The 133805-nt window shown below is 41.1% G+C and overlaps 5 protein-coding genes and 1 non-coding gene across 6 annotated transcripts; 2 read left to right on the forward strand and 4 right to left on the reverse strand.

Annotated features, from left to right (window-relative positions):
* Nucleotides 1–233: 233 nt before the first annotated feature.
* Nucleotides 234–305, reverse strand: Trnah-gug (transfer RNA histidin (anticodon GUG)). Its single transcript has one exon. It is a non-coding gene; the product is annotated as a tRNA-His (tRNA).
* A 24671-nt stretch (nt 306–24976) lies between these two features.
* LOC139442372 (E3 ubiquitin-protein ligase TRIM56-like) lies at nt 24977–28044 on the reverse strand. Its single transcript, XM_071223173.1, has 3 exons — nt 28025–28044; nt 26033–26298; nt 24977–25860 (listed from the first exon to the last, which is right to left on the reverse strand). Exons 1-3 carry the CDS (start codon nt 28042–28044, stop codon nt 24977–24979), a joined length of 1170 nt encoding a protein of 389 aa, XP_071079274.1.
* A 27460-nt stretch (nt 28045–55504) lies between these two features.
* LOC139442119 (sphingolipid delta(4)-desaturase DES1-like) lies at nt 55505–70512 on the reverse strand. The gene is made up of 3 exons (XM_071222920.1): nt 70294–70512; nt 61144–61886; nt 55505–60288 (listed from the first exon to the last, which is right to left on the reverse strand). Exons 1-3 carry the CDS (start codon nt 70373–70375, stop codon nt 59998–60000), a joined length of 1116 nt encoding a protein of 371 aa, XP_071079021.1. The 5' UTR covers nt 70376–70512; the 3' UTR covers nt 55505–59997.
* Nucleotides 70513–81910: 11398 nt separating this feature from the next.
* On the forward strand, nt 81911–89272 carry LOC139441944 (transcriptional repressor protein YY1-like). The gene is made up of 8 exons (XM_071222693.1): nt 81911–82386; nt 83784–83934; nt 84995–85081; nt 85665–85722; nt 86421–86579; nt 86814–86983; nt 87659–87691; nt 88529–89272. The coding sequence occupies exons 1-8, from the start codon at nt 81933–81935 to the stop codon at nt 88575–88577; spliced, it is 1161 nt and encodes a 386-aa protein (XP_071078794.1). The 5' UTR covers nt 81911–81932; the 3' UTR covers nt 88578–89272.
* Nucleotides 89273–92053: 2781 nt separating this feature from the next.
* LOC139441943 (RNA polymerase II-associated factor 1 homolog) lies at nt 92054–110196 on the reverse strand. Its single transcript, XM_071222692.1, has 13 exons — nt 110034–110196; nt 108461–108553; nt 107496–107617; nt 107317–107383; nt 106726–106827; nt 106108–106213; nt 104129–104197; nt 103633–103736; nt 103266–103382; nt 97279–97404; nt 96325–96427; nt 95046–95136; nt 92054–94276 (listed from the first exon to the last, which is right to left on the reverse strand). The coding sequence occupies exons 1-13, from the start codon at nt 110099–110101 to the stop codon at nt 93903–93905; spliced, it is 1542 nt and encodes a 513-aa protein (XP_071078793.1). The 5' UTR covers nt 110102–110196; the 3' UTR covers nt 92054–93902.
* Nucleotides 110197–110421: 225 nt separating this feature from the next.
* Nucleotides 110422–118661, forward strand: LOC139442882 (mediator of RNA polymerase II transcription subunit 29-like). Its single transcript, XM_071223788.1, has 4 exons — nt 110422–110580; nt 113071–113129; nt 115271–115355; nt 116514–118661. The coding sequence occupies exons 1-4, from the start codon at nt 110422–110424 to the stop codon at nt 116718–116720; spliced, it is 510 nt and encodes a 169-aa protein (XP_071079889.1). The 3' UTR covers nt 116721–118661.
* The last annotated feature ends 15144 nt before the right edge of the window (nt 118662–133805 follow it).

Below are 133805 nucleotides of genomic sequence, written 5' to 3' on the forward strand. Positions count from 1 at the left end.
ACGGTGTCAGGGTCAAGGTTTGTTGTGTGTATTGAGATATCGATATATTGGTGATTAATTACAGTGGACGAAGTGTATTTATTTCAGTAACATGCACGCGTAGAAATACTGCATAGAAAATATTGTACATTGGTAGTAATTAAAATCATACTGATCGACACAAGCTGTTGCATGAAATTACTCTTACACTTACAAAAGACGCGTATAGTGAAAACAAAATATTGCGCGAGAGCTGCCGTGACCCGGATTCGAACCGGGGTTCTTGCGGCCACAACGCAAAGTCCTAACCACTAGACGATCACGGCTACAGCCCTCGCTGGGAGCGCAGGGCAAAATTATCAACTACTTGACTATCCTTAGCGTGATTCTCTTGTCGGTTTTGTTATAGTCGCTTTGAAAGCCTGAATTCCCATTGCGATATTGTCGGTCGTGTACTGTGGGTATCAACCGTATCGTTACCCCCAGAATACTGTACGAGCAGCTGACCTCTGTACGCTTCATAAGGTATAGTGAGTCCAGTGTCGGCCGATATCATGCGGCAGTAGTGTTGTTTCGCATATATCTGCTAAGCACCATGGACTATATTTAGTTGACTCGCACAAGTCTTGGAGGAAATAATCGATAGTTTAAATCATAATTTTATTGATTATATAAATAATGACATGTTGTCCCTATAAAAGACTGTCGTCCTTTGAACAGTCCACTTATCTAGACTTGCCTATTGTTATGATGCTATAACCACATGGACTTATATCCAGTACAGTTTTCAAGGCGCCGTTTTGCCATTTCTGCCCTTTTTTATATCAATAATTCACTTACTGATATAAGAAATTCTATTTAATTGTGCTGTCTGTCACGCCTATTACGTTTATAACTTAATTAAAGGCCTATGCAGATTTTTATTTTGTCCTTAAGGGTATGTGAATTCTTAAGAACAGATTTCACGACATTTTGTCATTTTATAATCTAAACATGACATTCTGCTAATATGACACTCCTAACCTGAACTGCCTAGTGATAAGATAATATGAAACGATGAATTATTGCATCACAAATTTGATTACTGATTTGCTTAAAATTCACCATTATTTTAGGTTATCACAAATTAATATTAATTGATTTATAACAACTTCGATTATAAGATATCATACTATGCTGATATCAATAAATGGACTTTGTGATATCAAAATATACTTTTGATTTTTTGAAATGGCAAATTCGATTTTTAATTGTATATAATGCAATTTTCTGTATCATAAATACTCTTAACACTGTTTATTTTTTGTGTGACAGACAATCAAAATTTCCTGATATGAATCATTATTTTATTAGATCTAGATCTATATAAAAACGAATTTGTGATATCAGTAAATGAAATATTGATTTCTTAAAATAGGAAAAATTGTAAAACTTCATAAACCTGTTCACTCGATGATAGTAGGTCTCAGCAGTAATCTCATCATCACATAGTTTTATATTACAGATGTCCATTTTCTTTGTTAATGTGAAATATTTATATAATTCTTAGGCTCCTTGAGATCTCGTTATCTCCATCCAAATATCAGGCCCGAGGGGAGTGCCATTTCGTCCTGATTATGTTTCAAGGTTTTTCAACACCATACCCGTGATCTGGGTTTCACCAGCGACCATTTATTTTACGATCTCTGGTTTCACCAAAGTGAGACCTGCATCACTTCGGGATTTCCTCCCACATTAAGCTGACACGCCGTGAGATACTCCATGGCATACTGTTAAATGCGGCCGTGAGTCTTCCAAATCCTGGATTCAAGCAAACTGTAAACTGGAGGAGAACTTCACCAACTAGAGTTCTGTAGTTTATTCATAAAATATTAACTGTACTGGACTAGATCTAGATATGGTTTCTGGCTGTCTTAAAGGGAACACATTACCTTCAATATATACGCCGGGCGCGTCTGACCATTCCAAATACAAAGCCAAATCTCTGTTTTCCGACAACATCAGGCTGACACGCCGTGCTATAACTGGAATACTGTTTAAAACTGCGTTAAACCCAACTCACTCACACTCTCACTCACTCACTCACTCAAGCACGGTTAGATAGACATGCATCCTAAAATATAAACTAGCAGACAGAAAAAAGTGGTGTTTATGGGACTTGGATGATTAAAGCACCCCTTTAAAAGACCGAAATGTATCGCAGCTGTATATTCGACCTGCAGTTGAGCTGCTAAGTGCTCTTAGTGCTAATATTGGTCTTAGTGCTTTTCGTGCTCTTAGTGCTTTTAGTGCTCTTCGTGCTTTTAGTGCTCTTCGTGCACAACTGTCATTAGTGCACGTGTGCAGCAATTCGGTCGCAGCAATTCGGGCTCACTGGCACACATCTCCCGTACTTTGACACAGCCATGCATATGAGACCCGTGAAGATCTGGGTTAGAAGAGGTCTTCAGCCACCCATTCTTGCCGTAAAAGGCGACTATGTTTGTCGTAAGAGGGTGGTTGATGCATGTCATCGTATCCTAAATGCTTGGATCGATGCTCGTGATGTCAATCACTGGATGGTCTGGTCCAGACTCGATTATTTACAGACTGCTCTCATATAGCTGGAATACTGCTGAGTGCGGCATTAAACAACAAACAAACACAGCCATATGAAGTTCACGGGCTAAGACAGTGTGTCCACGGCACGACCGGCCGGTGGGTGTTCATGCCCCGTAGATCGCCCCCCGTGACAGCTATGCGTGTCTGCCCGCCCGTTATACATGTACACTGCGTTATTAGCCGTGTCCCCATCATGATTAACACGAAGGCTGAGGTCAGTTTCTGATTAATTTCCATCATGCGGGTCAATATCGCATTGCTTTGGTTGTGGTCAGTTTATATTGGTTGAGATAATTACAAACCTGCTAATACGGGCACTGATGACGAGCTGGACACGCGCTACAATCCGGACAAGCCGAGAAGCTGTATCTTCCGAGCGGTTCTGAACGACGTTACGGAGACTGCGACGTTTGCAACCCGGGTGACCTCCTGGCCTCAACTGTTAATCACAATTTTTCACAAAATCTACAGGTGTTTTTTTGTTTGTTTGTTTTTATTTTAGGAGAGAGAGAAAAATGGAAGTGTGACGAGTTGTTGGATGTTTGGGTGTGATGGGACAGCTGTGTGTTGCTGAATCAATGGTTTAATAACTTTATCAAAACAAATAGAGCCTGGTGCTTTGCAATCTATTGCGTGAAAATATTCATATTGTGTCTAGAAATATTCAAGGTTTACATTCTTACGATATCTTATGTCTACGTACGATAGTTTCGACAATGGCCTTCGTTAAACAGGGCTGAGGTATCCCCCCACAACCTCCCTTCCACACCCCTCGCTCTCTCCAATGAACCGGGTACGATTCCCGACATGGCTACAATGTGTGAAGCCCATTTCTGGTACCCCCCCACCCCCCCCCCCCACCCCCCCCCCCCCCCACCCCCACCCCCCGCCGTGTTATTGCCTACCAGACTCATTGTAAAACCAGACTCACTCACTCACTCTTACTGTAGTTCCTCTAATAAAGAACCCCACATGGCGGACAGAGGGTATGACAATTGTTGGACGTGGATCGAACTGAATAGTCATCTTTGTTCCAAAACAAATTTGGCGTTGTATTTATTTAGACCGACTGTCAGTGAGATACACCCCGTGTTCTGCCACACCATCCCCAGAACTACCTGGTGCCTCATCCCCGGCCTCATCCCCGGCACGCCACATGTACACGGTATATCTACTCTTACTGGACGCTGTGGTGTTTAAGCTATGTTCAGACCCCGTAGGCGATGTTGCTGGTGTTAAGTGATAGCTTCCACCACGGCCGCCGTCGACCCATCTGTCATGGATTATATACACGAGTTGTGTAACGCCACGGTTCCAACCCAAACATTTCTCAAATATTACCATCTATCACGCCATGAAAGTTCTTCGTGTGATGGGGTAATTATTTATTTTCTCTACAAGCAACTTCCATCTGATCCCCGAGAACGCGATTCCCGCCATTGTTCCTCTCCTACAAAACATACCTACCCGATTCCTCTTTCTTTGAAACTCGCCAGATTTCTTCGTCCCGTCATAACCATTCTACAGACATTTAACAGATGATCCGCCTTTACCGCGCCTGCAGAATAAACACTTTTTGTAGATGTACAATGTTGATACTTCGGTTTTGTTTCAAGCGGCAAGAAGTTCTATCAATCACGCATGAGGAAAATATGTCAGTTGAATGCTTACATTACATTTCCTCACCAAAGCGGAATGAAAACACATAACACGACGAGCATCAACTCTTTAGGCTTGTTTTATTTGGTGCTAGCTTTGATCTGATGTTGGCTTTCACGACAGGCTGTGAGAGCAGGCAGACAACCGACAACATATCATACACGTAGCCCACAGCTTCAAAATAATATGCAAGACAGAGACGTGCTCCTTAGCCTTGCTCCATGCTGTACTGGATAAAAGGTCCATAGATGTGTAGTATTAAAGGCTATCTTCCTAATAGGCAAGTCTAGATATGTGGACATTACAGGACTCCAGTCTCTTATCGGGACAACTTGTTCTTAATATTTACATAATCTACAAATTATGATTTAAACTTGTAATTATTGCCTTAGAGCCTTGTGCAAGTCTACGTGCTCCTGTGTGAATTAACATGCACTGATTCAGTGAGACAAAAGTCTTCGTTTGTTCATTCAGGTAAACTATTGCCAGCAATAACACAGGAAGGAGCACGCCCAACCGTCGCCATTTCCGTCATCTTGAATTTGTTTTGTTGAAAAATAAAAGCTGGCAGTATCTAGATAATGTACATAAACCTTTGTTAAACATGATCCAGCAGTTCTTGGTCTGTCATTGAAGCCGAGACAGAGAATATTTTTTATAGATCGGAAGTGATATACGAGGGGTTGTTTTGTTTGTTTGTTGTTTAATGCCGTACTCAGCACTATTCCAGTTAAATGACGACGGTCTGTAAATAATCGAGGCTGGTTTAGTCAATCCAGTGATTGACATCATGAGTATCAAACTATTGGATACGATGACATGCATCAACCAAGTCAGCGAACCTGACCACCCTCTGGCAACAAAAATGGGTTCTGAAGACCAACTGTAAACCGGATCCCGTTATCAGGGAAGTAACGGCTCATTGTAGCGTTATAGTTGATGTCCGTACAGAAGGTCAAAGGCCCATGGTACATTCTATCTTTCGGAATGGTTGTATTGTATAATATCGGTAATGAGTCCCGTATCAAATACATCACCATCGAATAACCATTTCTTGTTTGTTTCGTTTATACCCACCTCACCTGGGGGTATACTTTCTTTTGCCTGGCAGTGTTTTGAGCGTCTGTCCTGTTCAGTCTTTAAGAAATGGGAACTACATCTAAACTGGGCCAATGCAACTTTAATCGTTTTCAGATTTATGTCAAAGATATATCTGTCCATATAGATATGGTATTTGAAAATCAAATATGAAGATCATTTGCTTGATCCAAGGTCAATTGAATACAATATTCGAGAAAACTTGTATATACATAACTAAGACTAACATTTAAAATCTGTATCTACAAAATAAGAGACATAAAATCTATATTGAGCCCGGCACAATCCTGAGGCAATATAGACTTGAGTTGGACTCCTTTTTTAATTTATTCTCTAGGGTCTGGGAGACAGACTTATGCATAATTAAGTCTTTGGCATATAGCCAATATAAAAATGTCAGAATTATTTCGTACTTGCTGATCTCGCCAAACAGCCAAATCCACATGCGTTTAGAAGAAATTCTACACGATAAGCACAATTTTTTCACACAAAAAACAGCATATTTTACCATTTGTAAGGTAATCGCTCAACGTCTGAGACCTGCATCACTGTGGGCTTCCCTCCCATTAATCAGATATAACTTGAATACTGGAGTACACACTCACTACTGCAGAGTGAAACTAGACTAGACTAGACTAGATTAACAGTCTCTGAAATGAACATATCGTACAGAAAAAAATAGTTGTTCAGTTATCTAAATATAATAAAAGGGAACGCAGTGACTCTCTCCATTTTCAGATTTCCTGATACTGCAGTAATCTAGACTTGCCAAACATTATAGACTTGCATGGGCTGTATTTGATATATATTTGTATCAGGGTCTGTAAGACAGACTAGGTGCTGACAAACCAAGAAAATAATCGGGGCGAACCGGGATTCGAACTTACAATCATAGGCTTCTGATTTGCTGCGCCGTAGACGAATGGGCCTCCTTCAATGAAAGACATGAAATTATTTATATTTTGAATGGGTATTTAACTATATTACATTATAAATTTATTCATTTTATTTCACTATCTTTGATATTAAAAACGAAAGACTGCACCCAAGAGGTGCAATCCTCTTTCTGCACAAAAAATAACCATATGAATTCTGATTTGTTTTCTACTTTCATACACACATCAACACATCATTTTCAATTATCCTGTACTGCTTAACAATGGTCCATATGCCTGGCGAATATAAAACATAAAGTAAGTTCAAATATGTAGAAGTAATGAAGTGATTCAGGGTAGTCATGGGGCATAATTTTACGTCTTCGAACAATATATGATATGATGCCCATTTTGTATTAAATGTGTTTGTTTAATATTTTTCGTAAATAAAGTTGTTTTTCAATTAAACTACCGGGCAAAAGAAAGTTTTCACTTTAAAAATAGTTGTATATAAAGCAAAACAGCTGGTACAGGTTTGAACCCCCGCAGAAAACATTCGCCTAAATGCAACATGACCACGACCACAACGCAGATTTTCGAACGCAGCTTTCCAAATCATGCATTGTTGAAAACGTGCAAAACGTGATTTTGAGACATTGGTCCAAATGCACGTGCGTGATAGTGGCATAAACATCGACGTTGGACAGAGCAGGCATTCAGTAAGCAAAAAACCACCAAGAATATGCCCAGACTTACACAAGCGCAACGAGACAGAGCGATCGGTATGTCCAATAATTACTCAACGTCAGATAGCCAGAACCTTCAACTGCTCCCAGACCACCATCAGCAAGTTGAAAATCCGCTACCAACAGACAGGACAGACTCAAGACCTGCCAAGATCGGGAAGACCGAGAGTGACAACAACGGCCGAAGACTGCTACATCCGGCAGATTCACCTTCAACGGCGGCGACAGCACTAGGGCATGTCATCAGCAGACGAACAGTCCTTCGACGACTTCGTACGGCTGGTATACGAGCCTACCGACCCTTCCGTGGAATGGCCTTGACCCGTCTACACCGTCAACGCAGAATGCAATGGGCACGAACCGTACGTCGGTTGCAGCGACTGGGCGAGAGTGCTCTTTACAGATGAAAGTCGGTTCTGTCCGTTCAGGAATGATGGCAGAGTTCTAGTTTTTCGACGAAGGGGAGAGCGACTGGCACAAAACTGCATTAGAGAAGTTCACCCGTTTGGAGGTGGAGGCGTCATGGTATGGGGTGGCATTTGTGGCCAGATTACAACACGGCTGGTTATCATCCGAGGAAACCTGATTGCTCAGCGATACAGGGATGAAGTGTTGAGACCTGTTGTGGTGCCCTTTATTCAACATCTGCCAAGAGGATTAATTTTGCAACAAGACAACGCAAGGCCTCGCACCGCCCGAATTGTTCAAGACTACCTGAACAACGTTAACGTCAACGTATTACCCTGGCCATCTTGTTCTCCAGACATGAACCCCATTGAACATCTCTGGGGTCATCTTGATCGACTCTTTTGAACTTATGGAACAGGATTCCTGTTGACGTTATCCGGCGACTGACGACGTCAATGAGGAGGCGTGTGTTGGCGTGCATGGATGCCCAGGGTGGTCACACTCGCTATTGATGTCGTGTTCCCTGACTACTGTGTCATTAATGGACTCTTCATGCACTTTTTCAATGAACTCTGATTTGTGTAATTTTTAATTTGGACCCCTTGACTCTTTGTGTATTGTGGAGAATGCAATATCGGGATTACAATGCATTTTCATTCTAATTCATGGGAACTTATTTCTGTTTATAAATTAATCATCATATATCTCACATATGCCTTTGTTTTTGGTGTTTGGTCAAGTGAAGTCGGTGAATACTTTCTTTTGCCCGGTAGTTTATATCTTTGTTATAGCTCTTACTTAAAATGTTTCAATGTTGTTGTTTTTCAGACAACCACACTCACAAATGAAAAATCAAGAAACAAAATGAAATCAAATACGTTACCAGTAATGATATTTTCCCTTATTCCAAATAATACAGGCTGAACATCCAATTGCATGTTAAACACACGTGAGTAGTTGCCTGCTACCCAAGACAGTGGATCATCCCAGAATGTCGGAACAGCATCACATTCCCAGAGGATATATAAAATATTTCAATCTTAAACAAAAACACATTTGTTGGTATTTATCGGTGCAGTATTATAATTGGAACCAACTTCCACTGTCTCGAGTAACTTTAAATACATTGACACAAATTTGGACCCAGTCAAGATTAATATTATTTGTAAAGGTACAATTGTTTCAATCTGAGTTGAAGTGATTTCACAAGTACGTTTGAGTAGAATGGTATGTGTGTAACTATGTTTAATGGAAGTACATTTCCTAACAGCCAAGCTGTCATCAAGAAGAACACGAGAAATTCGTGAAGATTGTTGATAGAAATCGATGAAACCCTAGAAGGGAATCTCACCGACTCAGACAGATGGAAGTAAGTGTTCGCACCCCCCGCCACCACACGCCCCACTCTCCCAGCACTCCCCGCCACCACACGCCCCACTCTCCCAGCACTCCCCGCCACCACACGCCCCACTCTCCCAGCACTCCCCGCCACCACACGCCCCACTCTCCCAGCACTCCCCGCCACCACACGCCCCACTCTCCCAGCACTCCCCGCCACCACACGCCCCACTCTCCCAGCACTCCCCGCCACCACACGCCCCACTCTCCCAGCACTCCCCGCCACCACACGCCCCACTCTCCCAGCACTCCCCGCCACCACACGCCCCACTCTCCCAGCACTCCCCGCCACCACACGCCCCACTCTCCCAGCACTCCCCGCCACCACACGCCCCACTCTCCCAGCACTCCAAGCAAACTGACTAAAGGAGCATTTAACTTGAGACACTAACCTCTGTTACCATACAGTTCAGAGAAATTCATAAAAATAACTACCCCCTCTTCACCCTCCATAAAAGTCATAAAAATATGTAGATCCTGTGCAGATCAACTACAACATACAGGACTTGGCTACTAAACTGTCAACTGTGTAAAGGTGTTCCGGTTTTCTTGGAACGACGTCAGCAGGTTCCGCTCAGACTTTGATATTATCCGCGGGAGAAAGGTTCTTTAAAGGGAAACATCGTCAGCGACATTCTTGAGAACTAAAACTGAAATAAATGTTCGTAAAAATAGACGCAGTATTGTCTTGATTCCGTTACTTGGAGACCATTGTATCTCTGCATGGATGTTTAGTTAATCATCTGGTGGGATTCTCAACAATGTTTACGCTAATACATTTCTATAAACAGGCACCCAGTCATCGGTAGACAGGTCATGGAGCATCACAAATGGATTGCACTGCAATTACAGTAAAAAAGGCCGTGAAAACCTTGCGCCTTGTGACAGCTGGGTTGGCCACCTGGTAGACTGAGGATTTGCTTTGGTGTATGGGAGGCCTCTATTGGTCATCTCACTACTCCGGCGTCATTCGCTGGGTGTCCACAGTCACCAGTATTGGAGCAGACACCTGCACCACGTAGTGACAGTCACCGTGAAGATTCCGGGGTAGAATAGGTCTTCAGCAACCCATGCTTGTCGTAAGAGGCGACTAACGGGATCGGGTGGTCAGGCTCACTGACCTGGTTGATGCATGTCATCTTATCCCACCAGTTGAGTAGATCGACGCCCATGATGTCAATCACTGGTATATATGGTCCAGACTCGGTTATTTACAGACCGCCGTCATATAGCTGGAACATAGCTGAGTGCGGCGTTAAACAGCAAACAACAAACAAATTGGTAAGCATGGTAACAACTGGAATAATGTGAAGACTGCGGTTGTAAATACATCTACAAAATATGTTTGAAATCAAGGTGACGATAATTAAAGAAATGAATCTGATAACAAGGGTATAAGATTTATAAGCACATTTACACAACATGGTTAGAGAGGGATATACTTTGTTTTTGTCTTCCTAAATCCTTGACTAAAAGATTGTTTATGTTAGTTTCACCGTGCTATTGTTCCTCCCTGTCTGTGAAGCTAACGTGTGGTATAGGTTGCCTTTCCCTTGCGGCTGATCAAGGTGCGCGTTACTTCATACATGCATGCACGTAAAACACAGGGTCGGAAGTACCAGTTTATGAGGCACTGAACGTGTCAATGTTTGTTGTTGCGACGGATACTTGAGACAACCTCTTGCACTTAATCAACCATGATAAACACTTAATGAACAATCTGCAGGTGACCCAGTGCAAGCCACACACGTGAGCAATTAGACGACTCCTCACAGTGTTAACATTATGCCTGTCATGTCTAAAATTCCACTGCTGCAGGACAAATAAATACACGTGAGCTTCATAACAATGTGGCGGAGCCAACGCAACGCTGGATCGCAGACCACAGCCACCGCCATCACATCAACATACTGCGCATGTCAGGAAGTGCTTCTATTACCGCTCTGAACTATGAGAACTCAGAAGTAAAAATGTTGCAAGGTAGATAGCACCTTCTAACAACAACAGGTCGACAAAGATGTATCGTGATGCGGCTCCCAGTGACAAACATATTGTGTTAGGTATATAAGAGTTTATTAGTTCAGAAACAACCGTAAATGGGATGTTTAGAGTCACAACTGACATATTACGAGTCAATCGACGGCGTAAAGATACCTCAAGAAACCAACTTGGCAGAGGAACAAAGGCTCGTTGTACGTGTAGACGTAATGAGGGAGCAGTCTGTCTTAGCGCCGTTCACACCCTTGGAACTGAAAACTAATTAACAGATCGTGAAAAAACCTTCACACACACTCAGCACATCATCTGACGCAGATGTGGCCCATTTCAACTGGACGGATATATTTCACGCCAACAAATACATCGCGCCTCAGTATCACCCCATAATTATATATCTGTTATTGGGGCTACAAATACCGTCGTGTTGACCCCGGTTGGGAAAGGTCTCCATCACTGTATTACTTGTAAGAGTGACTAAATTGAATTACTTATTACGATGTAAATCTGAATGGCTCCAAATAATATTTATTATTCCCCCATGTCCCGTGATTTAACAACATAGATTCGTAACATGGATATCAATTTTCATTACTGAATTCGTCCCATGTCAAAGCTAGGTTTGGACGAGGGTGGCCCAATTCAGAGTTGCGTCCCTTGGTTTCGCTAGGCAACTATGCTTAGAGGGGATACATCACTGGGGGATACATCACTGAGGGATACATCACTGAGGGATATATCACTGGGGGATACATCACTGGGGGATACATCACTGGGGGATACATCAATGGGGATACATCAATGGGGGATACATCACTAAGGGATACATCACTGGGGGATACATCACTGGGGGATACATCACTGAGGGATACATCACTGAGGGATACATCACTGAGGGATACATCACTGGGGGATACATCACTGAAGGATACATCACTGAGGGATACATCACTGAGGGATACATCACTGAAGGATACATCACTGAGGGATACATCACTGGGGGATACATCACTGAAGGATACATCACTGAAGGATACATCACTGAAGGATACATCACTGAGGGATACATCACTGGGGGATACATCACTGAGGGATACATCACTGGGGGATACATCACTGAAGGATACATCACTGAAGGATACATCACTGAAGGATACATCACTGAGGGATACATCACTGGGGGATACATCACTGGGGGATACATCACTGAAGGATACATCACTGAGGGATACATCACTGAGGGATACATCACTGGGGGATACATCACTGAGGGATACATCACTGAAGGATACATCACTGAAGGATACATCACTGAGGGATACATCACTGAGGGATACATCACTGGGGGATACATCACTGAGGGATACATCACTGGGGGATACATCACTGAGGGATATATGACTGAGGGATACAACTACACAACTGGTTTTACTACATTAGTAGGCGGTTTTACTACAACAGTGGGCGGTATTGAAACATTTATTTCTCGAACTCTTTCCACACCGCCGTAACAGGGCGTGTGCACGGAGGGCAACGCGCACACAATGCAGAGAGACTCGCGTGTCGTAACATTGTCTTACATTTAATAACAACAAATACATATTTCGAAAATAAAAACCGTTTCATAATAATGTATTTGAAGCAGAACTTAGCATTCAGAACGTATGGAACGAGGGCTGATACTGCCCTGGCGAATACCTCCTATCCGAGGGTTCTATAGATGGCACTTAAGGTGTGTGATTGACTCGTCCGGGTGATGCTACTTTGTCATATTCTACATATTTGTCGGAAGTGTTTGGCAACGGCTGGTTGAATATCGCTGAGGAGAGGTATAAATCTCCACGTGCTGATGTACGGGGGGCAGGGGGCCAGGTACGAGGGCATTCGGGGGAGGGAAGTCGGTCAGGTGCGTGCAAAACCTGGGACACAAACACTGGCGGAAATGACAGTGGGAGTGGTGTCCCAGGGGTCTTGCAGGACTTTGTGACACGACTGTGTCTTGTAATTAAGGAACCGGTTATCCGGGTACGATATCAATGCTACTACCATTCGTTCAGAATTATTGAAATATACGGTTTTACGCTGCTTTTAGCAATAGTCAAACATTATCACGGCAGGGGACACCGGAAATAGGCTTCACACATTGTACCCATGTGGGAAATCGAACCAGGTCTTCGGCGTGATGGGCGAACGCTTTAACCAATAGGCTACCCCACCGCCCTCGGAAATATTGAGTGTCCGGGTTTAATAATCATCTTCAATTTGTCATTGCTAAAATTCTTTGCTGTATATGCAGCCGACAATGCAAACGTATACAAATGTCCCCACGCTAGAGGGACAGAGCGTCGCCACCATAACTGTTACAGTAGCTCGTTGGAGCATTAGTCTGGGAGGAGTCATGTAAAGGGGAGATAGCACTGTGCCATGTTATGAAGACACAAGCAAGGTCCTATCGCAGATTAACGGTCACTGCTTGGCCAGCGCTGAAATGACCGTGGATAAATCTGCTTCTCAGAAAAATAAACATTGTAATCAATTACACAAACAAGCTCGTGCTGACTCTCCATTACCCGGTCTGTAGGTAAACACGCGCGCTCTGCACTGTGTTATTCCAGGCATGTCCGCCTCCGTGTTCATCGTGGAGCACTGCCCGGGGGTAGGGGGAGATGGGGTGACATGTAGAGCGTCTAGTAATTAATTAAAGAAGTATTCTTTTTCTATACCCGCCATATTTAATCAGAAGTGAATTGCTATGAGTAATAAGCAACACCGTAACTAGCTGGAATATTGGAGTGTGGCGTTAAACATCTCACACGACAGAAAGTGTTTTGAGATATACCATCATCCTAAAAGTACTTCCTTTGAGATATCCGTTTGTTGCAATATCGGACCAATGAATACAAAATAGTTATAAATCCAAAAGCAACAATTCGTCTTAAATGGCATAAAAGTTGTTTATTTCTCCCTACCAGCTCGTCACCATAGTTTCAGATATTGTCATGAAGTAGAGAAAAGGTTTTTGGCAAACTCTCATGTAACTGTTGGTGCATTAATGCTTCTTGTTACAAGGGGATCTGCACTGAACAGCCGTACAATCGCGCGTGGAATTCGCGCATGTTGGGCTAACCCACTTCTTTTTTTTCTGTTATAAAATAATCTCAAATGAAAAGTCTAAATCAGAAGCCTACCTTTCTGAAATAGTTATAAAACGGACTATACAATGAGAATCTGTAAAATATTATCAAAACAATGTTAATTATGTTCTTGGTATTGCTATTCAACTAATTTCAAATGCCAATAATAAAACAAACAGAACGAGCACAATATATCATTACAAAACGGTACATGAATGGAAGTCACAGGTGATTCGGAAACCTTGGTATTTCACCTTCATGATTATTGCAAGTCGGAGGGGGGGGGGGGGGGGGGCGGTGCACTGACAATGTGAAGACGGGAATTAAAGCTTCATATTATAAAAAAGAGATTAGTTGATCTTCTCGTCACGTCAGTCTTGAGTCCGGCTGTGACATCGGACAATAGCATCTCGGACAGTGACTCCTGTGCAACAATGGAGTATTTGAAGTAAAACCACATTGGATAAATGAATGAATTACTCTCTCTTCCTCGTGGTGTGTAAGAGCAACAAAATACAAATAACCTGCAGAAGCATTTGTCTTGAAAACGTAATACTGAGAGTTTTACACGGCAACGTATATAGATTGATTCTTGTGAGGTGGGGGAGAGATCTGATGACGTATGTATCCTGGTGGGAAACGATGAGAAATATGTTTATTACAAGAGTGAGTGAGTGAGTTGGGTTTAACGCCGCTTTTAACCAGTTATATCACGGCGTATCAGTGGGAGGAAAGCCCGAGGTGATGCGGGTCTCAGACGTTTACCGCTTTTGAGACTACCCCTGTGTTCCGCGATGCCCCTCAGCTGTTATGTTTATTGCGCAGACCCCTTGTTGCACCAGGCATTGAAACACCAACAATTACATGATAGTTTGTTAAACAATATTTTCTCTGCATGACAATGTCTGAAATTATGGTGACGAGTTGGTATGGACAAATAAATAGCTTTCATGCCATTTTAGACGAATTGTTGTTTTCGGATTTACATCTTTATTTTGCATTGCATCGGTAGGATTGTGCAGCAAACGGACTATAGTATCAGTTTACCTCATGGAGATAGAGCGTCATTTTGAATTATTACCATTGAGATACATCGTTATTCTCAGTTATTACCTTCCATAAAAAACCATTATTCTCCTATATTACCGTTGGGAGGTGTTGATGTCCCCATTAGAAACCGCTTTTATTGCACCGGGTATATTTGAGTTGTTACACAGGCGGTATCTAATGAGGACGAGTGTTGAATTTTATTTATTTGTCACTAATACTTTGCACATTTTTCAGAAGTTGATAAAGGACATTGTAGCGTATGAATACAACATTCACAGTTGGCGAATCGGCCCTTGACTGTTGTATTTCTCTCAAGATGCTGTCTGGCAATAAACTGTGCAGCGTTCTCCGGGAGGGAGTGTAAGAAACAATAAGATGACGTATCTCAAACCTGTTACAAACTGTGTATTGTTCATGGACCGGGTGCCGATACTTGTAACGTTGTGTTGTGGACGTTAGTCGCGATATGGGGAGCAGTAATTTGGAGGGTTTAGAAAACTATGAATACCATTCTAACACAAACTAAACAGAAAGTAAAAACATGTTTGTCAGGAATCGGAAGCTCTGTGTGTTCCTACACAAATATCTTAGACGAACGCTTACTCCATGAAAATATATAATTTTGATAGAAGCAAACAACTCGATTATAATTGAAGTAAAGCCCAGTGAGATGGGAGACTAGATTCGCTTCGTTTGGGGCTGTTTCAAAAGGGAAAGGGGTGGGCGGAAGGGAAAATAACATGATTCACAGCCATATACTGATCTTGTGTTGATAAAAGTGTACGTCACAACCATAAACTATCTAATGTTGATATGAATTATACATCACAAGTATATATTGATCTGGACTATTGATCGGGGGAATGGGTGGCCCAGTCGTCTAAGGCGCCGCGATTCGCGTCCCTTTGGCATGCCAGAAACCTATGGTTGTGGGTTCGAATCTCGGTTCGCCCCGATTATGTTTCTAGGTTTGTCAGCACCTTCCCGTACTCGTGGGTTTCACCGTATTGGTAAACGTCTGACACTTGCATCACCTCGGGCTTTCCTCCCACATTAAGCTGACACGCGGGACGATCGGGTAGCCTAGTGGTTAAAGCGTTCGCTCGTCACGCCGAAGACCCGGGTTCGATTCCCGACATGGGTACAATGTGTGAAGCCCATTTCTGGTGTCCTCCCGCCGTGATATTGCTGGAATATTGCTAAAAGCGGCGTTAAATCAAACTCACTCACACTAAGCTGACACGCCGTGATATAACTGGTTAAAAGCGGCGTTAAACCCAACTCACTCACTCACTCATTCTTGTAATATACATATTTCTCATCGTTTCCCACCAGGATACATACGTCATCAGAACTCTCCCCTCACAAGAATCAATCTCTATACGCTGTCGTGTAAAACTCTCAGTATTACGTTTTCAAGACAAATGCTTCTGCAGGTTATTTGTATTTTGTTGCTGTTACACACCACTAGGAGGAGGGAGTAATTCATTCATTTATCCAATGTGGTATTACTTCAAACACGCCTGTCATGGAGCGTTGTCCATTGTTGCACAGGAGTCACTGTCCGAGATGCTATTGTCCGATGTTTCAGCCAGACTCAAGACGGACGTGACTAGACGATCAACTAGATGACCACCCACTTCACGCCCCCTCGAATAACTCATTATCGGTTGAATATTGCTACTTTTGCCTCAAAGGCACGGCCTCACGCACAATAACAGCATATGAAGCTTCTTCAGGTTTCATTTGGAAACAAACGGACATTAGGCCATTCTGAAATTCCATCGTGAAATTATCCGGCTCTACACAGAGTGTTAATCGTAACAGGAGTAGATGATTGGACGTCCTATAACGTGACCTCCAGTTGACCCCGGAAACAGTATCATCTTCTAATGTCACGTGATCAGCACCCCTTCCCACATGTACTGAAATTTAATCATAATTCCTGTCAAATTGATCACATTTCATAAGATATTTCAATTAACAATACTAGAGTTCGGGTCGGTCGATTAAACGAATTTGATGATGTCCTTTTCTTATTCCAGATCGAATGCACGAATCATTAATTGCCATGTGTGGAAAGTCCGCAACGGTGGGAGGACACACTCCACGCGAGTAACACTCTCGCTGGTTGCATTACAAGACAACACGGACATTTTAACATCTGCTGAATGCATTCATAGAAGAAGAAGAAGAAGGAGAAGAAGAAGAAGAAGAAGGAGAAGAAGAAGAAGAAGAATATTTGTTGTACATAAACATCCACAGGGGGCAGGGTACACAACATGAACATGACTAATTAAACATTGACATACACAATAGAATACAAATATTTCTATGACTATATTGCTAGGGAGGAGATGCAGATTTCTTTGCCTGAACATTTTGTGAGATAATTTTTGCACAAGGCTCGGGTGGATTTAAAAGTATTTTTAGTGATATTGTGTGCATAGCCAAAGTGGGTGATGAATATAGTTCCTGTCTCAGGTTTTTGTACAGAGGGCATTGTAACAGGAAGTGTTCCTCATCCTCTATTTCATCAGTATCACAGAGGGTACATAATCTTTCTCCTGTTGGAGTGTTAAAATAGCTTCCTCTCTCAATTTGAAGGTCGTGAGAGCACTGAGTCTTAGCCTTGTAACTTCTTTGCGGTGTTCTAATGCGGTGGTTACTTTCAGATATGGTTTAATTCCGAATTTGTCTCCTATTTTCCCGAGGTGTCTGAGCTTATGTGGTTTAGTGGATGGGACTTGGTCAGTTTCACTGAGGTATATGGACATCAACTTTTCATGTACAGTTTCCTTAAATTTTCAAGAAGAGATGTAACTGTGAGCCAGATCAGGGAAAAGGTAGTTGAGTAGAGTATTTATTGAAGAGGTCCATGAGTTCAATGCTTTTTTTTTCATTGAAGGCGGCAGTGAGTGATCTCTCATTCTTCACATCTAATAGCCGAAGGTAATAGTTGTACATTGATATGAATATTGAAATATTAAGGTGATAGAGTCCAAGTTCTGGCAGACAGCCGATGTTACTTGTTACATTTGAAGTCAAGACAGTGGTTAGAAGGACAAGTATGTGCTTTGGGGTTTTTTCTTTGAGAAAGTTAAATTGGCATGAGTAATGTTTGGAAAGATGTAAACAAACTTTTAAAAGAAACCTTATCTTTATTTCGCACATGTGGAATGGCATGTGTACATGTGAAATAAATAAATAATTGTGAAAATATTTTTTGAAACATTCGTAACTGTAAAGTAATGCAACACGTTTGTGTTACACAGGCACAATGCTCGAGCAAACTGGACAATATGAGTAATTGTTAGAAGGATGTAAACAGATTTATAAAAAGAAAAATATCTTTGTTGTTTTTTGTTATTTAACGCCACACTCAGCAATATCCCAGCTGTATGACGGTGGTCTGTAAATGATCGAGTCTGGACCAGACAATCCAGTGATTGACATCATGAGCATCGCTCCATGCAATTGGGATCGATGACATGCAACAACCAAGTCAGTGAGCCTGACCACCCGATCCCGTTAGTTGCCTCTTACGACAAGCGGGGGCACGGGTGGCCCAGTCGTCTAAGGTGCCGCGATTCGCTGCGCAGAGTTGCGTCCCTTGGACACGCCAGAAACCTATGATTGTGGGTTCGAATCCCGGTTCGCCCCCGATTATGTTTCGAGGTTTGTCAGCACCATACCCGTGTTCGTGGGTTTCACCGAAGTGGTAAACGTCTGAGACCTGCATCACTTCGGGCTTTCCTCCCACAATAAACTGACACGCCGCGATATAACTGGAATACTGTTAAAAGCGGCGTTAAACCCAACTCACTCACTCACTTACGACAAGCATAGTTTCTTTTTACGGCAAGCATGGGTTGCTGAAGACCTACTCTACCCCGGATCGTCACGGGTCAAATATCTTTGACTCACATATAGATAATTATATGTGTACATATGAAATGAAATAATTATTTTGAATCAAAATATATTTTTAAACATTCCAAAGCGTAAATTATTGCAGTAAACACGTTTGTATTCGTCGAGCTCAATAATCGAAGGGAGGCAAATTCTGTCACGGGGGCAGGCTGACCCAGTTTCTCTGTAACTCTCATGGAGAAGGATGAATCACGACTGTATAAAAACAGCGCACTCGCAACGTTCTTGGTTTCAGTTTTAACAATATCTGCATGTCTCCACTGATCTAGTTCATTACACCTTTATATTGCAACAACGTAACTGTTACTTTGAATGATATACTATATAAAAAGAATTATAACTATACCATTCCGTCCAGTCACTGCCAGACTTGTTCGGTCAATTCTGGACAATGCAACGTATGTTGCTAACATAACGTGCCAACAAAAGTACTTTAAGTTGCTGTTGTTGTTGTTGTTGTTGTTGTTGTTGTTGTTGTTGAATTAAGTGTTCAAGAGGTCGTCTTCTGCCTAACCAATTTCGGCCGACCTGTCCCTCTTTGGGACTCCTGTGTGTGTGAGTAGGGTACACATATCTATTGTGAGTTTGGTATTCACATAATTTCTGTTTTTGTATTGATATGATTTCTATTTCCTTATATTGATATGATTTCATTTTAATTCTTGGCTGCTCTGTTTATATACGTTCGAGTAGCTGTCCATCTCTCAGAAATAGAGTTAGTTTGGCCTTCGCTATTGCATCTCTTGGCTTTAGGAGATCTATGACAGATAGCGGATCTAACTGCAATTCTTGTTTTAACCTAGCCCGGGCTGGGGCATGGTCTTGACATTCTAGTAACACGTGAGCAATGGTCTCAGCCCGATTGCAAGATGAACAAACCTTGTCATAGTGCTTATTGTGACCGAGTCTGAGGCGTGAGGCGCAGTTTCAATTTCCCCTTCATTTGAGCATGAGTTTGGCTTTTGTTGGACCTTGGGTTGAATTTTGTATAGCCATCTGCCGATCTTACTTGCGTCCAACTGGGCTTGCCTCTGCTATGGAGGCTTTGATTTTGCTTTTATCTCTAGTTTACTAAAGGGAATAGGCTGTAGATTTAAGCCATTCCATTCAGTTTAAATATTAAACATTTATCATGTGTACCACTAAGATTGTAACAACTTAATATCTCTTGTTTCTTGAAAGCAATCACAAATGTTTCAAAACACATTGTTGTGAAAACATATCACATATGTATTTAAACTCAAGTGTGTCAAGTTCTCATTCCTGATTCTGAAGGTACCACATACAAATTACAATTTGTTTTACCTTCTGGGTTACATATGTGGCTTTATGATAGTATATGTGCTTGCATCAATAGGTTGCACATGGTTTGCTACAAAATTACTTCGCACCTTGTTGATCTGGATCAAAGATATATTGTGCGTTAATCATTGCGATTACAATCATAGAACAGGCGGTGTTACATGTCTGACAATGGTAGCGTCGGTCATGTACATCTACCCGTGAATATCCGCGGTAGAATAGGTCTTCAGCAACCCATGCAACCCAGGCTCGCTGTCTTGGTTGATGCATGTCATCGATCCCAATTGCGTGAATTGATGTGAAGATGTCATTCACTGGATTGTCTGGTCCAGACTCGATTATTTACAGACCGCCGTCATATAGCTGGAGTGCGGCGTTAAACAACAACCAATATCGTTTTTTGAAGCAATCTGTGTTAAGCTGATACCTATGAAAGACATAACAACTATGGCAGTGAGAGCGACGTTTGTATAATGTATCATATGAAAACATATTATCTGATGTAGCTACCAACAAAGAAATCAACATCTTGCTGAATCCTGAATGACCGTCTCCGCTAAGGAGCGGGATTCAGCGAGCACATGGTTTGTGGAGTAAGGGAAGTAACTCTAACTAACGTAGTAATCTGCGCTACGTTGTGCTGGGAACACGAGTCAGCGGAGCAGGTTCCAAGTTCGTATCACACGAACACGTGGTCTGATGTGTTTTATTTGGAGATTGTACGTGTGCTTTCCGACATTACCCGTTTTTCGCTCGCGGAACACGTCGTCTTACTTACTTACTATAGGAGAATTAACGTGCGCTTTCCGACATTATGCGTATTTCGCACATGGGCCCGCCAGGCCATTTAGTGAGATTGCCAAGGAGGGTGTGTCCGAAAGGTGAGACAAGCTCTCACAGCCTATACTCACCCCCTTCTCAGCTCTAGCAGTCTATACTCATCCCCTTTTAAGCTCTCACAGTCTATACTCATCCCCTTCTCAGCTCTAGCAGTCTATACGCATCCCCTTCTCAGCTCTAGCAGTCTATACTCACCCCCTTCTAAGCTCTCACAGTCTATACTCATCCCCTTCTCAGCTCTAGCAGTCTATACTCATCCCCTTCTCAGCTCTAGCAGTCTATACGCATCCCCTTCTCAGCTCTAGCAGTCTATACTCATCCCCTTCTCAGCTCTAGCAGTCTATACTCATCTCCTTCTCAGCTCTAGCAGTCTATACTCATCACCTTCTAAGCTCTCACAGTCTATACTCATCCCCTTCTAAGCTCTCACAGTCTATACTCATCCCCTTCTCAGCTCTCACAGTCTATACTCATCCCCTTCTAAGCTCTCACAGTCTATACTCATCCCCTTCTAAGCTCTCACAGTCTATACTCATCCCCTTCTAATCTCTCACAGTCTATACTCATCCCCTTCTCAGCTCTAGCAGTCTATACTCGTCCCCTTCTAAGCTCTCACAGTCTATACTCATCCCCTTCTAAGCTCTTACAGTCTATACTCATCCCCTTCTAAGCTCTCACAGCCTATACTCATCCCCTTCTCAGCTCTAGCAGACTATACTCATCCCCTTCTAAGCTCTCACAGCCTATACTCACCCCCTTCTCAGCTCTAGCAGTCTATACTCATCCCCTTTTAAGCTCTCACAGTCTATACTCATCCCCCTCTCAGCTCTAGCAGTCTATACTCATCCCCTTCTCAGCTCTAGCAGTCTATACTCATCCCCTTCTCAGCTCTAGCAGTCTATACGCATCCCCTTCTCAGCTCTAGCAGTCTATACTCATCCCCTTCTCAGCTCTAGCAGTCTATACTCATCTCCTTCTCAGCTCTAGCAGTCTATACTCATCCCCTTCTAAGCTCTCACAGTCTATACTCATCCCCTTCTAAGCTCTCACAGTCTATACTCATCCCCTTCTCAGCTCTCACAGTCTATACTCATCCCCTTCTAAGCTCTCACAGTCTATACTCATCCCCTTCTCAGCTCTCACAGTCTATACTCATCCCCTTCTAAGCTCTCACAGTCTATACTCATCCCCTTCTCAGCTCTAGCAGTCTATACGCATCCCCTTCTCAACTCTAGCAGTCTATTCTCATCCCCTTCTAAGCTCTTACAGTCTATACTCAACCCCTTCTCAGCTCTAGCAGTCTATACTCATCCCCTTCTCAGCTCTAGCAGTCTATTCTCATCCCCTTCTAAGCTCTTACAGTCTATACTCATCCCCTTCTAAGCTCTCACAGCCTATACTTATCCCCTTCTAAGCTCCCACAGCCTATACTCAGCTCTAGCAGTCTATCCTCACCCCTTCTCAGTTCTAGCAGTTTATACTCATCCCCTTCTAAGCTCTCACAGCCTATACTCATCTCCTTCTCAGCTTTAGCATTTTTTTATTAGTTTAACGGACATTTCCTGGGCAAAAGGCGACCACATAAAGCAACAAAAACCTCATACGTGACAATTTACTGCCAGAGACTCGACTACAATTTATGTGGAAGCCTCGTTGGCTGAGTGGGTTAGATCGCTGACTTTGTGTACTGGCGATTAGGTGCCTCACTCTGGCAATGTGGGTTCGAATCCCGGATGGGACTCAACCCAAAAAAGTATGTGAATCTGTACTTTACTCAGAAAGAGTGATCCCACATATAACATTTGTTAGATGTGACCCCTCTCTGAATGGCACGCTTTATTCATGACGTAAAGTGTCCAACTGTACTGTACTGTACTGTACTGCATCCCAAGGAGATGACCTGATGCGTGTTGCCCTCTCCTGCTGTAACGTCCATACCCCCAGTCAAGTGAGGCGCCATGTCTTACCATGTTACAGTCACATGGCGTCACATTCTCATGCAAAATGGCCGTTTCCACAGCAACTGACAAATAAGACCTGCGGACATTTAATTTAATATATTCACCCTTCTATCATCTTCCCGAGGCAAGAGAGATGACTGACTTTAAAAGTTTTCATCCTTGCCGAACTAGGATGGGCTCTATCGTAGCGCCACCAATGGCAATTATGAGTTATGTCCCTTCTATGCCTCTCCTATGGACCAATCAGATTCTACCACTCGAATCACTTGCTTTTCCTTCAAACAAAATGGCGGCTTACAGTCAAGATGATCTGATTGATAATCAAGGTCTATATTGTGATAAAACAGATCTTACATCGCGAAGTTAATCAAATCACGTGAGCAACTTGATTAAAAACATGAAAAGATTGGGAAAATATCTGTTGACAACGAGTTGGCGCTGCACATGCTTTGCAAACCCTGCAATCGACCGAAATCTGCATTTCAGTTAACGAAACGGATTTCGATTTCATTGCGCGATTTTGATTGGACTATGCATAGACTCGTTAGTCCAGCCAAAATCTGAATCCATAATACCAGCCTAGTTCGGCAAGGGTGGAAACTGGTCTTTTATAGTCAGTTAACTCTCTTGCCTCGGGAAGATGCCGTTCTATTTGACAGCGATGCCTATTAATTCCAGCAATATGAGCACTCGCTGTCTGTAGAATGTTTGCAGTTGTTTGTATATTTTGTATACCAACCTGACACCTAGCGTGTGTCAACACTGGTTCTCTTGTCACTATGGCCCTGTTCAGCTATGGCTCCAGAAGCGAGACGGGTGCCCAGTCTCAGTAACCGGGTAGCTCAAGTACTTGGCTACCTTTTAACTGACACTCATTTAAAAAAAGTGTTATTTCCATTCCCTTTATCACTGGCGTGGACTCGGTTGGAAGAACAACACTGTTTTCTATGTCCTAATTTTATTCACAAAAGAAATCCCGCAGATCCGTACACCAAGCAACAGGGGGCCTTGTCAGGCGTGAACCATTGAATGGCATTGTACTTCGTTTTTGTCTATTGATGGTTTACATACCAGGATAAAGCACTGCAGAAAAATGAAAGTGTGACTATTTACTTATTTCCCGATGACACGTCCGTGCTGAGCTAGCTATGTATTCGTACATACATCAGGGCGGAGGGGTAGCCTAGTAGTTACAGTGTTCGCATGTCAAGGGTTAGGCCTCGGTTAGCAATAGTTTACTGGGGACCTATTCTTATTGTTTGTAAATCAAGGGGCGGTAGCATAGCTTTCAATCTCACTTAAATCAGATCTTAGTTTTAAAGATCTGAGAACATCACGTCAGGACAACCTTTCTTCCGACCAATCAGAGCGTTGCTTACCAGATCAGGAAAGTGACAGTCGGAATTTGATTTCTAATAATGCAACCTCGAAAGGTTGGGACACGGGATATTCCGTCAAACTTATGGTCTACCTCTCGCTTCAATGGGATAAACATTTGAACGGAAGAGACGTGAGAAGCACGGCCATACAATCCCGGCCACATATGAGATATTCCAGGGTGTTCTTTTGTACAGTTTTCATTTTTTTAATCGAGAACTTTGTCAACATATTTTTCAAGCGTCTAAAAAGGAAGTCACCAGTTTGAAACTTGTGCCACAACTATAGAGAAAGCTGCTTTCTGATTGGCTAATGTCAAGTTCTTGTTTGTCCTTTCATTGGTCGGTCAAAGTTCGCGAAAGGTCGTCCTGGCGTGATCCGTAATGGGATGTCCTCAGGTCTTTGTTTTGCGGTAGTGAGACGTAAGAACTGTTTTTAATGTGATTAAAGCGTTCGCTTGTCACAGCAAAGACTCGATTACCCACATGTACATTGTGTGAAGCCCATTTCTGGTTTCGCGCGCCATGATATTGCTTGGATATTGAAAAACACGATGTAAAACCATACTCACTCACTCACTCATGTACATGTCATGTCTGTGTTGACATCTGTGTACTCATTCACCTCAAGTTAATTATTCTAATATTCCCATTTTCCATTGTCACATACATGCGCCCTGCGTCCGTGACGGTAACACACCGGGGACGTTCAACTCCGTCGGCGCTTGAAGCCGCCTCCCGCAGAAACCGGCCATGTTCGTCAATGGTCAAGACACAATGTCGGTCGGTATCAGCCAGGTAAATGTTGCCCTCAATGTCGCAAGCAACACCTGCCGGGATTTTCAACATTCCCTCCCCACGAGGCTTGTAGCGCCATCTGGTGTGGCCGCTTTGATCTAAACACAAGAGTGACTGTTCTTGACAGTCTGATACAAGAATGTCACCAGAGGGCGTGACAGCCATGTACCACGGATCGGAGAACAAACTGTCACCGTAGTCGGTGGTGTCGATGGTCTTGATGACTCTTCCGCTGTGATCTATGATGTCGACGGAACATGGCGTTTGCCAGGTCGTGCTCACGGCAAGACAATCCTCATCAATCCCCGCAATCCCATAATAAGCTTTGTCAGTTTCAATGCTTTTGCTTACGCGAAGGTCAGGGGTGACTTCCGTTATGCATATTTTGTCTGACCAGGGCAAGGTCAAGGCCACCGTGCGGTCAGATACCAAGGCCACACAGAACGGGTTGGACTCAAGTGAAAGAGACGAGAACTCATCTCGTCCTCGTTGTCTGTACAGCGACTTGAGCGACTTGTTGTTGAAGTCGGCTACCACGACCACAGCTACATCATCAACATCAACAACAACGATGTCAACAATCAGAGGCTCTAAGGACTCGCCTCTCACTTTGGACTTGATGACGTCATTGTCACGTGCACGTGACGGATGTATGGCAGTATTGGGTTCGGCTAGGCGGGAACTTCTCCTCTGTACCGGTGTTGGTTCTGGGAGGAATAATAATTAATACCTGTTACGATTCATTTCGATTTCATTTACTTTTAAAGCATTTTACTTCACACAACAGTTTTTCAAATCTTTACAACTGATCTAGATGATTCTATCTTTTCATGCGAAAGAAAGTTTCGACTTAAACATCAAACGAACAAACTTACGCACCTACTTGTTCAGATTCTTGAAGCTGCGAAACCCATGTCTGACGTGGCGTGTCAGGATTGGCTATGATGGTCAGCTTCCGGCAGATGGGACAGGGGAACCCCCTCAGCTTGTCTGTATTATCGAGGCTGTTGATATAGCGTTGAAGACACCGTGAACAGAGGGCATGCTGGCACTGTAGTGTTTTGGGCTGTTTAATCGAGTTTAAACATATCGGACAGTTGGTACTTTCGTCTCGTAAGCTTAACTGGTCCTCAGCTGAAAGCGTTCTAAAACAAAAACATCGTTTCAGTAAAGATAATTCCTGAAATAAAAAAACACATTCTTGTGATATGAAGATGGTAAAAGGTGTCACAGTCATCTGCTGTGTCATGAAGAGTTCTGTCTTGCATAAGACGGGGTAGTTATGGTCTGTTCCATTAATCTGGAATGAGAAATTGGACATTCCGGAGATGCAAGTGATTCACACGCTCATTTCCCAAAAGCCACAATACAACTACTGGAATATTTACTACTCAAAACAATTTAAAGAACACCAACAATAACGAAAGCGGTGTTGCAATACCCACCAGCCATGAGAGATTAACTATAGTCATATAAAAGAATCGGGTGTTTTTTCACATCTTTTGAGCTGTGTGTATATATGTTAAATAACTCGGACCAAGCAAACTATTGATGAAGGAACAAAGGTGCTTGGCTCCGAATACCTCCAAAGTGAGGTGTTGTAACCCGCTGACCCCTCTGCGTGCACTATCACCTTGTCGATATCTGGCATTCGATTAACTCGACAGTTTATTAATGTCTTTACGACGTGACTTGTTAAATATGGGGTATATTTTGACAATAACCTACACATTTCATAACAATGCCTAAAACCAGCGAGCCATGTATTTGAGGTCAGTGCAATATTGGGTAAACGTTGTAATCGAGTCATCTAAGACATCAAAGTAACGCAGCAATGCCGCTGCTGTAACAACAATGTGTCGACCGCATTGGGGCGCCAATATCCCATGTAAGTATACAATTTCTTATCGACGTTATTCCGGTCGGGAGTCCATAAATACACCAAGCGAAGGCACACACTGTGATACACAGCTAACAAGGCAACGTATTGCAATGAACAGTGAGTTCTCCGCGCCATGTCTTTTGCAATAATTAATATACTATAATGGCCGACTTGTATGATTGAGGTCATTGACCCCACATGAAGAGTTTTCACCTGTATCGCCGGTGTGTACCGTAACTCACAGCATGTATTCAACGGAATCAACCAACAGATGAGAGCCTAAACAAACTCCGCCTTTATTGGTATTTATGGGGAGTTCAGATATTATAAAGATGTATCAGTGATATAAACTGCCGGGCAAAAGAAATTATACACCCATGTGTGATGGTGGCTAAAAATGAAACAAACAAGAAATGGTTTCCATGGTGATTAGCTTAAGTGGGTATCATAGTTCTGTATTGGACCTCAAGTTTTGCTCTACAACTGATTTAAGCCTTGTAAGGTTACACAACGTTTATAAATTTGTGTTCAAATCTATTTTCAAGCGTATACGTTCTTTTAACCGGATTTTTTTAAGTAGGGTTACATGCGGTTACTCGCAACGTTAGGCTGCAAACAGTTTACACTGACCTAGATATTTGCCATTAGAATACTTTCAATATATTAAAGATTCCACAACGAGTATGTAAATGATTAGTCTGTTAAGATAAGGGTCTAGGGGGTACCATATGTCAAGGTACCCCGACAGCGTGGAGAAACCAATAGTTAGAATGTCGTAGCATTAACTATTTACAGTCCGTCGCGATGAAGATTGAATATTGCAGACTGTGCGTAAAATAACACTCACTCACTCCCTCACATTATTTAGAATAACTTTCAAATCAACAGAAATATTTTATTGTAAGTCTTCATTCACACCCCTAGACGTAGTTCGTGAACCTGTCCAATGACGACATCTACAGCCCAGGCAACCTGTAATGGAGTCTTACCTTGACGATGTGCATCCCATTGTCTCACTTGTCAATCATTGTTCCTAGCCAACACACTGAAGTCCACCACCTCACAGTCTCCACCAGGTGACAGTCCTCTCAGAGCATTGGCGTGGACCTGATACGCGGGGTACCCAACCACTGCTCCAACGCAAGGTGATTTAAAAGATTCTCCGTTCAATAGAACCGCCCATATATTGTATGTTGACAAGACAGGATTATCCTCAAATCCAAGTTTTACCAGCGTGGTCTCAATTTACAGTTCAGTTCAGTCCAAAAAGCTATTATCGACACCAGACTAGTGATATACCGCAGTGTTTCATAACTTGAACTGCTCTCCTCCAAACACAATATATAACCCAGCAATAAATCCACGAGACGTTCTCTCTAAATCACAGCAGAATCGTTGCGTGCCATGCATGGACTGCCGTCCTGAAGTCGTATCGGGGTATCAGACACCCGTATGGTAGGTAGTCAGGTAGGTTACCTGGCCATTATACCTGAATAACGCTACAGGTGTACTACAACTGGGTTTAACTACGGCTTTGGCTTGATCAGATAGTGTATCCAGGTACCTCACGAAGACCCGCTGTACATATGGGGGTATCGAGCACAGACGGAATGGACATTTGAGAGCACGGTTTTAGGTAAAATTCCAACAAAGGGTTACATCTGTATGAGCAGAGAGGGGCGGGTTGCTCAATGATCTAATTATGTGTCCCCTTCAGGATCTGTTTATCGTGGGTTCGAATCCCGGTTTTGCCTGATTATATTTCTAGGTTTGTCAGCTCGTGAGTTTCGCCCTGTAAATATCTACACCCTGCATCACTGCGGGCCTTCCTACCACATCAAGCTGACACGCAATGATATAACTGAAATACTGCATAATTGCAGGCCTTCCTACCACATCAAACTGACACGCCATGATGTGACTGAAATACTGCATCACTGCGGGCCTTCCTACCACATCAAGCTGACACGCCATGATATAACTGTTATACTGCATCATTACGGGCCTTCCTACACCATCAAACTGACACGCCATGATATAACTGTAATACTGCATCATTGCGGGCCTTCCTACCACATCAAGCTGACACGCCGTGATATAACTGTAATACTGCATCATTGCGGGCCTTCCTACCACATCAAGCTGACACGCCGTGATATAACTGTAATACTGCATCACTTCGTGCCTTCCTACAACATCAAGCTGACACGCCGTGATATAACTGTAATACTGCATCACTTCGTGCCTTCCTACAACATCAAGCTGACACGCCGTGATATAACTGTAATACTGCATCATTGCGGGCCTTCCTACCACGTCAAGCTGACACGCCGTGATATAACTGTAATACTGCATCATTGCGGGCCTTCCTACCACATCAAGCTGACACGCCGTGATATAACTGTAATACTGCATCACTTCGTGCCTTCCTACAACATCAAGCTGACACGCCGTGATATAACTGTTATATTGCATCATTGCGGGCCTTCCTACAACATCAAGCTGACACGCCGTGATATAACTGTAATACTGCATCATTGCGGGCCTTCCTACAACATCAAGCTGACACGCCGTGATATAACTGTAATACTGCATCACTTCGTGCCTTCCTACCACATCAAGCTGACACGCCGTGATATAACTGTAATACTGCATCATTGCGGGCCTTCCTACCACATCAAGCTGACACGCCGTGATATAACTGTTATACTGCATCATTGAGGGCCTTCCTACCACATCAAGCTGACACGCCGTGATATAACTGAAATACTGCATCATTGCGGGCCTTCCTACCACATCAAGCTGACACGCCGTGATATAACTGTAATACTGCATCATTGCGGGCCTTCCTACCACATCAAGCTGACACGCCGTGATATAACTGTAATACTGCATCATTGCAGGCCTTCCTACCACATCAAGCTGACACGCCGTGATATAACTGTTATACTGCATCATTGCGGGCCTTCCTACCACATCAAGCTGACACGCCGTGATATAACTGTTATACTGCATCATTGCGGGCCTTCCTACTACATCAAGCTGACACGTCGTGATATAACTGTTATACTGCATCATTGCGGGCCTTCCTACCACATCAAGCTGACACGCCGTGATATAACTGTAATAGGACCCGACTCACTCACTCATTTGACGTCATCACGTATACATACACTACCGGGCAAACGAAAGTATACACCCATGTTTGATGGTAGCTAAACATGAAACAAACAAGAAATGGTTATTCGATTCGATGTATTTGGTACGGGTATCATAGTTCGTTTTAGGACCCTAAGTTTTCTCACCTATGAACGATTTGATAACGTTTGTAATGTTTTGTCATAAATGACCTATAGTGTCAGTATTGCGTGTTAAAATGCACGTTTAAAATAGGCAGTAAATTCCTGGCTCAGAGTCAACTGTAACAGCGCAATCGTAATGGTTTAACAGATAAGCATGACTAGACGTTGGTATTTCGTATTTCAGTGGCGTAAAACCACCTGAAAAAAACACCTTGTACCACATCGGTGCCGTATACACAAACTGAACACAAATTATTCCTAGGTTGTTTGTCCTTTTCCCTACTGTATTTCCGTTGATAGTATGAAGAGGACGGCTTTGCAACGCACTCAGTAGCGATGTCGGATGGCGCGTCCTTCATGCATACGCATCTTTGATCTGAAGGAAAGTAAATTAATATTAACTTTATTCTTTATTAATCTTTAAACATGTCCCTCCTCCAGGCAGCCTATACTAAATGTTAGTTGTTTGTACAACAATCTTGTTTACTCCGGTATGCACCTGTTCTTTAGCGGTTCGTAGGCTTTATGTATGAGACGACTGAATGGTTGATTGGGGACATGCAAGGCCGCCAGTGAAAATCAGTTTCAGCTGCTGTCTGGATAATTGTACACTTTCCCAAATATTCCTTCAGTATTTTCTTTTTATTCCTTAAAAATGACACAAATATCCTCATTATTCTGTCCATACCACTACTAGGGCTGGGACGGGTAACTCGGATACTTGGGTCGGTTGGGTCCTGAGTAGGATCCGGGTACCCACAGGACTACCCGAAACCGTGGTTAGTCATGTGATATATTGTTTTATGGCAAAAACTCACCATAGCTCAGTTACATTACAAGTCCCTAATGTTCGCATTTCTTTCTGACAACGCACACACATTCAATTTCCTTTTGACTTGCATATGTTTGAGTAAAGATAAAACTTCAGTCAACGCTTGATCTGATCGTTTGATACATGTATCTAAATTGTTTTGGCCAGGGCTGCGGTAAAACAATTCCCAATCAGACATTTTGATCCCAACTCTTGAGACCTGCAGTGGGTACCCGGGTAGGGTCGGATAATAGGGGGTCGGATACCCGGGTAGTACATTTGTCCCAGCCCTACCCCCGACCAAGGATGTTGGGTATATTTTACAGGTCGTGCGACCCTTTCAGGGGAGGCTACTCTAGCGACCTTCTTCCGTCTCGTGAATATTAGACTAACGTTTAGTCCGTGAAATCTTATATTACACAATACACTTCTTGACTCTAAAAATAAAAATAATTCCCTATGCTGATTTCATAGACTGTGGAATAGAGCTAGCTAGAGCTGGCTAGACTTGATTTTGTATGCCTTTCTAGATTTTTTTTTTTTTTTTAAATAAATATATTCCACAGTCATGGTACAGGACTACGTGAATATGCACCGCTTTTAAAATCGTTTTAACATTTCTTTTCTGTTTTATTTTCTGCTTTTTTATTGAAAGGGTATCATATATTTTTTCTAAACGAAATTGTGTATGCTTGATGGTTTAATCCATGTCATTAATCAGAGGCATCTGTCATTTCATCAGCATAATTGTGTACCATGTCATGATACATTTTATACAAGGTCAATTCCTTTGATGCAGTAAATCTACATGTGTTTATGGAGACGAAATAAAAGAAGAAAATATCACATCTGTCCATGCCAACGCCATAAAACATAAGATAAGATATTACATCCGGCCCGATTACCGATGATACATACGTCAGACCATACAAATACATAGATAGAAGCGGGGTATTAATACCGTTATTATACAATCAGAATAAAATAGTGTATCAGCACATATACAATAATACTAACACTACATGAAGGATGTTTACCTCTGTTAAACCTTTTAGTAACTAATACGGCTAAGGGCTTTACAAGTTTAGCATTACACAATAACAGTGCGGGGGGCACGGGTGGCCCAGTCGTCTAAGGCGCCGCAATTCGCTGTGCCTATGATTGTTGGTTCGAATCCCGGTTCGCACCGATTATGTTTCTAGGTTTATCAGCACCATACCCGTGCTTGTGGGTTTCACCGAAGTGGTAAACGTCTGAGACCTTCATCACGTCGGGCGTTCCTCCCACATTAAGCTGACACGCCGTGTCTGGAATACCGTTAAAAGCGGCTTAAACCCAACTCACTCACTCAATACCAGTGCGGCCTGATCAATAGGCAATAACAGAGAAATACATCTTCCACAATTTATATAAAAAGTTAGAATAAACAACTGATAAAAAACTGAACTTCCTCCTCAGTAGGGTAACTGTCATAACAAAATCTATTCTCTTTGTATTGTTTGTTTTTGTTTTTTGTTTGTTTGGTTGGTTGGTTGTGTTTGTTTGTTTTGAGTTTTTGTTTTGTTTTGTTTATTTGTTGTTGTTTGTTGTTGGTTTTGTTTTGTTTTATTTTGTTGTTTTTTTGTGTTGGTTGTTGTTTGTTTTTGTTTCGGTTGTTTTGTTGTTGTTTTTGTGTGTTTTTTGTTTTCTTGTTGTTTGGTGTGTTTTCGCTTTATTTTGTTGTTTTTTTGGGTGGGTAAATATACTCGTTTCTATTGCCAAAGGCAGGGGCGGTGGGATAGTCTTGTGGTTAAAGCGTTGGCTCGTCACGCCGAAGACCCGGTTCGATTCTCCACATGGGTACAATGTGTGAAGCCCATTTTACGGTGTCACCCTGCCGTGATATTTCTGGAATATTAATAAAAGCGGCGTAAAACCAAACTCACAATTTCCATATGCAACGTACCACACTGTAACTTACTAGGTGTACTACGGTATGATCTCGGCAATATTTCAGTAACAGATTTCTTAAACTGTCTATAGGTTTGTGATCGTTAACATCATTTGATGTGATGCGCAGATAGTCCTTCTTTCTGGTCCAATTCGCCCTCAGCTATACCACCACCATCGCCACCATCGCCACCACCATCACCATCGCCACTAGCACCACCTTCAGCCTCGTGATAACTAGCGGTAGAGTAGCTGTGTGTTTCACTGAAGCGAACCCGCGACAATGCACGTACGAGATCGAACGTAATTTTCAAGAATGGCGACGTATTGTGGACATAACTTGCATCCTTTCCTTTTTTAGGAAAACGGCCCCAACCGTAATATACCGAAATATTCTTGATGTACCGACAGCTTTGGAAAGGGAAGTTTTAAACTGGATAAATATCTGACATGAATTTGATTCATTTAAAGGATTAAGCCGAATAGCAAATGACCACTTCATTGTGGGCGTCACCGTATGAAACACCCACCTACACGTCTTCTGCTTACCCTTTGCAAGACTTCACGTTGTAATGGGAGGACTACTGATCAGTGGTGGCACGTGGTCCTGTGCACAGCGTGCAGGTCATAAATCAGGTGAAGGTAAGTGACGTCAGTCCCGGGATGGGTGACCGCGTTTCGGGAGTTTGGCTCCCGAGGGTTTCCAGGGCTTCGTTTCTGCCCCACACAGAAGCACATGTAAACACATGTGGTGTCCCCTTGGGCAAGTGACTTTGTTCGTAATGTGCCTCTGTTCACCCAGCAGTGAATGGGTATCCGGTAGGATGAGATGACCGTGTGGTTGTAAACCTTCAAGCGCCTAACGGGCAGCTTGAGTTGTATAATCCCCAGGGAGCTGAGAATGATTGTTGAGTGACCGGGGTAATAATAGCACTTTGAGCATGCACCTGTGTGGTGTGGAAATATGCCCAATATAAATGTCCTGTTATTATTATTTACAGATAAAAATACAAAATGCAGCAAAGAGGATGTGGGTTATTATTATTATCATCATCATCATCATCATCATTATTATTATTATTATTATTATTATTATTATTATTATTATTATTATTTACAACTGCTCAAATGCGCTCAGGCGATGAAAGATTATCAACATAAGTTACAAGATCCACCCGGTCAATGGATCAGTGTTCACTTGATTTTCATTCTCAGCTCCCTGGGGAGTATACTTTCACAGCGGCCTGTGAGTCGCTAGAAGGTTAACAGTCACATTACCATATCATCCTACCGGGTACCCATTCACTATAGGGTGAGACCCATGCTTGCCGTGAAAGGTGACTATGCCTGTCGTAAAGAGGCGACTAACGGGATCGGGTGGTCAGGCTCACTGACTTGGTTGATGCGTGTCATCGTATCCCCATTGCATGGATTGATGCTCATGATGTCAATCACTGGTTCAGACTTGATTATTTACAGACTGCCGTCATATAGCTGGAATATTGCTGAGCTTACAAACAACTAAACACTTCAGGGTGAGCAGAGAGATATGTTTCGAACAGCGTCACTTGCCTAAGGGCACGTGCGCTACATGTGTTTTAGGCTAGGGTATGACCGAAACCCTCTCAGGAGTCAAGCTGCAGAACGCGGTCAATCACCCATCCAGCGTTGCTTAACTTCACCTGATTTGTGATATGCGCGCTGTATACAGGCCCACGTATACATACACCTATACCCAAGATATACCTGTCACGAGTCACGTGCCTCACCGTATCTACATGATGTACATACCTGGACGTCACTGGACATCTGCATGCACCGTGGCCCTCAGTGGCTGTTTTCATCTTGGGAATCTAATGAATAAACACGTGCAACGAAGTTAATCATTAAATATACTTTTTATCATCAATTCATATTTTCGTTTTAAGGAAACAGCTCGTAAACATTGTAAGCAAAATGGTCTAAAGGAATATATCAGATCAATAAACATATCCCCATCTAATAGCAAAAAACCCAACCATTTATATTATTACATAAGGAGAATTTATGGATGTCAACTTCTTTATTATGAGAAAACACAACGTTTCGGAGTATATGCTTACTCCTTCATCAGGTGAATGGATACTATGAGGCAGAGAGTATATATATACATATATAGGTACCTGAAAAAAACCCATAAATTACTTTTGTTGTCCTTATATATATATATATATATATATATATATATATATACAAAAATGAGGTAAATGTTCACTCGGTGTACATGTAATATATAATAAAATAATAAAGTCCACGTTAGTCCACCATCTTCTTTATATCAGTTTCATATACATAGTACTTTCGCTGTCTCATGACAGCTCTTCAGTGTAACTGACATTGACAGTCAATGTCAGTTACACTGAAGAGCTGTCATGAGACAGCGAAAGTACTATGTATATGAAACTGATATAAAGAAGATGATGGACTAACGTGGACTTTATTATTTTACTATATATATATATATATATATATATATATATATATATATATATATATATATATATATATATATATATATATATATATATATATATATATATATATAGTTTCCGGGGTAGAATATAGGTCTTCAGCAACCCATGCTTGCCTTAAATAGCGACTATGCTTGTCGTAAGAGACGACTAACGGGATCGGGTGGTCAGACTCGCCGACTTGGTTGATGCATGTCATCGTATCCCAGTTGTGTGGATTGATGCTCATGATATCAATCACTGGATTTGTGTGGTCCAGACTCGATTATTTACAGACCGACGTCATATAGCTGGAATATTGCTGAGTGCGGCGTAAAACAACTAACAAAACAAACAAAGACATATTATTTCAGCTCTCTGCAAATAGCTCCAGGTTGATAAAACTTCAACGGTGTGGACTGCCTCAAGATGAAGTAAAATGTGAGAACAACATCAAGATGGGATTGTTTACGCGACATGTGACTGGGAAACCGCCACGCAGCTTATGGCGTGTTTGTTGTGTGTTAGGTATTATTATCGCTGACTGATAAAACACCACGCAGGCCAACATGCTAGTGGCTGGACCCTACACCTAGATAGAGTTGAGGGAAATCCTTCCATGTACTGTTGGTGTCGAATATTTCTTAAAGAATATGAAATTATTGAAATAGTTCAAAGCCATTTTATCCCCAATCACACATGTATTTATTATCGTTTCACTAGCTATATGACGGCGGTGTAAATAATCGAATCTGGACCAGACATACCAGTGATTTATTATCGTTTCACTAGCTATAAGACGGCGGTGTAAATAATCGAATCTGGACCAGACAAACCAGTGATTTATTATCGGTTCACTAGCTATATGACGTTGTGTAAATAATCGAATCTGGACCAGACAAACCAGTGATTTATTATCGTTTCACTAGCTATATGGCGTGGTGTAAATAATCGAATCTGGACCAGACAAACCAGTGATTGATATTGTGAGCACCGTCCTAGGCAGTCATGGTCCCAGGTACTGCCTCGTAATCAAAGACGCCAACGCACCGAAAGAAGACGTGTAATTGATCTACCTGATGTCTGGTGACCCAACTCATTTCATTAAATGGGTGATTGATTATTGTTTAACGCAGCATTAGCAATATTGCAGCTATTCACGGCGACATGCCTTTAAGAGCCCAGACATAAATGTATTTTAACAGGCATGTATTGATTTTCTTGGGTCGTGACGAGAACAATGAATGCATATTTTAGCCTCAACCGTTATACTTGTCGCGAGGACGTGACGTCATGATGGGGTTATTTTTCGCGGGTAAAGCTTTAGATTTTATATCTTTCAGCACCGACAGTCAGGACCCGTTGCGACAGGTTGTTATTGTCACGAGTGTAGTTAATCCTAATAGTCTATGCGACAGCGCGATATTTTCTAAGGTCCAAAACATATCACGATTTCACGCTTTACTTAATTGTGTCATTTGGTTTGGTAAGGGCGACAATGCGACAACGCACAATATCTTTCTAGGATTTCATAGTGAGCTAATGTTGGGTTAATCACGATACAAGTTACAGTTGAACCCTTTCTCAGGATTGTCCAACAATATGTATTTCTTTCTGTGTAATGACGCGTGGTAGATGTATGATTCACCCTAAGCCGCCACGCTGGGTTGTCCGGGCGGTATGGGATATGATGGATTTGATTCTGTCCATAGTAACAACAATTGTCCTGGTGTACACAATGAAGGTGTTAATCGATGGCTGGCAGCGCTTGACGGTGGCTCTATTTATCAACGCCCTGTTTGGTTACTATTTCTGATCGAGTTGATGACGCCGGGTTATGAGCATCTGATTGTTTGTTGGCGCTATGTTGCGGATGCTGCGATGAAGATGTTTACAGATGACGGATGTGATGAGCGCCACCCCGGAGTGAAAGCGGCCAGTCAGTAGGCCTAATTCAATGTACACATCACAATGGACGCTGCAGCCAAGCAATGTCACAGACACCTGCACGGCGCCGTTCAGTGTCATTCAGTGTCCCACAGTGTCAAATGTAGTGTACTAAAGTAATCTAGTACGTGTCATATAGAGTCATAGAATGTCAAAAGAGTCACAATGTGTCATGTACTGTCGTGTAGTCATATAGTGTCATGTTGTCATATTGTGTCAATTAGTTATATGGGGTCACATAGTCATTTTGTGTCACGTAGAGTCATACTGAGCCATATTGTGTCACGTAGAGTCACACTGTGTCATTTTGTGTCATCTAGTCATACTGTCATTGTGTGTCGTGCAGACTCATTATAGAGTCATACTGAGTCATTGTGGGTTCTGTAGAGTCATACTGAGTCATAGTTTGTCACGTAGAGTCATACTGAGTCATAGTGTGTCGTGTAGAGTCATACTGAGTCATAATGTGTCGTGTAGAGTCATGCTGAGTCATAGTGTGTCGTGTAGAGTCATGCTGAGTCATAGTGTCTTGTAGAGTCATACTGAGTCATAGCGTGTCGTGTAGAGTCATGCTGTGTCACAGTGTGTCGTGTAGAGTCATACTGTTCCATAGTGTGTCACGTAGAGTCATACTGTGTCATAGTGTGTCTTGTAGAGTCATACTGTGTCATGTTGTGTCATGTAGAGTCATACTGTGCCATAGTGTGTCATTAAGAGTCATGCTGTGTCATAGTGTGTCGTGTAGAGTCATGCTGTGTCATAGTGCGTCTTGTAGAGTCATACTGTGTCATAGTGGGTCTTGTAGAGTCATACTGAGTCATAGTGTGTCTTGTAGAGTCATACTGTGTCATAGGGTGTCTTGTAGAGTCGTACTGTGTCATAGTGTGTCGTGTAGAGTCATACTGAGTCATAGTGTGTCGTGTAGAGTCATACTGTGTCATAATGTGTCGTGTAGAGTCATACTGAGTCATAGTGTGTCGTGTAGAGTCATACTGTGTCATAATGTGTCGTGTAGAGTCATACTGAGTCATTTTGTGTCTTGTAGAGTCATACTGTGTCATAGTGTGTCGTGTCGAGTAATACTGAGTCATAGTGTGTCTTGTAGAGACACACTGTGTCACAATGTGTTGTGTAGAGTCATACTGAGTCATAGCGTGTCTTGTAGAGACACACTGTGTCACAATGTATCGTGTAGAGTCATACTGAGTCATAGTGTGTCTTGTAGAGTCACACTCACTATGTGTCGTGTAGAGTCATACTGAGTCATAGCGTGTCTTGTAGAGTCACACTGTATCACAATGTGTCGTGTAGAGTCATACTGAGTCATAGCGTGTCTTGTAGAGTCACACTGTATCACAATGTGTCGTGTAGAGTCATACTGAGTCATAGTGTGTCTTGTAGAGTCAAACTGTGTCAAGCATGGGTTGCTGAAAATATCATATTCATGTTGGCGACAGGTTGGGAATTGAAACCAGATCCCCTGTCTTACACCTTGGTGCCATGTTTTGTCGTCTCCGTCGCGATGAACCTTAGAGGTAGGTCACCTTAACCTTAGGGTAGGTGAGTAATCCCAGGCAAAATAATTGTCCGCGTGCGTCTGCATGCACCAGTATTACCTAGCGGTGTGAAGTCGTCGACGATTTACAACAGAGATAATCGCACACACGAGCACCAACAGTCGTCATTACAGCAGTTGCGCCAATCAAACTCACCCAGGAGACTTGTGTCATTTAAAATTAAATTTAACATGAGAATACAATATATGTGCCCTGGTTGATACTTGGAATGTTCTACTTGATGACTGCATTGCGGGACTGTTGTGGCCAATACCTGCGGTGTTACAAGAACCGGCTTGCCCGACAAAGCACGGTGTGAATGTACCGTGCACATTCAGGCCCCACCTGCCCGATACGATCGTAGCGCTACGACTACCGTAAGTCTGTGTTAGAGTATGGACTGGGGGTTATTGGGTCAAAATGTACCCATGTGTATTATCCATTGTCAAACATGGACAGAATAGGTTGCCAGTACCCCATTCCTATCTCCCTGTGGGGATCCCTGGACAGAATAGGTCCCAGTACCCCATTCCTATCTCCCTGTGGGGATCCCTGGACAGAATAGGTCCCCAGTACCCCATTCTTATCTCCCTGTCGGTATCCCTGGACAGAATAGGTCCCCAGTACCCCATTCCTATCCCCCTGTGGGGATCCGTGGACAGAATAGGTCCCCAGTACCCCATTCCTATCTCCCTGTGGGTATCCCTGGACAGAATAGGTCCCAGTACCCCATTCCTATCTCCCTGTGGGGATCCGTGGACAGAATAGGTCCCCAGTACCCCATTCTTATCTCCCTGTCGGTATCCCTGGACAGAATAGGTCCCCAGTACCCCATTCCTATCCCCCTGTGGGGATCCGTGGACAGAATAGGTCCCCAGTACCCCATTCCTATCTCCCTGTGGGTATCCCTGGACAGAATAGGTCCCCAGTACCCCATTCTTATCTCCCTGTGGGGATCCGTGGACAGAATAGGTCCCCGGTACCCCATTCTTATCTCCCTGTGGGGATCCGTGGACAGAATAGGTCCCCAGTACCCCATTCCTATCCCCCTGTGGGGATCCGTGGACAGAATAGGTCCCCAGTACCCCATTCTTATCTCCCTGTGGGGATCCCTGAACAGAATAGGTCCCCAGTACCGCATGATTGTCTCCCTGTGGGATCCCAGAGCCCAGACCAATGAGTGCACATAGTGCAAATACATACAGTCATGACTTATGCTTGACAAGATTCAGTCTCCAGTCAATACAGTCGATGCATGGCTGCCGAAGTGGAAGCCAAACAAAGCTTTCCTGCTGCCAACCTACCCGCCGATTGCCGTGCCTAGAGATCATAAATTCACGCAATATACATAGATTCTGGGTGATGTATTGACTAAATCAAGGGCATATAGTCAGGGTGATTATCGACGAGCAGACGCCGTATACGAGCATTTAAAACATTCCTGTACAATATACAGCTGCTATTATCTCTCGATATGTTGCCATGGTAGCACGTTACGAATCACGCGATACCGTAGGCATGTGCGTGTCATTAGCGGTGCGGGACTCGACCTATATGCACCATAATACAATACGGACATCATTGTATAGCATTTTGAAGTGACACACATACGGAATTTTTTTATGGATGTCAGCTTTATTGTGAGGAGCACAACGTTTCGGAGTGTAAACATGTACTTACTCCTGAAAAAGATAAGACTCTTTGAACGTCTGTCCCTTACCCCTATACGCAGTCTAGGCGATACCTGCACTTCCTTGTTCTGAATAAGACCGGCGGTTACTATTGGTGACAGAAGTCACATGACATTATTAACGCACCCGAGCCCACAAAGGGAAGGTCATACGACACGTGATCGGACAACCACACCATACGGCCTTGAGACGTTGCCCGTGACATCTAGGTGTTATCTCAACATAGTGCCGGGTTCATTTCCCCCTCAGCTTAGGTAGACAACTGTGTCAAAACGTAGCAGGTTTACAGGCTATGATAATTAGTTTATATTGACGAAAATATATTGTGATTGATCCATGTAGTATCAGCAAGTTTGACCTCCTAGAAAACAAATCAAGCCAAACGCAATCTCTCCAGCTATGCTCATCGTCTATATAACACCACACACCTGAAGCTGACACTCCAGGATAACAATTCTGTTCAAAGCGTTTTTAAACTAATCTAACTGAACAAAACTAACTTACTTAACTAAGCGATCTAACTGATCTAGACTAACTAAAACTAAAACTAAAACTAAAACTAAAACTAAAACCTGACTTGACTTGACTTGACTTGACTTACCAATCAACTCATCCAGTCACTCACTCACATAAAAAACTGTTCTGTAAAGATATAAGATTTTGTTTGAATACAGGTGAGATGAGGTGAATGTGGCTTAAGTGTATGAGTGAGTGAGTTTGGTGTAACGCCGTCCTGAACAGTATTCCAGACGATCTACCATTAGAACCAGGTCAATAACAAAAGTACAGCATCGATTGATCCGACCCAAAAATCGAGCTCAAACGGCGAATCATCAAGCAGCTGAAGTATAACTTTCAGGTCAGACGATTAGAAATGGTCTCCATGCAGCTCATAACCAGGCTCGACGACCACGCGTTGTGCCGCCCCTTGCACAGCCTCATATTGCCAACAGACGTCAATGGTGTAGTCGGAGTCGAAACTGGGATAACCGATGCTGGTCACGTGTTGTGCCGCCCCTTACATAGCCCCACATTGCCAACAGACGTCAATGGTGTAGTCGGAGTTGAAACTGGGATAACCGTTGTGGTCACGCGTTGTGCCGCCCCTTACATAGCCTCATATTGCCAACAGACGTCAATGGTGTAGTCGGAGTTGAAACTGGGATAACCGTTGCTGGTCACGTATTGTGCCGCCCCTTACATAGCCTCATATTGCCAACAGATGTCAATGGTGTAGTCGGAGTTGAAACTGGGATAACCCTTGCTGGTCACGTGTCATGTTTTCAGATGAGTCCCAGTTCACTTTGCACTTCCTTCGTAGGCGTTGTCATGTCGAAACGGACCGGATCGCGGTGGATCGGATATGGTTTTGGGTGGCATCACTATGACTGAGTGAACCTCACTCCATATTGTGCAAGGGAGGCCTAGCAATGACCAGGCCTTTCCCCCATTGAACACGCCTAGGACATGATAAGGAGACGTGTGCGTCAACGTCATTGGCCGCCGACGACGTTGGCTGAACTTGGCCGGGCGCTGCAAGAGCAGTGGGACAAAGTCCCTAAAATCGCTATTGGGAGACTCATGCGCAGTATGCTTCGTCGAGTGAAGGAATGTCTGACAAAGCGTGGAGGTATTACGCGCTACTGATACAAGATTTCCCATCTTACCCCTATCGTCCTTCAAGATCGTTGGCGGTCATAACATCTACTGCCATTCTTCACTACCGGTTGTACAATGTTCCCAATTCGTTCATTATTATCATACAACTATTACTAGAAACCATCATTCAACTAGGATACTTGTTTTGTCGGTCCTTATGACGTCATCACAACATGCATCATGTATGATCTCTGAGTGAGTGAGTGAGTATGGTTTTACGCCGCTTTTAGCAATATTCCAGCAATAACATGGCGGGGGACGACAGAAATGGGCTTCGAACATTGTACCCTTGTCGGGAATCGAACCCGGGTCCTCGGCGTGACAAGCGAACGCCCTAACCACTACGCTACCTGACCGCCCCTTGTTATCTCTAATAGCCTTGAAAACGAACTGACGGGAACCGATTGAAAAAGAACAAGATGCGAAGTCGTACATGTAATAAAAATAAAAATAAAAGTGGCTCAATGTGCACACAATTCTTATTTGTTTTTTTAATCGTTACTACTTTTAAACTACATCTGTTTTGCTGTTGCTGCCATTGCTAGTTCTTTAACCAATTTCCGATTTGGTGATTCCGTTCATTATTAATCAACGATATCGCTGGATAGCGTGGGAAGTGGCAGTCCACCAGCAGACATCATGGCTAACACCATTAACAACACACGGCGTCGTGATAGGCGGTCCCAACAGCGTCAGCTCGACGTCAGGGCACGAGATCACAGGTAACCATGACGATGTACAACAGATTATAACGTAAAACGGGATTATCGACATGGCCTTTTTATCTCGTTCATTGAGTCTTTACGTCAGGTGTGGTCATTAACCTCGATATGGGCTGGAAACCGATTTAGCTCGTCGTTGTAGCGTCTTAATAACTACATATACAGAGGTTTCAATCGGTTTCGATTGGATAAAACTTCTATAATTACCTTGCACGCACCTAACGAAAATGATAATAGAACTGGGTCACGGGGTTATGAGGAAACATTTCATATTGTATCACCTTGTGTGAGAGAACCTGTGGGTATTGTGTGAAAAGCGTTTATGCTATATGTAAATCTGTTAGACACTAGACGTGGAGTTGGGAAGTGTAGACTCTCCATTATTGACTGGAGGTTACATACAAAAGAAGGAAATCCCTCGTTGCTACTTTCAAACGGCAATGAGAATGGCTGAGTCAGCACGGGCCATTGGGCAGGTGGCCTCTCCTTGTCACCATTGGTGTCAGAGGCAGCCCACGGTTTCAAAGGGGATGTCCAAGTGACGAAGTAACGACACATATCATAGGGGTAGGGAGTCAATCACGAATCGTTTACAGGTTTTTTTCCACCTCATCAGACACCCATATGTCGATAAACACAGTTTGTTGAAACAATTTATAGAAATGGATGTGTTGAAAATATGTGCTTCAAGCGAATATTCTCTGCTGCAACCACCATATATACTACACAAAGAGTGAGTGAGTTGGGTTTAACGCCGCTTTTAACAGTATTCCAGTTATATCACGGCGTGTCAGCTTAATGTGGGGGGAAAGCCGAAGTGATGCAGGTCTCAGACGTTTACCACTTCGGTGAATCCCACGAGCACGGGTATGGTGCTGACAAACCTAGAAACATAATTAGAGCGAACCCATAATCATAGGTTTCTGGCGTGTCCAAGGGACGCAACTCTGCACAGCGAATCGCGGCGCTTTAGACGACTGGGCCACCCGTGCCCCCTACTACAATAAGAGTTGGAGAACACCCGACTCTTTCATATTACTATAGTTATTCTGTTAAACAACACATAGTTCTTAATTATTACTATAATTAATTCGACACTATAGAAATTTGGAAGAATCGGGTGTTCTTTCACGTTTTTTGAGTATTATATATTTCTATATTTTTGTGTAATGTGACATTAAACGAGATATTGATTTGACAGATCAAGATAAACAGTGCCATAATAACCGCTTGATTGCCTCACAAACAACTTGGTGAACCATTACGTACCCTCTCTACGCCATAGTTATACACACCTGTCAATATTGATGATAAATTAAACCCGGATTGTTCAGGAAAATAAAAAAGACCGCTTTAATCGGTATATGTATTCAAGAGTTTGTCGTATTGATTGAGTGATCGATCGCAACATCAAGTTAAACAAAGGGCGATAGTGAAAATTAACTTCTTTCAGTGTCAGACTCCATCCCAAGCCGCTAAGGTCACTTCACTCCTGTACCAAATTTGATCGGCTTGATGGACACGTGCAATACACAACTTCATATATCACATATGCCCGTGACCTATACAACTTCTAATATTCCATGAGGCCTTGTGCTATATATACAATTCATGCAGCACAAAAGCCTGAGACCTATGCATGTTAACCTATCACCGTGGCGTGACAATCATGTTAACATATCCCCGTGGCGTGTGAAGAATTATGAATTTTTTAAGGAAGATGACACAAGCCAATCTTGTTAGATTAGTTAGTTAGCGTTAGCGTTACATTCCTCATAAATAACATATGAATTTAGTGAAACACATTTCTACACTGAGAATATTTTTATTACAATCCTTATCTTGCTAGTATTGTTATTTTAACTGCGATAATTCAAGGATTTTCATGCTTATCCACACACACACACACACACGCACGCACGCACGCACGCACGCTCGCACACCTTATATGTGATCTCGCGGTATTTTGTGTGCGTGCCTGGAGTTGATCACTGCTGTGTGGTATCATGCACATTGGATGTATATTGCCACTTAATCAATAGCACCAACGTCTCACGGATACAGCGAGATACCAAGTGATATCAAACCCAACTAAGTGTCATTGGAGATTGTGGTGAAGAAATATATACTGTTAAACGAAACCAAACATGCATCTTTAATCTATACGTCGTTTGCACTACAACGCACCGTGACGTCTTGGATGTTACCTGCATTTTAATTGGCCCCGTGTATAACTGTGTTGGTTTGCCTGTAAATTAACGTCATCAATGCTGATAAAAACAATGTGCAATATCCTGAATGTATGAATTACACGGCCCCAGGTATTTATACTACTCACAAGAAGTTAAGGAACATCCGATTCTTTTATGTAACTACACATGCACAGTTACATTCGTATGCGACATATACGACTTCATACAACGCATAAGCCTGATACTTGTACAATTTCATAACCCGTGAAAGTCTCGGTATAGAATAGGTCTTCAGCAACCCATGAATGCCGTAAAAGGCGGATATGCTTGTCGTAAGAGGCGACTAACGGGATCGGGTGATCAGGCTCGCTTACTTGGTTGTTGCATGTCATCGCATCCCAATTGCGTAGATCGATGCTCATGATGTCAATGAATGGATTGTCTGGTCCAGATTCGATTATTTACAGAACGCCGTCATATAGCTAGAATTTTGCTGAGTGGTGCGTTAAACAATAAATAAACAAACAAACAAAACAAGTTCGTACATCACAGGTCATTTCTGGTGTCCCCAGACGTGATAGTGCTGAAATACTGCTAAGAGCAGCGTAAAACCATACTCACTCACTCACTCACTCATAGATCATATACGCCCTTGCCATATACAACTTTATATATCACATGAGCCCGAAAGCTATACAACTTCATATATCACATAAGCCCAAAAGCTACACAACTTTATATAAGCCCAAAAGTTATACAACTTTATATATCACATAAGCCCAAAAGCTATACAACTTTATATATCAAATAAGCCCAAAAGCTATACAACTTTATATATCACATAAGCCCAAAATCTATACAACTTTATATATCACTTAAGCCCAAAAGCTATACAACTTTATATATCACATAAGCCCAAAAGCTATACAACTTTATATATCACATAAGCCCAAAAGCTATACAATTCATATATCACATAAGCCCAAAAGCTATACAACTTTATATATCACATAAGCCCAAAAGCTATACAACTTCATATATCACATCAGCCCAAAAGCTATACAACTTTATATATCACATAAGCCCAAAAGCTATACAACTTTATATATCACATAAGCCCAAAAGCTATACAACTTTATATATCACATAAGCCCAAAAGCTATACAACTTCATATATTACAAAAGCCCAAAAGCTATACAACTTCATATATCACATAAGCCCCAAAGCTATACAACTTCATATATCAAATAAGCCCAAAAGCTATACAACTTTATGTATCACATAAGCCCAAAAGCTATACAACTTTATATATCACATAAGCCCAAAAGCTATACAACTTTATATATCACATAAGCCCAAACGCTATACAACTTTATATATCATATAAGCCCAAAAGCTATACAACTTTATATATCACATAAGCCCAAAAGCTTTACAACTTCATATATCAAATAAGCCCCAAAGCTATACAACTTTATATATCACATAAGCCCAAAAGCTATACAACTCATAATATATAATCTCCCACCAATCCAACCTTACGTGTCTGCAAACTGCAGGCATATTTGTCAACACTGTCCAGTTAACGCATACAGCTATAGTGGGATGGATAACGCGTTTGATCCAAAGTGCAGATACAGCAACCATATAGAATATGGCGTTACTTGTGCCACACAACGTCCACATCCGATGGAAACTGTGTTCACAGTTTGTGTTTAACTCACACACATTATCAGAAATGGCATCAGATGTGTCTTCAGACATGGCCAATGACGTGTTGTGTCACCAGACATTGCATCAGATGTGTCATCAGACATGGCATCAGATGTTTTATTTTGTCTGTTTGTGTGTCGTTCACAATATTCCATCTATATCCGATAGGTCTGTACAAAATGGAGCCTGGACCAGACAATCAAGTGATTGATGTCATTAGCATCGATCAATATAATTGGGATGCGATGACATGCATGAACCAGGTCAGGAAGCCTGACCACCCGATCCCGTCAGTCTCCTCTTATGACAAGCATAGTCACCCTTTACGGCAAGTATGGGTTGCCTATATAAGAGGAAGACCTATTTTACCCGGTTTTCACAGGGCGGCATCAGATATGTCATCAGACAAACCATGAAACGTGTCATAGGATATGGCACCCTGTGTGTCATCAGATATATGTTAGCCGATGTTTGAGTGTCACCGACCGCGAGACAGGGACGCGTTCACGTTCTAAGCCACGTTTAATCTGAGGGCGGTGTAGGCATAGGACATATCAAGGATAACTAATAAGAACAACTCAACTCAACCCTTCTTGTCCAAGACAGTTTAGCTCTTGGTTAGACACGAGGCAAAAATAAACAGTCAATAGCCTATAAATTCCAGAAACAGCACCGTGATCCCAATGTCGACGAGGATCACCGCTATAGGGGTTTATCTAATTAATAAATAAGACGAGGCGGTGTGGTAGCCTTGTAGTGGAAGTGTTCTCTAGTTACTAGGAAGGGTACAATGCGTGAAGCCCACTTAACAGTGTCCCTGCAACATTATGTGTCTTGAATCAAAGATCACAAACTCCTAAACCAATTTTCAAATATTTACAATCCAGTGAGGGATCTAAACCTGTCTTAGGACGCGGTTAAGGACAACACTTACAGCACATCGCCAGTTCAAGGGTAAATACTGAATTTTTTTAGCAGTTTCCCAAATAATTTATTAATTCTAATTATCGGTTTCTCTTTATTAAGATCACGAGACGTTTCGTTCCAGTCAATGGCCACGTCACCACAGTCAAGAGCGTTCCAGAACAGAGACCCTACAGCTGAAAGTCATCAATCAACAAAAGAACAAAAAACATATTATTTTTCTCTCCGCCGGAACACCTGGTGTGTTTTCCACTAGAACACTGCGCGATTATCCAGTGCGCATTACACAGTTCTCAAACAACAATGTGTCCTTTTAAGAGTATGTTAAACCGCGACGTATATGGACCGAGTGCATGTACGTTACAAGGAATTACTTAACAATGTTACGTGCCTGGATACGCTCAAACAAATGTGCTCAACGTCACGTCTTGGGGTTGAGGGAGAGCGTTTCTGGGGGTTACTGTTGGTGGTATTGCAAGATAATCTTCAACATGATCTTAACACCGTTTGATTGAGAGAGAATTGATACCTCACCAGGGGTTTCGTCTTGCGGACCGACCTGTTAATATCGGTGGAGCTGGTGTTATATTTGAAAATAGGTTATATAGGTTTTCAAGAAAAGGTTTACAATACTTCTGCCCAATGGTTCACGCAAGTACCTAATTGTACACTTGACAATGTCCTGAAAAAGAGAGACCGCCTCCGTGGTCAAGTGGTAGAGCGTCCGCCCGGAGAGCGGAAGGTCCGGGGATCGATCCCCGGCCACGTCATACCAAAAGACGTTAAAGGATGGTACTTGTTATCTGGTCGGCTGGAGTCAGTATACTGTGTCTGAGTGGGATGTTCATGTTAAACTGCGGGATGGTATCTCAGTGGGCTAGCACTAAAAATCGGCATCAGTCCGGACTAGTACAAGCAGCCACACTCACACTCACTCACACTCACACACACACACGTGCAAGATTATAAGTGCAATAATCTTGGACGCGACGTTAAACCCCATTTCATCTCACCTCACCTGAAAAAGGACTGTTTGTCTTGAATGGGTTACAGAAAAAAGGGTCTTAAAAAGACCTTCGCCTCGTCCCACCCCAACAATTCCTACTGGTAGTGTTGCCTGATATCACTAGTTGCAGGTTTTAACTGATACTTTCCTGTGTTTATGTATCAGTCAATCAGATCATGTTACTAGTAGTTCGAGTATTTCAGTCCGTTCACAGCGTGTCCGGGGGCACGGGTGGCCCAGTCGTCTAAGGCGCCGCGATTCGCTGTGCAGAGTTGCGTCCCTTGGGCAGGCCAGAAACCTATGATTGTGGGTTCGAATCTCGGTTCGCCCCAATTATGTTTCTAGGTTTATCAACACCATACCCGTGCTCGTGGGTTTCACCGAAGTGATAAACGTCGAAGACCTGCATCACTTCGGGCTTTCCTCCCACATTAAGCTGACACGCCGTGATATAACTGGAATACTGTTAAAAACGGCGTAAAACCCAACTCACTCACTCACAGCGTGTCAGCTTGGTATACGAGGAAAGCGCGAAGTGGTGCCATTTTTTAGATGTTTACCTCCATTGAAACACATGTACGGTCGTCGTTGTACATAACTCTCTGTCTGTGTTGGTCTCGGGGAAGAAACGCTTGTTCCATCGGCGTTGTCGCGTAGTGAGTTCCACACATGAAGGAGTTGGAAGATGACAATGCCACTCATTTAAGCCATATAGTTCCCTTTTAAACATTCCGAGATAGTGAACGATGTTTCAGAGGCTACTTTCAGTGGGAATGTGTGCGCGGAGGGGAGTGACCAAGCTAACATTTAGTCAGAAATAGAGTTATGTAATGTTTGTTTGTTTGTTTGTTTGTTTGTTGTATAACACCGCACTCAGCAATATTCCAGCTATATGACGGCGGTCTGTAAATAATCGTGTCTGGATTAATCAGACAATCCATTGATTTATGTCATAAGCATCGACACACGCAAGTCAGCTAGCCTGACTACCCGATCCCGTTAGTCGCCTTTTACGGCAAGCATAGGTTGCTGAAGACCTATTCTACGCCGGATCTTAACGGGTCTTATGTAAAAATATACTTGTATAAGTGAGAATGGTAACTGGAATGTATAAGAAAATAAATAAATAATAACAATATATAAAAAATTTACTTTCTTGAGCCGAGGCAGTCTAGACATGTTAAGTCATTCTAGACTTGAGTTGAATTTATTTCTTTATTTAATCTATGGGTTTGGGAGTATTAGTGAGTGTGAGTTCACTTAAGCACCTTTTGACAGATGTCACACGTTATGTTTGGTATAAGCACATTACGTTGTGATTAAAACATTGAAAACAACGATTGCAAGACCATGTGACCGTATAATTGTCGAAAGCAATTATTATTTAACTGAAACACGAATCCTTAGATGGGCGTGGGATGGAGATTTTCCGAGATGGCATTTCGCACCGTGTATTTAAATAAAGAGACGGTGTTTGACAAGGAAACTGCAAACAATTCCATTACTTCGTCAGAACTTCTGGTCGTAAGATAATACCGTACGGTTTTTTAATAATAAATCAATCTTGAAACAATCTATTTTCTTTCATACAGTGTTTTTTTAATGTGTTTGCTTCACTCTAGTCGATATGAGCTTTTCTCCATTGTTGTATTTATTCATTCGATTTGAGTCAATACTATTTAAAAAGCTGTGGTTACAAATCTATCAGCCCAAATACGAACGTTTCAACATTAAAGAATTATACACACAATACTCATTCAACCTTCTCGGAAACAGAAACACGTGACGCGTTAAGTTCAATTAAAGAACTTTATTTTGATTATTGATGCGTGTCCGAGGCCAGTGTGTACGGCACAACGTCACACGTGACATGGTGAATGTACAGTCTCTGTCTGGAGACACGCCGGTCACATCGCTTAACACGGGACTGTCGCGGGCTCGATAAAGCCACTGCAAATCAAGTGGTGCATGCAATCAATGACTAGGTTGTGTTGAATCGGGGTAATGCAGGCTGACAAAACGCACTCCGCCTCAACACCAACTGGTATTTGTCTGATAGTATTTTATAGGTAATCACTTCCAGTGTTTGAAATAGCTTTAAAACCCTTAAAGACAGGTGACCCAAAAGTGTTGCCTGTTCTTCTTGAATGTTACCTGCCCACATTCAGACATTATAAATATTAAAATATCGCGACACAAGAGACAGATCGCATCATGATTCAGTGAAATAATGCAAACAATTACCAGAGAATCTACGAGGAGTTATAATAAAACTGAATCCGTAAATCGTCCGAAAATTTTCTGACAGACAGTCGGGCAGGCGAAGGAAAATTTCACGCAGCCCGACAGAAAAGTTACCAGCCACGGGCAGGCACAACATCACCGGGTGTTGGCAGTTTGTATGGACATATCGCCGGATATTGGCAGTTTGTATGGACATCATACCGGATGTTGGTAGTTTGTATGGACATATCACCGGATGTTGGCGGTTTGTATGGACATCATACCGGATGTTGGTAGTTTGTATGGACATATCACCGGATGTTGGCAGTTTGTATGGACATCATACCGGATGTTGGTAGTTTGTATGGACATATCACCGGATGTTGGCAGTTTATATGGACATCATACCGGATGTTTGCAGTTTGTATGGGCATATCACCGCATGTTGGCAGTTTGTATGGACATATCACCGGATGTTGATAGTTTATATGGACATCATACCGGATGTTGGCAGTTTGTATGGACATATCACCGGATGTTGGCAGTTTGTGTGGGCATATTACCGGATGCTGGTAGTTTTATGGATATATCACCGGATGTTGGTAGTTTAGATGGAGATCATACAGGATGTTGGCAGTTTGTATAGGCATATCACCGGATGTTGGAAGTTTGATATTTGGTAATCCTTATGTACAATTCTTTCCAGTGTGTGCTGAACATGTTCCCTCTGCGTGCGTGCGTGCGTGCGTGCGTGCGGTATTTCGTGAGGTATCTACCGTGTGACGCATGATTATCAGCTTCAGACCGGATGCTGTATGCCGGCGTTCCCTTCTACTTTGTGTTCCGACTAACCCACGGGCCAGGCAATCATGCCAGAACTTTAACACTGAACACAGATATCTTACACGAAAGTCTCCTACGTGTACTTTAACATGGCGGTACAAGTCGACTACATGGCTTCCTGCAGATAAACATGGGGATCATGTAAGTACATAAACATGGCGGTACAAGTCGACTACAGGGTTTCCTGCAAGGTACACACAGACATCATGTACGTGTACGTAAACAGGGCGGTACAAGTCGACTACAGGGTTTCCTGCAGGGTACACACAGGGATCATGTAAGTACCTAAACATAGCGGTACAAGTCGACTACAGGGTTTCCTGCAGGGTACACACAGGGATCATGTAAGTACCTAAACATAACGATACAAGTCGACTACAGGGTTTCCTGCAGGGTACACACAGGGATCATGTAAGTACCTAAACATAGCGGTACAAGTCGACTACAGGGTTTCCTGCAGGGTACACACAGGGATCATGTAAGTACCTAAACATAACGATACAAGTCGACTACAGGGTTTCCTGCAGGGTACACACAGGGATCATGTAAGTACCTAAACATAGCGATACAAGTCGACTACAGGGTTTCCTGCAGGGTACACACAGGGATCATGTAAGTACCTAAACATAGCGGTACAAGTCGACCACAGGGTTTCCTGCAGGGTACACACAGGGATCATGTAAGTACCTAAACATAGCGGTACAAGTCGACCACAGGGTTTCCTGCAGGGTACACACAGGGATCATGTAAGTACCTAAACATGGCGGTACAAGTCGACTATAGGGTTTCCTGCAGGGTACACACAGGGATCATGTAAGTACCTAAACAAAGCGGTACAAGTCGACTACAGGGTTTCCTGCAGGGTACACACAGGGATCATGTAAGTACCTAAACATGGCGGTACAAGTCGACTACAAAGTTTCCCTCAGGGTACACACAGGGATCATGCATTTACCCTCGGTAAAATGTGTTTTTCGATATTAGCTTTTAGCAATATTCCAGCAACATCATGGGGGACACCCAAAATGGGCTTAACACATTGTACCAACGTTGGGTGTCGAACTCGGGTCTTTGGCGTGACAAGCTAACGCTTTAACAGAAAGGCTACCCTACCCTACTTGATATTAGAAACAGTAAGAATAGATTCCAAGCAAACTGTTGTATTCCGTGTGATCGTACCCCCACAAACAAAAAACATACAATACCTCCCATCATGCGAGCTGAGGCCGTGCCACAGGGAACTTTCGTAGATCAAAGTATATTTTACTGTGTTTGATATTCGCCATTCTATTAACATGGTCAACAAACAGAATATGTTTCTAATAATGTCCACAGCCTGACTCCTAACTATGTAACCCCGTGCCGTTAAAGTCGAGTGAGAGGGACGCTAAGTTCGTCGAGTAAATAGCTCATTTTGTTGACATTACTGCCTGTTCGTGCGATCCTGCAAATAGCTCTGAATGTTGTTTGGCCTCTCAACAGTGTATACGTCTTTATATACTATTCAAAAGAAGTTAAAGACCACCCGATTTTTTCATAATACTATAGCTAATCTTTCATGCTATTACTTCATATTTATATAGTTAATCGTTCATAGTAGCCTTTCATATTACTATAGTTAACCTGTCATGATATTATTTCATACTTATATCGTTAACCTGTAACAAGTGTTATATTTGGGATAACACTTTCTTTGTAAAGAACATATTCTCGTACTTTATTTTTCAGGATTCGAACCCACACTGCCAGAGTGAGGCACCTAATCGCCAGCACACAAGGTCAGAGATCTAACCCACTCAGCCACCGATGCTTCCACAAAATGAAAGTCCAACTGGAAGTCTAGATCATGTACCCCTTTAACAGTCTAGATCACGTGCCCCTCTGACAAGTGTAGATAGGCACGGCTCGCGTGCCCGAAAGCTTTGAACACACAATGCCTTTTAGAAAGTGGTCAAATGCAACAAATGTCATATTTGGGATAACACTTTCTTAGTAAAGTACAGATTCTCGTACTTTTTTTGTAATAGGTTGAGCTCCTTTATATAGTTAACCTGTAATGAGAGAATAACTATAGTAATATGAAAGAATCGGGTGGTCCCCTACTTCTGGTGAGTAGAATATCTAATGGACAAAAGCCACATGAGTGAATGTTGTCTAACGCCGCTGCTGTCCGCAATATTCCAACTACCAGTAAATACATGAAAATGTTCGAGTCTGGACCAGGTAAACCAGTAGTCGAATGTATGAACAACGTCGCGTGACGGCAGATACCTATCAACATTCCCTCACGTTCCGATCCATTGTTATCTAGGTGTTCGAACGTCTGCTGATAGAGCCCATGTTACCGGTCAATCAATGCACGATGCCAGTCGGTAAACAGTGTTACTGTGTCAAGCAGTGGTTGATATTACACCTTGACATCCCCTTTATCAAACTGACAGGCACAGAGGTGAAGTCAAAGTAGTTTACAATTGCAATGTTATCTGAGCCGTGGTTCCACCCGCACTGTTCACGTCATTACTTACCCTTCATCACTTGTTAGTCCCGGGAAATGGAGTGTATGGAAAACATTAGCATGAAACTTGCTAGAAACGTATTTCAGTTATAACGAACAATTAGAAAACAATGTAAAAGATTGAACGCTTGCTCTTTCATATTTCATGTAGCCCTTTCATATTTCATGTTGCCCTTTCATATTTCATGTTGCCCTTTCATATCTCATGTAGCCCTTTGATATTTTATGTAGCCCTTTGATATTTCATGTTGGACCTTCATATTTCATTTCTTACTTTCATATTTTGTTTTGCACTTTCTTACATGTCCTTTCATATTTCATTTTGCACTTTCATATGGTATGTTGCACTTTCATAATTCATGTTGTACTTTCATATTTCATGTAGCCCTTTTATATTTTGGTGCACTTTCATATTTCATGTTTCACTTTCATATGTCATGTTGCACTTGTCATGTCATGTTGCACTTTCATGTTCATGTTGGCGGTCTGTAAAATAATCGAGTCTGAACCAGACAATCCAGTAATTGACATCATGAGCATCGACCCACGCTGTGTTTTCATGTCATGTTGCACGTTCATATTTCATGTTTCACTTTCATATTAATATTGCATTTCATGTTCCATGTAACACTTTCATATTTCATGTTGCACTTTCATGTTGCACTTTCATAGTTCATGTTTCACTTTCATATTTCATGTTTCACTTTCATAGTTCATATTTCACTTTCATATTTCATGTTGCACTTTCATATTTCATGTTGCACTTTCATATTTCATGTTGCACTTTCATATTTCATGTTGTCCGTTTGTTCATATGCTGCCTTCGTAGACATTTTTCTTCTATTGTCCATGCGCTGCCTTCATATTATACGTTTTATATCTCCTACATTGCCTTCATACTTGCTTCATTTGTACAACTACATGTATATCAATTCCAGAATATTCCAATTGTTGATGTTTTATTATCCACCTTTCTTGACAATGCTGACAATGTGAAACATTTTTGGTTATTTTCTGGTAAATAAAAATAACATCCATTGACAGTTTCAGATGGAATTCTGAATATCAAAATTAGCTAAAAAAAGAAGCATCAATTCATCAAAGTGAATGACACCTGGTTTTGTTTTCCATTTCCAACAAGCAAAGAACAATTCAAAGCAAACAATGTAACAAAATTGTCAATGACTGAACACGTCAAATTATATGACCAGAAACTAAACAAATATGAAATGGTGTCGTGGAAACATTGACTGCAACTGATGGGCATCTTCTCTGTTAATGGCAGAAATGGGCTTCACACAATGTACCCATGTGGGGAATAGAACCAGGTGTATTCGGCATAATGAGCGAATGCTTTAACCCCTAGGCTACCCCACCATCCTACCCCACCATCCGTCCCAAACATCCTACCCCACCATCCTACCCCACCCCAGAATATCTAATGATGGGTCCATAAAGCTAACAACATGGAAGACAATACAAAATATGCTTGGATGACAACAAGAATAATCTCCTCCATTGAGAAGAAATAGGAAGATATAAAATACAAAATATAGACTGTAAAATAGACTACATTTGGAGGAAAGTTCCAATCTTTCCCTTAAGGCATACAGGTTAATACATGTATATAAAGAACTTAAAATATAAGAAAAAATCAAGCAATTTTCACAGATTCATAGAAAAAATTAAGGTTAAAATGGGATGGATCTTAAAAAGCAGTGGTAAGGCAGATTTGCCTTTGTATCAAACTAGAAGCTGAGACAATCAAGTTAAGGAAAAACACACCTGTACATTGCACAAGAAACCTGTATTGAACATATGGGAGAAACTTCTATAACCTATGCACCTATCAATGTCAAGTCTAAAGTATTCTCAAATTAACATATTTGAATAAACACTGTTGGGATTGTCTTACAATAAAGGATTGTCATTCGTTACCACTCGCCCATTTCCGTAACCTGCAAGAAGACTCATCCCCCCTATCGATTAACGTTATCTGCAAAAATACGACAAACCAATCAGAATGCGCGTATGATTTCAAGTTCTTCGTCAAAGAATCCCTCAGAAATATTTTTTGATTTTACATATGTCTTGCATATAAAAATATACCCAAGACACAGTAAAATGCGTTCAATCATACTGTATAATTCCGCACGTCCCGATGTGCTTAAAATTGTATCTGAAATATATATAATATATGGGGAAATAAATGTGCACCACTACGCAACGAGTTGACAATTGTTGTAGGTATGCCTGTTTGCACTAAGACGGAACCCAGTCGCAAAAATGGCCATAAGAGGGGCACGAGTCGCTATTCGGCTTGTCCCGGAATAACACGAGTTGGTCACGAATGTGTCTGTGTGTGTCTGGTTAATGCCGCACTCAGCAATATTCCAGCTATATGATGTCAGCCTGTACATAATTTAACACACAACGGGTATGAGGACATACAAACAACCAAGTCACCAAGACCGACCGACGAAGCTGCTTCTTGCGACCAGCATATATTGCTGGGGACACATTCCAATCCAGGTGTATGTTTCATTTTCTCGTTTGATAACATTTCAATGGTACATGGACTGTTGAGAAACAAACTCGTCACCATCCAGGTTCTACAGATGAACTAGGGTGTATGTACTACACAACGTTTCCTAACTGTACATGTACTTCAACTCAATGATACATCAAATGAAAATAGTATCAAATATGAACATACTGTGTAGTACATATCAATATCAGTAAATCTGAAACAATCTCAGTTGCCATGAGATTGAAATAGAACAAAATTTATAAGTAAACTTGATGTTCAGAATGTGTTTGTTTCCATCACCCGGCTCATCATGCTACAGATATTGTCGGACTTTTCAGCCTGAAAATTGAGGTGATTACTTTCTCTCTACTTACACAGAACCATCTTTTCAGTGACACTGATACAAAGTACGGTACAACCATTAGCCGTGAGCATTACAAACAAGTCTCGGCTATGTTCATAGGGATGTTCATAGTGATGTTCATGGTGATGTAGATGGTAGATGGTGGTAGTTCCCCAGCTTTTGAGTGAGTATGGTTTTATGCCGCTTTCAGCAATGTTCAAACAAAATCATGGCGGGGGAGACCAGAAATGGGCTTCACACTTTGCACCCCTGTGGGGAAATCAAACCGGTGTCATCCGCGTGACGAGCAATCGCCGTAACCGCTAGGCTACACCACCGCCCCCTGATGGTTTTGAATCATGGAGGTGTAGGACTACCATGTCAGACTCGGCCAGTCACGCCATGTTCGATTGTCAAACGTCCATGGATCTTTACAGTTTAGTTGAATTTAAGAAACTTGGAATAATCATATTCAATAAACATTGTAAAAATGGACCCAACATTGTTTTCCTGTTTACAGTTTCATGGTTTATAAAATCTAAACCAAAAAATTCATTTTGACTCAATTTCAATAAGTAGTATAAATAAATGTTACAAGATAAGAAAAAAGGGGGCGATCCATCCACAAACTAAAACACAGCACAGCACACAGTTCTTTCTCTCACACTAAACTAACTCAAGATTTTAAACACTCAGGATGATCTTTGATTCAAACTTCAATAATAAACTGCTTTGAGTCTCCAATACACCAATGCTGTACGTAACATCAGCCACTGCTTGCATAGGCCTGTACAACCACTAGAGTATCCATACAGTGTTTGCAACACTCAGCAATATTCCAGCTATATGACCGCATCTGTAATTAATCAATCTGCATCGATCTACACAATAGAAATACGATGACATGCATCAACCAAGTCAGCGAACCTGGCCACCCGATCCCGAGAGTCACCTCTTACGACAAGCAAAGTCGCCTTTTACGACCAGCATTGGATGCTGAAGACCTATTCTACCCCTGATCTTCACGGGTCCCACAGCAGTTGGATCCCTAGGTGGCCCTAATTTATTTGAGTAGTGTAGTATTTGAACTTAATTCTTGGACATAACAGAAACCTTAAACTTACTATTCAGGCCTCAAAGTTTAAATTTTTACCAAGTAGCCATATGGCTACAAGTATTTTTTTTCCAGGTAGCCAGTGGTAAAATTAAGAAGTCCAGCCAATAGTGTAGGTAGCCAAAAGCATTTGAAATTATCTTTGATCAAATAACTATTATTGTATATTAGTGGAAACTGTACTTGAGTTTTGTTATTTGTGACTCGAACAATGATGCAATTTATGTCAGTAGATAATATAGGTATATCCTTGCTTATCCAATAAACTATCAGTGAGTGAGTGAGTGAGTATGGTCTTACGCCGCTTTTAGCAATATTCCAGCAATATCACGGTGGAGGAAAACAGAAATGGGCTTCACACATTGTGCCCATGTCGGGAATCGAACTCAGGTCCTCGGCGTGACGAGCGAACGCTTTAACCACTAGGCTACCCGACCGCCCCCAATAAACTATCAACTAAAATAAAATACTAATTACATTAATATTTATGTATTTCAGTTCATTTTTAACTTTAGGAGGAATTATTTGCGAGTACAATTAGTAGCAGACTTGTTTATTTTTGTGTCTAAATATGTGTAGCAATAGAATTTAGTCGCCACAAGATATTGAACAAGGTTGTCATTTGGCTACCTCTGAATTTTAGACAGTAGACAAATTGAAAATTTGGTCGCATTGGCGACCGTTTTAGTTGCAACTTTGAGGCCTGCTATTAACTGACACACTAGCTCCATTTCACAGAATCTAAATTGGTGTGAACACACTTCTAGCAGAATAGGTTATTTGAGTTTAAACACACACCAGACATTTCCAGACTCGACAACCATTACGATAAAACCTATGTCAATGTAGCTGATACTGTAGGTCTGGAGACAGTTTCAGAACAGGAGACGAATAATCTCTACACGCCAATATGGCTATTGAAGATCTATGTGTTAATAATTCCATGAAAAAAATGTGGAGCAATGTTAAACTGTAAAGTAAGAAAATCCTATACGTATGCATAAGAAAATACTATTATGATTCTACAATTATAATGCCAGTGATTTCTACTAGTCCCTATACCTTAACACTTGGGCAGTTTGGCAAGGACTATAGGACTTGCCCTAATTTCTAACGCTGAATGCCCATGTTCATATCTGATGCTGGTATGAACAAAATACTGCATAATATTAATAAAAAGCCAGAGACAAAAAACAGGCTTTTTCACTTTTCTCTGATAATATATTTGGTAAAAAATACCACTTCAATTAACTTTGTTCAAATGAATTAATTAAAATTGAGAGACAATGGAGCCATAACAATCCTTTGCTGAACTTGAGGATGGCTAAGCATACTTGATGTAAATATCAAACAACATATGTACAGTTGTTATAGAAATATAACACCACATTACCAATTACCATGGCAACATTATTATTATTACCTAGTAATATATATTACAATAATGGAATATTAAGAACTTTGAAGAGGAGTTTTGGAAACACTTCTGTGTTCAAGTCCATTCTGAACATGACCATTGGTGGGTTTAATGTCTCCATTGGTGGCCTTAATGTCACCATTGTTGTTCGATTCAGAATTTGTTTCAACAGCCTTCCCGTTGGTTGACTGCTTGTCTGTCTTTGGATTCCTCTTAATTCTGGAATAGGGCCCAATCTCAGGGTCAGTGATGAAGTCGTAGATGACCTTGACCCATGACCTATGACAGGGTAGATTGTCATAATACTCAGGTGCAATCTTCTTTACCTGAAAGTGAACAAGTTTTTGATAGATTATACATATTGCAGCATTGCTTGTGTTATATATAGTGGTACTGCGTAAAACATATGTAACATGTTTTGTTGTTATTTGTAGCATTTAACCCACAATTGACATCGAAATTCCTTCACAAATGAAACTGATCGCCAAAACAGATCCCATTGTGCATAAAAAGCAAAAAAGTGGTGAATATTAAATGATTGGATCACTGAAAATTGATGACATGAGGGGCTAGTTTCCAAACGTAGTGATTCACTTGATCCCTAAGTAGTCACATCGATCCGAATCTTTGTTGATCAAACAATTTATGGACTGATTATTTCAGAGAGAAACTAACAATCCAACTTTTCCATATGACACAACCCTAATGTAAACGTCCTCTTTCAAAGCCAAGTTACCAATGTGCTAAAACCAAGTGACCCATGTGCTAAAACCAAGTGACCCATGCGCTAAAAACTCCTATCCTGTTCCTGCAGTTACGGTAATTATCAAGTCTTACAATACAGTAGTGGTGGGACGATACAACGATGCATTGTTGGATCACAATTTGTATCTGCTCGATACAAGTATCGATCACAGTCGCACACAAAGTAAAAAAATCAATTCTGACCTTAATTGTTTGCTTTAATAACAGTTCCACTAAACACTAATCATTAGTGTAAGTTAATAGTGAAAACATACATATTCTCATTTGTTGTGCCTACAATTAAGTTCACTACACCACTTGTTTACTTTACAAGATCCTCGTATTTCCTGTAAGGACCCTTACAATTAGTAACTGGGGTCCCCTGGACCCCTAGTTTTGTAGATCAAGGTAACACCCTGCATATGAGTAATATTCACCTGTGGCAGGTTACATCCAGGGATGTTGGGGAAGTCGTGGTGTTCATTGTGGTAGCCGACGTTGAAGGTGAGATAGTTGAGGCAGCCGTAGTAGGAGTAGGTCTCATATCCCTTGATGAACATGTAATGCTCCGAGATGAAGTGCCCAGCCAGCGGATGCATGCCCGTGGCCATTAAGGTCCCAGCCACCAAATACACCAAAGACTTCGCTCCAAAGAAATATGCAATAGCAGCGTTGAAAGAAAACTGTATGACAACATTAATAACCTCCAAGGTTGTCAGTGGCTTTGGGTAGACAAACAGAGGTCGCAGAGCATAGAACCAGGGCTGCAACAACACCCATATAAACTTGGTCATGGTGTTGGTGAAGAACTGCCCCTCCAGTTTGCAGGGGATGTCAACATCACGCATATCATCCCCCTGATACTTGTGATGCTCCAGATGGTACTTCTTGAAGGAGATGGACATCGGAATGCCGATGGGAAGATTGGCCCAGAATCCTAGTATTCGGTTTGCTAGTGGTCTACTATGTCCGAACGCCAAATTGTGAGAAATTTCATGGACGGCAAGTGTCAATGAGTGGTTGATGGTACCACCAAAACAGTAAGCCAACAACACCACAGTTACCCACGATGCATCTTGGATAAAGTAGGCTGCTAGGATCTGCACCAGGACCATCAATGTCACAATGTACTTCAGGTTGGGATTAGTGCCCATCAACTTCTTCACCTGGGGATATTTGGCTGAAAACAGAAGCATGAGAAAGTTTTAGCTTGTTTTGTTAATTGTTTAAATGAGTGTGTCAACTGATTTGCTGAACACTTAATGGGGATTCAGTTTTGAAATTTTACTCAGAAATATAGATCTTCATCTTTACGAAATAACGCTTCTGTGATGATGAGTTGTCAAAAGGAAGACCTAGGTTTTCTCTCGTCTCGAAGAGATCAATGAACAAATGGACACCATAGGGACAGAAGAGTGTCATGGGATTTGGAAATATACATACTTTTCTAAATTTTATTTTCTACTTAAATTATACATGGCATAGAGCAGTGAATTAAAATATTTACATAAATTTGATATACCCCTCACATCAAATCCAAAATGGTACATATGCAAAAATCATGAAGATGGATATCACTGGTGAAATGTAACTAACCTACAGGTTATTTCATACATGAGGTTGCGGGTCATAAATATATTTGGGCAGAAACAACAACCTTTAATGTTATTACAGAGAGAATTAGGTGGCCTCTTAGCTGTGTGTCCCCTTGACCTGCATCGTGCTAAAGGATCATGCTATACTTAGGCCCTCCATAGCTCTGTACAAACACGCTGTTGTCATTCCACTTTAACCTAGCATTGTAAAGTATCCTTGATAAACAGATTACAAATCCTCATTCAAAATGATCTCACCTTTTTAAGCAGTACATATTTCATGAGTATCATATTTACTGAGTTTTTTTACACAAGGGCTGATAATGTGTAAACCTCGAGCAGCTCTTCAAATATTCAAATATAAAGGAGACATTCATCTGTACACACTACACTGGTCGACTTTCTAGATCAGAGTACAGGAGGAAGAGTGGAAAGAACACAAGCCTAGTACACAAACAGTAGTCTGTGCAAACTAAAGCTTTATCAGGGGTTTAGATCGGCCCATTTACCAGGAGACTACTTGTCATCCTAAATGTCCTGAATGTTTTGTTCAAAAGCGCTAATAGATGAGTTAGAGAGTATGTTTTAACACATTGTACCCATGGTGGGAATCAAACCTGGCTTTGGCTTGACAAGCGAACGCTTTAACCACTTGGCAATTCTGCCGCCCAGTGATTTTTAAAAATGTCTTATCGAAGATAAAGACAATGAAATGTCCTAACACCATGCGTCCCTATTAAAGTCACTGTATATCTGATATCTAATAGCTGGTACTTGCCAACATACGTCCATATAGGTAGGACAGTTAGTTTTCTTTCCGCATGTACCACTTAGATAACATTCGAAACTTTTGCTGGTTTTAAACAAAATTCTCAATGATTACTTTCACATACTATATTCAACTTATCAATCTTCCTGGGTGCTCAGGACATGTAGAAAAGGGTTATATTATGGTGCGGATTGTTGCTCATGTCACAGCTCTGTCCAAACTCAGACACTCAGTCACTGATTGCAAACTGTATATCAATCAATCAATCAATCAATCAATCAATCAATCAAAGCCACATGGCCAATAGTACAGCTGTAAGTTAACTTATATTTAGGTCACAAGTCCAGGGTGTGACATCTTTGTTGATCTCATTTTAAATAATTTACATATTCATAAAGCTATCAAGCATGACAGTAGCTAGACAGTATGTAACAACACACGCTATGACACAGGTACCTAGACAGTATGTAACAACACACGCTACGACACAGGTACCTAGACATTATGTAACAACACACGCTACGACACAGGTACCTAGACAGTATGTAACAACACACTCTACGACACATGTACCTAGACAGTATGTAACAACACACGCTACGACACATGTACCTAGACAGTATGTAACAACACACGCTACGACACAGGTACCTAGACATTATGTAACAACACACGCTACGACACAGGTACCTAGACAGTATGTAACAACACACGCTACGACACAGGTACCTAGACAGTATGTAACAACACACGCTATGACACATGTACCTAGACAGTATGTAACAACACACGCTACGACACATGTACCTAGACATTTTGTAACAACACACGCTACGACACAGGTACCTAGACAGTATGTAACAACACACACTACGACACAGGTACCTAGACAGTATGTAACAACACACTCTACGACACATGTACCTAGACAGTATGTAACAACACACGCTACGACACAGGTACCTAGACAGTATGTAACAGCACACGCTACGACACATGTACCTAGACAGTATGTAACAACACACGCTACGACACAGGTACCTAGACAGTATGTAACAACACACGCTACAACACAGGTACCTAGACAGTATGTAACAACACACGCTACGACACATGTACCTAGACAGTATGTAACAACACACGCTACAACACATGTACCTAGACAGTATGTAACAACACACGCTACGACACAGGTACCTAGACATTATGTAACAACACACGCTACGACACAGGTACCTAGACAGTATGTAACAACACACGCTACGACACAGGTACCTAGACAGTATGTAACAACACACGCTACGACACATGTACCTAGACAGTATGTAACAACACACGCTACGACACAGGTACCTAGACAGTATGTAACAACACACGCTACGACACATGTACCTAGACAGTATGTAACAACACACGCTACGACACAGGTACCTAGACAGTATGTAACAACACACGCTACGACACATGTACCTAGACAGTATGTAACAACACACGCTACGACACATGTACCTAGACAGTATGTAACAACACACGCTACGACACAGGTACCTAGACAGTATGTAACAACACACACTACGACACAGGTACCTAGACAGTATGTAACAACACACGCTACGACACATGTACCTAGACAGTATGTAACAACACACGCTACGACACAGGTACCTAGACAGTATGTAACAGCACACGCTACGACACATGTACCTAGACAGTATGTAACAACACACGCTACGACACAGGTACCTAGACAGTATGTAACAACACACGCTACGACACAGGTACCTAGACAGTATGTAACAACACACGCTACGACACAGGTACCTAGACAGTATGTAACAACACACGCTACGACACAGGTACCTAGACAGTATGTAACAACACACGCTACAACACAGGTACCTAGACAGTATGTAACAACACACGCTACGACACAGGTACCTAGACAGTATGCAACAACACACGCTACGACACAGGTACCTAGACAGTATGCAACAACACACGCTACGACACATGTACCTAGACAGTATGCAACAACACACGCTACGACACAGGTACCTAGACAGTATGTAACAACACACGCCACGACACAGGTACCTAGACAGTATGTAACAACACACGCTACGACACAGGTACCTAGACAGTATGCAAACCTACAACTCACCAAATCAATAACATTGGTTCAGAAACCATCTGGTATCCATAGCAACCATTTGAATCAATATCTGTCCTAAACAAGGTTGTCATGTTTATATTTCTCTGTCAATCAATCTCTCACACATCACTTCCTAACTGGATTGGGAACAGACTTTTGACAGCATTATCGCTAGTGGTGTAAAGATATGCCGATATAGTATTGTACCGCAATACAAGGCCCCTGATACAATTCCTGTATCATGATACATACAATACAATTCATTGCAAGTTGTATTGGTGTAAAAACATGTGAATAATAACAGACTCTTACACTTATCATGCTTATGCAGACTCTAGTATTTCATGGTTGGACATAAAGTACAACATTCACAGCTCCATCTAGCCAATATACTGTAAACAGCTTTATTTCTGCGCCGTTAAAATATTGTGAATACCACATCAAAGACAATACTGCGACAAGATATTTTAGCGAGTTGCCGTGTTGAGATGACCCCTCGATTACTAAACAATAGACTGCTTCTCTCCAAAGCTACCGGTAGTTAATCAGAGGTGGCAGGGAAAGTTGAACGGAAGGGATTGCGACCAATTATCAAATACATTAATTGACTCAACTCAGTGTCATGACCGTGAGTTTGAATGCAAACTATATAAGAAAGATTTTAATGAAAGTTTGTCACTCACAAATTGTGACAATGTGGAGATACGTAATGGTACAGAGACGACAGAGACCCTGGGTTTACCTGACCCAGCCAAAGCTGAAACTCAAGAGAAATCAGCGAGAATGGCAGCGACAAACAAGACTATCATTGAAGAATGTCAGGAGAAAGACATTATTTTTGCGTTTTTTAATTTTTGCGATTGAGTCTCGTTCACAAAACACGCAATAATAAAACGGTAGCAAAAAATTCCCTGTTTACAGTATTTCTCTCCTACAATAGCCCATCTTTGATCTCTGAAATTTAATAACAAATGTTTATGGGATGTGATTTATTCCAACAAGAAAGAATAATAACTTGTCAGTTGAATTGTATCGCACCCACAGTATCAGGATACATTCGTATCATGACCCACCGTATCATTACACCTCTAATTATCACACCTATCAAAACGAGAAACAGATATTTCACTGACAGCATTATCACACCTTTCAAAACTGGGGATAGACATTTCAATCTATCAACATCACTTCCTGATTGGTAACAATGGACAGACACTTCCCTGATAGCATTATCACACATATCAAAACTAATCCATAATATTGACCTCGATCTATAAACCAACAGTAAACATTCTGTGTCCATGACTGCGCTGATCAAGGCCAATTATGATTAATAAATCCCTCCGCGTCCAGCCAGTCACCATGTCCCGTAATGTTGCCTAGTGGTGGCTGTAGGAAATATCCCTGTCATGTCGGTGTAATCGGTTTCACACCAGGCCTGCTCCCATTGCCATGAATCATCCCACACCTGTTGCAGTTCTGTATAGCTTGAACACAACAATCCATATTTTCAACACCCACTTCCCAACAAGACTCTCCCAAGTGATTTAACAGCCTGCATTTGTCATAGGGTTGGTCAGTCGCGTACAGAGGTTTTATTTGTGTATCTGCTGAGTATTGTTTGTTCAATTAGTGATATAAACATGGGTATTTACCACGACATGTACATAAATCTAAGTGTGAATTTTCTTAAATACAACCAGCACCATGGCTGCAAGCCTAAACAATCTACCGGTACTTCATTTCTTAAAGCCCTGGCTTAATCTTTAAAACAAAAATATACACTTTTCACGTTTAACATGTTTAATATGTGTTAATTCAAAAACATGTTCAGTCAAATTCATATTTCACATTTATCAGAAGTTTGTTTGTTTGTTCATGTTGTGTGTTGTTTTATGGGCGTTTGTTTGTTTGTTTGTTTGTTTGTTTGTTTGTTGGTGGTGGAAGTGGTGGTTTTTGATGTTTTTTTTGTTTTTTGGGGGAGTAATTAACTATGTAAGATGCCAAAATCCTAGTTCTTCAAAATATTAAATTACCAAGAGTGCTCCAGTAAGTGACACCATATGGTAAACACCATAAATTTGCGGCACATGTAACAACCATTTGAGGTATCAAACCCAGATCTTTGGCCAGATGAGTTTAGGAGAGGTGGTCAACTTGCTAAGTATGAAAACTGGTTTTACAAAAACACCCCAGTTAGTCTTGCGAATGAATATAAATACCTGGGCATTTTATCTACTAAGACTTTGAATTTAGGAAAAACTGTCCACAAATTAGCTGTAAGGGCCAAGAAAGCAATGGTCATGTTACTTACCACTGTATCTAAATTAGAACCTGTTCCACCTAGAGTTTATTTTAAGCTATTTGAAGCCCAAATACAGTGTATCCTATTATACGGCTCAGAACTTTGGGGTTTTAAAAATATGAACCAATAGAGAAAATACATTTATATGCATGTAAAAAGTTTTTGAAGACAGGAATAAACACTCCAAACTGTATGGTTTATGGGGAATGTGGAAGATATCCGATGTACATTAATGCATATATCCGTTGTTTAAAATATTGGTTTAAAATTCTAGAAATGCACGAAGACCGCCTGCCTAGAAAAGCATACAAAATGCTACTTAATCTTGACAATCATGGGTACACAACATGGGCATCAAATATTTGTTATATGCTATTTTATCACGGTTTCGGTTATGTGTGGATGTATCAAGGTGTCGGTAATAAACATGATTTTTTAAGATTATTCCATAGAAAGTCACTAGATATGTTTCAGCAGGATTGGAGATTGACACTTGAAAATAGTTCAAGATATGTCATGTATAGATCTTTTGAATCGTTGATTGAACCTGAATTATATTTAAATGTTATAACACACAAATCTCTTAGCATAAATTATTCAAGATTTCGTCTCGGATTGTCTGAAATAATGGTTAATATTGAATGACATCGTTCTGTCCCGACGCCAATGAGATTGTGTCCTTTCTGTCCAACTTGTATAGAGGATGAACTTCATATACTGCATGTTTGTACTGTTTATACTGATCTAAGGGAAGCATATATTCCACAGAAATACCTGTGTTTATCAAATTTGTATTCATGTAAATCTCTGTTGAATTCTAATCATAAAAAAACAATTCTGAGGTTAGCACTTTTTGTTCATCATGCATTTTCTCGGTGCAAGAATCTTATAGTATCGTGAAGTCACTTCGTAAAATAATTGTATACATTCACTTTGTAACAGTGTCTCTACATATGTATTGTATGCAGCAGTTGTACTCACGGTTATTATCTCTTTGTACTCTTGTTTTGTATATGGACCGGAGGCCTTAAGTACAATAAAACCTCTTGAACTTGAACATAAAGCAATTCATGCAGTGATAGTTACAGACAGAAAAACATCCCAGAGGGCCATGCTGACCTACTTGTGTCTCAAACTCTTACAATACTTGTGTACTATATGTTACTATATTTGGCATTACACGAGGAGAGAGACATGCAACTACACCTGACGGATTTCAAATTTTCGGTTCAGCCATCTTATACTGCAAGTATTTTCATTCATATCACTACTCTAGCACTAGCAGTAGGCCTTCAAGGTTGAATGCTATACCAGGAATCCCAAAATGGGGATTTCAGATCATTCAAAAAACTATTCTTTCCTTTGATTACCTATTTCAAACTGAATGAAATACAATGTGTAATATTGTTTGCAATAGAGGGTAATGTGCTAAATAAATAAATTTGTGGATTAAAAAAAAAGCCATTAACAAGTCTGATATGAAAAGAATTTTCTCAAGACATCTTGAAGGTAGTTTATATTAAAAGACAGAAGCAAGAATATGGCTCCTGTTCATGACACAAGCCGAGAACCAACAAACTCACAACTAGAATATTGTTCATGGCTCAGTGATTCAGACTGCCTGGGGCCTGGGTCACTGACCCCTGGAATAGAGCAAAAAAAACACAGACTCTCCATTTCTGGTCATCTTTCCCAATGAATTTTTTTAACCTGGTGCATTAAATTGCCACAATAACCCAAAAGAATTCCAATCAATTTGAAGATGTGCACCTGTGTTGTAAGGCTAGGACAGGTAACTGGGTACTCAGGTCGGGTGGGTCCTGAGTAGGACTGGGTATTAGGGGTGAAACTATACAGCAAGGTCACGATACAATACGTATCACGATACGATATGTATCACAATATGAATATTTACGTCAAATCGTGTGGAATGTCTTGACTAAAAATATTGAAAACTGACAATGCACCGATGTATCATTTCACCCCTACCGGGAATCCACAAGTGATGTGATGTGACAAGTAAAACAAAACATGGTTACACGACACATTCACATTTCTTTCTGACTATGCACATAGACCTTCTGACATTTATATGTTTGAGTAAAGATAAAGTGTCAGTAAACTTCAATGTATATGATACATGATCAGATCATCTATGTGTATCCAAATAGTTTTTGGTTACAACAATTAACAGTCGGACATGTTGTACGGTACCCAACTTGAGACCTACAGCGGGTACCCGGGAAAATTCGCGTAACAGGGGTCAGGTACCCGGTAGTAAATTTGGACTTGTCCCCGCCCTAATGACTGTGTTCGCCATCAGTGACAAAACCATCAACGTGCAGGTAGACTGGTCTCTAAGCCAGATGAATTCAACTCATCAAATATAAGAAAGGACACAGATGAATGGAATATACGGGGTCCAGTTGAGTTACTGAGAGTACTTATATCTGATATTTGATTAGAGGCGACTTCTACCCTCTGACACGTTCGACGTGTGTCTGCATGAAGCGCCTTGCAATCACGATCTAGGCAATTATGTAACGTTTCGATTCTCAGCTGATTTCCAAGACTAAAGGTTATATTTACCGTTAGTGTTAGAATACATAACAAACAGATCTATTCCTTTCTGATCGGAATAAATTCAGTGGTATGACTGAACGCACGATCACATAGCGTGCATTGATGAAAACCTGTGAACCTGTGAAAGGGATGCCGGTCGCATCTCAACTCAATGGTGCAAGCAATGCATCACGAATTTCTCACCTAGGATTTCCTTCCGTCTCGTTGCATGAGGCTCCTCGGTATATGACCATTCGTAATCCGTTCTTGATACGTGAGCACCCATGGTTGTGCTCTGGTTGTGTGCAAGATTTATCTACGACCTTCCCACTAACGCAACTGTCAGATATATGTTCGTCGACACGAGCTCCTTTTCTTAATACGTCTCAGTACGCCTATGAGTAATGGGGGATTTAATAATTACTTCCCTTGATCTTAACCGAACAGCTAGTCTAGTCAATCGGGGTTTGACGTCTGTGCTTATTCAGGTTTATCGGACCACATGAGTTCGTGGATATGAATATTCATTAATACCACGTGATCAGTTCGGGCGGGATCGGACAATTCCGAAAAGGAAGAAATGAGCCAATGAAATGCTTGCCGATCTGCGTTTTTGAGATTGTTTCTCTGGTCAGAAACACAGCCTACCCAAACAGGTTCGTGTACGTGTAGATTGGATATCACGTGTAGAAGACGTGTTCGCTTCTGGGATTAGAATTTAAAATGATGATCTTGTACAATCTAACATGGAACTTAGTCAGAGACAGTGCCCGACTCTTTATGACACAAACACATATGAAGCGCTGAAGCAGGTTTTTCGTGTTAAAAGGATGAGAGACTTTTGGGATCACAAAAAAACAACACAAGTGTCAGATAAATGCCAAAAAGGAGACTTTCAAATTTGGTAGTCAATTTGTTACAAACATATTACCAAAAGTCTTAGTTATAGTGATATAAATGCGTTAAAACTCAGTATATCTGATCGCCCTGAATAAAACTTCCAAATGTATGAGCACCCCAGTATATAACAGTGACAAATATGATGTCTTAAGAACGAAAACTTTTTGAACAGGCAAAAATCGGGATTTTTCATTTTCAGTTTGGTTTGTTTTTCAGCAATCGTTTTCATTTTCCAAAATTATGAGATGCGATGATTGCGTAAGATATCGGAATTCGTGGGTATCTATGTTGAAAACTACAACATTGGGAACAAACGTACGGAGGCGTAGTAGGGCCACGGTGAAATTGTTTTTTGTTGTCTTAGTATCTCCTACGTAGGACTTACTATCTCCTACGTAGGAGATAGTTATTCGAGTCCATACTAAGTCCTAGTATATCCTACGTAGGAGATACTAAGTCCTAGGTAGAAGATATTAAGTCTTACGTAGGAGATAATTAGTCCTACGTAGGAGATACTTAGACACAAAAAATCACCGCGGCCCTGCTACGCTTCCGTACAAAGGCTTGGTGATATTGACCTTACAAAAAATGTCAGACATGAAACATGATTCGGCTTGCGTGCATATCAGAGAGAGTGTAATCCGCCAAAGAAAGAGCAGTTAATTGAGTGATACCATAATCCTTGAACAGCCTAGCTATAATGAGATCTGTATTTGGATTAACAAACGGGATGAGAAGGCTTAGGGATTATCTGGTCATGTGACGACTTAACTAACTACGTCATGCACCATGTATATGTTTGCGGTATAACTGTATTTAAGAAATAAACACGAATGGGAGTTGTTTATCGAACAATAAAACACTGCACGGGAGAATAATTTATTGGGGGGGGGGGATATTTTTTCCTGCAGTGATTTACTCTCCCGTCAGTAATTTATTGTACGATAAACAACTCTCACTCGCTGTATATTTCTTTCGCCATGTCGTTCATCTGCGTTGCCAAGTTACATATATGGGGAACAGCTCACTAGACACCTTCCTCTGAAAAAAATAACGTCGTCCAATTTACGACGTCATCAAATTGCAAGCTCATGTTCGAATCTCCAGAAATGACGTCATGATAGAACAATGTTTTATCATGAAATATACGATAGCTACGCGATAATACGTGGTTTATTTTTCGATTAAACATTGTTCTATCATGATGTCATTTCTGGAGATTCGAAACTTGATGAATTCGTAAATACGACGACGTTATTAAGGTAAAAATAACCTTATAAGATTATTCATTTCTTATTCAAGTTAACTTTCACAAGGAAAAATGTATTCTATAAAAAAATCCACGGCTACGGCACTGTTGGTAACGACGTTTACGTATTGCAAATCTAGGTAAAAATAACCTCATTGACAACGTCGTTAACTTATTGCATAACCAGGTAAAATAACCTCACTGAAAACGTCGTTTATTTATTGCATATCCAGGTAAAATAACCTCACCGACAACGTCGATAACTTATTGCATATCCAGGTAAAATAACCTCACTGACAACGTCGTTTATTTATTGCACATCCAGGTAAAATAACCTCACCGACAACGTCGATAACTTATTGCATAACCAGGTAAAATAAACTCACTGACAACGTCGTTTATTTATTGCATATCCAGGTAAAATAACCTCACCGACAACGTCGATAACTTATTGCATAACCAGGTAAAATAACCTCACCGACAACGTCGTTTACTTATTGCATATCCAGGTAAAATAACCTCACTGACAACGTCGTTAACTTATTGCATAACCAGGTAAAATAACCTCACCGACAACGTCGTTTATTTATTGCATATCCAGGTAAAATAACCTCACTGACAACGTCGTTTATTTATTGCATAACCAGGTAAAATAACCTCACCGACAACGTCGTTTACTTATTGCATATCCAGGTAAAATAACCTCACCGACAACGTCGCCTACTTGGTTACCCCTCTATACAGACCACGTGTCGGATCTGCCTCACGTGGATTGAACAATAAACAAAGCCGAACTCATAATTCGAGGAATTCTTTGATGGAATATTGATGGATTATTATGAATATGTACATTTTCAACTTTTTATACATTTTAACTTCAAAAGCATTAAACATTAACTTCTTACCTGACTGAACATAGATATGAATATGTACATTTTGAACGGTCATTAACTTTTTAGGCTTAAATACGGTAATGAAATTGATGAGCGGTACTCCTTTGTTTTCTTTTTATTTGCCTGGTACCGGGAGGGCCAACTCCCGTGTCATTGAACCGGGTCTCAGTCCTTACTGGTCCCGGGAACGCCAAGAGGATTTTTCCTCCTAAATATCAAATTTGATACTCCCGGGTCCATACCCTTATAATACACATTCAAGTTCAATTAGAGGATACGTTCCACATGATTGAATGCTTACCGAATACCCGTCTTCCCTTTCCCACAATAGACTCGTCCTGTCAACGAAAATTACAAGACCAGTATAGCAAGAAAGACATATCAACGTATCTGGTTGTCGATATACGCTGAATGTACGGCTACACATTGGAAATATGTATTTGCTGATTGTAATGGATGTTTGAGCACGGTCGGTGACAATCTCAAGTCGTTATCTGCTCATAGTAATCCCCAGATAGAAGGCATAGCAGTGCTTTGTATTATGACTACCCCCAGACCTAGAGCCAGAGGAGAAATTATTCCAATGCATAAGATTTACAAATAGGAAATTGATCCCGTAACAGAGGTTGACCCACCTACTGCCCCTTCCTTCAAAAGTATCGATGCCAGCCTCTACAGACACAGATGAAAGAACCAACCAACATTTCCAACAGCGCTGGCTGAAGTAGACATCCATGAACAACGGACAACAACGAGAACAACACCCCCTTCCTGGTCGGTGCTGATGACAGATAACTAGTTTTTGCCTCAGATGAAATGTTCCCTGTTGCATGTGTTCTTGTGCCTAACAGACAGAGTGAGTGAGTGAGCTTGGTTCTGCGCCGATTTTAGCAATATTCCAGCAATGTCACGACAGGGGACGCCGGAAATTGGCTTCACACATTGTACCCATGTCGGGAATCGAACCCGGCGTGAGGAGCGAACGCTTTAACTACTAGGCAATCTCTACAGACAGAGAGTTGCAAATGGGTTAACAAACGGACTGCCTCATTTAATAAAGAGGTTGGTCAGCATGTATAAGTTGAAGCAGAATGAGTGTAGGTAGAATGTGTGTAGGCAGAATGTGTGTAGGCAGAATGTGTGTAGGCAGAATGAGTGTAGGCAGAATGTGTGTAGGCAGAGTGTATGTAGGCAGAATGTGTGTAGGCAGCATGAGTGTAGGCAGAATATGTGTAGGCAGCATGAGTGTAGGCAGAATGAGTGTAGGCAGAATGAGTGTAGGCAGAATGTGTGTAGGCAGAATGTGTGTAGGCAGCATGAGTGTAGGCAGAATGAGTGTAGGCATAGTGTGTGTAGGCAGAATGGGTGTAGGCAGAATGAGTGTAGGCAGAGTGTCTGTAGGCAGCATGAGTGTAGGCAGAATGGGTGTAGGCAGAATGTGTGTAGACAGAGTGTGTGTAGGCAGCATGAGTGTAGGCAGAATGGGTGTAGGCAGCCTGAGTGTAGGCAGAATGAGTGCAGGCAGAATGAGTGTAGGCCGAATGGGTGTAAGCAGAGTGTGTGTAGGCAGAATGTGTGTAGGCAGAGTGTGTGTAGGCAGAATGGGTGTAGGCAGAGTGTGTGTAGGCTGAATGAGTGTAGGAAGAATGAGTGTAAGCAGCCTGAGTGTAGGCAGAATGAGTGTAGGCAGAATGAGTGTAGACAGAGTGTGTGTAGGCATAGTGTGTGTAGGCTGAATGGGTGTCAGCAGCATGAGTGTAGGCAGAATGAGTTGGCAGAGTGTGCGTAGGCAGAGTGTGTGTAGGCAGAATGGGTGTAGGCAGAGTGTGTGTAGGCAGAATGGGTGTAGGCAGAGTGTGTGTAGGCTGAATGAGTGTAGGAAGAATGAGTGTAAGCAGCCTGAGTGTAGGCAGCCTGAGTGTAGGCAGAATGAGTGTAGACAGAGTGTGTGTAGGCAGAGTGTGTGTAGGCAGAATGGGTGTAGGCAGAGTGTGTGTAGGCAGAATGAGTTGGCAGAGTGTGCGTAGGCAGAGTGTGTGTAGGCAGAGTGTGTGTAGGCAGAATGTGTGTAGGCAGCATGAGTGTAGGCCGAATGAGTGTAGGCAGAGTGTGTGTAGGCAGAATGAGTGTAGGCAGCATGAGTGTGGGCAGCATGTGTGTAGGCAGCATGAGTGTGGGCAGAATGAGTGTAGGCAGAATCAGTAGGCAGAGTGTGCGTAGGCAGAGTGTGTGTAGGCAGAGTTTGTGTGGGCAGCATGAGTGTAGGCAGCATGAGTGTGGGCAGCATGTGTGTAGGCAGCATGAGTGTGGGCAGCATGAGTGTAGGCAGAATGTGTGTAGGCAGCATGAGTGTGGGCAGAATGAGTGTAGGCAGAATCAGCAGGCAGAGTGTGCGTAGGCAGCATGTGTGTAGGCAGCATGAGTGTGGGCAGAATGAGTGTAGGCAGAATCAGTAGGCAGAGTGTGCGTAGGCAGCATGTGTGTAGGCAGCATGAGTGTGGGCAGCATGAGTGTAGGCAGAATGTGTGTAGGCAGCATGAGTGTGGGCAGAATGACTGTAGGCAGAAACAGTAGGCAGAGTGTGCGTAGGCAGAGTGTGTGTAGGCAGCATGAGTGTAGGCAGAATGAGTGTAGGCAGAATGAGTGTAGGCAGCATGAGTATAGGCAGAATGAGTGTATGAGCATGAGCATGAGAAGTCACCGTTAACTTAATGCATATCCTTGTGAAATCCTTCTAAACATCCTGCATAAAAATAATCTTATTGATAACTACTGACGAGTATGCTTGTTTCATTAGCAAGTATACTAAATATAGTTTAAATCTTCAGCCCACGCGCTTGGCAACGCGCCAGTTCATCAGAACCAGTGTATTGATGAAATGCATACAGCACGGCTAACCAGTGACATGGAACAAACAAAATAACTCGGTGTCCTCAATTGAATGTGGAAATAAAACATCCGCGGAATATCACCAACACCAGCTGTTTCAGGTGTTGCGAACAACGGCATTTAATATTTTTGAATATATTATAGACAACACAATTGTTTGCTGTTTTTGAGTTGAAGGTTGTAAAGGGAAGGGGTTAATATGTCACGTGTTGTCGCGCGTAATGTCTTTTCAGTCAATTTTGCGACGGTCGTTCAAGACATTATTTGCATCAATCGAAATCAGCTTAACACTGGGGATTTACAGTTCATGGGGTCCAGTTCCACAAGACGATCTCAGCGCAAACTCGTACCACAGTCGGAGCTGAGGTCGCTTTGTGGAACCGGCCCAGGTCTGTAAATAACAGTTAATTGTTACTTGGAATTCCGTGTGTATGTAGCCTTCCTTGTAGATGTGTAATCCAGTTGTGTGAAAATACAGTGCTGAAATGTACGTGCTGTGTTCATCCTAATGAATTGTGGTGTGTATAGCAAATATATATAAATTGTCAATGCAAGAGAATAACCAGTGTAGATTATACACCGAACAAATTCCATTTGGCGTAAAGGCCAAACAAGTTGTGAAATTATATGAATGGACCACTGAAAATCAGTGAGGACACCAGGTGTTATACAATGGAACAATTATTGTGTATTTGTTGCTGAAGGTCATTCTTTTTGGGGATGTCAACAAAACACAATTAGGGTTTGGGGAATCCGAGGGATGTCTCAAAACGATAGAAATTAAATTATTACATATTGAACTTCAATTCCGGTATTCATATCCGCCAACCTGCCCACATATTCATCTGTGACAACCGGTATATTCATATCCTACAATCTGTTCACATATTCATCTGCGACAACCGGTATATTCAAATCCTACAATCAGAACATATATTCATCTGTGAGAACCGGTATTCATATCCACCAACCTGCCCACATATTCATCTGCTGGTATATTCATATCCTACAACCTGAACACATATTCATCTGCTGGTATATTCATATCCTACAACCTGAAAACATATTCATCTGTGACAACCGGTATATTCATATCCTACAATCTGTTCACATATTCATCTGCGACAACCGGTATATTCAAATCCTACAACCAGAACATATATTCATCTGTGACAACCGGTATTCATATCCACCAACCTGACCACATATTCATCTGTGACAACCGGTATATTCATATCCGCCAACCTGACCACAGATTCATCTTTGACAACCGGACTTCATATCCTACAACATGACCACAGATTCATCTGTGACAATCGGTATATTCATATCCCACAACCTGAACACATATTCATCTGTGACAACCGGACTTCATATCCTACAACCTGCCCACATATTCATCTGTGACAACCGGTATTTTTATATCCTACAACCTGAACACATATTCATCTGTAACAACAATATATATTCATATCCAACAATCTGTTCACATATTCATCTGTGACAACCGGTATATTCATATCCGACAATCTGTTCACATATTCATCTGTGACAACCGGTATATTCATATCCTACAACCTGCCCAAATATTCATCTGTGACAAGCGGTATATTCATATCCTACAACCTGCCCACATATTTATCTGTGACAACCGGTATATTCATTTCCTACAACCTGACCACATATTCATCTGTGACAAGCGGTATATTCATATCCCACAACCTGCCCACATATTCATCTGTGACAACCGGTATTTTCATATCCTACAACCTGAACACATATTCATCTGTGACAACCGGTATATTCATTTCCTACAACCTGCCCACATATTCATCTGTGACAACCGGTATATTCATTTCCTACAACCTGCCCACATATTCATATGTGACAATCGGTATATTCATGTCCTACAACCTGCCCACATATTCATCTGTGACAACCGGTATATTCATATCCTACAACCTGAACACATATTCATCTGTGTCAACCAGTATATTCATTTCCCACAACCTGCCCACATATTCATCTGTGACAAGCGGTATATTCATTTCTGGCAACCTGACCACATATTCATCTGTGACAAGCGGTATATTCATATCCTACAACCTGCCCGCATATTCATCTGTGACAACCGGTATATTCATTTCCTACAACCTGAACACATATTCATCTGTGACAACCGGTATATTCATATCCCATAACCTGACCACGTATTTATCTGTGACAACCGGTATATTCATTTCTGGCAACCTGCCCCCATATTCACCTGTGACAACCGGTATATTCATATACCACAACCTGACCACATATACATTTGTGACAACTTGTATTCATATCCTACAACCTGACCACATATACATTTGTGACAACTTGTATTCATATACCACAACCTGACCACATATACATTTGTGACAACTTGTATTCATATCCTACAACCTGACCACATATACATTTGTGACAACTTGTATTCATATACCACAACCTGACCACATATACATGTGTGACAACTTGTATTCATATCCTACAACCTGACCACATATACATTTGTGACAACTTGTATTCATATACCACAACCTGACCACATATACATTTGTGACAACTTGTATTCATATCCTACAACCTGACCACATATACATTTGTGACAACTTGTATTCATATACCACAACCTGGCCACATATACATTTGTGACAACTTGTATTCATATCCCACAACCTGAACACATATACATTTGTGACAACTTGTATTCATATCCTACAACCTGAACACATATACATTTGTGACAACTTGTATTCATATCCTACAACCATTACACATGAATACTCTAACACGCGGTATATACAACCCTGACCTTACGTCCATGAATCGTAATCCCGAGTAAACCACAACACGATTCCCATCCTGAATAACTTGCCCTCAGAATTGTGTACTCATACTTTCGATCAGGCAACTTTCTAAGTATACTTATATCGGGTTGGACCCCGTCAACATCCGGGTTAGGAGTGGTCTTCAGGTAACATGATTGTCGTAAGAGGCGACTAACGGGATCGGGTGGTCAGGCTCAATGACTTGAATGATGCACGTCATCGTATCCCATTCTGTAGATCGATGCACATGATTTCAATCCCTGGATTGTGTGGTCCAGACTCGATTATTTAGAGACCGCCTTCATATAGATGGAATATTGCTGAGTGTGGCGTTTAACAACAAACAAACTTATCGGGTTGGCGTGGGGGCCGGGATACGGTTGTTTGGCCGTCACCACTGAGGACAATGGTGCATATAAAATCTTTACCTGTCCGGTTTCAAACTCTAGAAGTACATATATAGCCGCACAATCTAAAAAACACGTGAAGGCAAGTGCCTGAGGAAGTGATTGATGTTGCAATTTTTAGATCACAACGCATGCACATTGCTGAAGTGCGATGCAGGTTTGGATCGCGTATCTATCAGAAAAAACATTATAGGACAGTCCTTAGCTCTGTGAAGCGCTAAATCAATATCAAAATCGTTTGTAGAAAGCATCACAGAAATACGTACCGTGATTCAATGCAGGCAACACCTCATTTGCCGATGTATGTGGAGGTTTGTTTGTTTGCTTGTTTGTTGTTTAACGTCGCACTCAGCAATATTCCAGCTATGTGACGGCGGTACGTTGATAATCGGATCTGGACCAGACAATCCAGTGATTGACATCATGAGCATCAATCCACGCAATTGGGATACGATGACATGCATCAACCAGGTCAGCGAGACTGACCAACCGATCCGTTAGTCGCCTCTTACGACAAGCATAGTCGCCATTTACGGCAAGCATGGGTTGCTGAAGACCTGTTCTATCCCTGATCCTCACAGGCCGGCAAGCATGGGTTGCTGAAGACCTGCTCTACCCCGGATCTTCACAGGCCGGCAAGTATGGGTTGCTGAAGACCTATTCTACCCCGGGTCTTCACAGGCCGGCAAGCATGGGTTGCTGAAGACCTATTCTACCCCGGGTCTTCACAGGCCGGCAAGCATGGGTTGCTGAAGACCTATTCTACCCGGATCCTCACAGGCCGGCAAGCATGGGTTGCTGAAGACCTATTCTACCCCGGGTCTTCACGGGAAGATGGTACAGGTCCATATGCATGTGCTTTTGGTGAACTGGAGACCTACTGGAGACCTACTGGAGACCTCTGGAGACCTACTGGAGACCTCTGGAGACCTACTTGAGACCTTCTGGAGACCTCTGGAGACCTACTGGAGACCAACTGGTCCCTTCCAGAATTACTTTATGTCAGATTGTCCTTTGCCATTTTTTTTTACTTACCTGATTTCATGACTAGATAGTCAGTTATAAGAATTAGGCTTCAAAGCTGACGTCGGGTGGTACTGTCGGTCCTGGTGTGCCAGGAGCTAACACAAATGTACTTCTAAACAACTGCTCATTGGGTTCGCCTTGACACTGCATGTTGCCGGGCAGCCAATTTATTGTCAGTCTTTGGGGCATCGCCAAACCTTTTACGAGTGCTTCAATTTCTTTTGCAGGCGCGTTCGGAAATATTGAGGATCCTCAAGAACAGAACAAATATGGAACTAATAGCGGGGGAAATGTCACAAACCAAGGATCATTATATCTGAGAGAAGCTCTCATATTCAACACATATGTTTCATAAGCATATAAGCATGTGGATTTCTATAATTTCACTGTATAAACTGTTAAAAAGTATGTATGGAAGAAATGTTTTTGTGTTAATTACATAGGCCCGTCCATAACACCCGTGGCCACACACAGCAAGGTCGGATCCAGAACTTTCAAAAGGGAGGAGTCCAAAATATCAAAATCATCTCTCAGGGTGTGGGGGGATAGGGGTGGGGTGTGGGGTGTGTGTAGATCTACTCCATACTATATTTGGTCTTCAAAAAAGGGGGGATGGGCTCTATGATACTTGTGATACTAGTGACCTTTGTCCACCCTTTTGTCCAATGAACATTTAACTACATCTACATGGTTTCACAATGCGGCCGTTTAAATAATGTTTTCCATTATATGTATGCAGTATTTCGTTAGCCCGGGGTATGTATGTCACAATCGAAATAAACGGGAGATACCTTGAAAACAACAACTTTATCAGTTATGCATCCACGACTGAAAACGTTTTCTCTTTCAAATCACGAGAGGAGATAAAGTTTTATTTCAAAAGCAAAAATCCAATGTATTTTATGTCTTGTCTTATTTATAGTAATGTCACTGAGGCAGACTGATTAAAGTTTTGTTATAAAGTGTTATTTCACTGGAGTGAAATCCTTATGTTGATTTTGTGTTTTCAAAAAATCATACTAAGTCGTCTTTAAAATCTTAATAAATCGCGTGTATACACTGTAGACCCTATGGGAGCGGTATGCCGGACTATACGATTAAAATTAAAATATTGGACACCGCGGGAATCCGTAGTTGTACATAAAGTTTCATTTTTTTATAATACATGTAACCTATGATGCCAAAGGCAAATTTCACAACTCATGAATCACACATGGCTGAATGAGATTTGGTTCTCAACAAATATATTATATATGCAGCTTCTAATTCCTGTGTTGGAAGAGAACAGGTTTTCCATGTTCGTGACATGTGTTCGTTTCTGTGTACCCATGTCGTAAACAGATGGTGATTTATTTATTTATAAAGAAGTCTAATATAGAAGTTTAATCTGCAATGTGTATATATGTGGTAAGGCTTACCAAAAAAACACGAAAAACTAAGTATGATAAATAAGTTGCTCTCATTCGTTTGAGAATGTTCGCGTAGTGTCCGCAAAACATGCATCCTGGTCCAGTTATCGTATCGCCAAAACACAGTCACGGAAACACCCGACAGGTGCCCGAAATGTTGCTTCGTTGTCAGCCATCACAAGCCTGCCATTGAAGGGGAAACCAAGATGGCGTCCGTGATAGGCTCTGAGGTAGAAATACAACATGAAGTCGAAGTCGAAGCTATTCCAGTGGATATGCAAATAGCAGAGACAATTGAAACAACAGGAGAAGTGTCAGTACAACCTATGATAGCTCTACAACCACTGCCAGAGTCAGCTCATGAGGAAATAGTGTTACAAACGCGAGAGGAGGTTGTCGGCGAAGCAAACCTCGTGTATGCGGACGGCATTCCTGTTCCAGCTCCAGAAATTGAAATATCTACAGAGGAAACGACAACATCGCGTAAGGGAAAGGGTGGTAAAAAGAAAGGAGGTAAATCTAGAGGCCTGGTTAGTTCAGGAGTGCTCGGATCAAGCGAATTCAGTCTCGGAGACTCCACATCTGCAAAGAAATGGGAACAAAAGCAAGTGCAGATCAAAACCCTCGAAGGAGAATTTTCCGTCACTATGTGGGCCACGGGTAGGTGTATTATGGTTTCTGTAAACACAATACTTCACATGATTGTCGCCAATATTGTATTTATGTCGCGTGTTGATATATGGCAAGTAGTCATTCCCTCGGCTGTCACCGGAGGAAAGTTCCACAAAAAAGGCAGCAATAAGCATGTGACGTAAGACAACCTCACTGGAGTGCTGTATTTTACATCCCATTTCCAAAGAGACCCTAAACGTTTGCTTTGTGTGCCTATTTTCAATCAAATTGTTGGAAATTCATGTTTGTTTTGAAAGTGTCGTCGGCCATCATGTTTTTCATGGGCGCCGCCATATTTCGTTAGAACATGGCGGAATTTAGCAATGGCGACGGTCAGCCATCTTTGTTCAGACCTACTAAGAGGAGCTCCGACGGAGATTTTCAAAATGTCATATTTAGTGGATACTTTTAGCAAATTATCACATGCAGACCCTTTTAATATCAAATAAACTATTTATGTATTTGAACAACTAAACTTATTGTGATCTCTTACAATTTTTATTGAGGAAAATGTCGATTTGACCTTGAAATAACCTTGAAGCACTCCAGCGAGAATGCGCACTCGCGCTTTGTTTGGCCTTTGGTGGTGTGGCACAGGCAGTGACTAATACACAACATTTTGTTACGAGCAAAAGCTCTCAAATATACGTATTTTACTATTTTATAACAGTCCGTTAACAAAATGACTGAACATTACCGCTTCTTCAGTAAATTTGCATCATCAACCACAATAATAAAAGTCATTTCCTATCGTGATTTCACGGAATTGTTAACAAAGTACACACGTTTGTTTGCATTAGAGGATTTTTTATGTTTTATGTATTCATTACATTCTCTCCCTTCTTGTGACAAATAAGAACATTTGTTTGGACACGGATTCTCATTGTAAATTCGTGGAATGAACATTTTTAACTGGGCTACAGCAGGGACAGTTGTGTTATTGAAGCTGTTGATAGAGTGCACACAAGAGCTCTAGAATGGTGTGGTTCTTGTTTTGCACATAAAAATGGGAATTGCATACACATGGGTTTTACCTTTTGTTCATAAACATCATATGAGAAACATATAGAGTGCTCAACAACAAAAGTAATATGGAAATAACAGTAAATATATTTTTTGTTAAAGTTGATTTTGGTTCTGCACATACACGTTTCTTTTTACCCTGTAGTGTTTTTGTGGTAATAGTAGGTAGGTCTACTTGACAATATAAATATGTCGCCTTTGCATTATTTTTGGAATAGTTAGTTAGTTTAGTATGGCCTACTTAGTGGCTATTTTTCGATTTTGAAAGGTTTTTTTTGGCATCCTCATCAATATTGGGGGTTAATGTACATGATGTAATGCATATATTATATGACTTAAGTTATTACAATATACATTTTCAGGCGCAGACGATCAGGGAAAATTAGATGATGATTCAGTTACGGGGGATTCCGATGCAGATTTTACCGAATACATGACAGGGAAGAAACTGCCACCAGGAGGCATACCAGGACTTGACCTCAGTGACCCCAAACAGCTAGCAGAGTTTGCCAGGTACTGTCTTTGTCGCCTCACATGGTTTGTCATGACATGAAGCTAATGCAATCTTGAAATATGTTGTTGGTGGACTGGTGGAAGGTTGTTTTGCTAATTATCTTGGGTAGTTTATTTGACATATTTCGCTTTTGATGCTTTTTTGTGTGTGTATACCCTGTTTTTTCTATGTAGAAAGGCAAAATATATCGACAGCGTAAAGATTAGTATTATTGGTGTACATTATGGTTGGTAGACATTTTTTCCTATGGAGATATCCTTTTAACAAAACAGACAACTGTTTCCTTCAAATATCTTGTGCAATTGCACTTCAGTTTCTAACAAGTTGAAGGTAATTCTAGTTCATTTTTTCATAGTTTATCATGTTTATGAATTGAAGTTGCTATTGTAATATGATTAGGTTTTGAAGGGACCACTGTTGCTTTGTAACGAGTAATGTATGTGTTTGAGGAGTGTTTTCTGCCTGTCATTGATGCTTGAATATCTTGTTTAAATTGTGGCCACAATTCCTGTTCCTTGATTAGAGCAGTTTGTATTTTATCTCTAGCTTATCAAGTATTCTCATTTTAATCTTTAATTTGTACATGTGTGCAACCAGGGTTATGTTTCTCTTGTTCCTTTAAATCATTTTTTTTGTCCTTTACTTTAATTGTCCAAAGATGCATGTTTCTGTCTGCTTGGTGCTGTATCATGAAGTGTAAGATCTTTTAACATGAAGTGAAAAGAAGATTCTTTGCACAGTCTGTATGGTAGAGATTAAGTGTTTTTATACTGAATACTGTATTCTAAGTCTCAAATCACGAAAACTGGATCAATACAAACCAATACTGTTTCACTGAATGGTGGTTTCACATAGGTTACTTTGGAATGAGATGAACACCGACCTTGTTGCTAGCTTTGATTTAGTAGGGAATATTTTAAGTACATGTGTGTTCTTTGCTGTTCTGACTGACCATGAGAATGCTGCCGTCTGGTTGGTGAGCTGGTCAGTGTGTTGGTGGCTTCATGTGAAGCCTGCCACGGTCACCATCTTATGCTGTAATGATGTCCACTATTGCAGGAGCAAGAGCACGTTTTCCCCACAGTCCAACTTGCTGCCTGATTACACTCAAGGCCTTGAGTGTAACTATGAACAGTTAGCCCACAGGTATTTGCTCCTATATCTTCCCTTTATTATAGCTGATAACTAACACCCTTATAGTACTCCCAACTTTCAAGGTGGAAATCATTTAACTCTCTCCACATTGAACATCACAAAATGTTAACAAATTAGTCCCAGTTTTTTATGTATGCACTGTTGAAATTTGTGTGAAGAAATTCGCCACTGCAGTGTTAGTGTTCCATTTACACTCTCACCTTCGTTGATTGACGTTTATTATATCTGTTATTATACATTGTATTCTGAACTGGTTGCTTAAATCATTGTGTAGATGCTGAAATGCTTTGTCAGGCCTGCTATGTTAGTGCCACTTCGATAACCGGTAATAACCCCCATGTCACCTTGGCTACCATGGTAGCTTTTCTGATGCTTGTAGCTTGAGTAGATTCGTGTTCACTTATGTACAAGTGTATTTTGGCATCACTCAGTGGTCCAGTAGCAATTTGAAGATTTGGATGCCAAATCTTACACTTCATGATATAGACTTGGGTTATCTATGTCATTGGTGTTGGTACTTTCTGTATGTCAGTGTTTTGTCAGCAGATAAGTAAGATAGGATTCCATGTTTCAGAATCAAGCCAAGGAAACCTTCTGATGATGTGCCAAGAACAGTTCCGTGTCCTCATAAGGTGAAGGTGATATGAATGTTGATGAATCACCCCAGGGCTTACAATCACAAAAACATTTGTTATTTAGTCCTAGCTTTGTACATTGTTCATAAGACCCATGAAGATCCAGGGTAGAATAGGTCTTCAGCAACCCATGCTTGCCATAAACGGCGACTATGCTTGTTGTAAGAGGCGACTGATGGGATCGGGTGGTCAGGCTCGCAGACTTATTTGATGCATATCATCGTATCCGAATTGCCTGGATCGATGCTCGTGATGTCAATCACTTGATTGTATGGTCCAGACTTGATTATTTACAGACCGCCGTCATATAGCTGACACACCATTATATAACTGGGATATTGTTCAAAGTGGTGTTAAGCTTAAGCTGCTCATACAGTTTTTAAACATCCAGGAGTGAAGCAGCGGCAGCAAGGGATCTGTTTTGTTTTCTGTGCTACTGTTACTTATTCAACATAACCAATAACACGAAGGATGTCATGCCTGGAGGATATATTTAACAATGCAGTGTTACAAATTGGCACTAGTCCTGTAGTCCTTGCAAATTGCCCAATAGTTGAGGTATCATAAGTAATAGTAGTAATTTGCCATTTTTATGGGTTTTGCTGTATGTTATCGTCATAAGGACTAGTGGATTAAAAATGTTAGTTTCCACTGTTGCAATGTTAAAATTTGAGACATTGTTTATTTTGTTGCAGGGATGTAATAAAATGTTTCGGGATAACTCTGCCATGAGGAAGCACCTGCACACACATGGTCCTCGAGTGCATGTCTGTGCTGAGTGTGGGAAAGCATTTGTTGAGAGCTCAAAACTCAAACGACATCAACTTGTACACACAGGAGAAAAGCCTTTTCAGGTAAGTTTTTACAGAATCTCCAATGCATCTGAAAATATTTCAAAAGCCATTTCCGTGTTAATTTTGACTAGTTTCAGATATACGATTTTCAGTGTCATTATAAGGGATTGGTTGTATGGTGCCCTGAAATACAAGTAGTATTTGTTTTTTTATAACCGATAATCATGCTTTTTATTTCTTTTTGAATCATCAAATTGAACATCAATGGGATATGTTTAAATGGATCTGTTTCAGTGTACATTTGAAGGGTGTGGCAAGCGGTTTTCTCTCGACTTCAATCTTCGAACCCATGTGAGAATACACACAGGTGATAGACCGTATGTGTGCCCGTTTGATGGATGTAATAAGAAGTTTGCCCAGTCCACCAATCTGAAGTCTCACATACTGACTCATGCAAAAGCAAAGTAAGTTGGGTACTAATCCAAGTGGCTCTGAGATTGAGCAGAACAGTTTAAAAATAGCCCTGATTACAGCAGTATTCACTGCCCGGATACCATGCAGCTTTCTGTATTATTTATCTTGGATTCCTTATTGAGATCATTATAGTAGGTGTGTTCGGGTGGCCTAGTGGTTAAAGAGTTTTGCAAGCCAAAGACCTGGGTTCAATTCCTGACCATGTACAATGTGTGAAGCCCATTTCTGGTGTCCTCCCACCGTGATATCGCTGAAATACTGCTAAAAGTGGCGTAAAACCATAGTCAGTCACTCACTAACTCATTACGGTAATTGAAGTTAACAAACAAGCATGATCCATGATGATAAGCAGTGACAATCTTAATGGGTTGATAATGGAATTAATAGGTTTTGACACTCCTGTGTAGAAATGTTAAAATTTAAGTGTTTTATTACTGATTGTTTCTTGTTACAAAACAAAGATCTTGAGGTTATTTCGTATTTGTAACGCAAAATTTGTCAAAGAAATTTTATTTGCTTAATATTTCCCAACCAACCAACCAACCATGTTTGAATCTTTGTGATATTTTGCAAATATTATAGTACTTTTAGTATTGCATTCCCAACTACTTTTTGAAGTCTAACAAATTGCTGATGATTGAGCTAACCTATGTATTGTGTTGTAGGAACCAGCCTGCCTACCAGATGCCAGGGGTCCAGTAAGTAATACTTGCAGATCTTTTTAACAGTCCCTTTCACAGTGTGGATACCATGTGGAAATAGGTCCCCAGCAATCTGTGTTAGTTGTAAGAGGCGATTATTTACCTGCAGCTGTCTTACAGTTGGAATATTGCCGAGTGTGGTGTTTAGCCACAATCAACAGCTACAGTATCTGGATCCTATGTTTAATGTTATTTGTCTTGTGTATCTATTATAGTGAGCGACAAATTCGAGATGGTCCTTGAAATTCATGCTAGTCTGCTAGCCCAAGACGACTTAAACATGCTGAGGACAAGTAAAAATCCAGCGATGGTCGTCTTCATTGACTTGTAGCATTTGTGACCTATAATTCTGAACCAGTTTTCTACAAATTGGAACTGAAAATGTAAACCTAGTAAACATGTTCAAGCATGACTACCCGGTAGCTACAAATTCTGTAGACTAGTGAAATAAGGTTTCCACTAGCCTTCAGGACTAGTCTTCAAAATACTCATTTCTGAGGCAGCAAGTTTGTTTGGTTGATGTCATGCATTTCTTCATAATGTACTGTAAACTATGATTATAACAAACTCAAAGAGACTTCTGATTTTAGTTTATTACCGTAGTAGTACCGTACAGGACCAAAAAGAGTTTGTTATATCCATCAGTTTGTTTTAAGCCTGTTTGTTATAAACATGGTTTATTGGACTACAGTCCGTGACTTTCCATTAATGGTTAGAAATTTGAATCTCGTAACATTTTTTTTCTTCTAATATACCTCTAAGCTTACAACATCCCCCCTGGAGTGGATTGGTTCTAGCACACTGATGTTTCAATAAACTTTGTATCTTTTCCAGAGAAGAAGAGGTGGAAACTATTTATCAAGTGAACTTACTGGATCTATGATGTGTGACATTTAGACCAGGGTTCTGGTTCAGTGAGACAATACAGATTGTCATGTGGTGAACAGTACTGTTGAGGGTGTTTCCCCAAACACAGGGGAGATAACTCGCTCACAAGATATGTGTACATGTGTCTTGCTCTTTACCTCACTGTCAAGAGCATAGTTCGAACACAAGTTAAGAACTTCCTTGTTGGAATTTGTCGGTGCACCCGTGTTGAAGTTGAAAAATCAAGCAAGTTGTTACTTTGTCCCCGTGGGAACATGGTTTTACTTGACCAGAAAATTGTCTGGAAATGAAGACAATCTACAAATTCAGAATAGGTTCCGATGATGGAACTGTGATGGAAATGAAATGGAGAAAAAAGACTCAGAATTACACTTTGAATGAGTAAGAGGGAGGTTTTTCAAATACAAGTACTGATATACAGCTGCACGCACCATTCCCAATGGTGGCAGTGATTAATTGGGCCCTATCTATTGCTTCTCAGCTGATCAGTCATCAGATAGGGTTTTCCACAATGATGGTTCCGGAAGACTGGCAGTGGTATCTTCACCTAATGTTGATTCTAACTGCCGCCATTCGTGTAAATAACGGATTCCTGCATATATTGAGTATACTTATTTCGGCTTAATGCTTGGCATCTGTGTAATTTGTTCATTTTCAAAAATGTAACGTAATAGTATGTAAATAAAATGTTACTAAATATAGGTCATGTGTTGCATTTACTATTTGTAATATAATTCTGAGGTAATTGAAAGGTTGGGATTCCAGGTGAGAATATGTCCCCAGTTCCCATTGCCTGTCTAAGAGCACACTCAACTGGCGTGATGCTCAGGGGCTTGGGTGATTGCATGTCATGATGTGGCCATGCTTATCCGGAATATTGCTGACTGGGTGCTAAGTAAGATTTACTTAATCATTCAATCCTAGAACTGAACACAATGGTACTATATGTCAGTGTTCTTGCTTGTTTGCCATGACGTACGAGTCGACTTGCTCTGCAGGTAAACATTAGCCGTTAGTGCATGAATTACATACTTTTGAAACCTTGGGCTGTAATGGTACACTTCGATGCAATATGATATCCATCTCAATAGTTAGTCGTGATTCAGTGCATGGAAACATTATCTATCAAAGGAAATATGTCGTGTCATCTAAATGAGGGAACGAACACTACTACTAACCACAAGGACGTACAAAGCAAGAGTCATCAAAGCAAGCATCCTATTGGAGCAAGTCTTGGATTCCAAACCAGTCAGGATTCTGTCACCAATGGGATGCAAATTTATACATGTATATTTGAGGACACATTTTATGGTATGCAAACAAACTGTCAAACACTATTGTGATATAATGTCTACAAGAATTCTGAAGTTTTATTGACTAATTTAACAATGTCTCAACTAGGCCTTAACAATATTAATCAGGCCAATTCGGGATTCGAGTCCATAATCATGGGATTCTGGCATGCCTGAAGGATGCAACTCCGCAAAGTGAAATGTAGTGCATAAAATGACTTGGCCACACCTTGTCCCACTTGGAGGGATTAGATCCAGGCCAACACGGGTCACCCAGAAACTTTATTTTCAACTATTTTGGTGAAAATAACTTTGCAAAGAAACCTGTGTTGAAAACACCACGAGTGTCCTGAATTTAGCTGTCTTATTTTGCTCTATTTTTATTTTTATTGTTCATTTAGTTCTCATTCAGCTCATTTTATTTTGGGGCATTCTGATATTTAAAATTTCTGATAAATCTGACTACATTCTTTCATTAAAAATCATTATTTTCATTGCAAAACTTACATTCTGATTGGTCTGAGTAGTGTAGCAAATCAAATTGGCTAATGAAAACCAAGGGCAGGTAATTAGAGATTGCAACAACCAAGGGCAGGTAATTAGAGATTGCAACAACCAAGGGAATGGATCCAGGGGTCGGTGTAGATTCACCAAAATGCCAGCCCTTGAGACAGAGGATGGGGGAAAAACAAGTAAGATCTGATAATGAGAACTTTTTGGTTGCCCAATTCTCCATTCTTCTGTGGGCATTTCAGTGATTTTGTGTTAAGCCACACAGTGAAGCTGTTGATGTTTGTGTTTTTGTTCAAGGCTGCACTCGTCAATAATCCAGCTATATGACATCAACTAATCGCGACTGGATCAGACAATCCAGTGATTACCATCATAAGCATTGATTTATGCAATGGGGGATACAATGACATGCATCAACCAGTCTGATCACCCAATCACCTGAAGCCATGTATAATATCGAATTTGCCTCCATCAAGGTCACTAAACAGTTGAAGATTATTTTCTTCTGAACTGTGATATGTTTTTTTCCACATTCCTGAATATAAGTGGATTCATAAACCATGCAGGGAGAAAGTGTTTTGGTTTGTTCTTGAATGGTGCACTCAGCAATAGTACAGCTGTATGAAATACAAGAGCCTGGACTTAGACAATCCAGTGATTCAAATCATAAACAATGATCCTTGCCGTTGGTGTATGATGACATGCTATTGAAATCTGCCATCACAAACCTTTGATCAACACCGTTCAAGGGTATAACATCTTGTCTGCCTGTGAAGATCTGATCAATCAACAGACTATTTTAATAAGGATTCAATCAGCTTGTCACAACTGTTTAATCCTTTTAATCCTTATCCTCACTGCATGTCTGGACCATTACCTTGGCGCTATTTATGATGCTTAGTGTACATTTGGCTTCATCCAATTATCAGACCGCCTCCGTGGTCTAGTGGTAGAGCGGAAGGTCTGGGGTTTGATCCCTGGCCGTGTCATACCAAAAGACTTTGTAAGATGGTACTTGTTACCCTGTCTGGCGCTCGGCATTAAGGGGCTAAAACAAGGACTGGTCGGCTCGGAGTCAGTATACTGTGTCTGAGTGGGGTATTCATGTTAAACTGCGGCATGGTATCTCAGTGGGCTAGCACTATAAATCGGCATCAGTCCGTACTAGTACAAGCAGCCACACTCTCGCACGCACACACACACATGCATGCACATCGCTATATAAGTGCAATAATCTTGGACGTGACATTAAACTCAATTTCACCTCACCTCACCTCATCCAATTATCTGTATGCGACTTGTTATCTGTTACCTGTTGTTGTCAGTATTAATCTTATCGCCACATGTCATGCATATATACCTCTCATCACTTGGTTGTTGTCACTCCAGCTGGATAACTGTAAGAATCTACAACGAAATATCTCTATATGCAATAAACCAGAAATTGTTGTACATAGAGTTGTATGTTTTCTTACTCACCAACTTCTAATATGCCAATCAACAATTCAGGAAGGGTTGCTGGGAACCTATTCCAACCAGGAATTACCCATGGGGGAAATGAAGAAGTATGACCGTTTCTATACACATGTAAGGTTGTGCATGAGTGAATGGCCTCACTGTCCAGTCGGATCCCCTTCCAACCTTTCACAAGAATCACAACAATAGATGTTAGATGAAGATTTATTTTCCCCGGTACTTCTCAGAGCTTGAACAGATGTATAATGTATGAAAATGACACTAAAAAAACGAGTTCAATATTTCTCCATTTTACAATTGTGGCACAAAGTAAATACACAGACAATATGTACCACTCAAGATAAGTTAAAGAACATCACAATTGGAAAGCTGTGTGATGCAATACCCACCAGCCATGACAGTGAGTGAGTGAGTTGGGTTTTACATCGCTTTTAACAGTATTCCAGTTATATCAGGGCGTGTCAGCTTAATGTGGGAGGAAAGCCCCAAGTGATGCAGTTCTCAGACGTTTACCACTTCGGTGAAACCCACAAGCACGGGTATGGTGCTGACATCCCTAGAAACATAATCGGGGCGAACCGGGATTCGAACCCACAATCAAGTTTCTGGCCTGCCCAAGGGACGCAACTCTCCACAGCGAATCGCGGCGCCTTAGACGACTGGGCCCCCCGTGCCCCTGAGCCATGACAGATTAACTGTATGAAAATATCAGGTGTCCTTTAACTTCTTTTGAGTAGTGTATAGTAAGACCAGTTTTACTTGTTTTACAAATCGCCCTATCCTATTTCTACCAATTGAAATAAAATTAGAATAAAAAGAATGAAGAGCTTTAAAAGTGTAATCACTACAGTCCTGTATAAGCTGGAAGTCCTGTGTTCATTTCAGGACTTGCTTTTAATAGGAAGAAGGTACCCTGACATCAACAAACATTTGTAAAATATATTTCACGGTTAACTTCAGAAAAAAAAAATTAACTGATCTCAAGCATATACTTTGTAAATATTAACTAAAGGACCTCTGTAAAACAAGCTTTGGTCATAACTGTGAGAACAAACATTATTGAAATGGTCCGTATGACCCATGAACAGACCCTTGATAGCTGCACGGATGGTTCCCAGGAGAAAATATGATGTACATGAGACGTTTTAAGTGAAAACTCTGACACCACTGAAATGGTCCAAGCTAATGAAAGTGATGAAGTACAAAATTCCCAAACAATCTCTGATAATAATAATATAGAACAGACGGGCATCAGGTAATGCTGCATCAATTACATCATGTATGGCATCTTTCCCCAGGAGGTTGTGAACATGGCTGTCCCTGACCCGACCCCTGACCCCCAATACTTGTGTTTCTGGAACCCTAAGCAACAGCAACAGCCTATATGTAACTACTCATCCAAAAGTTTTATTTGTTTGTTTGTTGTTTAACACCTCACACAACAATATTCCAGCTTCATGACAGACCATACAATCAAGTGATTGATATTGTGAGCAACAATCTTGGAAATCTGGCAATGATGATACACAATCAAGCAAGTCATTGAATCTGACAACCCATCCATTTTTGATTATCCAATTCTAACTTGGAATCCCTAATGGATAATTACACGTAACTTGATAACTCATTACCTAACGACCCATATACAGTGACACCTTGTTAATCCACACTTTACAAATCTAAGTCAAGTTGTCCAGAAAACGAACTTCCAGATATAAAAGGAATCATGTGTGTGGAGAAATGTAAATATTTACAAATGTTAACAATAGGACTGTTTGAGTCCAGACTACTGGGGTTTCTGGATTACAAGGGTCTGGACTATGGGGGTTTCACATTATGATGGATGTCAACTGAAACACAAGTATTTTGCCATTGGCCTTAAACCAACTCTGATCTCCCTCAGCACTGCAACAAGCACCATCCTTAGCACAAGTCCAGCTCTTGGACTCTTCATACAAAGAGTCAGTAGAAATCTGTTCTCTAGGCTGTTGTCCAGAATGAAATCGTCACTCTGGTTAACATTCCATCCCTGTTCTCTATCAATCACTGTCTGACCCCGATCCACTGGACGACCCGAAGATCTCTGCCTCGTCCTTCTTCCCCGTGACCTCCCTCTCACTCTCACTGCCGCTGCTTCCTCCGCTGCCACGCCCACTACCGCTACTTGAGCTGCTGCTACTGCGACTACCACTGCCGCTACGGCTTCTACTGCGGCTGCTGCGGCTTCCACTACGACTGCGGCTCCTACTCCTTGATCGACTGTGACTGCGATTGGGACTACCGCTACCACTTCGACTCCGACTGCGGGACTTGCTCCTGCTGCGGCTTCTGCTCTTTCTGCTCCCACCGGACTGCACACTTCCTCTGTCATCATCGCTCTTGTTGCCCTCATCATCGCTGCCTCTAGCACTCCCTACAACAACCAGTCTTAGTCTGAGAATTGCCAACAAAATACTAAAAGTATTAACTGTTGTTTGTTTGTTGTCAGCTGTAAATAATTCAGTCTGGGACAGACAATCCTGTGATTGATATTGTGAACGATTCGCACCATCAGGGTACAATGACACACAATCAACCAAGTCACCAAGTCTGACCATCCCATCAAATATATGAAAGGATATTTAAAAAGGTTACTACAAATGGCTTATATTCGCTGTTAAAGGATCTATAGCCTCATATGCTATTCACTGAAGACAGTTTGAAACAGCAAAAGCTCATTGTACAGCTTGAATTAGCAATTTAGATTGCACCACCCTCAAAGACATTTGGTGATTATGTAAGATAATCAGGTGACCAGTCGCTTGTGTGACGTCATAACGGACAGACATGGAATAAAACACACACAAAGCACCTGTACCGCAAGGAATCACTCACGGAAATCTGTTATTATCTGGACCAATAATCCAAGCAACTAGGTCAAAATTTGATTTGAATACCTAAGACAGGTAATGATATAGAAGTAGAACCTTTTCAATTTGAACCTATTTATTCTGTTAGTTTCAGTCCACAGGTTTATATTTTGTTGTACACATAAAATGTGGTATGACATCACTAAACAATTTATATGATTAAGAACACTTTTCCCTCTCCCCGGCAATATATCACACTTGTCTCAAACATATTTACGCATTCCTTGAAAGGATGCACAGTGATTGCAGTGTGTGAACACCTAATCCTCTCACCTGTCTCCAGTGCATCGGGGGCAATAGTCATCTCCTCCTCTTCTTCTTCTTCCTCCTCCTGTGGAGGCTCCAACATCATCAACCGCGCATCCTGCAACACAACCAGTCTCCATCACAACACGTCGATAACATGTTTATGCATCCTGTGTATCAGGTTCAAACCACTATTTTGATACTCATTTCAGTAAAGGTAAAACAAATACAATAGAATTACAATAGCTAAAACCACTATTGCAATACTATTTCAGAAAAGATACAACAACTGAGAAGAATTACGACAGTTAAAACATCTATTTCAATACTTTTTTGAGTAAAGTATTGCAATAGTATTGTGAAATTTTGATAAACACATCAACCATCCTACAAATTACAATGCAAAAGTCCAGGAATTACATATACAGCACATAATAAAGCTGTTCCCGATCCTAGATTGAGATGATAGCTGGGAAGATGCTAGAGTGTAAAGGGAGGTAACTCTCATTATATTCTGATGTTCATTTAAGAAGTTTTCAAAATGGATCCCAAAAGGTCTCTTCAAGCTAAGTGTAAGTTTTATACATTTTGATTTTATTTTATTACATTTATTATTTTATGACATTTTATATCATTTTGTTCCGCACACCAATACTATCAACAGTGCAGCTGGCACCATTGTCAGCTATTAATGTAACTTGCCATCAGAAGGGGGATGCAATTGGGATGCAGCAATGATTCAAGCAATGGTTACAGAACACCTGTGAGAGTGTTTGTTTGTTGCTTAATGCTGCACAAAGCCAACTTCAATGATGGAATTCTTTTTACATCATGAGCAATTAATGGGTTGGTAAAGACCAATTCTAACGCACATCTTCATTGGGGCCTACGGGAGTGAGTTATGTCGTTTTATGATGGATAAAGCAACATTACATCTATAACACCCCTATATAACATCTATATTGCATCTATAACACCCCCATATTATACCTATAACACCCCATATTACGTCTATATTACATCTGTATTGCATCTCTATTACCCCCATATTACATCTATATTACATCTATATTGCATCTATAACACCCCCATATTATACCTATAACACCCCATATTACGTCTATATTACATCTGTATTGCATCTCTATTACATCTATATTACCCCCATATTACATCTATATTGCATCTATATTACATCTATATTGCATCTATATTACATCTATATTACATCTACAACACTCCTTGCCCTGCATAGTTTACCATGAATCTATGATTCTCTCCTTATCCCACATGGAAATGTTCCTACCTGAGCGGATACTTCTTTATCATTGAGGTCCCTGTGTTTGACAACAAGGCGGGACTTGGCCACCTGCCCTCCGCCCGTCTTCCTTCTCTTGCTAAGGCGAACTCTAAGTATAAAATAACATGACATACAGACAGGGACACCATCGTGATGATGCACTTTAACATCACAGACAGACATGGACATCATCGTGATGATGCACCTTAACATCACATACAGACATGGGCACCATCGTGATGATGCACACTAACATTACATGGACACAATCATGACCGTGAAACTAATCATGTCCCATGAACCTTCAGGTTTTCTCCTATCTCTGGGCACCCCTAAACTAATAACCCTTAACATTAGGGTTATGATAAGGCCCATTGGTCTAAGGCACTGCAAAATCATTGCAAAGAGTTGGTCCCTTCAGCACACCAGAAATCCAGTTTTGTCTATATTATGTTCCTAGGTTTATCAGCACCATGCCCGTCCTCGTGGCTCTCACAAAAGTGATAAACATCTGAGACCCACATCACTTTGGGAATTCCTCCCACATTAAGCCATCTTCCCGAAGCAAGAGAGTTAACTGACTTTAAAAGTCCAGTTTCCACCCTTGCCGACCTTGGCTGGAATTACTGGGCTCGATCGTAGCGCCACCAGTGGCTATTACCAGTTATGTCCCCTCTAAGACTCTCCTATGGAACAATGAGACTCGACCTCTTGTATCACTTGCATTTGCTTCACCCAAAATGTTGGCGCCCAGTCAGGGCGATCTGATCGATAATCAAGATCTATATTGTGATAAAACGGGTCTTTCATTGCGAAATGCATCAAATCACATGAGCACCTTGATTAAAAACATGAAAAGATTTGGAAAATATCTGCTGACATCGAGTTAGTGGTGCACATGCTTTGCAAATCCTGCAATCGACCGAAATCTGCACACGACAGTTTACGTCTCCCACTCACCTTGTTTCCAGCTCATCATAGTACACTCCTGATTCTCGGAACACAAAGAAATATGTCTCTTCGTAACCCTTCGACAGCTTGTTCTTCACATTCCAGTTGTATTCTCGAGCCAGCATGTACTCGTACCTGCCACACAAGATTTACAATGCATCTTGATGTCTTCAACTCTATAAAGCCCATGGTGTAAGGTATACATGGCAAATGGATAAGGGGAGACAATTTATAATGTTCAATTTCACTTAACAAGATACCATATACAGTCGTGCCCCGCTTATACGGACTTCAGATATCCGGAAACCTCGGTTCCCGGACGATTTTCATTCAAAACGAAATAATTACTATATAAATTTACCCGTATATACGGAAATTCAGTTTCCGGAACCGGACGGTCATTTTCATACACAAAACACTGAAATGCACACAAAATTGTCTCACTTATCCGGACAATACACTTCCGAGGGTGGTAATCCTTCCGCTGGTGTTAATCCTTTGATTCGTGAGAAGTCAATTAACCAAGTGACACATTATTGTTTAAAATTCAAACCTCAAAATGTGGTAAAGTTCAAACTTCCATGACAGACTTTTTGAAACGTGTATGAATAAAGATTGAGTGGATGTATCTGTTTGTTCTGTCATCTGTCATGAGTTGCATAATTGAAGGGAAGTAACTCTTCCAGTAAGAAGCTGGTTTCAGTTATACGGAAATTCGTTTATACGGACGAATTGTGAAATGACGCAAGTGTCCGTATAAACGAGGCACGACTGTATTGCCATCTATTTGGCGACCCCACGTATAAGGCGACCCCCCTGTACAAGCCTTCAAAATCAATGCTAATTTATATACCCCGTCTCGAAATGAAGCATGTCACCAGTGCAGACACAATCCCGACATTTGTAATAAAAAACGTGTTTGTCTTCCGCAGAAAAAAATGACATCATATCCCTTCAGCAAAACGAACAGATCATAACAATTAAACTTGGTCAATACAAATTTAAAATCTGAGAAAAAAATAGACATGATCATTTACCAATTAAATTGTATTTCCTGTTCTGTTGGGCATTGTTTTATATGCAGAGATTAAGATTACCATGTGTAGAATAATTCATTATTTGTTATTGTCAACCATAAACTGATCATTAAATCTGTACGACATCTCAAGTTCTGCGTGCAGTCTAGACTTGTGTTACAGTGATATTACATGAGACAAATGGCATTTGGTCATTTTCATGACTTGATCAAGTTCTAATAGGACATACTTGTTAATCATTAACAAATTTGGAGATATCACACAGGGATTTGGACGACAATCAGTCAATGTCCCAGAACATGGACCAATCTGAAACCTTGTGTGCATTTGGCACTTATGTCAGTGTGACATAATATTAAGTGCAGTCTACACTTACGTGGGAGTACAATCTACACTTACGTAAGAGTGTAGAAATACTAAGTGCAGTCTACACTTATGTCAGAGTGTCGTAATATTAAGTGCAGTCTACACTTACATGGGAGTGCAGTAATACTAAGTGCAGTCTACACTTCTGTCAGAGTGTCGTAATATTAAGTGCAGTCTACACTTACATCAGAGTGTAGTAATACTAAGTGCAGTCTACACTTACATCAGTGTGTAGTAATACTAAGTGCAGTCAACACTTACATCAGAGTGTAGTAATACAAAGTGCAGTCTACACTTATGTCAGAGTGTCGTAATATTAAGTGCAGTCAACACTTACATCAGTGTGTAGTAATACTAAGTGCAGTCAACACTTACATCAGAGTGTAGTAATACTAAGTGCAGTCAACACTTACATCAGAGTGTAGTAATACTAAGTGCAGTCAACACTTACATCAGAGTGTAGTAATACTTAGTGCAGTCAACACTTACATCAGAGTGTAGTAATACTAAGTGCAGTCTACACTTACATCAGAGTGTAGTAATACTTAGTGCAGTCAACACTTACATCAGAGTGTAGTAATACTAAGTGCAGTCTACACTAACATCAGAGTGTAGTAATACTAAGTGCAGTCTACACTTACATCAGATTGTAGTAATACTAAGTGCAGTCTACACTTATGTCAGAGTGTAGTAATATTAAGTGCAGTCAACACTTACATCAGAGTGTAGTAATACTAAGTGCAGTCAACACTTATGTCAGAGTGTAGTAATATTAAGTGCAGTCTACACTTACATCAGAGTGTAGTAATACTAAGTGCAGTCTACACTTACATCAGAGTGTAGTAATACTAAGTGCAGTCTACACTTATGTCAGAGTGTAGTAATACTAAGTGCAGTCTACACTTATGTCAGAGTGTAGTAATACTAAGTGCAGTCTACACTTATGTCAGAGTGTAGTAATACTAAGTGCAGTCTACACTTATGTCAGAGTGTAGTAATACTAAGTGCAGTCTACACTTACATCAGAGTGTAGTAATACTAAGTGCAGTCAACACTTACATCAGAGTGTAGTAATACTAAGTGCAGTCAACACTTATGTCAGAGTGTAGTAATATTAAGTGCAGTCTACACTTACATCAGAGTGTAGTAATACTAAGTGCAGTCTACACTTACATCAGAGTGTAGTAATACTAAGTGCAGTCAACACTTATGTCAGAGTGTAGTAATATTAAGTGCAGTCTACACTTACATCAGAGTGTAGTAATACTAAGTGCAGTCAACACTTATGTCAGAGTGTAGTAATACTAAGTGCAGTCTACACTTATGTCAGAGTGTAGTAATACTAAGTGCAGTCTACACTTACATCAGAGTGTAGTAATACTAAGGGCAGTCAACACTTATGTCAGAGTGTAGTAATATTAAGTGCAGTCTACACTTACATCAGAGTGTAGTAATACTAAGTGCAGTCAACACTTATGTCAGAGTGTAGTAATATTAAGTGCAGTCTACACTTACATCAGAGTGTAGTAATACTAAGTGCAGTCAACACTTATGTCAGAGTGTCGTAATATTAAGTGCAGTCAACACTAACATCAGAGTGTAGTAATACTAAGTGCAGTCTACACTTACATCAGAGTGTAGTAATACTAAGTGCAGTCAACACTTATGTCAGAGTGTAGTAATATTAAGTGCAGTCTACACTTACATCAGAGTGTAGTAATACTAAGTGCAGTCTACACTTACATCAGAGTGTAGTAATACTAAGTGCAGTCTACACTTACATCAGAGTGTAGTAATACTAAGTGCAGTCTACACTTATGTCAGAGTGTAGTAATACTAAGTGCAGTCTACACTTACATCAGAGTGTAGTAATACTAAGTGCAGTCTACACTTATGTCAGATTGTAGTAATACTAAGTGCAGTCTACACTTATGTCAGAGTGTAGTAATACTAAGTGCAGTCTACACTTACATCAGAGTGTAGTAATACTAAGTGCAGTCTACACTTATGTCAGAGTGTAGTAATACTAAGTGCAGTCTACACTTATGTCAGAGTGTAGTAATACTAAGTGCAGTCTACACTTACATCAGAGTGTAGTAATACTAAGTGCAGTCTACACTTACATCAGAGTGTAGTAATACTAAGTGCAGTCTACACTTACATCAGAGTGTAGTAATACTAAGTGCAGTCTACACTTACATCAGAGTGTAGTAATACTAAGTGCAGTCTACACTTATGTCAGAGTGTAGTAATACTAAGTGCAGTCTACACTTATGTCAGAGTGTAGTAATACTAAGTGCAGTCTACACTTATGTCAGAGTGTAGTAATACTAAGTGCAGTCAACACTTACATCAGAGTGTAGTAATACTAAGTGCAGTCTACACTTACATCAGAGTGTAGTAATACTAAGTGCAGTCAACACTTACATCAGAGTGTAGTAATACTAAGTGCAGTCAACACTTACATCAGAGTGTAGTAATACTAAGTGCAGTCTACACTTACATCAGAGTGTAGTAATATTAAGTGCAGTCTACACTTACATCAGAGTGTAGTAATACTAAGTGCAGTCTACACTAACATCAGAGTGTAGTAATACTAAGTGCAGTCTACACTTACATCAGAGTGTCGTAATATTAAGTGCAGTCAACACTTACATCAGTGTGTAGTAATACTAAGTGCAGTCAACACTTACATCAGAGTGTAGTAATACTAAGTGCAGTCAACACTTACATCAGAGTGTAGTAATACTAAGTGCAGTCTACACTTATGTCAGTGGCGTAATATTAAGTGCAGTCTACACTTACATGGGAGTGCAGACTACTCTTACGTAGGAGTGCAGTCTACACTTACATCAGTGTGTAGTAATACTAAGTGCAGTCAACACTTACATGGGAGTGCAGTCTACACTTACGTAGGACTGCAGTCTACACTTATGTCAGCGTGTAGTAATACTAAGTGCAGTCTACACTTACGTCAGCGTGCAGTCTTCACTTATGTCAGAGCGTTGTAATATTAAGTGCAGTCTACACTTACATGGGAGTGCCTTCTACACTTACGTCAGCGTGTAGTAATGCTAAGTGCAGTCTAAACTTATGTCAGAGCGTCGTAATATTAAGTGCAGTCTACACTTACGTGGGAGGGCAGTCTACACTTACGTCAGTGTGTCATAATACCAAACGCAGTCAACACTTAAGTCAGAATATTAAGTGCAGTCTATAGTTACTGGGGAGTGCAGTCTACGCTTAAGTCCAGAGATTCTCTTTGTTTGTTTGTTGTTTAACGCTGAACTCAGCAATATTCCAGCTATATGAAGGCGGTTAGTAAATAATAAAGTCTGGACCAGACAATCCAGTGATTGATATTATGAGCATCGATCTACACAATTTGGAGATGATGACATGCATCAACCAAGTCAGTGAGTCTGACCACCAGATCCCTTTAGTCTTATGACAAGCATGTCTTGCTGAAGAGCTGTTCTAACACGGATCTTCACAAATCTAAGTCAAAAGGTAGTAATATTAAGTGCAGTCTACACCTGTGTAGGAGTGCAGTCTACACTTACGTCAGAATGCAGTAGGATTAAGTGCAGTCTACTCTTAAGTGATAAGGTAGTAACATAAGTGCAGTTGACACTTACTTCAGAGTGTAGTAAGATTAAACACAGTCTACACTTACGTGGGAGAGCAATCTACACTTACTTCAGAATGTAGTAAGATTAAACGCAGTCTACACTTACTTGGGAGAGCAATCTACACTTACATGGGAGTGCAGTCTACACTTACATGGGAGTGCAGTATACACTTAGGTCAGAGTGTAGTAAGATTAAACACAGTCTACACTTACATGGGAGTGCAGTCTACACTTACATGGGAGTGCAGTCTACACTTACATGGGAGTGCAGTCTACACTTACATGGGAGTGCAGTCTACACTTACACGGGAGTGCAGTCTACACTTACATGGGAGTGCAGTCTACACTTACATGGGAGTGCAGTCTACACTTACATGGGAGTGCAGTCTACACTTACATGGGAGTGCAGTCTACACTTAGGTCAGAGTGTAGTAAGATAAAACACAGTCTACACTTACGTGGGAGAGCAATCTAGACTTACTTCAGAGTGTAGTAAGATTAAACGCAGTCTACACTTATGCGGGAGAGCAATCTAGACTTACTTCAGAGTGTAGTAAGATTAAATGCAGTCTACACTTAGGTGGGAGAGCTATCTACACTTACTTCAGAGTGTAGTAAGATTAAACACAGTCTACACTTATGTGGGAGAGCTATCTACACTTACATGGGAGTGCAGTCTACACTTACTTCAGAGTGTAGTAAGATTAAACACAGTCTACACTTAGGTGGGAGAGCTATCTACACTTACTTCAGAGTGTAGTAAGATTAAACACAGTCTACACTTATGTGGGAGAGCTATCTACACTTACATGGGAGTGCAGTCTACACTTACATGGGAGTGCAGTCTACACTTACATGGGAGTGCAGTCTACACTTACATGGGAGTGCAGTCTACACTTAGATCAGAGTGCAGTCTACACTTAGGTCAGAGTGTAGTAAGATAAAGTACAGTCTCAACTTACTCTTCCTCTGGGGTGTAGTCAACACCATCTTCTCCATCATGCTTCCTCTTCCCAATCGTCTCATCTGTCGGCAAGAAGTAGGCCACGAACTGCTCGCCACTCTCATCAACAGCTCCTCTGTAATCATCGTAATACATACGTAATCATAACAAACAGTTCCTGTCAACAAGGTAGGACCACCTTGGTTCACACAACACTGTCTGTCAGACAGCAGCCTCTACAACATCCCAAACTAAATAAGCTGATGAAATAAGGTCCTTTACATTTAACATTTCATGACATCTAATTTTGATACAAAATACATCAGCAACTTTGACATCACTAGATGAAACTCTCGTGAGTCTCTGATCTCACTGAGGTCACTGACCTGATCATGGCCTGCGACATCTCCTCCATCTGTGCGGGCAGGGTCTGCCCCTTCGGGGCCGGGTCGGAGTCAAACAACACCTGGGCAAATGGATGCTTCCAAAGCTGAAACCAAGAAACAAAGAATAATAGTTGGATGGAAACAGATTTATCCCCAACTAGAATCCCAAGTGTCCCTTTCCATACATCACTACCTGTGACAATCCACGGTAGAATAGGTCTTCAGCAACCCATGCTTGCCGTAAAGGGTGACTATGCTTGTCATAGGAGGCAACTAACGGCTTTGGGTGTTCAGGCTCGCTGACTTGATTGATGTATGTCAATGATCCTAATTGCGTGGATCAATTCCCATGTGTCAACCACTGGCTTGTACAGACCGCCTTTATGTAGCTGAATATTGCTGAGTGAGGCGTTAAAAAAACAAAACAAAAAAATGCTAAACTCTTCCATATTCACCATTATTTTTAAAGGACTACAGACAAAGCCTAAGAACAAACCTCAAAGTCAGGGAATATGGACAACACTTCGACTGGGGTGACATTGGGCTTGCTGTAGTGCTTCTGGATCTGAAAATGAACACGCTGTGATATAAGATAGTTCTAAGTGAAGTATTACAAGCACTGTACATTCAAGAGTACATAATTGTAATGCAAAAAGATTTAGTTAAAATATATATATGGCTATCCTAACTATACAGTACCTATATATGGCTAACCTAGCTAAGCATGACATATATATGACTATCCCAGCTATACAATAGATGTATATGGCTACCTAGCTATACACTCTATATACACAACTATCCCAGCTATACACTATATGTATATGACCATCCTAGCTATACACTATATGTATATGACTATCCCAGCTGTACACTATATGTATATGACTATCCTAGCTGTACACTATATGTATATGACTATCCCAGCAATACACTATATGTACATGACTATCCCAGCTATAAACTATATGTACATGACTATCCCAGCTATACACTATGTGTACATGACTATCCCAGCTATGCACTATATGCATATGACTATCCTAGCTATACACTATGTGTACATGACTATCCCAGCCATACACTATATGTACATGACTATCCTAGCTATACACTATATGTATATGACTATCCCAACTATACACTATGTGTACATGAATATCCTAGCTATACACAACATGAATATGACTATCCTAGCTATACACTATATGCATATGACTATCCCAGCTATACACTATATGTATATGACTATCCTAGCTATACACTATATGTATATGACTATCCTAGCTATACACTATGTGTATATGACTATCCCAGCTATACACAACATGAATATGACTATCCTAGCTATACACTATATGTATATGACTATCCTAGCTATACACAACATGAATATGACTATCCTAGCTATACACTATATGTATATGACTATCCCAGCTATACACAACATGAATATGACTATCCCAGCTATACACTATGTGTACATGACTATCCAAGCTATACACTATGTGTACATGACTATCCTAGCTATACACTATGTGTACATGACTATCCTAGCTATACACTATATGTACATGACAATACCAGCTATACACAACATGTACATGACTATCCCAGCTATACACAAAATGTATATGACTATCCCAGCTATATACAACATGAATATGACTATCCCAGCTATACACAACATGAATATGACTATCCCAGCTATACACAACATGAATATGACTATCCCAGCTATACACAACATGAATATGACTATCCCAGCTATACACAACATGAATATGACTATCCAAGCTATACACAACATGAATATGACTATCCCAGCTATACACAACATGAATATGACTATCCAAGCTATACACAACATGAATATGACTATCCCAGCTATACACAACATGAATATGACTATCCAAGCTATACACAACATGAATATGACTATCCAAGCTATACACAACATGAATATGACTATCCCAGCTATACACAACATGAATATGACTATCCCAGCTATACACAACATGAATATGACTATCCCAGCTATACACAACATGAATATGACTATCCCAGCTATACACAACATGAATATGACTATCCCAGCTATACACAACAGGAATATGACTATCCCAGCTATACACAACAGGAATATGACTATCCCAGCTATACACAACAGGAATATGACTATCCCAGCTATACACAACAGGAATATGACCCTGCTCTCCACGACATATACAGAAAGACACTGAAAAGGCATTGTGAACTTTGACTCGAAATGAATGATAAGAAAACAAATTTGGCAGTACATTTGAAACACAACAAATGAGATTTGAACCAGTACGTCGACATTCTTGTGGTTGATTATTTCATGCCTAAAGAACTTATTTTCATTTTGCGGCCATTTTGCCAAATGTTACAAAAATTTGAATATGTGTTTTCAAAGTGTGTCAGTATACATGTGGCCATTCTCGATGTCCATACCGGTATGTTGGCCTTTTTGAAGGTGTCCTCGATGGCCTTGATCTGGGTGTCCCTGTCCTTGTACATGTCCTCCTCCTTCATTATCTGCTTGATCTTGAAACCCACCCTGGAACACGAGTAGCACGTGACAAGGGAGATAACCCACAACCCTAGTCACATTCACATGACAGACTGCACGGAATGATAAAGAGAATGAACACCAACATCAACTTAAACATAATCCAGGTATCACGTGTGAATGTAAATGTATCATCAGGCTGGTTAGTGAGACAACAAAATGTCAAGTGAAACCTTATTTGAACTGCATTGTGCAATTTTGTAATAATAATAAAATCACATCCCAACCAATAGTATCAAGATGTCAGTATTGAAAATAAGTACACTGCCTAAACAAACACAGAGAGAATTGCAGAGTGGAACCCAGTTAACCTGGACCACATTGTACCCTGTGATTCCTCTTGATCAACAAGCCATGTCCCTTTGTCATGTTTGTGTAACTTTAGAGCGAGTCCCAAGGGTTTCACTGGGTTTCAAACAATGGAATCAAACTCGGGTCTTCAGTGTGACAAGCCAACACTTTACCTACTAGGCCCTAATACTGTAAGAGCATGACCTTACTTGGTCTCAGACTGGTCAGACTTCTGCTGGAATCGGTTGTACTCTGTAGAGATATACTCTGTCTTCCGGAGCCAGGACACTGTCGTGTTGTGATGGCGAGACCTGAATACAAGCAGCCAAAATAAATACAGTCATCAAATCTATCAGGTACCATACGTTTATTTAACGTAATCCCCTGGGTTTATATCCAACATGATACCCCCTCTCCCTGGGTTCATACCCAACATGATACCCCCTCACCCTGGGTTTATATCCGACATGATACCCCCTCCCCCTGGGTTTATATCTAACATGATAACCCCTCCCCCTGGGTTTATATCCAACATGATACCCCCTCTCCCTGGGTTTATATCCAACATGATACCCCCTCTCCCTGGGTTTATATCTAACATGATACCCCCTCACCCTGGGTTTATATCCAACATGATACCCCCTCCCCCTTGGTTGATATCTAACATGATACCCCCTCCCCCTGGGTTTATATCCAACATGATACCCCCTCTCCCTGGGTTTATACCCAACATGATACCCCTCCCCCTGGGTTTATACCCAACCCCCTCGCCTGGCTTGTACCCAAGATGGTAATATCACCTCTTGCTGTCTGCTGGGGTGTTGACCTCTTCCTCCAGTAGTTTTTCATCCTCTGGATCTGGGTATGCTGCAAGGGGAAGTTAAATCGTGATTAATGTCATCCATTCTTTGTTTCCTATGTTCAATGTATAATTAACATGATTAGGTTCATGGTATCAATGCTGCTATCATTGCCTCACCATTGTGGTCGATCTTGTAAGTCTCCGGATTGATGAGGTCGATGGTTACCCCTAGGTCATGTTCCGTCAGTAAGTCGTACTTGAAGGATCTCTCCAGTGATGTGGGGTTGTACTGGATGAATCTGTGAAGGTACCATGGAACATTGTTCAATCAAAATACTACATGGCCTGCCAATATCTGAAGACAGTGGATTTTTGGATAGCCTATTCTCACACATGTGTATTTTGTAGTGAGATTTATACCTCATACCGGTACATTACTTTATTTCAGGACTATATGTTATGGCTTGGAACTGTCGGTACTGTCATTCTGAATAGTACATTGATATATGTATTAATATTCATACCTGGCCTCCGACAAACAAACAAACAAGCAGTACCAGAGAGAATAGTGAATATGTAAAGCTGCTGACTGGTATTAAAAGGGCAAAACAATCTAATATCAATTGTTCAAAGGCAAAGCAAAGGGAGCCTCTGTGGTTGTGATTTCTCACTCTACTCCCTAGTTGGTACTGACCATCATCATTTCAGTTTTTCCACATAAAAAAACACTGTCTACTCACAAAAGTAACATTTGATTCCTTTATTTAACTCATGTTAACTCAAATAACTCATGATTTGCATACTGATCTGACATGTCTAATTTCTATGTTTTTCATTGTACTTCAAAGAGTACAATCCCAATGGAGATTCTGGGCTAGAACAGATTCCCAGCAACATAGGCTGGTCATACGAGGTGACAATGGATTGTCTCAACAGGATCTGTGACTTGGTGGATGGCATATCATCATTATCCTATGTTTGAATCCATCCACTTCGATTTCAATATTACATTAAATATTTCTAAACTTATTAATAAATCTTATAATGTATTGTCAACACTTGACTTTTCTAGTACATATACAAAAACATCACAATTTTAAAATATTAAACCATGCCAGTCGTTGAAATGATATGCACATTACCTGTTTGACTCAAAAGGGTATGTGATGAACTTGGGATCAAATGGTATGTCAGGTAAGGTATTGTTGAACTTGACCCGGGATATCAACTCTGACCTGCATACAATAATAACATATGTTAAAAGTCCAATTTTAACACTAAAAATCAGATTAGTTGAGTCAAAGTTATGAAGCTTGTAACTAGTACCTTCTATCAACATGATCAGTCTGTGTTCCTTTCTCAAAGTCATTTAGAGCTTTGATCTAGCTGAGAAATCACAGCTATGTAGACAGCTGTGGTTTTACTATACGTCATCTACTGGTTGCCAATACACGTTCGTAACAATGCACTAAGTCTTATGCTGATTATGCACCAGCCTCCACGAGCTCCGACAGAGTGCAAAATGCAGAATATAGTGGAAACTTTTTTATTCAATATGCAGTGTAATAACTTTTTGATATTTGCACAGTGTGCAATTAGTGATTCTCGAAGCTGATTGGTCAGTTGAACAAAGATCAATTTTCATTGGACAACGGAACTATATTTTTCTCATCACATTCATTCATAAATCCACGCCTTTCCCTTCAGATGTTTTACGTGCTACAATCTCAATGTTTCGATATTTTGAAGACAAGAAACATAGATTCATATCAACAACATGATTCCACATTATCTATTTTTCATTTATTTCACATGATTTTCGTTTGACAGTAAAAAGCAAAACTACTTCTGTGTTTGTAAACAAACATTTGACACCTGTCAAAGTAAATGACCTTGTTAAAGCGGACGGAGATCTGACTGACATGAAGAGTTATTCGTATAATTCAACCTCTGAACACATTTAATGTCTTTGTTGTCAAAACTGCATATGGTCAGATTGAAGTTCCAAGATTCAGATTGGATGTTGCCAGAAACTGTTTCTGGTGCGCCAAGATCAAGACCACCAACTCCGGGTTTGTGTCTGTGTTAGAGGACTTGCTGTTTGGCGAATCCTTCGACCACCCGAATCCCAAAACTGGACTTAGTACAGTTCGGAACTTAAAACATAATTAAAACATTAATTTCACTTGTGACATATTTTCCATAATCACTCGTACCTCGTGGGTTATTCTATACATATTGCCTTGTTCTAGAACCTTTCCTTGGAATTGTGATGACTCATGAGACAACACATGCAACAACCTGAAGGAGTCGACTTTGCTGCCTCAGTCGCTTTTTCCAAAAATATCCTGTAAATTGCACTCTGCCAGATCTTTGTGAAGGCCAGTGCAAAATCAAAACATAAAATATGTGAATCATACCTAGATCTATATATTAGCTATCAGTGGATGTAGTAATGGTTCAGTAGTTTACAATTACATTGCTACGATTTCGCATGTTTGTTATAATTATGACCATTGTTATAATTATGACCATTATTATAAGTGATTACTTAATGTGTTGATTAAACATATAATAAAGAACTATTTATGCGACCAGTCACAACGTAAACACCAATTATTTTGAATAAAACACTCTGCAAAATTGGATAGTGTTTTACAACTGTAAGAATTTAAGTCTAAAATAGTAAGAAAACAGTTATAAAAGTGTGTTTACCTTTTATCCCCAGGCCTTTGTCTTTTCTCTCTGTCATCTCGTTGTCCAGTCTGTATAGTAGGCGGCATGGTTACAGTTGTAATCTGGCTGATAACTTGCTAAATCACAAAAACTGTGACAACAGCGTCCAGCATGTCCATTCTTTCGGTTTACTCAAACACACCGGAAGTTATTCGCGCTTTCATGCGTGAAGTTCAAGAGGAAAATGGGCGAAAATGGTACCATTGAAACAACATTTCACATCGTATTAGTGAATTTAAATTAACTTTTAACTTTTAGTTGAACAAATTGTATATTTGTATAATTCTGTGACACAGTAAGTAAACTGAGAGTGATATGGACAGTATAGCGTGTGGGCGCATCACGGATATTCGCGCACTTGTTCAAAATGGCCGCCCCTGTAGCTACAGCCGGTGTATCGCATATGTCACAAGGGCAACCTCAGCAACAGCCACAGCCACCCCAACCACCACAGCAGCCGACTGATGTTGACCCTGTTGCTAAATTTAAATCTTTGCTTTTACCTCGTCTAAAGGAATCATTAGCTGTAAGATTGTTGTGATCTTTCGTTTCCCATTAGAATTGGATGCTTCATTGTTTCCAAAACGGGAATCATACATAGCGGTGCAGACTAAAACGTCACCGATTTCTATGGCGAAAACGTGTCATTCTGAAATGTGTCAAATATTGGCTGTCTCTTTTAAATATGCAGGAATTCCGCTTACCCAAAAAATGATACTATATGTTTCGCTTGTACGATGAACAAGGCCACGTAAATTGGGTAACGAAACTTAAAACTGTTATTTTTAGATTAGAATTTGGTGATGTTTGGTTCTTTCAAGCATGTGGTATTAAAACCGTATTTTTAAATATGTTACGTCAACGGTTAGAGGACAACTTTTTTTTCAGGTTAAGCATAGTGATTTATCTGAAAGCCCCAAAATGTCTTATCATGCACAGTTTAAAACATCCATTTTATGTGAGAACTGTTTGAGTTGTATTACAGTAAATAAATTCAGAGCAACATTGACTTGTTTTCGGCTTAGTTCTCACAATTTAGAAATTGAATGTAGACGTCATTATAATATTCCTTGTGAATTTAGAAAATGTAAAGTTTGTAACTTAAACCATATCGAAAATGAATATAACTTTTTGTTAATTGGTCCAGCTTATAGACATCTTAGGCAAAGTTACATAAAATCTAAATTTTACATCTTTCCAAATATTCTGAAGTTTAATACACTACTGTCAACGCAAGACCCTATTATCAATATGGATACAGCAAAGTACTTGTTTTTTGCCAATGCTGTAAGAACACAAATACTCCAACATGTATAACATGCAATAATGTTAAAATTGCTTTTGTTAAAAAGCAAAGAAATGTGTATTATATCTTATACTGTTTGCACCTCAATTGTATTTTGTCTGTACAAAAAGGCCTGTGGCCTACAAGTACTGAAATAAAAAGTGAGGTGACAAAGTTTTGATAAGTCACTTGCTAAGTATTGTGTGATTTTCGTTTACACTATTTTGACTGGTAACACAAACTAAAATTTTCACAAAGGTAGTTTATTAAATGTCTAAATATTGAGTTATTTTTCATATTGACTTAAAAATATGTTTATTTATTTTATTATGATAACGATTCCCAACATTTAGATGTTTATTTTTATTACCCATCACTGAAAATGATAAGATTAAAAGAAAACAAAAGACTAAGTACATTTCTGAATTTTTAGGCTTCTATTCCCAGCATATTTAGTCTCTTGTGATGTTTTAAGCCCATTTGAATGTCTTAGTACTTTTTAGTCAATCTGTTTAATGAAATGACAGATTTTTCATTCAGCCAATTTGTAAAATGACTGAAATATTTAGACATTTTAGAAATTGCATTTATACACCTACAAAAAAGAAAAGGCTTAGTGTTGTCTGTCATCAAAGAACTTCCCCACAAAACGCAGAGGAACAAGAATGATTTTGTTCAATGCTACAGCAAATGAATGAAAGCAAAATGCAGATATCATAATTACAACAGTTTATTAGATGTCACATGTCTTTGTTACAATCTAATAGTTCTATAAAAATATAGCGTTTCTGGATATTGGAACTTGTGTTCGTTTCTCAACTGATCACGTTAATTCGTTTCAAGTGTTTCACATTGGTGTCAGGTCTCATTGGTCAGCTGAGATAGCATATGTGACAACTATTTCCATGATGTCCTCTGTCTTTAAACAATCCATTGAGTAAGATAACAATGAGCAATCAATCATCATATTATTGGCTAATCCTTTGAACAAGTTTTACATAGGCACTTCACACCCAGATATGGGTGTATTCCACCTGCTTTAGTAAACCTACATATGTGAGCATTTCCTTTTGACAAATCCAGTGGGATGTCTGTTTAGTAACATGTGCCCTTTGTAATACCAAGTGACGGTCAGGTTGCCTAGGGGTTAAAATGTTTGCTCGTCACGCCGATGACCCAGGTTCGATTCCTGACATGGGTACAAAGTGTGAAGCCCATTTCTGGTGTCCCCTGCCGTGATATTGCTGAAATATTGCTAAAAGTGGCATAAAGCCATACTCACTCACTGTAATACCGAAATCTTAAATCTCAAAGTTTATTTACACTGTCCTCACAGACGGTAGCCCAGTTTATTGTCACATTCATTTGTGTAAGTGAGCAATTTGACTACAGCAGCTAGTGAGCCTTAGCAGCCAATGTAAGAAGCCAGAGATTAGCGCACCTTTTTTAATGGGGTAAAGTGAGAATAAAAACTGTAAATAAAGATATGAAATATGTGTCAGTAAAAAATAAGCATTCCTAATTCTATAAGGTATTCAGATATGCTTCCTCTTCAGCTTTTGAATTGATGGTTATTGCACAGGGGATTATTATGTCCATTGTGGACCATATTAACAATAAGTGTCTTTTAGCAACATAACCATGTCACTTTATGTGTTTGTACATTTTAAATATAAGTTAAGTATTTCATATTTTTCACAATGAAGGATTATATGCATTCTTTTGTTTCAGACGTTATTCAAGGTTGCTGGTCAAGCCTTCAATCAGAATGCACAACAAGATAGTGGATTGTGAGTACCTTTAAAAATCCTGTTTAGGGTGTTTTTATAACTAAAGGCAAGATATTTCATGTTACCAGGCTGATATTAATACCTCTATTGCCTGCTGTACTGATCTCACTTCATATTAACATCCCTTCAAGGCTTGGATGCAGTGGTGGCCCAATCATTTGAGGTCCCTCAATTTAACATACAGATTTGCATTCCATAGGCGTGAAATGGTTTGAATCCCAGATTCAGACTGACTGTGATCCTTTGTTTGTCAGCACCATGCCTGTACATGTGGGTTTCACCTATACCTGTACCTGTGGGTTTCACCTATACCTGTACACATGGGTTTCATCTATACCGGTACCTGTGGGTTTCACCTATACTTGTACACATGGGTTTCACCTATACCTGTACCTGTACCCATGGGTTTCACCTATACCTGTACCTGTGGGTTTCACCTATACCGGTACCTGTACACATGGGTTTCACCTATACCTGTACCTGTGGGTTTCACCTATACTGGTACCTGTACACATGGGTTTCACCTATACCTGTACACATGGGTTTCACCTGTACCTGTACCTGTGGGTTTCACTTATACCTGTACCCGTGGGTTTCACCTATACCGGTACACATGGGTTTCACATATACCTGTACACATGGGTTTCACCTATCCCTGTACATGTGGGTTTCACCTATACCTGTACACATGGGTTTCACATATCATGCATATACCTGTACACATGGGTTTCACCTATCCCTGTACATGTGGGTTTCACATATACCTGTACACATGGGTTTCACCTATCCCTGTACATGTGGGTTTCACCTATACCTGTACACATGGGTTTCACATATACTGGTACCTGTACCCATGGGTTTCACCTATATTGGTACACATGGGTTTCACCCATACCTGTACCTGTGGGTTTCACCTATACCTGTACACATGGGTTTCACCTATACCGGTACCTGTACCTGTGGGTTTCACCTATACCTGTACCCGTGGGTTTCACCTATACCTGTACACATGGGCTTAAACCTATACTGGTACCTGTACATGTGGGTTTCACCTATATCTGTACACATGGGTCTCACCTATACTGGTACCTATACCTGTGGGTTTCACCTATATCTGTACACATGGGTTTCACCTGTACCTGTGGGTTTCACTTATACCTGTACCTGTGGGTTTCACTTATACCTGTACCTGTGGGTTTCACTTATACCTGTGCACATGGGTTTAAACCTATACTGGTACCTGTACATGTGGGTTTCACCTATATCTGTACACATGGGTTTCACCTATACTGGTACCTATACCTGTGGGTTTCACCTATACCGGTACACATGGGTTTCACCTGTACCTGTGGGTTTCACTTATACCTGTGGGTTTCACCTATACCTGTACCTGTGGGTTTCACCTATACCGGTACACATGGGTTTCACCTATACCGGTACACATGGGTTTCAGTATACCGGTACCTGTATCTGTGGGTTTCACCTATACCGATACCTGTACCTGTGGGTTTCACCTATACCGGTACCTGTACCTGTGGGTTTCACCTATACCGGTACACATGGGTTTCACCTATATCGGTACACATGGGTTTCACCTATACCGGTACCTGTACCTGTGGGTTTCACCTATACCTGTACCCGTGGGTTTCACCTATACCTGTTCACATGGGTTTAAACCTATACTGGTACCTGTACCTGTGGGTTTCACCTATATCTGTACACATGGGTTTCACCTATACCGGTACCTGTACCTGTGGGTTTCACTTATACCTGCAGACATGGGTTTCATCTATTAAATAAAATGGTTAACATCGTTGACTTACATGATGTTGGGCGTGCTATCGACCACTGAGGGTTGCGCCCCTTGGGCACGCCAGAAACCTATGATTGTGGCCAGAATCCCAGTTCGCCCCGATTATGTTTCTAGGTTTGTCAACACCATACCCGTGCTCAGGGGTTTCACCGAAGTGGTAAACGTCTGAGACCTGCATCATTTCGGGCTTTCCTACCACATGAAGCTGACACGCCGCGATATAACTGGAATACTGTTAAAAGCGTCATTAAACCAAACTCACTCACTCACTATCGACCACTGGTTTTTGGCCCACTATAGTATAAACTCCCTCACTAATTCTTCACAGCAAACCAGCAGAGGGCCACCAGCAGAAGTTTGAGAAGAGCCTGGAGGAATTCTACGGTGTCTGTGACCAGGTCGAGGTGTCCCTAGTGAGTAACACAGGCATACAACATCAGTATGGAGTTGTAATGCCTTTACTTTGGGGGGAAAGAATCAAAATGTATTGTCTGCATGTTGAATGTGCATCCCCTCTATACAGCACTATTTTTTTTTAAATAAGTGTGAAAACTAATCATAGCAATATAGACAATATGGGTTTTGCAGTGGTCCAAGAAATTTTACCTGTGCTTTTGGGTTTCTCCAATGTGATAAATGTTCGAGACTTGCACCAATTCGGACTCTTCCATTAGCTGACACGTCGTGATATAACTGGAATACTGTTCAAAGTGGCGTTAAGCCCAAATCAACCACACTCACAGAAACTGCTGTTATAAATGTAGATAGATTGTTTGTTACCATAACATTATCACATAAGTTGCTCTATTATTATATGGTATTGTTATTATCAGCCCGAACCTGTTTTATCACGATCAGCATGTCTGTCCCTCTGTCCGTTAGTCTGTTTTCCGGAGCAGAACTCCAAAACCATTGAATATTTCTTTTTGAAACTTGCTATACAGATCAGTCTAGTAGTGAACTGGTGCCTTTTGAAGATTTTTGATATTTATTTTCTATGATTTTTTATATTTTTATGATGATAAGTTGGACGTAAAACGAGGGAAGTGCTCGTTTCCGGAGCTGAATATGTCTAGATGAAACTTGCTATATAGATCAGTCTAGTAGTGAACTGGTGCCTTTTGATGCAAAAGTGGGGTATAAGTGGCCAAATTCCTTTTCCGAGTGGCACCAGAATTGGTTTGCCTTAATTTGTAATTTGTTGCAATCATGTTAACATGAATGGATCACTCTGAATGTACCTGGTGAGCTTCAGTGCCTTGGAACTATATTTTATTATTCATACAGTGCAGTTACAGTCTGACCCGTGAAGATCCCGGGTAGAATAGGTCTTCAGAAACAAATGCTTGCCGTAAAAGGCGACCAACAGGATCAGGTGGTCAGGCCCCCTGACTTGGTTCATGCATGTCATCGTATACCGATTGCATAGATCGATGCTCATGATGTCAATCACTGGTTTGTCTAGCCCAGACTCGATTATTTACAGACCGCTGGAATATGGCTGAGTGCAGCGTTAAACAACAAACAAACAAACAAGCAGTCTTTTGATACCTTGTTCTCTGACATTCCAGCGGTTAGCCCTTGAGAGTCAGTCGCAAGTATCCGACAGCAACAAGTTCACCCCCCAGCCCGTGCTGCAAGCCAAGGGTGACACCCCCCCCACAGAGGGCCAGCTGTACCCTAACTACCTGGCAACAATCAGGTCACAGATCACGTGTGCCAAAGAAGTGCACGATATGCTCCATGAATGTGTGCGGAAACTCTCAGAGAGACCTTGATGTGTCACACCAACTCAGAAAAAGTGACACCATGTGGCACTGTGAATAGATGACACAATGTGACAATGTGACAATGTGACTGGATGATGTCATGTGACAATGTGACTGGATGACACCATGTGACAATGTGACTGGATGACACCGTGTGACAATGTGATTGGATGACACCATGTGACAATGTGCCTGGATGACACCATGTGACAATGTGAATGGATGACACCATGTGACAATGTGATTGGATGACACCATGTGACTGGATGACACCATGTGACAATGTGACTGGATGACACCATGTGACAATGTGACTGGATGACACCATGTGACAATGTGCCTGGATAACACCATGTGACAATGTGACTGGATGACACCATGTGACAATGTGACTGAATGACACCATGTGACAATGTGCCTGGATGACACCATGTGACAATGTGAATGGATGACACCATATGACAATGTGACAGGATGACACCATGTGACAATGTGAATGGATGACACCATGTGACAATGTGACTGGATGACACCATGTGACAATGTGACTGGATGACACCATGTGACAATGTGACTGAATGACACCATGTGACAATGTGACTGGATGACACCATGTGACAATGTGAATGGATGACACCATGTGACAATGTGACTGGATGACACCATGTGACAATGTGACTGGATGACACCATGTGACATGTGACTGGATGATGTAATCTAACAATGTGACTGGATCCGATTGTTTACAGTAACACTTTAGGGCATGTGTGACACACATGACTACTAATGTGCTAAACTTGTGATCCGGGTGTAATGGGAACAGGCCTGTAATGGTGGCATTTGAAGGGATGGGAATCTATGCCAGTAATACAGGTATTGAGCTCTTGATCCCGTAGTGCCTGGACAATCAAGTTCTGTCACAAGGCACCTGTCACCTTGTCTCTGTTTGAACCAGACCAGCTACCACACAGTGAGTGACTGTATGTGAATGTGACTTTGAGAGTGATAGAGTTTATTCCAGAAACATCAAGACAGGGGTCATCAACATCAGAGAGTTAAAACTTGGTCTTCAGAGTGATAAGCAAATGTTGCAACTATGTGAACCATGGACTTTGCTCCCTCTAGTTGTTACAAAAGTAACTGGGAAGTCAGCATTACAAGTGGAGCAGATAAAGTGCAAAATATTGGGGAATTGCTAATACAAGCATGAATCTTTACACACATGTCCCTAATTTTATGAATACATGGATTAAGAAAAATATGTTGGCTTCCTGGAAATCCAAGATGGCTGAAAATTTTCAAGATGGCCACCCATGTCATGTTGACCTGGGAGCATGGGTGGCCCACAGCTCACAGGCACTGTCGGTTGCTGCACAGAGAGATGTGATGTCAGAGTCGGCTAGTAATGAGTTTGAATCCAAGATTATGATCCCTGGTTATGTCATTCTGACCTTGGTCATATCTGGTTTTCCTCACGCATAAAGCTGACGTGCCATGGTCTTACTGCCATGCCGTGATATAACTAGAATGCTTTGGAAATTGTGTAAATCGATCTCACTTAATCTCAGACACTAGGAAGAACTGCTGGAATATGGCTTTGTGCAGCACTAAACAACAAACAAACAAAACTGGGAAGACAAAGGTAGACACATGAAAATAAGACAATCGCAGCCAGGTTGGAATCAAAATATTTTCATTGATGAACATGAAACTCAGATTTAGACTTGGATGACGGTATGTCATTGTACCGGTATGTCATTTTACCAGTGTGTCATTGTACCGGTGTGTTTGTGTAATTCTCATTATCGTTTTATATTCAGTATTGAATAAATACATGTATTGCCAACATCTCCCCTGACTGACATGTGACAAAATTCAGGTGGAGTATAACCTCATGTAGAGTACCAGCTCTACCAATGCCAAGGTCATATCAAGAATATTTGTGGAATTGTTTTGATGAGAATAAATATTGGATATGCAGATGGATTTCTTGTGTTCTATGTCCTCTAAATTGCAGACCAGTCTTTCACAGTCAAAGGCTCTTCTGATATATCTCAATAGCCATATACGGTACAATATCAGTTTATATCTTATTGAAAAGAATATTTCATCTTGTGTATTATTGTTTTTTAAATAAATAAGACTTTCATTTTCTTTTTTTAATATGCTCATATGTAGGCAATTATCAAATTGTCATAACAGCATGTTTGAAATTTGTGTTTATTCTGCCGACAAACCTGCAAACAATATACATGAAATGCATTGTTACAGTTACCGGTAATGGTGTTACTGTAGTTGTGGGATGTCTGTATGGGCTGCACTTAGGGTCAAGAATCATATTACATTAAAAGAAAGTTAGTGTGTTCCATAAGAAAACTGGATCTCTGTCAAACCAAACTGTTGACGTCCTCACTAGATTTTATTATTCTCATGCAGTTGTCAGTGTTGTAATACCCTAAGAATATTTTTAGTGTGTTTTGTGTGAATTTTTATATGACAATGAATTTCAAATCTGACTGGTTCCTGGATCTGTTTAAGCTGCAAGGGAAGGTTATTGGTTCTCTTGCCATATCTCTGTCAGAGGACATCTGTGGTACAATCACTCCTAACTCTGGGATTTATGATCTTCTATGCCCCTGATATACTACTCAAAAGAAGTTAAGGATCACCCGATTCTTTCATATTGGTAATGTTAATTTGTCATGGCATGAGAGATTACCTATTGTAATATGAAAGAATCAGGTGATCCTTAACTTCTTTTGAGTAGTATATAAGGACACAAACCAAATCAGGAACTACCTCCACCTACTCAGGGGGCACGGGTGGCCCAGTCGTCTAAGGCGCAGCTATTCGCTGTGCAGAGTTGCGTCCCTTGGGTATGCCGGAAACCTATGATTGGGGGTTCGAATGCCGGTTCGTCCCGATTATGTTTCAAGGTTTGTCAACACCATACCCGTGCTCGTGGGTTTCACCGAAGAGGTAAACGTCTGAGACCCGCATCACTTCCTCCCACATTAAGCTGACACGCCGCGATATAACTGGAATATTGTTAAAAGCGGCGTTAAACCCAACTCACTCACTCACTCACTCCGTCCATGGCACTGGGATATCACTATTCCGTCATCTACAACATGATGGAATTGATCGCAAAGACATTGAGGCACTTTCACCAGTAACAGGATCAGTTGCCTGTTGCCAGTTACGCAAGTATTCCTAATTTGTGTAGGGAACCGGGACGAGCCAGGGTAAAATAGGTTTTCAGCAACCCATGCTTGTCGTAAAAGGCGAATATTCTTGTCGTAACATACGACCAACGGGATCGGGTGGTGAGGCTCGCTGACTTGGTTGATGTATGTCATCGTATACTAATTACGCGAATCGATGCTCATGATGTCAATCACTAGCTTTTCTGGTCCAGAATCGATGATTTACAGACTGCCGTCACATAGCTGGAACATTGCTGAGCGCGTCGTTAAAGAAACAAACAAACAAGCACGCTCGCACTCATCCATTCACACTCTCACTATTACATTTCTGGGTAACAAATTTTGACTTTACATCATTTTCTTTTTATGTATAACTGAATGACCAAAAAAGAATTTGACTTGAAGGGAAATCGCGAGAAGAATTTTCCAGAAGTCATGATCAGAGTTATCTCCCTTTGACCATAACGCAACATTTCCGGATTCCCAACGTGATTGGCTTAGGATAAAAACTCACTGTGTTTCATTGGAAGGTTCCGATTATAGATTGACTGTAACGTTCATCGTCCTGGGGTTGAAGACTGCAGCTAATCGGAGAAAGTGTTGCTATGACATATATGGGAATTCTGTGATGTAGGCCTAATGTTTGGCTTATTAAATACACATTCCATTTCGAGGGCAACATTTGGTTCAGATTGAGTTGCGGAAACAAGAACGAGTGTCAACTCAAATTCCTAAACTACAAGTGTTTTTATTGTATATGTTATCTGAATCATTCATGCTATATTTTTTCTCGTTTGAAGTGAATGTGTTCGATGGCAGCACGATATTGGACCTTAGCGTCAGGAAGGTAAAATGAGCATTGTATGAAACGGTCGGCTAGAATTATTAAAGATTACACCCCCCATCATGGTAAAAATACAATACACATAAAAAACAACACTATCCATATTAGTTTTCTAAAACAACACGCATGTGTAGAGGTAACAACCATCCTACACATAAAAAATATCACTATCCATATTAGTTTTTAAAACAACACGCATGTGTAGCGTTAACATGCATCCTTCACATAAAAAAACATCACTATCCATATTAGTTTTTAAAACAACACGCATGTGTAGCGTTAACATGCATCCTTCACATAAAAAAACATCACTATCCATATTAGTTTTCTAAAACAACACGCATGTATAGTGTTAACAACCATCCTACACATAAAAAACCATCACTATCCATATTAGTTGTCTAAAACAACACGCATGTGTAGCATTAACAACCAGCTGACACATAAAAAAACATCACTATCCATATTAGTTTTCTAAAACAACAAGCATATGTAGCGGTAACAACCAGCTGACACATAAAAACCATCACTATCCATATTAGTTGTCTAAAACAACAAGCATGTGTAGCGTTAACAACCATCCTACACATAAAAAACATCACTGTCCATATTAGTTGTCTAAAACAACACGCATGTGTAGCGTTAACAACCATCCTACACATAAAAAACATCACTATCCATAATAGTTGTCTAAAACAACACGCATGTGTAGCGTTAACAACCATCCTACACATAAAAAAACATCACTATCCATATTAGTTGTCTAAGACAACACGCATGTGTAGCGTTAACAACCATCCTACACATAAAAAAAACATCACTATCCATATTAGTTGTCTAAAACAACACGCATGTGTAGCGTTAACAACCATCCTACACATAAAAAAACATCACTATCCATATTATTTGTCTAAAACAACACGCATGTGTAGCGTTTACAACCATCCTACACATAAAAACCATCACTATCCATATTAATTGTCTAAAACAACACGCATGTGTAGCGTTAACAACCATCCTACACATAAAAAAACATCACTATCCATATTAGTTGTCTAAATCAACACGCATGTGTAGCGTTAACAACCATCCTACACATAAAAAAACATCACTATCCATATTAGTTGTCTAAAACAACACGCATGTGTAGCGTTAACAACCATCCTACACATAAAAAAACATCACTATCCATATTAGTTGTCTAAAACAACACGCATGTGTAGCGTTAACAACCATCCTACACATAAAAAAACATCACTATCCATATTAGTTGTCTAAAACAACACGCATGTATAGCGTTAACAACCATCCTACACATAAAAAAACATCACTATCCATATTAGTTGTCTAAAACAACACGCATGTGTAGCATTAACAACCACTCCACACATAAAAAACCATCACTATCCATATTAGTTTTCTAAAACAACAAGCATATGTAGCGGTAACAACCAGCTGACACATAAAAAACATCACTATCCATATTAGTTGTCTAAAACAACACGCATGTGTAGAGGTAACAACCATCCTACACATAAATAACATCACTATCCATATTAGTTTTTAAAACAACACGCATGTGTAGCGTTAACATCCATCCTTCACATTAAAAAACATCACTATCCATATTAGTTTTCTAAAACAACACGCATGTATAGTGTTAACAACCATCCTACACATAAAAAACATCACTATCCATATTAGTTGTCTAAAACAACACGCATGTGTAGCATTAACAACCACTCCACACATAAAAAACCATCACTATCCATATTAGTTTTCTAAAACAACAAGCATATGTAGCGGTAACAACCAGCTGACACATAAAAACCATCACTATCCATATTAGTTGTCTAAAACAACAAGCATGTGTAGCGTTAACAACCATCCTACACATAAAAAAACATCACTATCTATATTAGTTGTCTAAAACAACACGCATGTGTAGCGTTAACAACCATCCTACACATAAAAAACATCACTATCCATATTAGTTGTCTAAAACAACACGCATGTGTAGCGTTAACAACCATCCTACACATAAAAAACATCACTATCCATATTAGTTGTCTAAAACAACACGCATGTGTAGCGTTTACAACCATCCTACACATAAAAAACATCACTATCCATATTAGTTGTCTAAAACAACACGCATGTGTAGCGTTAACAACCATCCTACACATAAAAAACATCACTATCCATATTAGTTGTCTAAAACAACACGCATGTATAGTGTTAACAACCATCCTACACATAAAAAACATCACTATCCATATTAGTTGTCTAAAACAACACGCATGTGTAGCGTTAACAACCATCCTACATATAAAAAACATCACTATCCATATTAGTTGTCTAAAACAACACGCATGTATAGTGTTAACAACCATCCTACACATAAAAAACATCACTATCCATATTAGTTGTCTAAAACAACAAGCATGTGTAGCGTTTACAACCATCCTACACATAAAAACCATCACTATCCATATTAGTTGTCTAAAACAACACGCATATGCTCCAGTAACAACCAGGTCGCACACATAAAACAACACCATGCATATTAGTGGTCTAAACAACACCACTTGTGTTGCGGCACCGAGCACTTGGAGCCCTTTCTCTCCCGGAACCCGTGCACTATGCTGGGCGTTAACTTAGCTAAGGAGCCATGTTGTAAATGTGTTTATTTCCGACCTAGCGGCTATAACGAGCCTTTATAAGACGCAATGGTTTTCTGATCACAAGAACACCTCAAGCGTCGCTCTGACATGGAGTATAACAGCCTACTGACGTTGTCATCCATAACGCCATCATCTCTTAAAACTTTAGTACTTTCTGGCATGATCGTCTGTGAAAGACAAAGCCATCGGGAATAAACTTGAGGTTTCGCTTAAAAATAACAGGATTACTCGTGCACGTTTTGTCCGTTCCTCATCCAATCATATCAGTCTTGCAAGTGTTCATCCACGTGAGAACGTCCCAAGAATACCCAAAGAAAACAAATATGGCCTCCATCATCTGTGACCGTGTCTGTGCACCAAGATGCCACGCGCCACTCACTGCTTTCTGCCCCTGCTTCTTTCATCTCATCTTTAAAGCAAATCACCAATCTCCTACCGTCTTGTGATCAAAACACCTTTTCCTATTAATGTACGAAAATTAAATCTTAGCCTAGCTGAAGCTTGGATAGCCATTTCCTGTTGTCGAGTCGCTGGGGTATACAAATTTTCGCCTGAGAGCTAATAACCTTTAACAAGTACGGCAATTTTGTGCCTTTTATTTCTGCCAAGCCACAATTAACCTTTTAAGGTAGAAGAAATGACTTCGATCTCTGGGGTAAGACGCAGAACGAACAAAGAGCTAGATTGCAGACCGTTACATCACTCGATTGGTCTTTGTTCGGCGGCTGTTGGAGCGAGGAGGGAGGGAAACTCGGTGTGTCCAATCGTAGTTGGCACACATCGATTCACCTGTCGGGCAAATCTCTCGTAATGCAAAGCGTAGGGCACTCCTACAAGCTGGCAACGTCGCCCTGCCGTGATTACCTCAGACGTCAAGGTTGTCGATGAGGGTTATGTCATGGGTTTGACGTCATTGTCGCTGGCCCTGTAAACATCATCTAATCAAGACCAAAATATTGACTACAGGACAAGAAGTTGAATAATTGCGCTTTTATCGCCAAGAAAGAGATCGATAACCACTTATACTTAGTGAGACGTGATTTGGTCTGGCATGTCTACGAGGGAAGGAGCTTAACCTGTCCATTCAAGGGGTGTCAGTACTCGGATTATTCTCTGAAAAGAACATTTCTTCTGTAATTATCAATATTCTTTTCAATATTTTTTTTTTTAACAATTAGAGAAACAGTTATACTTGGGTTTTTTTATGCAGAGGAGTGATGTACAATTCTGATTTGTTTACAATCCCAGACCCACAGCCCATAATCAAAATACGTATATATTGTAGAAATAAACGATGATTTATCTCAAGTGTCACTATTTAGTTTGGGTATACCTTTTCAGAAAGTAAGACATGTCTAGACATCATCTGGTGGTCCCGAATAGTTAGACCACTCAGGTGGAAGCTCTACATCGAAAGCAATTTTTTTTTTATAAAAAGTTATGTACATTTTACAGTGTCTGCGACTGTAAGAGGAAATGAAAACCTCTAAACATAGAAAAAACACACATGGAAAAATACATTATGAATGGTGTAGAACACTGGCTACAGTGTACGTCCTTTGTGAATTCTTACACCCGTCACAGGAAGGTACACCACCTTTCTATGACCCCTGAGTTGACAGGACATGGAATAAAGCATATTGTTACACTTGTTTTTTGCTGTTGACGTTTTTACAGAAGGGATGGAGTGTAAACTTAATTATGTTTGAAGATGTATAATTATTGAGACTGTAATCACTAAACTGTCGGGTAGAAGAAAGTATACACTTGAAAATTGGATTTGATAAAAATAATTACAAACGTAATAAAAACGTTACTAGGCTCAAAACAGTCGCCGAAACAGTTCAAACTGGAGGTCCAAAACGTAAGTAGGACACACGTATCAAATACATCCTAATTTGAATTATTATTTCTTGTTTGTTTCTTTTTTACCCACCATCAAACGTGGGGGTATACTTTCTTTTGCCCGGCAGTGTATGGGGCTAAAACAGAAGTCGTGCATGTCATGTTGTGACTAATGGCTTCAGTATACACACAAGCAAGGTCGACATACACTCTAACTTTCATATTCAATGATGTTGCGACGCAAGCAAGATATTAGTCTGTACTAAGTGTGCGCGTGTGTCTGCGTGCGTGCATGCGTACGTGCATGCATGTGTATTTGCGTGTGTGCATCTAGATGTAGATGCGCGTGTATATAATTGTTTATATGTGTGTGGGTGGGGGTGGGGGTGTTGTGGGGGTGGTTAGATATAATCGCATGTAGATCTATGCCTGACGTCTTCTTTAACACATATATCATTAAAATATTAAAATATTTCTTGAGATTCGTGATAATATTTGAAATTATCTGTGTCGGGACGACTGAAAAGTCTACAAAGTCGTGCACATGGTAGGTAGGGGTGCAGCGGTGTTCGGCGTCACGGACAGTACGCACTGAATCACTTCAGCCGCGATGACAAGCAGATCACACTTTACCTTATTGCGAGGAAGAGGCGGGGTCCGCCACGCCCAACACCATATAGCTTCATACATACATATGTATATAACAATCAGCATGCTATGTTGTGTTTTGTTTTCGACCTTGCCTTACTTATGTCAACGGACATAAATTGAGCAACCACAAAAACAATTTAAGTTTTTGTTCTACTGCATGAAAATAATTTTCTCTTGTATATATACACCATGACAATGCGATATGCCATTAGCTGCAGATGCCTGGTAATGTAAGCTACAGAACACGAGACACTATTGATGAATACAAACATCAATTTCATGCATCGCAACACGTCGTAACTCGACAATATGTATGCTTGTACATTTTATTACAATAATGCAATATGTCACAGTGCTGTTTAGTCGTTTGGCTGACTATGCATAGTTTCCTGTTGGTTGATAAATCAATGATTATCAACTCACGCTGTCTGTCTGGTGTGTATGTATGTTCTGGGCGATGCTTTCCCTCACTGCTGCATCACGCTTGTAAGAATCGACTTCGTGGGGATCGGGTGGTCATCTTCGGCTGATTTGTGTCATGGCGTTGATCGTCACTCAAGCTTAAGTTTTCTAGGACCCGTGAAGACCCAGGGTAGAATTGGTCTTCAGCAACCCATGCTTGCCGGCCTGTGAAGATCCGGGGTAGAATAGGCCACCAGCAACCCATGCTTGCCGGCTTGTGAAGATCCGGGGTAGAATAGGCCATCAGCAACCCAGGCTTGCCGGCCTGTGAAGATCCGGGGTAGAATAGGCCACCAGCAACCCATGCTTGCCGGCCTGTGAAGATCCGGGGTAGAATAGGCCATCAGCAACCCACGCTTGCCGGTCTGTGAAGATCCGGGGTAGAATAGGCCATCAGCAACCCATACTTGCCGCAAAGGGCGACTATGCTTGTCGTAAGATGCAACAAACGGGATTGGGTGGTCAGGCTCGCTGACTTGGTTGACGTATGTCATCGATCCCAATTGCGTGGATCGATGCTCATGATGTCAATCACTGGATTGTTTGGTCCAGACTCGATTACTTACAGACCTCCGTCATATAGCTGGAACATTGTTGAGTGCGGCGTTAAACAACAAACAAACAAACATAGTTTTTCTCTCGATTGTTTACAGGCCCCCTGACATGACTGGCATTTTGCTGACCGTGGCGTAAACCATCAATCACCCAAACACTGAATGAAGGTGCTATAGAGTAGATTATTTCATACTGCTTAAAGTTACGATCCCTGCTACAGTATACTAGGTTCATCCGTGAAGGACGTCACTACTTTTCGGGGATATCGATGGCACAGTGGAACACGTCGCAATAATTCGATGGTTGGGTTGCCTCCCTTAGTCTTGCCAGGAGACTCTTGTCACACAGTTGAAACACAACCTACTGACTGAGGTCTAGGTATGAATGAAGAATGAGTTATATAGTTCATGTCGGTTGGTTGGTTGGTTGGTTGTTATACGCCGCACTCCGCAATATTCCAGCTTTATGACGGCGGTCTGCAAATAATCGAGTCTGGACCAGAAAATCCAGTGATTGATTTCATGAGCATCGATCCACGCAAATGGGATCGATGGCATGCTTCAACCAAGTCAGCGAGCCTGACCACCCGATCCCGCCTCTTACCCAAGTCAGTAATCATGAACAAATTACACAAACATTAAATCAACCATTGACACTGGTTTCTAATGGGACATTGAAAAGAGAACAGACAGACATACAAACGGACGGACGGACGGGCGGACAGAGAGACAGACAGACAAACAAACAGACAGACGGGCGAGCGGGCGCGCGGGCAGAGAGACAGACAAACAAACAAACAGACAGACGGACGGGCGGGCGAACGGGCAGATAGACAGAGTGAGTGAGTGAGTATGGTTTTACGCCGCTTTTAGAAATATTGCAGCAATATTACAGCGGGGGACACCAGAAACGGGCTCCACACATTGTACCCATGTCGGGAATCGAACCCGGGTCTTCGGCGTGACGAGCGAACGCTTTAACCACTAGGCTACCCGACCGCCCCCAGATAGATAGACAGACAGACAAGAGATCATATTACCATATTATTGCTATGTATATGCAGGCAGGCATGAAACATATCCGGTGTGCTATTTTCGGGTTTTGCGGTTTCAGTCTCATTATCAATCTACAACTGTTACATAAGTCTCACGTCATGTTGACGTTTGGCAGATATTTTAAAAACAATTCGTCTCCACAACATTCGCGGAGAAGGAACCGAATGTCACAAAAAGGGTTGTGAGAATTGTTCATTTAAACTAAAACAATGTTTTACTTGCATATTTGATACAATGTAAATACATCAAAGAATTCATCAATTATATTCTCATTCCGTTATTCACAGTTAGTAAATCTTTCAAATCATTCCAACGGTCAGCCAATAAATGGGGATAATTTGACATATATATAAATCACCAAGAAGAAAGCTAATCAGTCAATTTAAACGAATAAACGCATCAATGCACTTGCAAGCGTGCCTAATATACCTGCCACATGCGTGTGCATACAGGTAACAGTCGTGGGATACGACATCAGTTGTAGGTGTCGTTGCAAGGGGTGTTACACTAGACGGGAGGATGCCGGATGTTGGTCTCCGACTGTAAGGCACACCAGTTCTTCTCGAGAGAACAAGCTGTCGATGAAGGAGGATAACACCATTTCTTCACCTTGTTTGCAACATACAATGCATTCGTACCGCCTCCCTGACTCCGATGAAAAGTAAATAGGGCTGATTGTCGTAAGGACAAAGTTTTGAAATATTTCCTCAAGGAGATAATTCCTTTCAGAAACAGCCACGGAGGAAAACCTATTCCCATGAAATACTGTCAGGAAATAATTAATCTGTGAAAGTTTTGAATTACGCCATGCAGGAAAACACGAGCGTCTTAGGACAAACACTCAATATTAATTTACATATACAGGATAATCCATTGAACTGAACAACATTGATAGTTTGGAGTTGCTGTCACACCAATAGTATTTCAAACAACCATAAGTAGTATGTATATGTATATGTCCAGACTCGATTATTTACAGACCGCCGTCACAAGCTGGAATATTGCTGTGTGCGGCGTACAACAACAAACCAACCAAACCAATCTTGCTGTGGAAGAGTGTTGTGTTGGTTGTTGCTTCTTGTAAGTTTATATATAAGTATAAGTTTATATACAATAAACAGAACATATTTCAATATTTCAAAAGGTTTTCCTCGGAAATGATTTCAGCAGGACATAGGTCAGTATCCCTTACAAACGATGAGGAGCGAAGTAGGCGGGCGTGAAGAAGACCTGTTCCGTCCACTCAGTATCCGCATCTCTTTCTCGCCCCCACGATCCCGCCAACCAACCCGCGTTGCCTCATCCTCTGTGGATGTAGCATGTGCTGCCAGGAAGCAAGATGGCCGTTACAGGCAGACGCGGTGGCGTGTGAGATCCGTGTGTGTTAGTTGTACCTGTCGAGGGTGTTGTTGCTGTGGAGGATGTGTGTGGGTGTGTGTGCGTGCGTGCGTGGAGTGGGTATTAGCGCTGAGGTGTGTGTGTGTGTGTGTGTGTGGAGTGGGTATTAGCGCTAAGGTGTGTGTGTGTGTGTGTGTGTGTGTGTGTGTGTGTGTGTGTGTGGTTATCAGTGCTGACGTGTGTGTGTGTGTGTGTGTGGAGAGTAGGTATCAGTGCTGAAATGTGTCACTGTGGAACATGTTGAGTGTGTTGTTGCTGTGTGTGAGTGTCGTTGTGGAACATGTTGAGTGTGTGTTGTTGCTGTGAGTGTGTCACTGTGGAACATGTTGAGTGTGTTGTTGCTGTGTGTGAGTGTCACTGTGGAACATGTTGAGTGTGTATTGTTGCTGTGTGTGTGTGTCGCTGTGGAACATGTTGAGTGTGTATTGTTGCTGTGAGTGTGTCACTGTGGAACATGTTGTGTATTGTTGCTGTGTGTGTGTCACTGTGGAACATGTTGAGTGTGTATTGTTGCTGTATGTGTGTCACTGTGGAACATGTTGAGTGTGTTGTTGTTGTGTGTGAGTGTCGTTGTGGAACATATTGAGTGTGTGTTGTTGCTGTGTGTGTGTCACTGTGGAACATGTTGAGTGTGTGTTGTTGCTGTGTGTGAGTGTCATTGTGGAACATGTTGAGTGTGTGTTGTTGCTGTGTGTGTGTGTGTCACTGTGGAATATGTTGAGTGTGTGTTGTTGCTGTGTGTGTCACTGTGGCACATGTTGTGTATTGTTGCTGCGTGTGTGTCACTGTGGAACATGTTGAGTGTGTATTGTTGCTGTGTGTGTGTCACTGTGGAACATGTTGAGTGTGTGTTGTTGCTGTGTGTGTGTGTCGCTGTGGAACATGTTGAGTGTTTATTGTTGCTGTGAGTGTGTCACTGTGGAACATGTTGTGTATTGTTGCTGTGTGTGTGTGTCACTGTGGAACATGTTGAGTGTGTATTGTTGCTGTATGTGTGTCACTGTGGAACATGTTGAGTGTGTTGTTGCTGTGTGTGAGTGTCGTTGTGGAACATATTGAGTCTGTGTTGTTGCTGTGTGTGTGTCACTGTGGAACATGTTGAGTGTGTTGTTGCTGTGTGTGAGTGTCGTTGTGGAACATGTTGAGTGTGTGTTGTTGCTGTGTGTGTGTGTCGCTGTGGAACATGTTGAGTGTTTATTGTTGCTGTGAGTGTGTCACTGTGGAACATGTTGTGTATTGTTGCTGTGTGTGTGTGTCACTGTGGAACATGTTGAGTGTGTATTGTTGCTGTATGTGTGTCACTGTGGAACATGTTGAGTGTGTTGTTGCTGTGTGTGAGTGTCACTGTGGAACATGCTGAGTGTGTGTTGTTGCTGTGTGTGTGTGTCACTGTGGAACATGTTGAGTGTGTATGGTTGCTGTGTGTGTGTGTCACTGTGGAACATGTTGAGTGTGTATTGTTGCTGTATGTGTGTCACTGTGGAACATGTTGAGTGTATTGTTGTTGTGTGTGAGTGTCGTTGTGGAACATATTGAGTGTGTGTTGTTGCTGTGTGTGTGTCACTGTGGAACATGTTGAGTGTGTGTTGTTGCTGTGTGTGAGTGTCATTGTGGAACATGTTGAGTGTGTGTTGTTGCTGTGTGTGTGTGTGTCACTGTGGAATATGTTGAGTGTGTGTTGTTGCTGTGTGTGTCACTGTGGCACATGTTGTGTATTGTTGCTGCGTGTGTGTCACTGTGGAACATGTTGAGTGTGTATTGTTGCTGTGTGTGTGTCACTGTGGAACATGTTGAGTGTGTGTTGTTGCTGTGTGTGTGTGTCGCTGTGGAACATGTTGAGTGTTTATTGTTGCTGTGAGTGTGTCACTGTGGAACATGTTGTGTATTGTTGCTGTGTGTGTGTCACTGTGGAACATGTTGAGTGTGTATTGTTGCTGTATGTGTGTCACTGTGGAACATGTTGAGTGTGTTGTTGCTGTGTGTGAGTGTCGTTGTGGAACATATTGAGTGTGTGTTGTTGCTGTGTGTGTGTCACTGTGGAACATGTTGAGTGTGTTGTTGCTGTGTGTGAGTGTCGTTGTGGAACATGTTGAGTGTGTGTTGTTGCTGTGTGTGTGTGTCGCTGTGGAACATGTTGAGTGTTTATTGTTGCTGTGAGTGTGTCACTGTGGAACATGTTGTGTATTGTTGCTGTGTGTGTGTCACTGTGGAACATGTTGAGTGTGTATTGTTGCTGTATGTGTGTCACTGTGGAACATGTTGAGTGTGTTGTTGCTGTGTGTGAGTGTCACTGTGGAACATGCTGAGTGTGTGTTGTTGCTGTGTGTGTGTGTCACTGTGGAACATGTTGAGTGTGTATGGTTGCTGTGTGTGTGTGTCACTGTGGAACATGTTGAGTGTGTATTGTTGCTGTGTGTGTGTGTCACTGTGGAACATGTTGAGTGTGTTGTTGCTGTGTGTGTCACTGTGGCACATGTTGAGTGTGTATTGTTGCTGTGTGTGTGTGTCACTGTGGAACATGTTGAGTGTGTATTGTTGCTGTGTGTGTCACTGTGGAACATGCTGAGTTTGTGTTGTTGCTGTGTGTGTGTCACTGTGGAACATGTTGTGTATTGTTGCTGTGTGTGAGTGTCACTGTGGAACATGTTGTGTATGGTTGCTGTGTGTGTGTGTCACTGTGGAACATGTTGAGTGTGTATTGTTGCTGTGTGTGTGTGTCGCTGTGGAACATGTTGAGTGTGTATTGTTGCTGTATGTGTGTCACTGTGGAACATGTTGTGTATTGTTGCTGTGTGTGAGTGTCGTTGTGGAACATGTTGAGTGTGTGTTGTTGCTGTGTTTGTGTCACTGTGGAACATGTTGTGTATGGTTGCTGTGTGTGTGTGTCGTTGTGGAACATGTTGAGTGTGTATTGTTGCTGTGTGTGTGTGTCGCTGTGGAACATGTTGAGTGTGTATTGTTGCTGTATGTGTGTCACTGTGGAACATGTTGAGTGTGTGTTGTTGCTGTGTGTGTGTGTCGCTGTGGAACATGTTGAGTGTGTATTGTTGCTGTGAGTGTGTCACTGTGGAACATGTTGTGTATTGTTGCTGTGTGTGTGTGTCACTGTGGAACACGTTGAGTGTGTATTGTTGCTGTATGTGTGTCACTGTGGAACATGTTGAGTGTGTTGTTGTGTGTGAGTGTCGTTGTGGAACATATTGAGTGTGTGTTGTTGCTGTGTGTGTGTCACTGTGGAACATGTTGAGTGTGTGTTGTTGCTGTGTGTGAGTGTCATTGTGGAACATGTTGAGTGTGTGTTGTTGCTGTGTGTGTGTGTGTCACTGTGGAATATGTTGAGTGTGTGTTGTTGCTGTGTGTGTCACTGTGGCACATGTTGTGTATTGTTGCTGCGTGTGTGTCACTGTGGAACATGTTGAGTGTGTATTGTTGCTGTGTGTGTGTCACTGTGGAACATGTTGAGTGTGTGTTGTTGCTGTGTGTGTGTGTCGCTGTGGAACATGTTGAGTGTGTGTTGTTGCTGTGTGTGTGTGTGTCACTGTGGAATATGTTGAGTGTGTGTTGTTGCTGTGTGTGTGTGTGTCACTGTGGAACATGTTGAGTGTTTATTGTTGCTGTGAGTGTGTCACTGTGGAACATGTTGTGTATTGTTGCTGTGTGTGTGTGTCACTGTGGAACATGTTGAGTGTGTATTGTTGCTGTATGTGTGTCACTGTGGAACATGTTGAGTGTGTTGTTGCTGTGTGTGAGTGTCGTTGTGGAACATATTGAGTGTGTGTTGTTGCTGTGTGTGTGTCACTGTGGAACATGTTGAGTGTGTGTTGTTGCTGTGTGTGAGTGTCATTGTGGAACATGTTGAGTGTGTGTTGTTGCTGTGTGTGTGTGTGTCACTGTGGAATATGTTGAGTGTGTGTTGTTGCTGTGTGTGTGTGTGTCACTGTGGAATATGTTGAGTGTGTGTTGTTGCTGTGTGTGAGTGTCGTTGTGGAACATGTTGAGTGTGTGTTGTTGCTGTGTGTGTGTCACTGTGGAACATGTTGAGTGTGTGTTGTTGCTGTGTGTGTGTGTCACTGTGGAACATGTTGAGTGTTTATTGTTGCTGTGTGTGTGTCACTGTGGAACATGCTGAGTGTGTTGTTGCTGTGTGTGAGTGTCGTTGTGGAACATGTTGAGTGTGTGTTGTTGCTGTGTGTGTGTGTGTCACTGTGGAACATGCTGAGTGTGTGTTGTTGCTGTGTGTGTGTGTCGCTGTGGAACATGTTGAGTGTGTTGTGTGTATGTCACTGTGGAACATGTTGAGTGTGTGTTGTTGCTGTGTGTGTGTGTCGCTGTGGAACATATTGAGTGTGTGTTGTTGCTGTGGCTGATCGATGCCTGTGTAGGCCATGAGTACA

Source organism: Haliotis cracherodii, unplaced genomic scaffold (assembly GCF_022045235.1).
Source record: "Haliotis cracherodii isolate W230 unplaced genomic scaffold, xgHalCrac1.p SCAF_5, whole genome shotgun sequence".
Taxonomy (NCBI): Eukaryota; Metazoa; Mollusca; class Gastropoda; order Lepetellida; family Haliotidae; genus Haliotis; species Haliotis cracherodii.

Bases quoted from the DNA above. Each gene is read 5' to 3' on its own strand.
- LOC139441944 (XM_071222693.1), top strand. From the start codon at position 81,933: ATGGCGTCCGTGATAGGCTCTGAGGTAGAAATACAACATGAAGTCGAA. The intron at 82,387-83,783 runs GTAGGTGTATTA...ATACATTTTCAG, and splicing joins CGTCACTATGTGGGCCACGG to GCGCAGACGATCAGGGAAAA. The intron at 87,692-88,528 runs GTAAGTAATACT...TATCTTTTCCAG, and splicing joins TACCAGATGCCAGGGGTCCA to AGAAGAAGAGGTGGAAACTA.
- LOC139442882 (XM_071223788.1), top strand. From the start codon at position 110,422: ATGGCCGCCCCTGTAGCTACAGCCGGTGTATCGCATATGTCACAAGGG. The intron at 113,130-115,270 runs GTGAGTACCTTT...AATTCTTCACAG, and splicing joins GCACAACAAGATAGTGGATT to CAAACCAGCAGAGGGCCACC. The intron at 115,356-116,513 runs GTGAGTAACACA...CTGACATTCCAG, and splicing joins ACCAGGTCGAGGTGTCCCTA to CGGTTAGCCCTTGAGAGTCA.
- LOC139442119 (XM_071222920.1), bottom strand. From the start codon at position 70,375: ATGGGTGCTCACGTATCAAGAACGGATTACGAATGGTCATATACCGAG. The intron at 61,887-70,293 runs GTGAGAAATTCG...TTCTGTTTTCAG, and splicing joins GAGACGGAAGGAAATCCTAG to CCAAATATCCCCAGGTGAAG. The intron at 60,289-61,143 runs GTGAATATTACT...GTTCACTTTCAG, and splicing joins CTGGATGTAACCTGCCACAG to GTAAAGAAGATTGCACCTGA.
- LOC139441943 (XM_071222692.1), bottom strand. From the start codon at position 110,101: ATGCCGCCTACTATACAGACTGGACAACGAGATGACAGAGAGAAAAGA. The intron at 107,618-108,460 runs GTAATGTGCATA...GTACCTTCACAG, and splicing joins TACCCTTTTGAGTCAAACAG to ATTCATCCAGTACAACCCCA. The intron at 95,137-96,324 runs GTAGGAACATTT...GTTGTGTTGCAG, and splicing joins ATAAAGAAGTATCCGCTCAG to GATGCGCGGTTGATGATGTT.
- LOC139442372 (XM_071223173.1), bottom strand. From the start codon at position 28,044: ATGGGATGCACATCGTCAAG. The intron at 26,299-28,024 runs GTAAGACTCCAT...TTTTTGTTTTAG, and splicing joins ATGGGATGCACATCGTCAAG to AACGCTTTCAGCTGAGGACC. The intron at 25,861-26,032 runs GTGCGTAAGTTT...TATTCCTCCCAG, and splicing joins TCAAGAATCTGAACAAGTAG to AACCAACACCGGTACAGAGG.